Consider the following 134890-nt stretch of genomic DNA (forward strand, 5'->3'; position numbering starts at 1 on the left):
GGTCCCCACCCCGTCCCACTGCCCCCCGCACCAGGGACACCAGCATTCCACAGGGGAGGGACAGGGTGAAGGGTTCAAAGGGATGCGCCCTGAGCCAGCAGGTGGCGCTGCGAACACAGGGGCCCAGCCAGTGCAGCCGCCGGGCACGTCACAGAAACACTCGTGTCAGATTCCTTCCGAGTCGCCTGCCCAGCGGCTGCACACTCGGGAGCCTCGGAGCCTGACAGCGTGTCCAGAACTCACACAGGGTGGACTTTCAGGTTAGTGACAAACGGCTCAGGGGAGGCAGCTGTTTGTCTGCAGAGGACGGACCGAAACCTGGGACCCAGCCCCATGGTGTCTGGCCACAGTTTGAAGGAAGAAGAGAAACATTAAATTAGCCAAGGAACCTTTTAGTAAAACAAACGAGACAGAATCAAAGAACTTTGCTGCTCAGATTTTTCTTTGAAATTGCCCGCAGGCTAAGGCCCCCAGAGATGCGCGAAGACAAGACGGAAAGTGCTGCGGCGCAGGGCCCCAGGGGACTACTTTGAAGACGTCAACGCTGCCGTGGACGCACATGGCCCTGGCTCCCTGGGCGCGGCGGCGGGGCGCTTAGCTCTTCTTGCGCAGCTGGTTGTACTGCGCGCGGCTCAGGATGGGCTCCATGACGCTGGGCCGGAAGAAGCTGTCGCTGACCCTGCGCGCGGGCTTCTCCCGGGGCGCGGCCGGGAAGGCCGGGCGCGTTGTGGCGGGTGGGTCCGCTCTGTCGTCCAGGCTCTGCACCCTCGCGCTGCGCAGGCTGCCTCGGGGCTGCCCCGGGCGCGCCGTGGGCTCCGGGCTGGCTGATCGCGCCACAGACGCCCTGCGCTCGGTCTCATCCGGCGGGTTGTCGATGTCCCGGAACTCGCTCTCAGGCTCCATCAGCGACAACCTGGGGAGCTGAGGACCGGGCAGCCCCATCAGGGTCGGGTGGGTCTCACCTTGCACCTCCCACCCATCACCTCCGGTCCCCCGCCTCCCCGGAGCAGCCGTCAGAGGGGCACAGGCTGGGTGGTGCGACAGGGGCTTCTGGTGCAGCTGGATGGGATGCTGAGGGGAGACAGCTGTGCCCCGCCTGCTCTGGGGTCCCCACGGCCCAGACCCCCACAGCAAGGCAGGCTCCATGACGAAGCGGCTGAACCCCGGGGGGGGGAGGGGTCTTTCAGTGGCCAGTCTCCCTGCCCCATCCTGGGGCCCATCCAGTTTTAGCCTAGGCACAGCCCACACACCGCCCCCGCCCGGGTCAGGGCGTCCCTTCCCGGCTCTGTTTTGGGCCCGAGGTGGAACAGCTGGCTGCCCAGCCCCTGGCAGACGTCTTGGGACGACTTCGACCCCTCAGGGGCGGGGGGCGGAACTCACCGGCACGTAGTGCACCACCGTGTCCACCACGTTGTCCGTCACCCCCTTCAGGGCGTCCGACAGGGACATGGCCCGCCCCTTAGTTGGGGCGGCAGCGCGGGCTGGCAAGAGGCCCAGCACCCGCCCCGCCGTGCCCAGCACCGTGGCAGGCGCCCAGGTCACGACGGCGACGGTGCCCCGGAAGGCCTTGTGCATGGCCTGCGCCACGCTGCCCAGGAGGCCCCGCGGCCCGGGCGGGGCTGCCACCTGGGGAGAAGAGCCGGTCAGCCCCTCCCGCAGCAGCTCCCGGGCCCGTCCCCCCCGCGCCCCCTCCCCAGGGCTGGGGGCGGAGAACGTGGACCCTGGCCCTGCCACCCGCCGTGTGGCCTCGGGCAGGCCGCGTCCCCTCTCTGCACGCGTGCACAAGCCTCTGCCCCGACTCTCTGTCTCCTCCGGGGCCGCCGTGGGGCCGGCCGGCGGGAGGGCGTGGAGGGTCTGCCCGCTGCAGTGCAGGCCGCGCCCCGGGGCCTCTGCCTCTTGCCCGCCCCTCTGCGGGCCATGGGGCCTGCGGGCTCCCACGCCCCCTCGGCTCTGCTCTTACCTCACTGAGCTTCTCCTCGACCTCCTCCTCTTCCTCCTCCTCCTCCTCCTTGCTGTCCTCCCCCTCGCTGTCCGTCTGGTCCTCGTGGTCCTCGTCCTGGGCGGCGGCGAGGCTGTGCAGCCAGGGCACCCGCACCTCGCTCCGCCGCCGGGACACCACCTGCATGGCCGCCGACGCGCCCCATTGGGCCAGGCTGCTCTGAGGGAGCAGAGGGGGGGGTCCCTGGCTTCAGCCCCCGTAGCCGAAGTCCCTCGCCCGGGGGGTAGGGTGGGGAAGGGCACAGGGCCCAGCCCCAGCAGACCGCTCTTACAGCTGGTCACCGCGTGGTGAGTGCCCACGTCTTTAGCGGACAGCGCCGGGGACCGTTCTCAGCGCGCACCTGGGCGACCAGCACAGGTCGCGGTGGGGACCATGTTCGGCCGCCCAGGAGACTCCCTGTGCCCCCTGCTTGGTCAGCACCCCCTGCCGGACACCGCATGCTGACCTCTCTCACTGGTTCTGCCTATTTCTCGACTTCACACGAATGGACTGTGACACGGAGTGTGTTGTCATGAAGGGCTTCTCTCGTTCAACAGGACACCGTGAGGCACCCCTCCCTCTTTCCCGGGTGACATCCCGCCGTGGAAATACGCCACACCCGCCCCTACGGCGCTGGGCGTCCAGGTTCTCGCTGCCCTCGGCTCAGGAGAAAGCAAGCCGAGGCAGCACTTGCCGCAGCCGTCTGGGGGACCGTGCCTCCCGTTTCTGCTGGTCACTGGGCATGTGTGCGCACCTGAGCCGGGTCCTGGCACATCCCTGAGAGGGAAACCATCGGGCGGGCCAGGGCGGCCGCGGGGGAGGCCAGCAGGGCCCCTGGTTAGCAGTCCCCAGTGCAGGGGACATGGGAATGGCCACTCCTGCCTTTCTCTTGGAGCCAGGGAAACCAGCACACAGTAGGTTCACAGCAAACATATGCCTTGGTGAATAGGCCAGGCCAACGATGCTTTTGAAAAGATCCCCCAAGTGATGGCTGAAAAGTGTGCGCTGACCTCTGTGCTTTGATACTGTGTTTATGTCCGTCTCTGGCCTCGGCTGCTCACACGCACAGAGGGACGGGGTGGGGGGAGAGAAGTTGGCCCTCCCGGGGCCGGGGAAGGGCAGCTGCGCCTTTGGGGCGGCAGATGGCGAATCAGAAGCCCCCAGGAGGAAAATCAGACACCTGGGGTCACACGGGGACACTGCCCAGCTGGGGCTGTCTCCGAGCCTTGGCTGTCACCGACGACACTCCCTGGTGCGGGACAGCAGCCGGGGGTCCCTGCTCCCCCCCAGGCGGGAGGGCCCGGAGCAAGAGCACCAGCTGGGGGGATGAAGGGGGGTGGGACCGGTGGGAGCACGGGAGACAGAAACGGGGGTGGGCTGGCCTTGCTCTCCCCCTGTGGCCTCGAGTACTGGCCCTCGGCCCTTCAAGATCCCTCGTCCTGAGACCCAAAGTCCAGCCCAGGCCGGAGCCAGGCAGAGCTCAGGGTGGACACTCACCAGGGGCGACACGCCGGGGACCCACATGGCCAGGGCGTGGCCCTGCTTCAGCACCTGGGCTGTGGTCTGGAAGGTGTGCCGGGACAGGGTGTTGGCCAGGGCCCCCACCCTGCTCGCGAGGCTTGGCTTGGTCTTGGGAGGCGCGCGGGGGTGCTGGCGGCCTGGAGCGGGCTCTGGGGGGGGCCAGACGGGTGAGGGGCGGTCAGAGGAGCTGCTGTCCCAGCTCCCCCGGCTCCGCTGGGCTCCCCTGGCGATGTGGGCCGCTCCCTTCCCCCTCCCAGCGGCCGCCCCTGCTGACTCCGATTCCCAGGGAGCACGGGGCCCCTCACCCCCCACAGTGAGCCTGCCGGCCCCTCCCGGTGGGTACCTGACTCGTCCGTGGCTGGAGGGAGGAGGCACTCGACCACCTTCTCCACGCCGCTCAGGGCCAGGTCGGCCCCTCCCGAGGCCAGGCGGCCGGCGCGGGTGCCGGCGGCGTACTCGGCAGTGCCTTTGGCCACCCCCCAGGCGAGCTCACAGCCCGCCAGGGCCGCCCCCAGGACCTTGTCCGAGGTGCTGGTGATGGGCACGCTGATGCTGTTGCGGGCGCTGCGGAGGCGGGTGGAGATGGTGTCCTTCAGCTCAGACGCGATCTGGGGGCGTGGGGAGGAGGGCCGGGCTCGCTTAGAGGCCCAGGGCACTGATCTTTGTCACGGGAGACCACTCTAGAAGCCCCACACCCAGCACGGGTGGGACTGCACCCCTGTGGTGGGCAGACGAGCTCAGAGACCGGTGCCCCGAGTCCCCTGGTGCAGCTGAGCCCACGGCAGAGCCCCCGGGACCGTGCACCCAGGGGGAGGGTCCCTCCAGCCTTGTGGTCCAAAGGGTTGGACCGTGAGGACGTGGGACCGCCAGCCTGGGGTCCGTGTGACCCGTGACCTTAGGCGGCTGCAGTCACCACTCGGTCCAGCAGAGGCCCATGGGGCGTCTCGGGGAGAGGAGGGTCAGGAACAGGGGGACCCCTCCTTGTGCCTGCCGGCACCAGGAAGCCTGCCTCCGTTTGGCTCCCTGGGGGGAGGGGGATGCACGCCGAGTGGCCTCTGGGGCAGGCAGCGCCACCGGCCTCGAGGGCGCTGGCCGCAGGGACGAGCCGCCCCGTCATGGAATCCACAGCTCGCACCCCAGCCCTGGAGGCAGTGGGGGGCACCCAGGGCGAGGAGGGAAGGGCTCACCTTTTCGGGGGGGTACTGCAGGGCGGGGATCCTCTCCTCCAGGTGGTCCAGGCCCCGGCAGGCCAGCTCGTTGGCAGCTATGACTGAAGCAAAGGGCCGTGCCGCGGTGAGCCGCCCCGCGCCGGGAGGGCCCAGCCGTGGCCTCTGTGCCACGGAAGGGCCCAGGGCCTCACCCCCAGCCCCGCTCTCTCCAGAGCCTCACGCCGCCGCCTCTGGCCCCTTCTCCATGCCCCCTGGAGCCAGGCCGGAGACGGGCCGGCTTCTGCCCCCGTGTGGGAGCCCGGGAGTGAGGCAGCCCCGCCTGCAGCCAGGTGCGGCTTCCAGCCGGCCGCAAGCTGCCTGAACCCCCGGTCCCTCACTGTCAGGCGTGGACGAAGGGTGCTGCCCCCGCCTGTCACGAGCTGGTACATCAGCCGCTGGGCCCGGAGGCCTCCCCTGGCCCTCCACTGCCCACAGCCCCGCAGGCTGGCCCTGCGGCCGCTGGCCCTGCCTCCGCGGGCCCCTGTGAGTTCCTGCTGCTGGACCGGGAGCTGCGGCGGGTGTCTGGTCTGCCGCAGCCTCACTGCCACTGCCGCCCGCACAGCTCTGCCCGCCCCTCCTGCCTGCCCTCTGGCCCGTCACTGTCACCCAAGGGGAATGCCCGCTGGGCATCTGGAGAGGGGAAGGGACGCGTCTGTGCCCACATCTGCACCCGCAGAGCCTCGGCGCCTGCAGCTGTAGCTGAGAAGACTAGGTGACGAGTCGGACAGACACGGGGGCAGACAGACAAGCCTCTGTCAGGTGACCGGACAGAGGGGCGGGAGGACTCACACTGGGTGGACAGCCTGCGGACCACCGGCTCCATGCTCCAGGCGGCCAGGCTGCTGGCACCCTGCACGCCCTTCTCGTAGGCGCTGCACACGGAGGCCACCAGCGGGTGGGCTTCCTTGGTGCTGGCGTAGGTCTTCTGCACGCACTCGCACGTGCCGCTGACCACGGGCAGCTGCAGCACCCGCTGCAGCACGTTCTCCTGCTCCTGGCACGGGGGTGGGGGGGAGCGGGGGTGTTCACACGGCCCCGCACCCACCCCCCGGGAAGGCGGCCCCAGGGCCCCGGAGCCCTCTGGTGAGGTCAGCCCACTGGTGAGCCACCCCCCACTGCCCTGAACCCCTGCCAGGCACCTCGCAGCCCAGGCTCGACCCCCAACACTGGACACGCTGCCCCAGCCCCTTCCCACACACGGCAGCACAGGCTGCGCCCCAGCCCCGAGTGGACATGCACGGGGCAGGGGGGGCGGGGGGACAGGGCACGGGCTTCTGCCCCAGGCCCTGTCTCCTCTCCCCGCCCCAGCCAGCCTGTCTGCCCCTTCCCCCCGAAGTCCTTAGCTTTCCACAAGCACCTCTGTCCCCCCGGGCCTCTAACGGAGCCCTGCCACACTCGACGCGGGCAGGGACCACGCGGACGGGGCGCTCCCTGAGCCTCAGCGCTTCCTGCTCCGAGGCCCCCGAGCCTCCTCCCCTCGCTCCCACCGAAGCCCTGGTCGCTCACCGGGCGGTCTCCGTCCAGCAAGGTCGGGCCCTTGTTGACTGCCATCGCCGCTCGTCACGCTGCAAAGCAGAGCGCCCAGGTCCGTCAGTGAACCCTCCGCGCCGGACCTCCAGGGTCGCCCCCGCCCCCTGCACCTCTCACGCCCCCTCGGGGCCCAGGCTGCCCTGGAGGGGTGCTCGGAGCCCCAGCAGGAGGCATGGGGTCGGAGGGCGAGTGGCAGCCCAGCAGCCGGGCCTTGGAGCCCCACAGGGATGCGGCGCCCACAGCCGGCCTGTCCCCACGGGCGCTCCTTACAAGGATCCGGGGCGAGGAGCAGAACACGAAGGTCGCTTTAGGAGTTAAGAGGTTTTAGCTGAAGTTCAGGGGCTCTTCAGAGCTAAAACAGACTAGAGTAGGTTTCGGGTGTAGTCTTTTTTTTTTTCTTTTTAATGAAAAAGTTCTGCATTCCACCCTCCCTTTCTAAGCAGGCACGTGTGCCGGGCCCCGCTCCACGGTCCGCCGGGCGGGAAGGCGGTCACCGGGAAAGCCGGCGGTCCCGGCAGCTGTCTGGGAGAGCGAGTGGCCCCAGACCCTGGACCCCAGCCTCTCACCCACCCACCCACGCACCGGGCAGGCCTCTGCGGGGGGATCCCCAGGAGACCCTGCTCCCCTTCCCCCGGTGGCGTATTTCCCTGAACTCTCAGCAGCCAGCCAGGTAAGACGGGTCGGGCAGGTGGCCGGGGACCCGCACTCACTCTGGCTGAGGCGCCTCCGTCCCAGAGCCCAGCTGCAGAGTGTGGCTCTGACAGAGGCGGTGGCAGTCCCTGCGAGGCGTCTTGGGCAACTCGGCTGACGCCTCCCCGCAGGGGGAGGGCGGAGAGGAGGAAGCCAGCCTGGTCGCTGGGTTGCCATGGTTACCTGACCCAGGGTCCCTGGGGTGCGGCCCAGGTTCCGTGAGACTCAGCCAACTAGGAGGGAGGTGGAAGGGGCTCCAGCCTCGGGGCAGCGACTCCCCCGCAGCCACTGCCTGCCTTGCAGTTCCGTGTCGTGTCCCCGGGCCCCCCTCTCAAGCACCTGTTTCCCGGAGACAAGGTGTCGGGCTCTGCGGCGCTAAACTGGAAAGCTCTGACGCTCCGTAATCTTTGGCTCCTCTTCCCCGCGGGTCCTGTGGAGCCGGTTTCCACCCCGGCCCTCCGGACCCACGACCGGGAGAGAAGCTCTGAAGGGTGAGATCGAGCCCCGCTCAGGCCGTGCAGGGAGCCGGAGCTGGGGCCGACTCCCCAAGCCAGGCCTTCGAGGGAGCAATTTCAACCCCTGGGACTCCCAGGTCTCAGGGTTTCTGGAGCTCCGGCTGGTCTGACACGCCACCAGGACAGGACGCGCAGCTGCAGAGCCGCCTGGACTCTGTCTGGTCTGGGAACGTGCATGCTGACCGGGAGCCTGTGGCGGAGGACTGTCGCCTCGCACCCCTCCTTAGCGACGGCTCGGGTGCAGCCCCGGGCTCCGGGCCCGGGGGGTGGGGGCACGGGACAACCACAGTTCTCGGGTGTCCGAGGGGGGCCTTTCAACGAAGGTGGACGGCAGCAGAACGGAACTTCCTGCGCCGGTGCGGGGGCAGCTCTGTCTCCCGTCCACGCTAAGCTGCAGGCTGCGGGCCGCGGAGAAAGAGGCAGAGGTGGGCGGGGGAGCGGTTTGACGCCCGGCCCCCGGAGTCCGGTCTGCGTCCGGGACCCAGGAACGCAGGAGGCGCGAGGCCGGGAAGGGGAGAGAGTCCGGCAGGGAGCCTCCCAAGGAAGTACGATGGTACCTGACACATTCGGCGCTCACGGCCCCCACCTGGACTCCCAAACGTGAGGCCGTGATGGAGAGGGAGGGGGGTGTCTGAAGGGGTGGCCTCTGCCCCGGCTCTGAGGCCCAGGACACGTGGCCCACGGGGCGTGTCTGGAGAGCGAACCTGGGCCAGAGGGCAGCCCCCACCTCTGGAGCAGTGGCCGCGGGCCAGGCGGAGCGCCGGGCTCCGTGCCGGAACGCTCTGCTGCCAGGGCTGGTCCCTGGCCCCTGCGGCAGCGGCGAGGCCAGGACGTGGGTGAGAGGGGAGCGTGGGAAAGGGCGCGCAGGGCCCCCGGGACGAGCCGTCTGCTGCAGCCTCAGGGACACAGGCACCTTCCTTCTTTCCTTCCTTCCTTCCTTCCCCAGCCCCAGGGGCCGCCACCCCCTCCACCACCCCCTCCCCACTACCACCACCAGCGCCGCACCAGCACGGTGCACCCCATAAGTGAGCACGACACTGGCACATTCATGTTGAAGACCAAGTCCTCGGGGAACACGCTCAGCGGTGAGTGTGCTGGCTCGCACGTCTGCAAGGAGCGTCTCTGGCTTTCCCACAGCTCGTGAGTGTGGGAGCTCGGGGGTGGGGAGGGACCGATGAAAAGGAGGGAGACGCACAGGGAGGCAGGTGCCGGGGCACACAATCTAGGTTCTCCCCACGGCTTCTCGAAGAGGCGTGCCCCCCAGGCCCCCCACCGCTGCCCTAACTGGGAGGGGACGGAAAGCCCACCACGGATGTCACTATGGCCGGCCCCTGGGCGGAGGCCAAACCCCACCGACGGGCTGATGGCGGGGGTGGGGGGGGCCCTCTCCTGGCCAGCAGTCTCGATGGGGTCACCTCGGGGGTCTTTCAACCCAGGTGGTCTACACCCAAGTCCTTCCTCCTCCGCAACGTGGGTCTTGGGGCTCCGCTACCCAACGTGCAGACGGCCGTCCTTTGAACCCTTCTCCATTCCCACAACACATTCACGCACGCATGAGCCAGTCTCGTCTAGAAATTTAATTAGATATGATTAACCTGTTCCGGCAGAGGGTGTGGACCGAGGAAAAGCAGCCGTTTAAGCCTTCCCCCTGCCCTGCCTCAGGGGGTCTTCAGCCTCAGGTGAGGCCAGGCCACGGTGACGGCCCCCACCAGGGAGGACACGAGTCCGCACAGCCCAATGACGCCAGGGTGGGACTTGTAGATGCCCAGCTGGTCCAAGGGGATCAGGATGTCGCCGAGGTTCTTCACCGTGTCCAGCAGCAACGGGGGGTGCTTCCGCAGGGAGCGGAATAAGAGCAGGAGGAAGGACTGCAGCCATTCCGTCTCCTCGTCGGCCACGCTGTAGCCCAGAGGCTCCTGGGAGGGCGACTTCCCGCCCGCCGCCCGGTCCTGCGCCGCCTGCTGCATCCGCAGGGAGACCTCATACAGGTCCCTGAGCAGGCTCAGCACGAGCGAGCAGCAGTAGTGCCGCGCCGCCCACAGGCGCCACTTCTCCTGGTCGACGCCGGGGGCGAGCCCGACGCTCCGCCCCCAGAGCACGGTGTCGCAGACGAAGTAGACCACGCGGTTGAGGTGGGCGAGCGTCAGGCACACGCGGGGCACCAGGTCCGAGGCGCGCATGCTCTGCTGAGCGGCCTGCAAGGCGTGCACCACGTTGCCCAGTCTGAGCCCTGCAGGAGGAACCCACAGCGGGCGGCGGTTACCGGAGCAGTGCGCCACAGCAGGGCGGGCAGGGCCCCCGCATCAGGAATGGGGGCCCCCCCGAGCCGGTTTTTTCGCAACAGGCTGTCACTCGAGGCTCCGTCCTCGCTCGGGAGAGGACAGAGACTTTACAGCGCGTCATGGACACCTGCGATAGTCCCGGAAGGCACACAGACAGGGGCTCCTTGGCTGTGAGCCCTCGGCATTAACACGGCCGACCGCATACTCAGCCGCGTGCCTCTCGGGCGCGCGCCGCCCCATCTGCCCATCGCGACGCACACGCCTGTAGAAGAAAGCACTGTGGCCACACAAACTCCAGATGCCTTTTTTTCTTGGAGAGTCAGGTGCCTTACATTTTATTTATTGTACTTTCCACACGCAAGACTGCTTTAAAAACAACAACACACATTATCCATTTGCCAGTTCTCTGGTGCAAACCCCCTCTGACTCCCTCCTGTAGGAAAGACGGTAGGATTTAGGGACGGGACAACTCATGACACTGTCCCGTGTGACTCCTGGTCGAACTCAGTCAGCCATGGCAAGGCATGTCCTCATCCGAGCCGTGATTCAGCTCGTCAGGGACATGCCAACTATTTACACACCGATCACACCCTCAGAGTGAGCCACGGCGCCACCGCGACAGAGCACACGGGGTGATCACCTCACCGGACTCTCTCAGCCTCAGCAAACGCCCTGAAGCAGCTACACCCAGGAAACTTATAGTCTCACAAGAATGTTTGGAATTATTATTATAAAAAATAACAGAAAATGAAACATGTACTGATAACCCTGGGAGCCGGTTCTGGCTCTCACACTGGCCGACTGGGTGACCCTGAGGTCCTTTCTGGACTCCAGAGACCAGTGACCACGGGAGGACCTCGGGCTCCATCCTGACTCTCAAGAAACCCGAGGACGCCCGTTCCTGGTCTGCAAAGCCGTCCGGGGAAGGCGCCTGCCCTTCCCGCCCTGGTGACAACTTAAGTCTCCCCTGGTCGAACTAGTTTTCTCGCTGATCCCCCAATACAAAGGCTGGCTCACTCCGGAGCCTTCACCAGAGGAAACCTCCCTTGGAGAAGGCTCTCCTTCCTCCTCGCAAGTCCACGCCCGCAGGTCCACCTCCTCCGGAACACCTTTTTTCCTCCCCCACCAACACGTCTGCACTAAGTCTACCCTCACCATTTACACCCTGTGATCCCGGCTCTCCCGCAGACGCAAGACTGAGCCTGTACAAGGCGGTGCTCACCAGTAACCGGTCAGCACCCGCTGCTACGCTCCATCAACCTGCGGTGGCGACACTGGGCTCTCCTCAAACCTCCGGGCGGCAGGCCGGAGACCAACCGCTCCTGGAAGCACGGGGTTCCCCAGGGTCCCTTCCCGGGCCGGCGGACTGAACGGGCCCAAAACACTGGCTCCACTTGTCGCCTTCAACCCCAAACCGCGCCACCACTGGTCTAAGAACGCGCATCCACCCGTTTCCTCTAGCGACCCCTCAAGAGAAGGAGGAGAGAGGCGGGCGGTCCAGGACGCAGCTGCTCTGTCCCCGGAGAGAAAGCGCGGGCCCCAGCAGCGGGGAGCTCAGGTCAGGGATGGCCAGGGCGCCCTGTGGCTCCGCGAGCTACAAGCGGACGAACACGGTCCACGTCCCCGGACCGTGACCAACCGGAAGCTGAGCTGGGGCAGCACATGCGCACAGAGCCGGGGGTTTGGGAGGGGTCTGCAGCGAAACCCTCGGCCTTTGTGGCCGGTCGTCCCGCAGGCAGCCTGAGTGGTCGACTTCGTCGGCTAGCCTGGCTGAGTAACGGAGGTGAACGACCTCGGAAGTGTTTGGTGAACTGCAGGGTCCGAGGGTCCGAGCCAGCAGCCGCTGTCCCTCGGAGGGCAGGCAGGGTACTTACATTTCCGGCCAGTGCTCACACTAGACTCCAGGGTCTTGAGCTTCATGACCACCTCCTCTTTGCCAGCTTTAGGCTCTAACAAATATCTAAGCAACATGCATGTGTACTGAGCGGCTCTGAAATGGAAAAAAAAAAAAGGAGAATGACTTACAAACCAAATAAAACGGGCTCACGAGGGAAGGAGAAACAGCGGGTCCTGCTGAAGGTGGGGTTTCCAAGACAACGTCTCACGCCAGCAGCTCCTGCAGAGCAAACTTCTGCAGCAGGCGCTCCACGGGCCGAAGGGGACAGCCCGGGATGCAAACGCAAACGAAGGTGGCGAAGCAGAGCTGGGCGACGGGCGCAGGACAGCCCCCGGGAGGCCTGCTGCCAGCACCGAGCAGCGGGCACCGCCCCCGGGGGGACAGGGCACAGAAACCCCGCATGCTAAGTCAGCAAAGATGCATAGGCTTTATGTTCTCAAGTGCAGAATGATTTTGCCGGTTTCTAAAATGAACTCCCCCCCCCCATGGAGTTAACCAAGTGCCAATGGGAGGGAGACACAAACTACGGCCGAAGGAAAAGCCTGCGGTTCAACCACTGCTTCACGTTTCGTAAGGACCAAATACACACCCTTCCACAACTCAGTTTAGATGTCTTTCCAAACCAACCACTACTTTATATAAAAGGCAGACTCACTCCTGTTTAACAGCACGGAATGTCCAAGAGAGTGATTATTGCCACAACTACAGATAGCAAGGCCTGAGCAGCAGGAAAGGGACGAATGAGACATTTTACATCCCCAGAGCGAACATCTAAATGCATTTATAAAGCAGGTACCGATGTCCTGCTGTCCCTGTGGCTGCGTTTGAATCCTCTCACGCTGTAAGTATTACTCTCGTGCGGAGCAAGGCCCTTTCCTCTGCCCTCAGGGTTCTTCTGGCTGCTCTAATAAATCTATATGAGACAGATTAACAAGAGAACAACAACCACATTTAATTGCACATGTTCGCACGGGAGCTCCACAAACATGAAAGGCTCACACACAGAAAGGGAAACTGAAGCATGTTTGGCCTTCTGAGCTGAGGATGAGGTAAGGCGCCTTGGGGCTTCAGAGGGGAGGAAGGGTGTTCTCAGGACAGTGAGATGCACTGATGGTCAATAATAGAAGTTTGCTCTGCCCTATAGGTCATAGAAAGTTATTGCTGGTGACAACTCTTTTTTTTTAAAGATTTTATTTATTTATTTTTAGAGAGAGAGGAAGGGAAGGAAAAAGAGGGAGAGAAATATCAATACACGGATGCCTCTTGCACGCCCCTTACTGGGGATCTGGCCCATAACCCAGGCAAGTACCCTGACTGGGAATTGAACCAGCGACACTTTGGTTTGCAGACCGTTGCTCAATCCACTGAGCCACACCAACTAGGGCTCTGGTGACAACTCATTAAGCACAAGGCCCCTAATTTAAATTCTTCCAGGTAGTTAACGGGGATGGGACAGAAATTCCTCTTGAGCCTGCAGAGCACTGTTTGCCTTTAGCTCAAAATCACCCACATATCACTAAGGCACACCTTGGGGTGACTCGCTCTGAACCCCTACACTCAATTAAAATGTAGCACATTTTCCCAAATGGTGAACTTGTTATTGGGGGATGAAGTAAAAAATAATCCCCCCCCCAAAGCACGCCTGCCAGCTGCAGGGCTCAAAGTGGCCACACTCCCAGTTTGGACTAATAAAGGACCTAACACAGGGCCTCCTTTCCCGAACGCCAGTCTGTTCACAGGCGCCGCAGCTCTCCAAGGGGATTGGGCAATGCATGCGAGAGCTTTCAGATCTTGCTGAGTAAGCAGATCCTAAACAATTGTTTTACTAACCAGTCTCGCTGATAACCTTGCAGGGTAGAGCCTGGGTCTGCTGGAATCGGAGGCTCCTGTCTGAACGAAGCTTGTACATATTGCAAACATTTTTTACATCTTTCAGATTAAGGAGAAAGGTCGCTTGGCTTGGTAGTTAAAGGGGGTGGGCCCTGGAGCCTACCGTGACCATGGAACTCTCTCAGCTCTGCCGCTTAAACCTTCTGCTTCAGCTTCTCCCTCTGTGAAATGGGGGTGGTTTGAGCAGCCTCCCCACAGGGCTGGATGGCAGGTCGAGACCCACTGAAAATGTCACTGGGCCTGGGGTCGCTTCCTAAAGTCTCATTACTGGCGCTATTCTCACCGGTCCGTTTGCATTAGCACTTTACAGCCAGAAGAGGAGGAAAAGCTGCTAAATCAAACTGTAAAACTTTTTTTTTAATTATTGAGCAAGAATCAACCAAAAGGAACATCATGAACTACGTAGTATTAATGCAGCATAGGTGTGCCTGCTGTTTATGCTGGGCTCTCACACCGCACTTTGTTTTGCATTTCGTTTTCGGGGTCACAAAACCCCCACCAAGGCAGGCAGGGCACCAACGCAACGTGAAGGACGCAACTCGGTTCCGTCTCTCCGTATGCACGTCAAGCGCTATTGGAAGGCTGGCTTCCTAGCCACAAATGCCAACCCAAAGTATGTTTGCTTATTTATTTATTTATTTTCACCGAGGACAGGCTCCTTCGTTGATTTTTGGAGAGGAGAGAAACATCCATCGGTTGCCTCTTGCAGGCGCCCACACCGGGGACCGAACCCGGGTTAGGGGGCTCTCCAACTAACAGCTACACCTGGCCGGGGCCCAAAGTTACTTAAAACAAACAAACAACAACAACAACAAAAAAAACCCCACTTGCTCGGAGTACGCTGGGCTGAGAATCCACTGTCCCCAGGTTTGCTGAAGGGGACTCCGACTCGTGTGACAGGCGGCGGGCTCGCGGCGGTGGGGGCTCCCGAGCCATCCCCACCGAATTCGGGGTGAGAGGGCTGCACCCAAAGTCCTCCGGTCGGCGGACGGGAAGTGCTGGGAGCCGCGGGCACCTGACTCACCTGAAGAGCCGGTCCCGGCCCTGCGTCTGGTTGGTAAAACGGATGAAGGCCTCCATGGCGCCCGGCCCGCGGGCAAGCGACACGCTGGGCTGGGTCGCGAGTCCTCTGGGACGCCGCCGTCTCCCGGCGGGAGGGCAGGGCTCGGGCGGCCGGAGGGGCTGGGTCTCTCCGCGCGCCGGGCCGGCGCATCTCTGGGAGTGCGCCTACACGGTCTTCCGGTCCAGGCCGGAAGTTGTGGTTACTAAGGCAACGTCACGCCACGGGCCAGGTGAGCAAACCCCGCGCTTCGGCATTGCGGTGCTGTCGCTACTCACACGCCCTTGGACTTCTCCTGCATCCAGAGACTTCTAGAGGGGCTCTGGGGGTGGGGGGCGTCTCCCGGTCTCTGGTGTCCTCCGGAGGTGCCGCGCGTCCCCGTAGATCCTGTGTCCTCCGGGAACCCCAGATGGGATCCTGAATGGAGATTTCCCGAAACTTCTGCTTGGGGACTGAAGGGCCCAATAATTTCCCAGGGCTGTGCCTCCTCTTCCTGGAGCTACACCAGCTGCAGATCTGGGGAAGAGCCGGGTGAAGCGGGAGAACTTCCTGTTAGGATTACGAATACAGAATAAAGATTGATGCTTGAGGAAATCCCAAAACGGTTCATATGAACACAGCGGGGACAAAAATAGATTATCGTGACCTTGCGCGACTGAACGTCTCCCCTGTGGGGCTTGAAGACATGGAACCCCGTTCATTCCACAGCAGCAATTTTATAACATGTACCCCCTGTAATCACAAAGTTAGGTTTCCTGTTTTTACAATCGTGAGTCCCTTTCCTCAGGCCTGCCCCCGACACTCGCAGGCCCCAGGGGAAGCAGAACAAATAGAGACCCACATACCGTATCTTTAAAGATTTAAAAGTTTCAAATCAAAGTAACGCATTGTTAAATAAAATGTGTTCTGTTCTGCTACCTTGACAAATACACTTTCACAATGATCTAGAAGTTGTTTCACGCAATACTGGGCCGTGGGGAGAGCTGTCCATGGTCCTTCCCCACCCCCTTCCCTTCTTCCCCTTCCTGGCTCCCTGCTACATCACTAAGAGGGGCCTGGCCTACAGCTGTGGATCCTCCAAGCCACACCCGCGTTCCGCTGCGTTCAGAGTCCTACAAGCAGCCACGTCCCAGTCACCTTTCAGGTCTAGGGGTGCACACACTGGCAGCTAAGAGGAGGGCTGGGAAAGAGACTCGCAAGCATCGTTTGGGCAGTAAATTTCAGGGGCATAGTTCCCCTGAACGTGGTCTAGACCCCAGAAGGAGGCATCTAGACTTGGGGTGGTGGAATCTCTCAGCCCCACAAATCCACTCAACCTTTGCCCAGGGAGTGCCTGGAGTGCGCAGACGGCCAGAAGTACTCTCCAAGTTCATATCCCGGGGCAGGGCAGTAAGGCAAGAAAATAAGAATTTGTTGCAGGCTGGCCCCATACCCCACACCGCAGTGCTGAGCTCTGGGCCTCAGGTATTAGGTTGATGGGGGACACAAGTAAATAGGTAAGCACAGAGCAAGTCAGACAGCAATTATGGGACGTGCTTGAAGTGCCTCTCGTTGCAGGCGAGGGAAAGGAAAAGGAGAATCAGATTTCACTCCTCACCTGGCTGGGGCACAGCCGTCTGCAGACAAGGAAGAGCCAGGAGAAGACGTGACCAGTGGGAGAGAGAGAGCATTCCCTCTGGGACAAAGAGACCCCCTCTCCCTTCTCAGGAGGTGAGGACAGGCAACAGGCTGCCCGGTTCCTTTGTCTCCATCCTGGCACATCGCATCTTGGGCTGGCCAGGAGATGTGAATAGTCGATACTTGTCTCTGCCGATGTCCTCACTCACATGAAGGGCTTGTTGTAGGGGCTCTGGCCAGGGAGCTCAGGTGGTAAGAGCATCGTCCTGATACGCCAAGGTTTCAGGTTTGATCTGCAGTCAGGGCACCTACAGGAATCAACCAACGAATGCATAAATACATGGAACAACAAATTGATGTTTCTCTCAAATCAATTTTAAAAATTCAAAAGTGAAAAAAAGCATATCATACTAATGGGGTAACAGTTCTGTAATAAATACGGAAAGTGTGAGTCTCTGGAATAAATAATCCCCATAGACTACTGTGCTAGAGAAGATGATGCAGTTTTCACTTCCCCGTCTTCTCCAAGCACCGTTGCTTGCTTCCTTCCTTCGTTAGCTCTTCAGCGTCGCAGAGCCCGCCCCGGTGCCGCCTTCTGTGATGTCGGCCCCCCGGGCCAGTCGAGCCCAGAAGGTGAGGCGGCCCCTCCTTACACAAAAGGGACTGGAGGTGCCGCCCCCCACAGAGAAGGACTGGTCCAAGGACGAGGACAGGCACCACGTCCTCAAGGACCCGGACAAGCAGCAGCGCTCCCTGCCTCAGCCTTACCGAATGATCAACAAGCTGGTGGACCTTGTGTTCAGCCGCTCGTGGGAGATCATCGAGGAGCGGGACAGGCTGCGGGAGGCCGAGCTCAGCCGGATCCAGCCCACCACCTACCCCCCGGTTTTCCAGAGCAAGGTATGGGGCAGGCGGCCGGGGATCCCTGTGCTCGCGGTTGAGAGTGAATAAATGAAAACACCTAATCCAGGAAAGCACCTCCTGCCAGGAAGCTTCGGTCAATATGACGGCTGCACCTTGGACAGATCCCAGGCAGCCTGGGGGAAAGGGGGGTGCTGGCCGATCGAGGATTACACAGAAGGTCTTTTACATTCAGCAGCTGTTTTAAAATCTTTCTGAACGTCGTAAGCACGCTGGGGCTTGAGGGCGGAGAATCTGCCAGAGCCTCAGCCACAGCTCTGCTGGCCATGCTTAGTGTAGGGAGTCCTCACCTGCATGTTCCCTGGGCCCCTCCCCCCACTCGTGGGGCACCAGGACTTCCTGGCAGGTGGGCGAGATGTGTCGCCGAGCCCCAGGTTTGGGGATGGCACTGCGTCGAGGAAGGGCCCCTCCATCATCGGTAATCCCTCTTTGAGATGCCGGCTTCTATTACTTGCAGACGGTGACAGCTGGAAAATCATTCCTTTTTTCTTTGTGTTTTTTTTTTTGTCTGTCTGTTTGTTTGTTGTTGTTCCCCCAGCTCGGCAGCGTACCGAATTGTATGGCCGTTTCCCAAGACTATGTGTTTATGGGAGGAGCCAAAGGGTTCTCCATCTACAACCTGTTCAACGCCAAGCGCGTGTGCGTCTGGGACAAAATGAAGGTTGGAGTCACGTCCATCTGGGCCGCGGATTTGGGGAGCGACATACTCATTGCTCCTGTGGACGAAATGGGTACTTGCTCTTCGTCTTCCTTCTGGCCTAGTGTCCAGGCACCTGTGGGACTGCGGTTCAATTTCATTTCCTTCCCAGGTGTGGGTGGGGCCGGGCGTGGCCAGCTCTCCCGGGTCACGAAGTGTCGCAGTAAAACACCCACGGAACAGGGGTGTGCCAGGCCCTCTCCCCGCATGTCCCCCGTGTTTGGCCCATTTAGCCCTCGCGACAGCCCTAGGGGCTGAGTACAGTTTGTTATCCCTGCTGCTCAGAGGCGTGGGGCTTCGATAACTTACTGAGGTAACACGGGGAGGAAATGGCGCAGGCGATCCTGCCGCCCACACACACCAGGGCCTGCTCCTTTCCCTCGGCCTGAGGACGAACGGGGCCCCCGTCACGGGGATGACAGTACAGGGAGGGCCAGACAGTTTCCCGGAGGGCACTGTCTCTGCAGAAGTGACCTGGCCTGACGGAAGGCTTAGGAAGGCACACCGGCAGGAGTTGGAAAAAGCCAAACAAGGGGCAGAGCGACTAGGAAGCAGGAGGGAGAGGAGGCTGGCCTGGGACCAGGCAGGGGCGGCTGGAGGGTGGAGAGCGGGTACCCCAAGGGTCTTACTGGGCTCGGTTAGACCCTCAGCCCCGGGGGGCCAGTTGCCTTTGCAAGGTCTGTATTGTGGGTGGAGGGGCAGGTTATGAGTGTCGGGCGGGCACCTGGAGAAAGAGGTCGTGGTGCATGAGGATCCCCAAGTGGAGCCCACAGGTTCAGTGGGAATTAGAATGACCGAGATTACTCATTGAATCAACAAAATGGACTGGGCGAGAAGCTTCCTGGGGGTTGAGAGGTGCGGCACGCAGAAGAGTGAGACCTGACCCTTTCCCTCAGAGCATCTGAGGACTCGCCGGGGGCACAGGGAACACCCACGGGACACAGACAGCACCCGAGGCAGCGGGCGGATGCCTGAATCAGGGCGAGAAGTCGAGGAGGGGACCGGTGCGGCTAGGGGGCTCCCGGGGGGCCCCAGGAGGCCAGCACAGGGCCGGGTGGGCCGAGAGGGCCGGGAGGCAGAGCCGCCTGGACATTGGAGTGCGGGTGGAGGAGGACAGGGAGGCCAAGGCCGAAGAGGGTGGAGGGCCCAGGGAGGAGGCTTCCGGAGGCATGAACTCAGATGACACCACCAGAAAGTCCACGAGAAGGTTCAGTTCTTCTTTGGCTCCCTTCTGCGCCTCACACTCTTCCTCACTTTCCCGTTCCAGGTGTCGTTAGACTGTTCTACATTTACAAAGACAGCCTTTTCTTCATCAAAACCATCAATGAAGTGGTAAGTTCCTAAAGCTGGGTCACAAGCTGTGGCAAGCCGAGTTTACCTTTTTTATGTTATTTGTTTATTTTTTTACTGATTTTTTTTAAAGAGAGAGAAAAAGGGGGCACAGAGAGAAAAAAAAACCCATCAATTTCTTGTTCCACCTATTGAAGCACTCATTGGTTCATTCATTGGTTCATTCCTATGTGCGGCCTGACCAGGGATGGAACCCACAGCCGTGGGGTATTGAGATGATGCTCTAACCAACTGAGCTACCCAGCCAGGGCCCACATGCCTCAGGTTTTGAAAGGATTTATGTTCCTGGGGTGGGGGGACCACCCCCGCCCTGCTCCGTCACCAGGCAGCCTCGCTGCAGCAGCCTCTGTCTCCTTCTCAGGAGGACACCAACAAGCAAACGCCCTGTGCCAAGATGGAGATCTCTCACGGAGGGGACTTCGTGGCCTTTCTGCTACAAGGCAAGGTTATCCAGAGGCTCTAGAGCGAGTCCAGATTTACAGTCTCTTCTAGATAAGTGCTCTTCCCCCCCGCCCAGCCTCTTATGTAGAAGTAATTTGCAGAACGGTCGCAAAGACAGAGTCGCCATGCCTTTCAGCCAGTGTCCCCAGCACCAATGCTGAATGTGGCCGTGGTGCCCCTGTCAAACTCCAGCAAATAACATTGGTGCACTACTATTAACTATGGATTTTTTTTCCAGATGCCAGTTTTTCTCCTAATCTAATTTTTTGGCTCCAGGGCCCAATCCAGGATACCATGTTGCATTCAGTCACCGCGTCGGCTTAGCCTGCTCCCGTCTGTGACTGCGTCTTGGTCTTTCCATGTTTTTCATGACCTTGAACGTCGGAAGAGCGCCGGTCAGATATTTCCTGCAGTGTCCCTCAGTTTCAGCGTGTCTGAGCTTTTCTCATGCCGCTGGGGATAAGGACTTGGGGCAGGGGGGACGAGACACAGAGGGGAAGGAAGGGCTCTTTTCACTGCATCACGTCAGGGGTATGTGACAGCGACGGGGCTCACCGCCGCTGACATTAACCTTGAACTTAAAGTGGCGTCCGCCAGGTTCCCCCGCCGCTGAGCCACCGTGCTTCCCTGTCCCGGCTCTGTTAGAAGCAGGCCCCTGCGTCCAGACCCCCCCGAAGGGCAGACGGTGGAAACGCCACCTCCTGCAGGCAGGGGGGATCACGGGACTTTTGGATCTGTGTTGAGACCACCGCAGTAACTGATAAACACTGCGGGGGGGGAGACACTCTGAGGCTGCAAATGCCTTGCTTCTCCTTTGCGTTGTGCCCACCACGGCCGGCACTCTCCACCGGCCCTTGCCCGTTGCGGTTATTACGACGGTGACAGAACTTTTTTTTTACAAATGGATTGCTAGCTTGATATATAACTTTTAAATATTTAGACAAATGGTTTGTGGGCCTCTAGATATATTCCCGCCCAGGGCCCTCCAATGTCAAGTGCGTGAGGAGGAGATGTATTTCGTAACGCTCTCTGCACCGAAGGGAGCTTTCATTCCGGAGCGGTTTCCTGGGGCCGCCGAACCACAGCGCCACGGCTGAGGGGGCCTGAAACACAGACTTACTTTCTCGCGGCACTGGAGCCTAAAGTCTGAGGTCGAGGGCTCCAGGTGGTCACTTTTCTTAGGCAACTTTTAGCCAGGAACCCGCCCTGTGGGGAAGCAGCTCTCCCTGGGTTGGCGGGTATTCGGCAGAGAAGCTGGGCATGCTTCTGTGACAAGATAAAGTCCCACAACCGCCCACGGGGCGTCATCTCTTCCAACGTTGGTCAGGAGAATCCTCCGGAGGCATCCCTCCCAGGTCTAACCCTTCTCGGCCACACCCCGGCCGGCTACTGATTCTGCGCACTTGGCCTCCCGCCCGAGTCAGGAGTCGCTGGGAGACAGAGTGTCGGTGGAATCTGCCATTCGGACCCTGGACCACATGGGGGCCGGGCCCGCTGAGCCTGGCCAGAAACTGGTGGGCCAGTGCAGCCACGGCGGCTTCAGGGGAGGGGCCCCGCTCTCGGGGAGCGAGATGCTCCGAGGTGTCAGCGGGTCTCCGTGTCAGGGGTTCTGAGAAGCCAGGCCGTTCCCCAGAGGCGACTTGGCGCCCACCCGCCTGCCGTTGCTCAATGGCCCTCGGTTTCCCAATGCAGGAGCTGGGGACACTTGGCTGGATGTGTACAGATTGCCCAAGGAGTCTTGGCTCAAGGAGGTGGAACACCCCCAAGTCACTCCGAATCCAAAGAAGAAAGTCAGACAGCCGCAACTGGTAGGAAGCGTCGGGGTTGTAAGTGCTACGTTCTCCCTGCCCCTGCCCCGGCCCCATGTCCAGCCCGGACCCTCCTGCGGATCCCAAGATGGACAGACGGGGCCTCTGGAGGCCGTGAGCGAGGGCGCACTGGCCCACGCCTCCCAAATCCACTGGCCTTGGTTAAAACCCGGCGTTGGAGCGCAGAGTGTCGTCGGTGGCGGGACTCTGAGTACCTCCCGCACCTGCCTGGGAGTCGCCTCCCCACCTGGAGCCACGGGCAGGCAGTTCCCCGGGAGGCGGGCCGTCCACCCCGTCCACCCCGTCCACCCCGACTCTGGCCGGCTCGCAGGCCCCTCTCTTCCCTTCCGGGCTGAAACCCCGCTGCCGCGCCTCGCGTCCCCCTCAGCTCTACACACAGGTTGTTCTCGACACACAGAAATGCGAGCGCTTCTCTGTCACTCTTAGAAAGTAGGAGGAAGCGCCCGTCTCCCCAGCAGATGTCCCCATGGGGTGCCGTGCCGTGTCACCGGATCGCTCTCCTCGGAGCTCCCACAGAATCCATTCCTTGCGCCCCTTCTTTGGCACCCCCCACGCGCTACCTTGGTTTCGGCTGTGGCGGCACGCATGAAAGCCCTCTTTCCTTAACCGCACAATAAGTTTCTGGGTTGTGAAGACCATGCCCTCCGCTTCTGTCTGTCGGCCAGCCCCCAGGTGTCATACTCGGTGCCCAGCAGGTGTGTTTTTGGAGAGGTTCATTGACGACCCAGCTGGGAAAGCACCTTGGATTGGGGGTGCTTTCTTGTCATAAATCCGTTCACCGAGGAGCAGCCAGCCCCTGCCGGTCACAGCGGTACTGCCAGTTAGAGTTCAATGAAAGTGTCGACATTGCAATAGATTTTGCCAATCAGAAATAGTCTCTTCACCTTAGGTTTTTGCAGGGGGCTCCCACTCGATCTTACCTCTGTCCATGTACTATTTCCCGTCCCCCCAACTACATTTTAACATCCTAGAGACAAGGGATCATGTGTTAAAATCCTGCCGACCCGGGGGTCGCCCAGGTCCCGCTCCTCCGTGGCTACCGATGAGTTCACGACTCACAGGAGTGGGGTGGCAGGGAGAGCACCTCTGCAGACTGCTGGGGGAGGGGCACGCACATGAAGCCCACTGCGAATTAATATTTTGTTTTCCTCCTCAGAACACTCTTGATTCCACGTCTTCGGATAATCTAGAAATGGTAAGACACTTCAAAGAAAATTCCCGGGGAGACTGAAGTTACACGTTAGAGATTTTTCAGTCTGACTTCAAATTTACCTGAAACATCAAACATGCGAGCGGAATCTCCTAGCACGACACTGTTTTTAGATTCTCCCGGCACGAATTCCTGTGCCTCGTGTCTCTGAGGATGGCCCCCACCCTTGGGGACGAGTGACCCAAGTCACGTGTCCAGCGGCAGGTGTCCGGGAAGGGAGGCGGAAATGCAGGGTCCTCCCTGACTGGCCGTTTCCGAAGCCCCAGCAATGTGTCCATGTGGTCATGTATTTCTGTAAAACTGGCAAAAGTAACATCTTTGGCAAAAGCCCACGGTCTCTTTTCACTCAAACTTCTGATGGGTCTTGCAAGATATATCTTTTCCAAGCCTTTTATTCTTTTTTTTTTAAGATTTTATTTATTTATTTTTAGAGAGGGAAGGGAGGGAGATAGAGAGAGAGAGAAACATCAATGTGCGGTTGCTGGGAGCCATGGCCTGCAACCCAGGCACGTGCCCTGACTGGGAATCGAACCTGCGACACTTTGGTTTGCAGCCCGCGCTCAATCCACTGAGCTACACCAACCAGGGCTAAGCCTTTTATTCTTAATGTATCTGTGCGTTTGTGTCTCAGATGCGCTTGTTTCTGACAGCACCTGCCTGGGTCCTGCTGTTTGTACGCTGTGACACGCTCGGCCTTCTAATCGGGCTGTCCTGGCCATTCCGAGTTCACGCGGCCACTGGCGTGCTGGGCTTAAATCTCCCGCTTTGCTCTTTATTCTCCCTCGCCCCAGCTGTTCCTCTCCTTATCCCTCTCTTTCCGCCTCCTTTGGAAGAAGTGTTCTGAATGGTTGGACTTCACCTCCTTGGCTGCCTCACCGGGGGTGCCTTTCCCGCCTTGCAGGACATAAGCATCGGTCTGAAAGGAGACGTGAAGCTGAGTCCCCCGGTCCACGTAGTGAAGATCAAACCGCCCAAGCCCATCACAGGTCAGTGTGTCCAAGCGCCACTCCCCGTCCTCTCGCCGGCGATCCCTCCGCTCCTTCTCCCTCCGCCTTTTCCCACGTTGCCCATCCTTTCTGTTTATTAGCAGCCGTATCTAAATGACAAGTACAGTTCTGCAGAGGCAGGTTTTTGTTTTTGTTTTTAAGTCATAAACTCTGGGACCTCATGGCAAAAATTCTAGACAAGGCTGCAGGTAACGTACAGAATTGGGAGATCAGGAGAGAGAGGAAGAGGGAGAGAGAGGGAGAGGGAGAGAGAGGGAGAGGGAGAGAGAGACCTTTCCTGCGCGCTGGCTGGAGCCCATTCATTCCCACCTCCCTGGGTCGGTTCATTGGGCGCTGCGGTGAGGGCCCCCCTCGCGCCGTCACTGTGTTCTGCAGCCGGAAGCGACACAACGCACTGAATACACGGCCACCCGTTTTACCAAACACTCATTGATGTGAACAAGAGGCCAGTTCCCGCAGCATCGCGTCACTGCGGTACGGAAACCACAGTTAACAAAACAAAGGGGAGTTGGTCAAGGGGCGGCGGGGGCGGAATCCACTGTAGGCGGAGCTTGCAGGGGGCACCCTCTCAGGGCTCCCGCGCACGCAGCCGCAAAGACCGGCACTGCGGAGTCATTTATGGAGGCGAAGGGCTGGTTCTGTCCATTCTGGCGCACTCGTACAAAGGGATACTTTGCAACCATTAAAAACGAAGCGGGAGAGCCAAGAAGAGCCCATTCACTCCTGTAAAAGAGCCTGATGATAAGATTGGCCCTATCAAGATAGTATTATAAAGCCTTAGATATACAGAGATTGCGTAATTGATACCGACAGAACTACGGAAATTAAGATCAGATGTAAAAATAAACGAGTGAATAACACATAGACGGAAATGTGTACGTAAAATACGGGAAGATGGCTGGAAGTGGCGGACAGAAATGCGGACGCAGGAAACAGCGGAGAGGCCGGAACAGCACCGCGCAGTGGGCAGTGGGGAGGGGGTGGTCCTGCCGTAAGTAGTGCCGGCTGTCCCCATGGAAACAACAGCGAAACCTGATCCCTGCCTCGTTCTTTCCAACGGTTCACGTGCAGAAAATATAAAGGATTTCTACAAATAATTAAGAAAAAGACAGATAATCTAGTGTCCAACAGGCAAGAGATTATGCAAATGGCCAATAAATGGATGGAAAAGTACTCAGCGGGATCAGTCATCGGGGAAGGGCAGTCACAATATTGTGACTTTGAGGACAGCTGCAGAGGAAAGAGCCCGCCCGCACCGCGGCAGTGCGGAAGCAGGACCAGCAGACCTCCCTCCCGGACACTGCAGTCAGCGACAAGAACTGGCGCCACCACTTTGGAAAACAGTTTGGTATCGTCCAGCGATGTTGCAGGTAAAATTGATATCCTGCGACGCAGCACTGACGCTCCCAGGCAGGGGCCCAACCATTCCGGTTTGCCCGGAACCCAGGCATTTCCTGGGGTACACGGCTTTCTGTGCTGCAACTAGGAAACCCGCCCCCCCCGAACAAACCAGAGGAAGTGGTCGCCCTGCTTCTCGGCGTGTGGCTGACAGGTCTGCAGGGGGATGCCTACCCGGAGACAGGCACAAAGACGGTAACAGTGACGCGATCTCTGATAGCGCCAACACGGAACCCAGGGAAGTGTCCATCAGCAGAAGAGACCATCGGCCCTCGGCGGAATACTACACAGCACCGAAGAGGGACAGGCTAGAGCTGCACACACAACACAGAGAAGGGCCACCGGCAACGCTGGGCGGGGCAAACACTGCCCACAAAGCGGTGGTGTGCATGCGGCAAAGCGAAACAACGGCGACGAGGCTGCTCCATAAAAGCCGAGGGAAGGGCTGGGCTCTCCCCGGGCAGTTGCGACTGCGGAGGGGCAGCGCGCTGTCCTCCGCCCCGAGTGCAGCCAGATGCTTGCCGTGTCACAATGAATGAAGATCCATATCTGAAAGCTCTTTTCTGAATGGGTTATATTTCACAATAAGAAAAAAAGGTAGTAAGTGAAAATAAGCAATAAGCAGTGAAGAAGACCCACAGTACTCATCTCTAGGATGTTCTGTGGGGTACAGATGCAAGCTAGTGGGGTCCAACTCACTTGGAGGCCTCACTAAAGCCCAACCTCGGGGCCCCACCCATGTTGCAGTGGGTGTGGGGCAGGGCCCGGGAACCTGCATTTCTAACCAGTTACCCGTGGACCCTGTGAGATCTCTGCGGACCTGGGCCCACACCTGGAGACCCGCCAGGGTGTCACACACTACCCTCAGTCTGTAGAGAGGAGCCTGCTTCTACACAGTGACGTGAGAAACTGATGACAGCGGCCACCCTGAGGGAGGGGCCCAGGCCCCCGTGGGGGGGGGGTCTGGGTCTCCTGGGCCACATCAGGGGCCTGGGCACTTCCCAATGAGTGCAGACTTCTGGACGTTGGGGTGGGGGCCCGGAAAAGACGTCGCCCAGTGTTCCTGCAGATGTAGGGACGGATGAAGGCAGGAGGGGAGAGGTGATGGGGAACAGGAGTGATGAGGGGAGGGAGGGACCGAGGAAGGGGGTTCTGGAAGGGAAGGCAGTGGGGGAATGTGGGCACCGGAAGAGGCGGCGCTGCCTCGCTGTGGGGCGGGGGGTCTTCAGCAATGCTGGGTAAGCGCCGGCCCGGGGCCTTGCTGAGCTGGTGGACAAATCCTTGGCCTCCTTTGCCATGAGGACATGATGTGGCAGGGGGCAGAGGTTGTGGGGGGCAGCCTGTGCTTCCTGAGCGCATGGAGTAGGAGAGAGGCCGGCAAAGACAAGGCGGGGCTCACGGAAGGGTCACGGCCGGAGTTCCGGGCAGCGGAGATTCTGCAGGAGGCTGGGAAGCGTGGGGGGTGGGGGCGGGCCAGGCGGGAAGGGGGCCCCGGTGGTCTGACCAATTCCGGAATACTTGCGACCCAGGCACCACGTTTAAGAGCCCCCTGGAAGTCTTCGCCAAGGTCGAGGGCTGCCTGGGGCTGGGCTCCGGGCAGAACCACTTCATCAAGGACAGTCAGTGGGAGCAGCAGACCGCCACCTTCCACGCCCTGTACAAGAAGTTCCTGGACGGGGGCAGCGAGGAGGAGCTGGTCAGGTGCGCGGCCCGGGGCATCCCTCGGGGGGCAGGGGCGGCCGGGTCTGAGAGCTCCTTCTGGCTGGGGGCGCTTTTCTGAGAACTCCCCCGGGTCTGCTGGCATGAGGAGGAGACGGCGTGAATGAACAGAGCTAGCAGGAAGGCTGCGAGGGTGGATTGCGCAAGGAACAGGGAGCCATGGCGGTAACAGACGATGACAGAACGGCTTCGTGCTATTTTACGCACGACACCAGCCCTGACAACTTTTCCCTGACGCTCCAGACGACAGGGAAGATCCCAGACTCAGAGCCGAGAGTCGCTGCTGTCAACACCCACATTTCCACCCCGAGGTGTGGTTGTTGAGATGTGTCCACTGGCTCACCCCAGCGGGGGTGGGCCTACTCAGCCCGAGTTGCCACGGCAACACCTGAGCCCGGCCCTGGACCTGTCTGCTGAGCCCTCACAGCTTGGGAACGGCCCTGCCCCACGCAGGCAGGAAAGCTGTCACCGAGCTCTCAAGGGGGCCTCAAGCTGGCCTGCTCCGGGGCCCAGGGTCGGACTCGAGGCCCCAGCAGCAGCCGGGTGTGTCCTGGGCTGCAGGCGGTTGTTACACCACTGGTGACTGTCCCTCGTGAGAGTGTTCACGCCACACAAAGCTACAAACCCTGCACATCAGGACCCTGGGGCTTTAAAAAGAGAGAGAGAGAAAGCCATTTTTTCCGCACACCACTGGCTGTACTGCCCCAAAGACAGAAAGCATCCAGCACTCAGCCCGAGCTGGTCATTATGGGGTCTTCCCCAAGGCCGGGGTGGCTCTGACCCGTGCTGGGTGCTCCTCCCAGCCTGCAGAGACCCCCGAAGCTCCGCCCGCCCTGCCCTCGCCCCCCAGGGCCTGCACACGGAATGCCATTTGCTCCGTGGCTCCACACCCCCTGGGTACCCCTGGGTACCCCTGGGTATGTCCCAACTACCCATCTCTGGTCCTAGGACCGGACGTCCAGCCTCGTCCCCGGCCCGGGGGTCTGCCAGGGCTCTGACCGGGGTCTCTTTCTCCCCCAGTATGGCCACGTTCCACTTCCTCCTCCCCAGCTGCGTCATTATGATGCCAGCGGAGCTCAAGGGCCCCCCAGGTAAGTGAACACGCGCAGGTGGGTGTCCCGGGCACCTGGCCGGCCACCGTAGGGGACGGCCTCAGCAAGCCCTCCCAGAGGTGCTCCGCACGGCGAACCCTCGAGCCCTCGTGAGGGGAGGGGACCAGGCGGAAGCCCGAAGGCGCTAGCCGCAGCCCAGGTGCCCCTGAGAGTGGCCGCTGGCTCCGTCCCCAGGGAGTGACCTGCCGCAGAGGAGGGGTGCCCCCCCCCGCCAGGCGGCTCCGGGAGGTGCATGCGTTTGGTAGAAGATGGATTTAAAACACCGGCAACCCCAGGCACACGCCCGATCTAGAAGCTGTGAAAGGGGCCGAGGGCAGTGGTGACCGGGGTCCCTTCCCAGGAAGGTGACCGGGCCTCCTGGGGGTGGCCAGCACCCCCTCCCCGAGAAACTCATCCTTGCATCCAGTGCTGCCCATTCAAACAAACCACTTTTGATTTCAAACCGACTTCCCGTGGACGCACACTGTCTCCCACGTGATGGCCCTCCTCCCACCCCCCGCCGTCCCCAGGGGTGCCCTGTGTCCTCGGCGTGCACTGGACGGGCCGTCACAACTTCTTCCTCTACTCGCTGAACAGGACCGCGAGGGACAAAGTCGGTAGGTGTCCTTCCCCAAGCAGCTGAGAGCCCGTGGCCAACACATCGGTGTGGCTTTAGGGGACCTGAGCCGTGGAAGGTGGCGGTGCTGTGACCCAGGGCCCTGTCCTCCAGTTGTGTCCCTGAAAGATTCCAGGTCAACAGGGACAAAGCCCAGATGGGCCCCCAGGGCTCCTTAGGCAGCTGAGGCCCAAAGGAGGTCAGGCCCTATCCCGCCGGGTGTCGGCGGACCGGGTGGCCTCAGGCCAGTCACCTGACGTCCCAATCCCCGGTCAGTCCCTGCTTCCTGCCCCCTCATCTGAAGCGTGGAGCTAATGAACCACGCAGCCTCCACCCACTGCACGCATCCGCTTCAGTGGTGAACAGCAGACCCAGAGAGAGACCCTCCGTGCGGGACGTGGAAAGGCACTTAGGAAATGTGGGTGGCGGCCATCTGTTGGTTTTGTACAAACTTTTGGAGGCAGTTACCCGAGCCAGTTGACTGTGATAGTCCCTCAGGCTACACGTTAGAACCACCCGTCCAAAGCCGCCCTGCCGCGCTCACAAAGGAGGCGCTCCTCTCCTTGCAAGGCAGCCTGGCTTCTCCCTCCGCCTGCGTCCCCTGGTGTGTAAGCAGGGAGCTGACAGGACCCACCTCCTAGGACCCTTGTGGGAATGGAATGAAATGACTCGAGAAAGTGCTCGTGAGCATGAGCTGGGGCCCGATGTGTCATCCTGAGGTAGCAGATAGCACTGCGTGGGCAAAGCGGGCGGCGATCCCAGATGCGTGCTCCTGCGCGTGTCCCGGGAGGGCAGACCAGTCTGCGTCCCGGGCTGTGCAGGGGGAGGTGACGCAGGGTGTGGGGTCCCGTGGTGGGGGCAGCCCCGTGAGCGGCGTCCTCCCCGCCAGATCCCGAGAGCGTGTGGCCCTGCGCCGCGCCCATCGCCCTGTCTCAGCTCAGCGGCTGCAGCTCCTACCTGGTGCTGGCCTGCGAGGACGGCGTGCTCACGCTGTGGGACCTCGCCAAAGGTGAGCCCCGCCCCCGCGCGGCGCCGGGCCGCCTGGCCGCGCACTGGAGCCGGGGAGGTGCTCGGTTCCTGCGGGCGCTGGGCTGCCTGGGCGTCACTCTGCTCTCGCAGGCCCCTGGGGGCTGGCCCTGCGTTCCCCTCACTCCCTCAGCAGGCACGGAACCTGAGGTGTGCGGACACTCCCCGTCCCCAGGGGCTCTCCAGGGGGCGCTCTGTGCCCGCCCTGAGCCAGGTCGGGAAGTGCGGCGGGCACCTCCCCGTGACCTTCCAGCAGGCAGCCTAGCCCCGTCCGCGCCCCACCAGTCTCCCCCTTCCTGCTCTTCCAGCCCCACCCGACGTCAGGAACCTCGTTGCTATTGAAGCTAAGAGACCTATCAAGGGATCGCCTTGGGACCAGCCGCTATTCTGGGTGGGGGGCACCCTGGTGGGGTCCCAGCGTTTTTGGTCCAGCTTTGTAGGCGCCGAAAGTCCATGGGATCCATTCGCCCCAATCTGATCAGCCTCTGAGGGAGCGTCTCCCGCGAACCAAGCCTCTGAAACGGGGGTGAATGAGTCGGCGGATTGTCATCGGAGAGCGGGGTGGCCTTCCTGCCTGTCGCGCACGACCAGGCGGCGGAGCTGGCCCTTCTCCGGGAGCCGCTGTCTAGTGGGCGGGGTGCCTCCCCCACCCGTGCCATTTCCGTCTCAAGGAGTCGGCAGTTGTCTCAACCAGGGGGCCTTCTCCCCGCGGCGCAAAGGGCCCCCTGAATTTCACCGGTCGCACCCATAGCACTTTGATAAGGCGAGAGCTATTTCAAGGGCAGAAGAAGGACTCTAATTCCAGGACCCCTTGCCCGACAGCCCGTTCTCATTTTTCTGGAGATGGATACGCCCTCGACAAGGCCCTTCCAGGGGTTTGGTTCTCCCCGCCCAGCTGCTCTCCGCTCTCGGGAGGATCCCCTGAAGGGGGCGCTGTCCTCGCACTGAGGCTGCACCCCGCGGCCCCCTGTCCGACCTGCGTGTGTGGCGCCCCCTGCAGGGTTCCCTCTCGGCGTGGTCGCTCTTCCCGAGGGCTGTTTCTGCCAAAGCGTTCACTTCCTGAAGTACTTCCTGGTCCTCGGAGGACGGAACGTGTATCCCGAGGGTCTGGTGACGTCCCAAGTGACCTGTGTGGTGCTGTGCACGGACGCCTCCCTCCACCTCGTGACCGCCAGCGGGGCCCAGGAGCCCACCACCCGCACTCTGGTTGAGAGGTGGGTGGCTTTGCGGGAAAGACGGGGAGAGTGGCGGCCAGACGCTGGCCGGCTCTCTGACTGCGGTCGCTGTCCCCGCAGTCCCTGCTCTCCCGCCACCACCCGTCTTCGACTCGAGGGCCTGTGTGATGTCCCCCTAACAAACTGGCTGCGTGGCCCAGACGCCAGCCCATGGGGCCGAGAGGATGGTCCCCCAGTTTCCCCCAGGGCCTCTGGGCCCTGAGGCCTCAGGGCCTCACCAGTTTCCCCCAGAGCCTCTGTCTGTCTTGTTAAAACTGTGAAATAGCTTATGCGTGCAAACGGCCTCTACAACAAATGTGTATTTAGTGTGAGAGTGTGTGTGTGTGTGTGTGTGCACGTGTGAGGAGGGAGATGGGGGGAGATGGGCAGAGAGACCAGACACGCGCCCCAGCAGCCGTCGGCAAGCTTAAGAAGCAGGTGGCCCCCGACCCCGCTGAGGCCTGTGCGCTCCTCCCCGATCACAGCCTTCTCTCCTCCAAGGGAGCCACCACCACCCCAGGACAAGGCGGCTTAAGAGAACAGTCGTTGCTCAGCCCCTGATTCTGCAGGTCAGCCACGGGGGCCGGACGGTTGGCACTGGCCTCGCTCACGTGGCCAGTGGCTGGCAGTGCAGGCACTGGTTCGCATCCAGGTGGCCTCGCCTGCAGGGTCTGGCAGGCTCCGGGCCTGGCAGCCACCACGCACAGATGCCTTCCCAGCCTGAGCCGGGGCCACCTGGGATAGAGCTCGGCCACACCTGCCTGGCCACACCTGCATTCCAGCAGCCGAAGACAGACTCCACCTTCTGGTGGGCGGTACTTTTTTTTTTCCCAAATCCACCCCATTGTCTTCCTGAATTCACTCCTCTGCTTTGCTTGAAGAAGCGGCACGCCGTCCGCTGTGACGTGGACAGGGCAGGCGAACCACGTGGCCGTCTCTGCACTCTCCGACCATTTTTAATGCGGTTCATCCCACCACGGGCTTTGTCACACTGCTCCACGGAGTCCCCTGTGGGGACGTCCTGATGCTCTTGTCTCACTGCTGCATCGGGTTCTGCTCCGGGTGTGCCACCCCCCCCCCCCGGGTGCTCACACCCAGTCTCTGACGACGGAGGTCTGGGCCTCGGCGGCTGCAAACAGCCTCCAGTACACCTCCCGGTGCTCGAGCACAAGGGTCCGCCCGGGGGGTGTGCCCGGGAGAGGACAGCAAAACTGTAACTCTCCCCCAGGGCGGACGTCTGTGGGTCTTGTCCCCTGCAGGCCGGCGAAGCACCTGGACGAAGCCGTCTGTGCGGTGGCCCCGGTCCCAACCTTACCTGGCATGGTAGGTCCCCCGTGCTCTGGTGACCGGGAGGTGCGAGCAGGGGGGGAGGTGTGGCGGGGAGGAGCTCTGACAGAGAGGGAGGGAGGGGAGCGGCGTGGCAGCTGGAGGCAGGGCCGGGGAAGATTGGGGTGAGTTTGGATGTGCGTCTGCAGTGGGAGGTTAGGAGGGGCTGCGCACTGAGCAGGCCCCCCCACACCCAGGAGGTGGAGGAAGGGCATGGGCCCAGGTGTAGACCCCGACCACGGGATGGCCAGCCCTGCAGGAGAGGAGCTGGGGGTGGGGGGGACGGGGCAGAGGCCGCCCCCAGACGAGGGCCCACTGCTGCCGCAGCCGCCGTTGCAGGGGCAGATGCCGCCCCCCCGTGTCCCCCCCCCCCCGCCGCTGTCCCCGACAGGGTCCAGGGGCCCGGCGCCCAAGAGCCCCCAGGTTCTCTCTGTGTTCACTTCTGACGGCCAGCAGCTGCCCCTCCGATTCCACGCAGGGGCGCGTGACCAGGTAGCAAAGTGCCCCCTCGCCATCTCTGTCCCCAGGTGCTGGTCTTCTCCAGGAACGGCTCCGTGCAGCTGCTGGACGTGGCTGGGCCCCAGGTCGTCTGCGCCTTCGCTCCCCCCAGGCCCTTCCGCCTGGAGGACCCCTGGAAGCCGGTGTTCGTGGTGTCTGCGCTCCACCCGTACTTCCTGCTCCGGGGTAGGCCCCGCTTCCCTGCTCACTTCCTCCGTCCCCTGGCAAAGCCTCGGGCGGCCCCCCTCCCCACCCCGCTCAGGCTGCTCCCGCTCTCTCCGTCCCCGCCACCGCAGCCCCGAGCCCGCCCTCCGCAGAGGCTCAGAGGAGATGCCACGAAGGCCTTGTCCCTGCTCCTGCAGACCAAGTGGGCCCCTGCCGGCTCGGCCCCCGGGGACCCAGCCTTTATCAGCAGGGATCAGCCCCCCGCCCCCCGGGGCGGAGCGACCACAGGCCAGAACCCTCCGCCGAACTCGGCGCTCTTGTCTCATCCCAGGGGACCGTCCAAATCGGAGGGAGGCCACCGACGAGGCCAAGGACACCCCCAAATCGGTCTTCTATTTTCATTTCACCGCCTACCCGCTCCTGGAGGACATCGTGAGAAACAGCAGCGTTCCTCAGGCTGACCTGCCGGACACCGTGGCCTCGCCCCGGGCGCTGCCCTTGGAGGAGAGGTGTGAGAGCTTCCTCCAGAAGAGGTGGGTGCCGGGTCTCTCCCGCCCGTCCCCTCCCCCTGCTGCCCCTGGCCGAGGCCTGGCTGAGGGACAGTGGGGCCAGCTGGGTGGTGCACAGGCCCGAGCAGCACTGAATGCCCCCCTCACACTCCAGTCCCCCTTCCGGCTGGCAGAAAAGGAGGAATGAGTTCGGGCGGATGGCGGAGGAGGGCCGCATCTGGGTTATCAGACATGACCGTCTGCAGCAGGGGCTGGCACGCTGGGGCCTGCGGACCACGTCCAGTCCCAGCCCACGGCCTGTCTGGGAGAAGGAAGCTTCCCCGGGACTCAGTAGGGCCCGGGCCCTCCCCAGTTTGCACAGCACACCCGGCTGCTGCGGGCTCAGCCGCACCAGAGCCCGCAGGACCCGCAGGACCCGCAGAGCCCGTGTCCAAGCGCCCTTCCCGTTCCACCCTCTGCGCATGCGCATGTCAGGCCCTTGCCTCCTCCTGGCGGAGCGCGGTGCTGCTGGACGTGAGTCCTCAGGCCCCTGCACGAGGCTCCGAGGGCAGAACTGCCCCCTTGACAGAGTGATTCCCCGCTAGAAAAAGCGATATTCGTTACTGCCGACACGTTCTACCCGCGCTTGCGGGCACCTGGAGAACAGGGCGATGCGACGCAGAAAATTTGCATACCCCGTAATCCCAGCACCGCTGCCAACGCGCCAGTGCTCACCCTTCCAGGGGTTCCCCTCATGTGGCTCCATAGTCGAGATCATGCTTCGTGTTCACTGTTGAGAAGGAGACAGTCCCTTCTGCCGTGACTGTCTGCAGTCTCTCGCACCGCCCTGCTCCCGCATGTCTCTCCTCCCTCGCACCCCAGCTTAGCGGCCTCCCTGGGAGGCCCCAGTGCCAGTTGGGGTGGGAAGACTGGCCCCCGGGAACACCGTGCAGGGAAGAGGGCCAGAGCCAGCGGGGCTGACCAGGTGGGCACCGGGGGACAGGGGGCACAGCTCGGGGCTACCCGCACGGTGGGTGTTCAGGGAAGTGCTCCCGGGTCCTGGGTCCCAGGACGCAGCAGGAGCTGGGGGTGGGGGTGGGGGCGGGGGCGGCACACTGTGTGGCTGCAGCAGCCCTGCCTGAGTCAGACCCAGTCACGGCCCCTGTCGTAGCCCTCCTTCCGAATGGCTCCCCGTGATAAGCCGGGGAACACCGTGGTTTAAAGAAGGCTTTCCTGCCCCAGGGGCGCGGGGGCTGAGGTCTGGGATTTTGGAAAAGAGTTCAGCCAACACCCCACACTCACAGCCTGGGACTGTCGTTACCCCTTTCCTCTCCCCGCCGACCACCCACCTCCGTGTGCAGCCCAAAGATGTCAGCCCTGTCTTTTTTTTCTCTAGCCATAGCTCGGGCCTGAAAGTTTTCCACTGGCCCTAAAACGAGGAGATAAAATTTCGTCACCTTGAAACTAGGCAATGGGTCCGGGCGGCAGCGGGGTCCGAGCCGCAGAACCTTGGCAGCGGTCTGTCGGGGCGTGTCCACGCGGCCTGCCCCCAGCTTTCGTAAGCGGCAGCCTGACACGGAGGCTGAAGGAGGCCAGCTGGTGCCAAGGGTGCCGACACCCTCCCGCCGCCGCCCCCCGCCCCCCCACCCCCACCTGGGCCTCCGGGGCACCGCCTCCATCTGGTTCCACGCCCCGTCTGTTGTAGCGTCCGCTGTCTCTGGCCAGGCCAGACTTGGGCCACGAGGGAGAAACTTCAGGACACCAGGGAGCGGACAGAAAGAGTCCGTCTCTCTGTCTGTGTCTGTCTGTCTTCATTCTCTGTGGAGCACGGGCCGAGCACGGCTCGGGTTCTACCCACCGGCTTTTGGCCGCAAGCAGGCTTCTCGGGGCGGGGGGCGCAACAGACCCGGGGCTGCCAGGCACGTGGCTTCTCGGGGGAAGGACTGTGTGGACACCCCCTTGATTACTGTCCTTGGGGAGGAGGTGCTGGGTGCCGCCTGACTTGCCTTTGCCTTCCTTGAGAAACGAAGGGACGACCCCCTAAAAACTGCCCGCAGACGCACGGACCCCAAACGCACACACAGCGGGTTCCCGGAAGTCAAAGGCTGTGTAAGGGTCGGGGGGAGAGGGTGGGGGTGGGACTGTGTGGCCTGCAGCTGCCCCACGCATGTGAGCTGGGGGTGAACACGCATTCATTTGTTATTCAAAGGAGCAAACAAAAAACGCCCACCCTCTTATGTTTTATTTTTAAAATTTTTTTTTCACCCTCTTATTTTTTAAAAGACCGAACGCAAACTCTTCATCTCCAGGGAGCCCTCCCGCCCCAGGCAGCAGGTCTCACCCGCCTCCCTGCGCTTGGTCTCTGTGGCACCGAGATGCCGCCCGTCCCAAGTGCCCTCTTTCTCTGTGTCACCCGTGCCCACTGGGGACAGGGGCAGGCTGCCGTAGTCACGTAGGTCTTCTTGCGCCAGAGCCCGTCACTGGCAGACGCTCAAGAGATGCTTGTGAAAGGGCACAATGGCACCCTGTCGCGGGTCCGCCGCGCAGGCTTCAGCTCCTGAGTCCGCTGTGCCTGCTGGCGCTGCGCACCTCGCGGTGTGGAATGCCCCCCCACTCCTTCAGTCCAGGTGTTTCGGGGCCTGCTGTGCCTCCGGCTGAGTCCTGAGGACACAGGGACGAAGCACATCTGTGTCACTCGGAGAGTTCCCGATACATGTAGCACAGGGTGGCGGAGGTCCGCCCCGGGGACCTGGCGGCCGGGTGGTGGGCGTGGCAGAGAGCGGGCTCTGCTCACCGCTAACCGCGCGGCCCCAGGTTCCAGAAGCTGGACCACCAGGTGAAGGAGCAGGAGCACTGGACCCGGCTGCGGAGGTACTCCTTGCTCCTCCAGAGAGAGAACCTCAAGAAGTGACTCAGCCACCGCCCCAGGCTCCCCAGGAGGTCTCAGCCACAGGCAGGCCCCACCCTGGGGTGGGGGGGCCGCCTCAGGAGACCCCGCCCCAGGAGGCCCCCCGAGGTGAAGAGACTCAGCCACAAAGGCCTGCAGCTGGAGGTCCCGGGGCCTGGAGTTGCAGACAGGGACCCCCACAGAGAAGTACTGTTTTGGGGGGGTTCAACCACCATACCCCTTGTCTGAGCCCCCAGTTGGACAAATGTGTCACCCAAATAAACCGATATTGTTTCCAGACCCCAGGGTGGCTATGCTGTGTAACCCCTTGTCCCCACCCAGTGCGTGCACCAGCGTCCCAGGACCTGTGGGGAGAACTCCATCGGAGGGGCCCGGGACAGCCACTTTGCTCGAACGAGCAGGACACCCAGCTCACCCCGGCCGCTGTGTGGCCCCTTCTCTCCCCATCCACCTCGCCTCCCTCTCTGTGCTGCCCCACAGCCTTTATGGAACCGCTTTGGAGAGGCTGCGGCTCAGACTGGTCAAGTGACTCCCTGAGGTCACACAGGTGTGAGTGTGAGAGGCAGAGGTGCCGGGTGAGGTGGCAGGCAGGTACCGCACCACTACTGCCCTGGCCTCCTGGCCTGGGAACCCTAGAGAGGACCCAGGAGGGCCCAGGAGAGGGGCAGAGAGAGCCTTTCTCTTCTCCGGCAACCGCCCTTCCCAGGAAAGCTGGACGGAGGGTCCCAGCAGCTCAAAGGCTACGCCTGCCTCTCTGAGGACACCGTGTGGTGCATTTGGGAACTGCAGGGCATTGACGGGTGCCAGCCTCCAGAATAACCTGCCCACTGACAGCTGGCTGCACACAGAGTTTGTGATGGCAGCTGCTTTTGTGTCCCCTCTGCCGACCAGGGCACCCTGCCGGGGCCGCAAGTGAGGTGACATGCCAGGCCACTGAGCATTTATACAAGTGCGGCATCAGTCACCCCCCTCCTCACTTCACGTCGTCGCCATCCTGAAGATGGTGCGTCAGCCGGCGCTCCCGGCACAGGTTAGCTGAGAGGTGAGCGGGCGCACGTGTCCATGGCTCGCCTACCTGGACGCTGGTGACTCTCCTGTCCCTTTGAGTGGCCATGCAGAGTTTCCGCTGAGACCCGTGGGGCTGGCCTAGGAAGGGGGGGGGGGACGAGGAGCAGTGGGGGGTGACTCTTCTCATCTCCAGCCCTCCCGCTTATTAGCAGAGACCCGTTAATGAAAATCACACCCAAGTGCTAATAAACGGTGGGAGGCCCCAGCTCTGACCTGGAGGGGGGAGCCCTCCGCAGGGGAGGGGCTGGCCTACAAGCCCCACTTACCTGTGAAAAGACTTGCTAATCACTTTAATTCCCACCCCCTCCAAACCACGGGGCCTTTGCCATGCAAACAGATCTTCTAACCCTGCTTAGGTTTCTGAAGAAAACATCCTATCTGACCCCTTTAGGGTCCCGGGGGAGAGTGACAATGGGGTGGAGGCACAGGAAAGTGGGGCCATCAGTGAAGGTGCAAGGTCCCACCTCCCTGCAGGGCCTCTGCTTGGGGACCCCACTCTCTGAAGAGGCCGAAGCGAAGGTGCCCAGGGCGCACCTGAAGGGCAGGGCGGCGAGCCCCTCCCCTGGGAAGGATCGCGGAGGTGGCTTCCAAACAAACCCGTCAACGTGAACCGATAAATAAACTGTGGTCTAGAAATACAATGGAATACTCCTGGGCAAAAAGATAAAAGAAACCAATGCACTGATATCCTGATGATATGAATGAACCTTGAAAACCTTATGCTAAGTGGAAAGCCAAACACAAAAGGCCCCATGTACACGGTATGACCCTTTCACACGGAACGTTCAGAACAGGCACATGTGGAGACAGAACTCGGGATAGTTGAGCTGGGGCTGGGGGTGCAGGAGTGGGGTAGTGGGGAGTGACTGCTAATGGAAACGGTTTCCTTTGAATTCACTGAGGTAACGCTGCTTCGCTAAATTATATTAAGTTCCAGAGGGCTTCCTTTCGGGAGGTGATGAGAATGTTCTAAAATGAGTGGTGATGGTTTGCGTGACTGTATGAGCCTACGAAAACCATGCAAATACACTTTAAGAGGCTGTAAATTTTATCTCCATAAAGTTCTTATTACAACAAAACAACAACAAAGAAAAAACAAATACAAACAAGGCCTGTGTTTCAAAGCGGCTTGAGGGGGCTGGGGGGCAGGACCAGGCGTCCGCAGAGGCTGAGGACCCTTGGGCAGAAAGAATATGTCCCCTCACCCACCTCGCCCACCAGGCCTGGCTGCTCACCAGGGCCCCCACCCCGACCCAAGCCACACCCCTCTCCCCACACATCCCTCCCCTAACCCGAACCCGGCCAGTGTAGACAGGAGTGTGCAGCTGGGCCTGGTTCTAGGTCAGCCGTGTGGGCCTGGGTGCAGCCCGAGGGGCCTGTCACCTCCCCTGGGGTTAGGGCCTCTGGGAGGTCACGTTTCCGGAAACTCAGGATTGCCTCGCTGACGTTATTTTATGTCCCTAAACCACCTGGGAGGGAACCCTGAGGGAAGGGAGATGGGACAACCCCAGGGTCCAGGCCAGGATGCGCCGGCGCAAGGGGAACCAGGACTCAGGACATGAGAAACGGCCCCTGGGAGGTGGTGTCTCCTCCACCTCAGAATGAATGGGGCTGAGAAATCCTACCAGGGCTGGAGTGCCAGTCCTCGGTTTAGGCTTCTGCAAAATGGTCATTTGGGTATAAAATATGTAAAGGATCCGATACAATAAGTACTAATGGAGATGTGCTTTCTGAAGATACTCCGTTTTTTGTTTCCAGCCCCCCAAGAGGTTGGAAGAAAAGAGGGGCAGACTCCATTCCCTGCCACTTTCCCAGGTGAAACGCCTCCCCGGTTCCAGCTGACCCAGCTGAACAGGCGGTGCTGGGGGGACACGGTGGAGCCAGGTGCCATGCTCCGGGGGCTGAAGCCTGCAGAAACCCTCCCAACTCCCCTACATCCTCCTCTGGAGGAGAGGGAGGGAGATTTGCGTCCACGCAAACAAGGAAGAACTTGCCAATCGACACCAGCAGTTTATTCACAAATAAATAAATACATACATGCTAAGCAGAGCTTCCTGATTGCCCAAAAGTGTCTGCTCTGTGGCTCCCCTGGCGGGAGGGGCTGGGGTGGGTCGTCCTGGGGGACAGGTTCTCACCCGAGGGGATGCCCGAGCCAGCCTCGCCGGTGCCCGCGGCTAGGGCAGGGGGACTGGGAGGAACCCCTCCGAAGGTGCTGAGGCCAACAAGGCCGCAGAGCTCACAGACCAGGCACCTCTTGTTTGTCAGGCGTCACTTGAACTACTCAGGCTGGCGGCCACTCCAGGGGCGAGAGGGGCATCCAGGTCTCCAGCTGGGGCAGCACGTGGCCCGGAAAGAGCTGGAGGGGGAAGAGGGAACAGCGTGGCTCTCAGCGCTCGTGGGCTCCACTCTCGGGGGGGGGGGGCTGTCATCTGTGCATCCTCTCCCTCCCCTCACCGCTTGGGCACCCCTGGTACACCGGCTGTAACGCTCTGGAGAGAGCTTGGGAAGGCTAGGCTGCGCGCCTAGGGTGCGGACAGTGGGGACGCCCCCTCGACGGCAGGGGCAGGGGATACTAACCGGAGACAAGGGGTCCGGCCCCGTCGCCAGCCCTTCTGGGCACGCCGCCTCGTCGTAAAGCACTGGCGCGGGTACCGCTGGGGCTCCCGGGCAGGCGGGCAGGGACCCCCAGGACCCCGAGGCGGGGACGGCAGAGCCCGGGCCGGGCCCGTGCGCCTGCGCCTGCGCGGGGCCGCCGTCGGGGCACAGCGGGCAGCCCCGGGGGGGCGCCGCGTCGCTGCGTCGCTGGCGCCGGCGCTGCAGGCTCTCCTCGCTGAGGCCCAGCACGGCCGACAGGTGGCCGATGTAGCGGATGGCCAGGCGCAGCGTCTCGATCTTGGTCAGGCTCTGGCCGGCGGGCGCCACGGACGGCGGCAGGAAGCGGCGCAGCTCGTGCAGGGCGCGGGCGAGCGTGCGCATGCGCAGCTTCTCGCGCTCGCTGGCGCTCTGCCGCTGCCCGACGCCCAGGCGGCTGCTCCGGGCGCCGCGCCTCCTGGCGCGAGCGGCTGCGTGGGCGCCGGGCCGCCCGGGACTCGGCACGGGGCTGCCCACCGGGGCGCTGCCCCAGGAGTTCGGGGACGAGGCGGGCGAGCAGCCGCAGCCCGTGTCGGAAGGCGGAGGCGGCTGAGCCGCGCCCCAGCACGCGGGCAGCACCCAGGACTCGGAGAGCGGTGGGCACAGGGACTGGGCCATGGCAGCGGAGGTGCGTCTCGGGACTGGCAGCGCGACGGCTTTATCCCCGAGGCCACAGCTTTATCCCAAGCCCGAGGTGTGAAGTGGCCTCTTCCAGGCCGCATCAGCACTTCAAAGTGGCTGGGGGCCTGGAGGGGGCGGGGCCTGACCCTTTGAACCAACGCGCTGGTGTTGGGGGAAGAAGGTGCTGGCCAGTTGGCTGCTCCAGGTTGGCCCCACCTGAGCCGTCGCATAGGCCCTGGGCACTGTCAGTGCCTGTGGCCAGACCTGGGTGTCGGGCCAGCTCAGCAGGTAAAGGAAGGCTTGGGGCTGCCTTCACCTGTTGGGGGCCTGATGCAAATAATTGGATTTTGTTGCACCTCCATTTCTAATTTGTATAATGGGATCCTCGGGCCATGAGGCAGCAGATCTATAGAATCGACTAGAGCCCAGGAGGGAAGAAACCCTGGTTCCCGCCGGGGGTGAGAGGAACAGTAATCTGTGTCTCCACTGAGGCGGGCACGTCCTGGACACACCCCGCCCACGGGTGGCGAGCTGCAGGAGCCGCGGTGAGGAGGCGATTTCCGGCACCTCAAGAGCTGGCCGGATCTGGTGCGGCTGCTGGAACGCCTGAGCCGAGGGAGGGGTGGGCCTGCCGGCCTCCAGGGCACCCACAGCCTGGCAGCCTTGGGGGCTTGGCCCGTTGCCACCCCTGGCCTCCAGCTGGTGTCCTGTCACTTTGGGGCAGGCACAACAGGCGTTACCAACAGAATGGAAATGACACAGAAAGAGCGTTTGACAAAATTCGGCACCCCCTTCATGATAAAATTCTCAGCAAACTAGGAATAGAGGGGAACATTTTCAACCCGGTAAAAGCCCTCTACAAAGAACATACAGCTGACGTGTGAAATAGGGGAAGACTGAGAGCGTCCCCCTAACACTGAGGAACGGGCAGGGATGCCCGCCGCTGCCCACGCCTTCCTATTCCGCAGTGCCCTGGAGGGTCTTCTGGCTTATGCAGTAAGAAAAAACAAAAGGCACACGGATTGAAAAGGAAGAAATAAAACTGTATTTCCAGACCACAGGACTGTCACATAGGAACTCTCACAGAGAATTCCTGTTGCCTGCCTGGCCCCTCACGGTGGAGTGTGGGCCCCGTCCTAGCAGCTACTTCACGCATGACGCTCTCTGGCTGGACCGTGCAGCACCTGGTGCCCGGCTTTGGGTCTTCAGAAGTGCCAGGGTCTAATGTGCGCCCTCCATGCTTCCAGCCCCGTGAGCCTGAGGGGTGAGCTGGTGGGAAAGAAAGCAAAACGGCCTGGCCCCTTCTCCCCAGCCCCTCTGCCACCACTGCCCCGCCCCCGTCTTTTATCCTGTATGCACATGACCTCCTCTGACTGTGTCTGCGCCCCTCCTCAGAGTCTGTCCCAGCAGCCCTGGGATGCTCTTACCCACAGCCACACCGAGGACAGGCAGTGCCAACGCCCCTGGGCACACAGTGTAGGACCCACCCGCTCCCACGGGAGCCTGGGCCCCCAGCCTGCAGCTGCAGCAGGGTCTGCCTCTTGCAGACCCTGGCTGATAGATGCCCTTTTGGGGCTCCAGATTCAAGCCCAGAACCCGGTACTGGAGCCCGGTGATGGTCCCTTCAGTCCCGCTGGGCCCAGGGGAACAAGCAGTTGGGGCGTGGCAGATGGAGCTGTGCACAGCTCAAGACGGTGTGCAGGGTGAAGGCTGCACAGGCAGAAACGGGGGTCTCGGAGGGTCTGGGCACCCTGTTGCCAACCCAGGTGTCAAAAAGCCCCTCCATTCCCAGAGACCAGTGGTCATGATCGCCACTAGTTCGTTGGCAACAATGCTCCCGAGTGAACTGCATTTCGTTACTTGCACAACCAAGCGGGCACTCCTGGACAGGGCCCCCCTGCAGGGGCCCAGCTCTGGCCCCGAGGATCTCTGGTCTGGAACCCAACAGCTCACATTGGCTGAGCCCTTGCAGGGGAGCCACCGGGAGCTCTGGAGTGGGAGAGGGCCCCTGGTGTCAGGGCTCAGGGGGGTTAAGAAGACCAGGAGCAAGTGTGGAGACAAAGAGCCCACAAGAACGGCATGACAGAGGCGGGGTTTTCCGCCCTAGAGGCTGACAAACTGGAGGTGCCGCTGGGAGTCCCTCCCTCCCCCAGTGCCCCTGGTGCCCCTGGGCCCAGACTGTGCAAAGGCTGTAGTTGGTGGGCCTGAAGGGGCCAAGTGGGGGCAGAGGAGGGACCCCAACCTGGAGCCTGGGTTCTGCCACCTCCTGCCCACCAGCCTCCCTCTTCCCGTTCCCCAGCCTCCGTCACTTTGATCTCCTTATCGCCAGCCTCCTCTGGGGGCTTCATCTGGGAGCCGCGTTAATGAGTTCTCCGGGCAGCAGGGCCCACACACCCTCCTGCTGGGGCAAGGCCTTCACACCCGGGGGCCTGTGTTTTGACAAGTGCCGAGCCAGTGGCTCCCGCTCCCCTGCCCCAGCCTGCCGCCTTCGCCTGCCAGAGTGTAAGGCTGGGAAATGGGGCCGGGGGCAGCCCCGCTGAGCGGAGGTGAGAGTTCAGTGGGGTCCTTGGCCAGCGTGGTGGGCGGAGGGGGGGGCAGGGCGGCACCCCAGAAGGCTGGGGAACAGGCCTCAGCCTTCCTGAGAGGAACCAGCGGGTCTCCTCAGGCCAAGCCCGGTCTGGGGCGCGGCCCCCGCCCCCCTCCAAGCCCCAGTGCCCTCATTTCCCGCCAGCCTCTCTGACCCAGGAGTGCTAATCAAAGGTGCTATGTCAACATGCCACCCGCCCCGCAGCCCTAATCCCTGGGTCTGCTGGAGCCAGGGCCGGGGAAGGAAGCGGCTCCTGTGCTGCCAGCCTGCTTAGCAGTCGGCAGTCACATCCCCCGGGAAGCTCCTGGTCTGGGGGCCCCCTACTGCCAGGGGTCTCCTACCACCCCCGGACCGGCCCGAGAGGCAAGCCCATTCGGGGAGGGAGTGTCATTTCCGAAGCCCCCACCCTCAGACAGCCCCGGACACGCCCTGGGGCGCGGAGTCCCCGCCCTGCCATGTCCGGCCTGTGTCACTCACTCTTGTCTCTGGGCCCCGGGGTGAGGGACACCGACCTTGCTGGCATGGTGGGGACCAGATCACACCTCCAGACACGCTTTGCGCACGCCCACCCGTGCTGGCGCCGTGCTGGCGCTCGGCTGGGTCACGGCCACAGCCGTGCTGTGGTGCGGGCGTTCTCGACTCACTTGGTAGCTGAGGACACGGAGCGGCGAGAGGCTGCCCCACGTCACATGGTGGAAGGGGCCGCGCTGGGTCCGCCTGGCTCTGCCCGGGGCCACAGCCTGTTGCCGCCCTGCCACCTCTGAGACTGGAGGCCCCGAGAGCGAGGGTGCCGGGCTGGGGGTCTGCAAGCCCCCGGGGAACCTTGCTCCGTGTCATGTCAAAGGGACCTGCGGAGATGAAAAAAGAGAAAGGTTTCCAGGCCTACCCGGCACCTGAGGACGCAGCCGCAGAGTCTGGGTCTGAAAAGGACACTGTCCTGGAATCGGGGAGACCCGGCCCACTTTGGGAAACTGGCTATAGCCAACACCCCCCGGTGCAGACAGCGGAAGAGGCCCTGGGAGTGCCTGCCCCGCCCCCAGGTCCCAAGCACCCCCTGGGTCGCAGATAGAGGAGGAGAAGCTTGGGCTGGAGAGGGGACTGCAGCCGTCTGGAGCCCAGAGCGGTCGGAGGGCCCAGCACTGAGGACCCCACCGCTTCCTGCACCTGCCCCCCTCCCCTGCAGCCTCCCAGCTACAGCCCGAGGCTCCCTGCCCGTGGGATCAGCCCCTCTCCTCACACCTCTGGCTCCCGGAGCCACTGGGTTGGCAAGCCATATGGAATAGATTATTCTGGAACCACGATAATCTGATTATCTTGGCCATGGATCAGCTGGATATGCAGCCAGTGGGAGTCACGGGAGGCAGAGGGGTGCGGGGAGGAGGGGCTGGGGAGGAGCGAGGGAGGGAGGGGGATTTGGCAGATTCCGGGAAAGGATCAAGAGAAGTGCCAAGCTCTGCGAGGCCCAGAGCGGGCTGAGAAGCAGGGCCCGCAGGCCTCTCTCTGGATAGAGCCCAGTGCGGCTGCTCTGCCTCATCTGGGTACGCGGAGTGGGTCTCAGCTTTACGGTGAAAGGTGGGGAAACGGAGAGAGGCACCAAGTGGATCTGTGTTTTTCCAACTGCAAAATGGAGCAGGGACTCCCGACTGCCTGCTGAGAGGCCCTGGGGGCTCTGCACGTCTCGCTGAGAGGGCGTCTGTCTCCGCCCACGGTGCTGACGGGAGTCACGCACGCAGGATACAGTGCAGATGGGTACAGGGTACACCAAGTGCCCTTGCATTCCCAGCCACGGACAGCAGAGGGCGCTGCCCAGTCGCCGGGGATCTTGGGATCTGGAAAGGGCAGCCCTGCCTCTAACCAGAGGCCTCTGCCTGCAGCCAGGGCCAGTGCAGGGTGGGAGTGGTGGGCACCGGCGCCGAGTGCACGTGTCAGAGACGCCGGGCCGGCTTAAGAAGTGGGTGAAGCTGGCTCGGCGCTGGCGCGATGGGCTCTGTGACCCCGACAGGCCACTTGCCTTCTCTGGACCCCAGCTTGCTCCTCTGTCCGCTGGGAAAAACCCACATCCGTATGCAGAGAGGCGGAGCGAGACGGAGCCTAGCCTTGCCCAGCGTGGCTTGGTTGGTTGGGGTGTCGTCCCGTAAACCGGAAGGTCGTGGGTTCGATTCCTGGTCAGTGTGTGTACAGAAAGGCAACCAATCGATGTCTCTCTCTCACATCGATGTTTCTCACTCTTTCTCTCGCTAAACGGCGTGAAAAAATGTCCTCAGAGAGGATAAAACAACTTTTTAAAATAGACAGATGAAGTCTGGAGGAGCGGGCAGGACGGACCTGGCTCAGGAGGGCCGGGGACCGGCAGGGCTCAGGCCCCTTCTCCCCCTCCCTCTGCACAGCCCCGGGCGAAGGCTGAACCAGGCAGACCACAAGCTGCCTGCAGCTCCAGGCAGGGGGCACCTTGAGGCCTGTGCCCCTGCCAGCTCCCTGGTGCAGATCTGCAGGCCCGGCTCCGCGGCCAGCTTGGGGTGCACCCAGCACTGGCCCCCCAGGGAAGCACAGGATGCAGCTCTCTCAGGGCAGGACATGCAGGTTTCTGCCCCTCCCGACCCTGTCCCTGCACTCCCAGGCTGCTAGCAAAGGCTCAGTTAGTCCTGGCAGGAGGGGGAGGTATGTGTGCAGGGCCAGCCCAGGCTACCGGCTGAAACCCTAGCCTGGGCTCCCACACCACGTCGCTGAGTGGCTCAGGCCCTCAGCCAGCTCCAGGCCCTCCTTCCCAAGGGCAGGGGGCGGAGGGCACCCCTCCCCACCTGCCCAGACGAACCTGACTTCAGGCCCAACGATAAGCGGAGTGGGGCCCCTAGACTGAGCTGGAATGCTTGGGCGGGGCCTGGGCGAGTGAGGAGCCTCTGGACGGCCTCCTTTGCCAGAGGCTGGGTCAGGGCTGTGCCTGGACCGTGTGGGGAACATCTAGAGGAAGTGGTTGCCCAGATAATAAATCAAACAGGAGAGGGTCTCACGCGATCAGCACTGACTGTGGGCCCAAAACGGTAGACCGGATGAACTCAGGCCTTGGCTCTGGAGGGCCCCCCACCAGGGGAGGTGCCGGATGCAGCCCTCGGCCTGAGACGAGGGAGTTTCCTCCCCCCTTGGAGCTCACGCCCCAGGCCAGGCCCGGTCAGCACCCGGTGCCGGCGGTCACACTCGTGAGGCACCCTAGGGGAGCCATGGTGCTCGCTGCCCACGACCAGGCCCCCACCCCCGGGGCTCCCTGGGGCCGGCCTGAGGCCTCCGTGCACCCTCCGCCCCGCCGCTCCCCTGGCGGGAACTGGTCCCCAGCAGAAAAGACTGAAGGCACAAGTGAGGACAGACTGCTGAGCGACAGGACCCGGCTGCAGGGCAGGCCAGGCCGCACGGCACCTCTGACGTAAGCAGGGACACGAGGAAACAAGAGTCGCACGAGAGACCCGCACGGAGATCACCCAACGACACCCCGAGTTCTGTCGAAGCTCAGGCTGCGTCTCCCACACTCACCGAGTCCGTAGTCTCGCACCTGGGCCTCTCCGGGGGAGGGGGCAGCTCTGGGTTCCAGGGCTGGTCAAAGAAGACTTCAATCTTAATCTTACCTGTAATGTTTACATTTTTAAAAATTACTTTGTATTGCAGAGAAAGGGGAAGGGAACGAGAGGAACACAGGTGAGAGACAGACACTGATCAGTTGCCTTCCCCACACACCCCGACCAGGGACCTGGCCCGCAGCCCAGGCACGTGCCCTGACTGGGAATTGAACCGGCGACCTTTCGGCTTGTGGGACGACGCCCAACCCACTGAGCCACACCGGTCAGGATGAACTATTTCATGAATGACAGGCATGAGGATGCGCCCGTGTGGGGAACTTTAAGGCACGTCAGCGTACACTAGAAAGTTGTTACTAAACTGCTACCCCCACAGCATGGAGTCCGAGGCAGGCCTTCAAAGCCTCATTCGGATGCATGTCGACTGACACAGAAAGGGACAGTGACACGTCAGAGAGAAAAGCTGGTCGTGTGCTCTTGAACTGCCCACAGGAATCGTGCGTAGGGTCGAGAAGAGACGCCTGCAAGGCGGTGTTCACGTCAGCGTTAGTCCCCAGCGGTCAGCAGTCACCGAAGGTGCAAACACCCCAGGCGTCCACGGATGGATGAGCGGATGAGCCAACGTGGCCCGTCCGCACAGTGGAATATTACTCAGCCGTGAAAAGGGACGCGGTGTAGACACAGCTGCCCCCCCGGGCGAACCGCAAAAACAGCACGCTCAGTGAGACGAGCCCGACCCCGCACAAACACCACACGACCCCGCTTACGGGAAGCACCCGTGACGGTCAGGTTCAGGAGAAGGGAGCTGTAGAGGTTCCCAGGGGCTGGGGCAGGTGGGGGAGGGGCAGCTGGTTAACGGGGCACAGAGCTTCTATCTCCTTGAGGTGATCGAAAATTTTGGAAATACAAGTGGTGATGGTCGCACGCATTGAGAATGTAATTAATGCCACCAAATTGCACACTTAAAATGGTAAGATGAGAAGTTTTAATGTCTATATATATATATATGACCATGACTTTAAGAACTGCAGGTGTGACACACAAAAGCGGCGGAAGTGTACCGCGGCAGGAGTGGGCGCCACTCCTCCCCCTCGCCCTTCGGGGGTGCTGCCGGGCTGCAGACGGTCCCGCTCCCCAGCAGGGCGGCAGGCAGGACGTGTGGGGTTCCACGCGCTGAGAATGTGGCGCTAAACCGAACCACATGGGCGAGGAAACCCATTTCACAGACACCACGACCAAGGCTCAGGGGACTGAGCCCAGGCACAGCTGGCTCCAGGCCTGAGCTGCCCCTCCAGGCCCATGGGGCCCGTGCAGCCCCTCACACACCTGCTTCCTCGGCCCAGCCTCCTTGTCGGAGGGAGAGCGGGGTCCCCCTCCACGCCCCGGCTTGCTGGGCAGCTCCCTGGGTGCCTGTGGCCAACCGTGCCCCACCCCCACCCCGAGCTTCCAGTGGCCACAGCCCCCCCAACCTTCCTCCACATTCTCTCCTCTCCCAGCACGCCGCCCTGCCTCCAGCCGCCCTTGCCCTGACGTGACCACCCTCACCTGCCCCCAGCCCCTCACCTTGCGCCCCCTTGCCCTCCTTAGAATCCCTGTGGGCTCGCTGCCTCCCCAGGCCACGCCCCTCACCCAGCAGAGTGTCCTGCTCCCACCTGCTGGTCCACACGCTGTCCACCCCTCCCCACCCCTGCCCGGGGCCCCAGCCTGCTGGCAGCGCCCTGGGCCTCCCCACTTCTAGCCTCGGGCTCACACCTTTGCCCGCTGCCAGCAGTGCCGCACCTGGGCCTAGGCCTGGAGGAAAAGCCACACTTTCAGGTCCCTCCTCTGCCCCCCGCGCCCTGCCCTGAACACTAGTCGGGGGCGCCTCTGCGGCCCGGGGGGCTCCCGCCCACTGCGCCTCCAGCCCATCTGCTCCTCCTCCTCTTCCTCCAGCTGCAGCGCCCAGAGGGCAGCGAACCTGTGCCCCCCGACCTGTGGCCCCAGGCCCGGGCGGCGTCGCCCAGGGCTGTGGTGCCCGGCCTCTGTGGGCGCAAACCCTGGCTCCGAGGGCTGTAGGCAAAGGCCTGGGCCTCTCTGGGCCTGGCTTCCCACCTCGGCAAGGGGGGACCGCAGGCTGAGGCCCACATTCGAGCCCCGCACGGCCACACAGGGACGCACGGGGCACTCACGCTGCAGAAGGGCCGGAAGGCCGGGCCAGGAGAGCCCCGGTTCCAGCAGCTGCTGCTCTGTGACCCGGTGCTGCTGGCTGTCAGTCTGTGGGCCTCCCGGCCTGGGCCCAGAGCCCTGCGCCAGAGCCTGGGCCTGGGCAGGACCGTATCTGGGCAGGCCGACTGGGGCTCCGGGAGTGAGGAGCCGTGAGGGGCCCCCGTCCCTTCCTCCTCGCCCTCCCAGGGTCACAGAATCTGCTTTTGCCCTGGGCCCCCCACCCCTGGCCCAGAAGCGCATTCCAGGGAGTCGGAGCGGGCCTGCTGCCGGCTGTTTTGGAGGCCCCTGCACACCCTGGTTCCCAAGTTGACACCTTCCGCCCCGGGGGAGGCGGCCTTGTGTCAGCAGGCAGGGCGGAGGTGTGAGGGCAGCCACAGGGGCCAAGGGGGCGGCCGGCCCGCACTGCTGGCTGGTAATGAGAATACCACATGGCCCCTGCCGCCCCCACACGGCCGGCCTCCTCCCGCCTTCCCTCCCACGTTCCGCGGCCTGCCCCACCGCCCCCCAGGGCCTGGAAGGGAAAGCAGACCTGCGGGGCAGAGGCCAGGCTGCAACCCGGGACCGCAGTGGAGCCTTGGCCCTGCTCCGGGGGCAGGAGCAGGTGCAGAACTGCGGGGGGGGGGAGGGGGGCGGGGGCCCGAGGAACAAATGGGGAGCTCCCGCCAGGCCACCAAGAGCAGGCCTGGCCAGGGCCCCTGTCCTCCCATGGCCCCTGACAGCACAGGGCGGGATGCCCCTCACCCGACTGCAGTCAGGGGCAGGTCCCGGGAGGCCGGTGGGGGGTGACAGGCCCGAGGCCCCGGCGTCCTCACCTGTGTAACAGGCACAGTGACGTGGGCACTGCAGGCCTCACGCCCCAGGCGGAGCCCAAGGCCGGGGTGGCCCTGTGGTTCCTGCCCCGGCGGAGGCCCGGCTGGGCCACCGCCCCAGGCCCGGAGAGCGGGGCTGCGAGTGAGTGTTCTGAGCGCAGAAGCACCTGCGAGGCCTCGCCGTTGTCCCTGAGCCCGGGCGCCCTGAAGGGACCCCGTGGCCCCCTGGGCGAGACCGCCTGGAGCCCAGAGGCAGCGTCTCCCAGCCTCGCCCTGGTCCTCGGCTACAGCTCTGCAAGTCCCTTGGGATGGGCAGGCCCAGCTCCCTGCTCGGTGGAGCTGGTCAGGGCTGCCAGAGGCCGGGACAGCCTCCCGCTGCACTGGACACGCCCCTCATGCAGCCGTCTGGCCTCCCCTTGATCACCTCCAGGAACAGGCCTCTCACTCCCTGGACAGCCCCTCCGACCTCGGCAAGCTCTTCAGGCTCCCCCTGCAGTATTCTGGACACGACATCACATCTCCTAATTTTTCTCTTTTTGGACAAAGCAGCCCTGAGTCCTTTAGCTGTTTCCCTGGGGACCTGGCTTTAAACCCCTGACTGGCCTCCCTCCCCTGAGTGTGTCCCCATCCCCTGTGAGTGGGCGGCCCCCAGGTGGGACCACATTCTCTGGGTGTGGCCCGCCCCGCCTGGGGACTAAGAGACCCGCCTCCGTGGCGGAAGACCTTGTTGGCCGTGAACAGGGAGGGGGTCCCATTTGTTCCTCACGCCCCGGATTCCTGCAGGCGGGGGACACTGTGCCCTTGCCGAACGCGCTGCTGGTTACACAGTGCCCCCGACCCTGAACTTGGAGGGAGGACACACAGGGCCCTATCGACTCCACCCTGTTCGATCTGATGGGTTCTCCCGGCCTGCTGAGATCACTTCAGATCCTGGCTGTCACCCAGTCCCCCTCCGGGGTCCAGATCTTACCCCACATCAGATCAGTTCCTGTCTTCATGCCCCTGCCCATTACCAGTCTGGGAGCACGGCCGGGGTCACAGCACGAGGGACCTTCCTCCGGTGGCCATTCACCCGCTCATCTGTGAAAACAACGCATCTGTTATGAAGTCAAACACCTGAACCGACACCCGGATCTCCTGGCACCGCTTGTTCACAAGGACGCCCTTGTGACTTCTTTACTTAGCGGGCAGAAATTGTGTGTGGCTGCTTGCTCATAGCTAACACCCAAAATGACCATAACTTAAGATGGTAATTTATTTTCTCTCTCATTAAAGAAACTTCAGGGGTAGACAGTCCTGGGCGAGTGTGGCACTTCCACATTGTCACTGGTGCCTGGGCTTCTTTCTGCTCCACCATCCTCAGTGACTTCTGCTCTTGAGACTGCCTCAGGACCACAAAATGGTTGCTGAGGTGATAACCATCACATCTGTCTTCCAGGTAGAAAGCCCTGCTCTAAAGAGCTTTTCTAGAAGCTCCGTCTAATACTTCCACTAACGTTTCATTGGCCATTCCATCTGCAAGACAGTCTGGGAACTGTGGGTTCTTTTTTTTTGTTAGCTGGGCACATAAACATCCACAGTAATACAGGCTCCTGGTATTAAGGAAAAAAGAAGTACAGAGGCTATACAGAACACACGTCATGTGGACAAGTGGAAGTCCCTGCCACACTCGTGAACATTCTACTGACCACGTTCCTTAGACCTACACACCATCTGTCTCCTCGGCTGGTAAAGGGTGGGGCTGAGACTCTAAAACGCAGGTCTATGAGACCCCACAGCCCGGCCCGGTGGGGAGGACGCACTTTGGCCTCCTCCCGGTGAGTGCGGCCGGCAGGCCGTGTGCCCCTGGGCACAGAGTCTGGCTTCGAGGCCCAGTGAGGAGCCAGGGGCCAGAGCAAACCAGGCCAGGGCCCCACCCTCCAGAAGTTACGCTGCGACATCCCAGTCGGTCTGAGACCCGGGCTCTGGGGCCGGCCCAAACCCAGACAGACGGCCGGGCCATCCTAGAGAGGAACCTGCACCCCCGGCTCTGTGATGGGGGCCTCCCATTACTCACCGAATCCTTTCACAGCCATCCCCTCCGGGCTGGCTCTGGTGGGTAAGGGTGGGGCAGGAGAGAGGAGGGAGGCTTCTGGGTGCCGGGAACCTTCCGGGAGATCGTGAGGCCACGTTACCGCCCTGCTCCAAATCTAGCTGCCCGTGCATCACCGGGCAGTGCCGTCTGGCCGAAACTAAAATCATGCGAAAGGTGCTTCAGTAAGAGACGGGCTAGGATGTGAGCGTGCTGGGAATATTACACAGCAGTTAAAAAGGGCCGGTTGGAAAGCTTAAGGTCAACAGCCCATGAATCTGAAACTTCAGAATCCAGATGCAGAAATATATCCATGAAACTGGGTGAATTTTGTTCACGACAGTCAACTCCATGTATATAATAAGTTCCTGGCTAGTACGATTTGTCAGGGCTTTGTAGTACTGAGCTCTGGATGAATAAATGAGGGTTTACTTGTGTTTGCCAAGACTTCAACCCCAGACCCGCAGGACTGGATGTCTTCAAAGTCTACACTGCCCTCGGGTAAAAGGAGTTATTTTTTTAACCTTAGTTTAAACCCTTTTAAGTCATGAACTATTGCGTAACTCACTGCTTCTTTCCAGAGGAAACCGGTGTGGAGTCAGGCGTGGCCAACTGACTCCATTTTCTGTTTGTGTTATGGGTAAATCAGTTTCCTGTCCTGGCCTACGGCAGCCACAAGACACCCAACGACAGTTACTCCAGGCCGGTAATGGCTCCGTCACGACCTCATGGTGGTCGCCCGAGCCCTCTCCGCTCCAGTGTATTCTAAAACAAGCTCTGAAGAGCAAGCGAGGGGATTGCATCACTGAGGGTGTGTGCGTACCACCTGCCACTTGGCCCCCCCCAGTTCCAGTCATCCTCTGCGGCTGAAATGGGTCAACGTTGAAATCGACAGTGACCCACGATGAAGGAAACCAGTCAGTCCCGAGATGGAATGCTCTGGAACAGGCTGCCCGCTGAAACAGGAGCAAGTCACAGGCTGGTGTGTGCGACGTGCCACCGTGTCACTGCCTGTCTTCTGAGGGTCTGCACCAATGGACGTGAGCGCCGGGACCGGGTCTGGAGGGGGACCCTGACAATCCTGTAACAACAGCTGTCACCTTGAGGGGGCGCCAGCGTTCTCCTCGTGTTTCCTCGTCTAACAAAATGTATTCGTTATGTAATCTGCGTAACTAAAAATTAATTTTTAAAAACAGCCATAAAATACTACGAGGCCATGGACGACGTCAGGCTGATACTGGCTCACCTGTTCCTGACCCCTAGGGAACACCTTGCGAAGTCCTACCTCCAGAATGCCACCTGCCTCGCTCCCTACCCTACTCCTGCACCTGGTTCCGGGCCCCGCAGTGACCTCCGCACCTCTGCGGCCAGAGCTCCACCGTCGCCGGCCCTCCTGAGGCCCTTCCCCTCCGAGTCAGGCCTGTTTTCGAGAAGATCACAAAGAACGTAGATGCCTTTTTTAAGCCGTAATTATCTCTGAAGGGCCAGAGGTTTTGCTTCATAATCTTTTTACTCCATCCAAGTTCATGCTCTGAGAGTGGAACAGTTCCGGGACGCACACATACAATTATTATCTGTGTTTTATAGCGTGGGAGGCTCGGACAGGGGAAGGACACACAGCTGGTAAGCGGCGGGCTCCCAGAATCATACAATGGCCGGCTCACCCCGCCTCTTGCACAACACCGAAACCTCATGAAAGCGGAGGACAGAGCTAGCTTATTCACGCCGGTGTGACTGACGCCTACCAGGTGCTAAATAAAAATGAAGTAAATGAATAATGCCTACGAACATCTTGAAACGTAAGCACCTTCTTTATGGAATGATAGCACCACAAACATGTGGCTCACTCGCCAAGTCCACACTAAGCGGTTCTGTGGACGGTTCCACATGGAACTGGGAACCCTCCAAAGTGGTGGTATTTGTTATTGTTGCTGAGAATGCGGAAACTTGGGCCTCAGAGGAGTTAAGTCACTTGCCCAAAGTCTCACAGCAAGTAAAGAGGATCTGACTCTGGCCGGCTTGAGGGGGTCCACCTTCCCGATTCCTTCACCACTGCACACCAGTTATTCATTCTTCTTCAGGATGCTCTGTTCTGCTTTTCAGGACCAGAAATTAGCCGTGGGCAGCAAGATGCCTTTCTCCATGTCACTCAGCAAATCAGCAGGCACAGGTTCCAAAGAACCCAGGAAGGGCCCACCTGTGTGCTCCCCACCCCCATGCCTGATGGCAGGTCCCTCCCACGTGTCTTAGAGGCACACTTGTAGGCCCTGGGTTACTACTGGGTACAACCCCCTCCCCGGGGGGACTGGTGATGAGAGAGGCGGCCCCTCTATGCAGGGGCCCATGAGTCACTATAGGGCAGTTTGGGAGCCTGGGACGATGGCAATGCCCAGCATTATAGGGCTCCCGGCACTCACCCCGAGGCGGGGTGGGTGGGTACCCGGTGAGAAGCTTAGCAGCTCCATCCAGATGCGAATTGTCCCTCCCACACTTCCCGGGCTGCGGGGGCCTCCATTAGAGCTCTGGAGGAGTCAGAATCCACACCTCCGCAAATGGGCCCGCTTTCCCAGGGCCCCCCTGCCCAGGCCTTCCCTGGGCTCTGTGGGTTTTGACACCTCTCTGTAACCTGGCGGGGGGCCACCTCGCACCTTTGGTCCAGATAAAAGCTCAGGCCCGGAGGTGGCCGGTCCAGCATCCCGGAGCCTGCGGCCCGGCCATGGCCCAGTCCCCTGGTCTGAGCACCCTCGACCACTGGATCTTACCCCAGGGCTGGGGCTGGGCCGGACACTCGGACTCCACGTCCCCGGGCTCGTCCTCGGACTCGTCGGGCTCGTGCCCCTGCGACGGCACCCGCGGCCCCTCGCAGGCCGCACCTCCGGTGCGCGGCGCTCCCGCGCCGCAGGCCGCCCAGACGGCGCCGGGACGCTCGCGGTCCGGACCGGCCGTCGGGCAGCGGCAGAGCGCCAGCGAGCGCGAGAAGCTGCGCATGCGCACGCTCGCCCGCGCCCTGCACGAGCTGCGCCGCTTCCTGCCGCCGTCCGTGGCGCCCGCCGGCCAGAGCCTGACCAAGATCGAGACGCTGCGCCTGGCCATCCGCTACATCGGCCACCTGTCGGCCGTGCTGGGCCTCAGCGAGGAGAGCCTGCAGCGCCGGCGCCAGCGACGCAGCGACGCGGCGCTCCCCCGGGGCTGCCCGCTGTGCCCCGACGGCGGCCCCGCGCAGGCGCCCGGGCCGGATCTGGGCTCATCCGCCCCCGTAGCCGGATCCTGGGGGTCTCCGCCCCCCTACCCCGGAGCCCCAGCGGTGCCCGAACGCTTGAGAAGCAGGGTCCCCGACCTGGGTCCCTGGGTCTCACCCCCTTACTGCCCCGGGATGCAGTCGCTTCCTCAAGTGTCCCAAGGAAGTGCTCCCGACGCTGCCCTTTGGACGCCGACCCCAGCGCGTTCCGGAACGCAGATACCCCCAGAGCCTGCAGCCCAGGCCACGTCCTGGGCGCCGCCCCCTGCTGACCTGGAGCCTTCTGCAATGTACCAGGTACCGTCCCCCAGGCTTCCCTCGGAAAAGGGACGCGGTGGGTAGGCTCTAGTCTGCAGACGATTCCGTATTTTTGTAGATCACCATGATCTAATCCAGCCCTGGTTGTGGGTGGAGAGGGCGCCGACCTCCGTGGGGAAGGAGGTGGGGCCCTGGACAGGTAAGGCCCCACCACCACCTAGAAGTCATCACCCCCTGTGGATGAGGGAGGCGCCCTCAGACTTGCCCCTTCCACCCTGGCCTCTGGAGGTGGCAGAGGACACGGTCCAAGTGCTCCAAAAAGGGCCGGGAGGAGGGCGGGAAGCCTTGTGGCCCCCCCGGGTTAGGGACTTCCTGAGCAATGACCTTTGAGCTGGCGACCTTTGTTCCTTCAAGCTTCAGTTATGCTTGAAGCCCAAGAATGAATGACTCGTGGTCCATAAAGTAGCATGTTAATAACTGAAATGTATTGAATGCTTGTTTTCCCAGCGCCGTCCTTGCCACTGTCCATGAACTCACTGCTCTTGTCTGTCTTGCACAGGGTATCCCTGTGTCTCCGGAGCCCTGTCTGTTGCCGGAAACCCCACCCCTCATGCCGGGCCCAGCTTGCCAGAGACTCCAGCCTCAGGCCCAGTGGGGATGCTGGAGCCACAGCACAGAGGTGCCGCCCAGCTCCGAGGACCAGGGACCAGGCCCCACCTTCCAGTTCAGCGATGGAAGCCCTCTCCAGAGCTCAGGCCTGCAGCTCAGCGGCTGCCCTGAACTTTGGCAAGAAGATTTGGAGGGGGGCCACCTGAGCATCTTCTACTAAGAGCCTTGCCTGTCCCCTTCTCAGTGAGGAATCGGGCCTGTGTGCGGGTGCCCTCCTCATTTGCAGTGTCAGTGGTTTTGGGCTTCCCCGTAGCCAAGGGTCCCTTTCCCAAGCGGTGTCTTTCATGCAAGCAGTCGTTCGAAATAGGTGGCTGGAGGCCGCCCCGGCTGGAGTTGGGGCTGGGGGGCCCTGCGCTCCTGGACCCCCTCCAGAACAGCCAGTGCCCTGAAGAGCCAAGTTGGCAGCTGGGACTGACGGGGGGATGAATTGAGGGAGTGGAGGGGGGAAGGACAGAAGTCTATATGCTTTGATTTTTCTTCTTGAAAAAAAAAACAACACAACAAAAATTTGCTTTGGTCTGTTTTTCTTCTTTCAACTTGAGTTCTTATGGCCCCTGGGAAAGGAAAAATGTCCCCCTTCTGTGGGGAGCAGATCATGCCCTACCAAGGTGGATGAGGGCCCTCACTCACCAGTTTGACCCTATGTGTTGTGCTGGGTCCCCTCCACCTGGCCTGCTGTGCAAGGTGGCCTGAGCGGTTGACACTTGGACCCCCCGCACTGGCCTCACGCACCCAATCCTGTCGCCCCTTCTCATCCTTTTGGGTGCATTCCTGCTGACTCACAGGGCTGTCTCACAATGGTCTGAAACTGTTTTCCAAGGATGCCTGTGAGTGGCCCCAGGTCCTGGGCCAGTGTGTCCAGTTGCCTGGGCTGCCCTAACAGACGGCCACAGATTGGGCGGCTTCCCCCCAGAAATGCGTTTTCTCACAGCTCTGGAGGCTAGACGTCCCACATCAAGGTATCAGCAGGCTTGGTTTCTTCGAGGCCCATCTCCTTGGCTTGCAGATGCCACCTGTCACTGCGTTATCACGTGGTCACTCCGTGTGTGTGTGTGTGTGTGTGTGTGTGTGTTAGTCTCTACTTCCCATAAGAACTCCAGTCATAGTGGACTAGGGCAGCATTGTTCTCCCAGGTCCCTCCAAGAGACGTTCCTCTAGGCGGTGGCAGGGCCAGGTGGCCTGAGATTCACCCCAGAGTCTGCCGCAGTCAGGGAAGCAGGGCCCAGGGGAAGGGGACTAGCCAGCAGCCCTGTCCTCATCCTCTGGGAGGGAAGGCTCAGCTCTCCCTCTCGGGAGCAGCCCCCCTCGCCCCGTCCGTCCGGTCCATGTCTGCGCCCCAGGCATGCCGCTGTTGGCTGCAACTCTCTGCTAAGTGACCGACTGGCAGGGGACGAGAGGAACCGACACTTGTGCCTGGGGTGACCGGTCTGCCCACACCTTCCCGGGGCCCCCAGTCACCCTCTGTGAGTCTGGATGTTCGCTGAGCGCCTCGTCCAGGCTTTTCAGTGTAGTGCAGAGGGCGTGCCTCCTGAGGAGCCTCCTGGAGGCTGGGGAGGTGGGAGGGGGCACTGCACCCGGGCTGCTGCTTGCTGGCCCTCAGATCCTGCCCTCCCCTGTGGCCTGGGGCGCTGGACCAGTAGCGAGCAGGTGGGCCCCTGCTCCAAGTGTAGCCTTGAGCCCGGTTCGGCAGGCAGGTATCGGGCCCTGGGTGTCCTTGCCGCAGCCTGGGCGCTGGTTTCCCCCAGGCTCCCGGGGCCTCCTGAGAGCCGGGGCTGCAGGCTGTCAGGCGGCCTGAGCACGGACCAGTGGCTGTCACAGACCCTGTCCCTGGTCCACATGGAGATCCTCCTCCCTGCTCTGCCGAGAGGTGACTTAACCTTCCCCAGCCCGAGTTTCCTTATCAGCAGAGCCTAGATAAAGGCTGCCCTTATCTTCCGGGATGCCGAGAACCCCAGGAGACATGCGCATAGACACTGAGCTCAGTGCCAGGCACAGGGACTGCGGTCCTGGCCAACTCTTCTCCCTGGGGACCCTGGATGGCAGGGCCGACCCCTCCCCTGGCGGGGACCCCCTAAGGGGCCCTGTGCTCTGGTCAAGTGCCAGCCGCTGCTGCTGGGCACTGGCGACAGGAAGGACTGGCCCAGGGGGGGACCTGATTGGTGGAGGGACCCTGCCCCACCCTGGCTGGCCCCACCCCACCCTTTGAAGTGCAGACACCCGTGGAGAAGGGGGGGACTTCCTCCCAGAGGGAGAAGGCAGTGAGGGGAAGGGGCCGGTGGGGCCTTGAAGCCGGACACGGGACCACAGTGATAGCCAGCTCTTCTTACTCGTCGGCCAAGTGGTGGGGGGTGACCCCTTCCTTCCCCACACCAGCCCTGGGATCAGGCATCCCCATCGTGCAGGGGACAAAACCAAAGCCCAGGGGTTTTGGCCACTTGTCCACAAAACAGTGGCTGAGCCACGACCGGAAGCCAGGCCTCAGGAGTCCAGGCCCCAGCGGCCAGAGCCCCGCTGACCTTCACTAGACCTTCGGTCAGTGGCCCGGCCCCCTCCCTCCCACCAGCCCAGGGCTCAGCTGGGCCTCGAGGGGCTGAGGCCCAGGGGTGCCTCCTACTGCCTAGGCGTTTGCCCAGAAATTCCCAGCAAGATCAACATGGGCCATGGAGCCCGTAGGTCCCAGGCTGTCCCCTCCCCAAGGCGATCAGGAAGGCCCCTGCCTTTTTCAGGTCGCTGCTCTTGAAAACAGTCGGGTTACAAACGGATGTCACCTTCACCCACCACGGGTCCCGCAGCGGGGGCAGGATAGCACCCAGCGTCTCAGGGCCGCCGCGGGAAGGCAGGCGAAGCAGCATGAGCGTCCAGGCAGAGCGCGCACACCGGCACTCTGCAGGAAGGACGGGCCGTGGGGGGGGCCTTCCCGCCCGTGCACCCTGGGGGGTCCCAGAGCCCACAGTGCTGCCCAGATTCCCAGCTTCCCTCCAGCCCAACTCCCCAGCTGCGGTCAGACTCACTCCTGCTCCGGTTTGGTAATGAGCCCGGAAGCTCATCTAGAAATCCTTTATCTACATTTCCTCTTAGAAAAAAATATACAGATTTGGTGCCCTGTGGAGTCCCCAGGGTCAGGGTCTTCATGGGAAGGCAAGAGAGGGCACAGGGCAGCTCCCCAAGGCCGTCCACGGTCCACCGAGGGCTTCTGCTCCTCCGGCCCTAGAGCCGGGCTTCCCTGAGGTCAGCCCCGGGGCCCTGCGTGCTGTGGGCACGAGGGGCAGGGGCTGGGAGGTGCTTGGACCGTCTGGCCATCAGGAGCTGGGTTGGCACCACGCACAGAGTGGAGAGAACGTGCCCGAGGGCTTCGTTCAGGAGTGGGGGGCCCCCGCAGTGGGGCCAATGGGACAGACGCACAGGGGGGCCTCTCCCATGCGGGCCGGGTGACCACGGACCGAGGGCTACAAGCTGTTGCTTGCGAACCACTGCTCCACCACGGCCTTGTTGTCCTTCACCCACTTGATGTTGGCTTTGGTCTTCTCCAGGGCCTGCTCCAGGGCCCGCGTGGCCGAGCCGAAGCCGGTGCCCGCATTGTTCTCCTTGAACTGCTCCAGCTGCCAGGAAGGGGAGAGAGACTCTCAGCCCAGGCTGGGGAGGGGAGTCCCGTCCTCTGTCCCCCGCCCCCAACTCCAGGGCGGGGCCCGGAATCTGGGGACCGCAGCCTGTTCTTCCCCAAAAGTGCTTCCCCTCCCCCTGGGGCCAAGCCCTGGTCTGGCGCAGAGCTCAGAGATGACAGCACCTCCGGGCTTAGACCCGGCTCCCCGGCGGAGTCAGCCCTCAGAGCGAGGTTCTCCGTGGAGCTGACTTAGACTTGGGGTTTTTAACCCAGTCACAGTCTCAACCCCATGGAGGGAGGACAGAGGGACAAATCGGACACACACCGCAGGGACCGGCCAGCCACACTCCGCATGTGGCCGTTTCCAGTCCGCAATGCACATGACCCGGCTGCTTCAACAAATAAATGGTATTTTTTTTAAAGGAGATTTTACAGATTAAAATGTGTAGTAGTCCTAGAGGTTGGAACTAAGGCAATTAGACAAGAAAGGAAGAAGTGAAACTGTCTCTACTTGCAGATGACGACGTGATTTGCATAGAGAAAATCCTAAGAAATCTACAAAAGAAAAATCGTATTTAAACTCGTGAGTTCAGCAAGGTTGCAGGACATGAGCAATGTGTAAAAACCAATTGTATTTCTACACACTAGCCGTGAAGAACCCTAACACGCAGTTAAGAGAACAGCTTCATCTACAGCAGCATCGAGAAGAATAAAACACCCAGGAGTAACTTCCACGAGACAAGTACGAGACTGCTACGTGAAAACTATAAATCACTGCTAAGAGAAATGAAGAAGAGCCCTGGCTGGTGTGGCTCAGTGGATCGGGCGCCAGCTTGCGAACCAAAGGGTTGCTGGTTCGATTCCCAGTCAGGGCACATGCCTGGGGTGCAGACCAGGTCCCCAGTAGGGGGCACATGAGAGGCAACCACATTGATGTTTCTCTCCACCTCTTTCTCCTTCCCATCCCCTCTCAATAAATAAAAAAAATAAAATAAATAAAAAGAAATGAAGGAGACCTAAGCACAAGGAAAAGAGACCCAAATAAATCTGTGTCAAGAGACTGGAAGACCTGATGTTGTCAGCCTGGCAATAGTCCCCAAATTGTTCTACAGACTACACGCAATCCCCATCAAAGCGCCAACGGCCCCTTTTTGCAGAGCGCGACACGCAACCCTAAGATTCACAAAGAACGTCCAGGGACCCAGAAGAGCCAAACAATCTTGAACAGGGACCAAGTTGGAGGACTCACGTTCCTGATTTCAACCCTGACTACAAAGCCACAGTGACCACGACAGAGTGGCGCCGGCACGAGGATGGACGGACAGACCGACGACGCAGAAGGGAGAGTCCGGTTGACCGGCGAAAGAGAACTGAGAGTCGGGGGGTTTGCAACGGGGGCGCCAAGGCCATTGGATAGGGGACAGAATGGTCTTCTCGGCAAACGGTGCTGGGACAACTGGGACCACCCACAAAACCAAGCGAGCAGCGACCGAAGTCCTCCATGTAAGACCGAAAATGAAAAGGCCCTTGGTAAACACCCAGCGGTCAGTCGACCTCCGTGACCCTGGATGAGGCCACAGCTTCTTAGACGTGGCTCCTGAAGCACAAGCCACAACAACAACAAGGAAGCAGAGAGGTGGGCTTCGTCAGAGCAAGAGACTTGTGTATCAGAAGACACTGCTACGGCGACGTGCGCATAAGGGGACTACACGGTAGTGGGAAAAAAATACAACAAAGGTTTAGTTAAAATGAAGAAAAAAAATAAAAAGGACACTACTGGCCCCGGCTGGGCAGCTCAGCTGGTGGGAGCGGTGTCCCGATACCCAAGGTTGCAGGTTCGATCCCCGGTCAGAGCACATAACAAGCAGCAACCAATGAGTGCATCAATGAGGGGAATGACAAACCCGTGTTTCAGAGGGAGGAATGATACATGCTGCAACATGGATGGGCCTTGAGGACATTAAGCTAAGTGAAGGAAGCCAGACACGGATTATGAGCCAATCGTACAAGGTACACAAGCTGATGGAGGCGGCAAGTAAGTTCGTGGTTGCCTGGGGCTGGAAAATGGGGGACAGGCAGGGATTGCCAGTGGGTGCAGGGTTCCTTTCGGGTGTGACGAAAATGTTCTAGGATTAGAGGGTGATGGTTGCCCAACCTTGCAAATATACCAAAAGCCACTTCAAATGGTGAATTTTATGAGACATAAACTCTATCTCAAATTTTAAAAAAATGCCACATCAACCTAAATCAATGAGTTCACTGTGGCTTCTAATTCAAACATAACATATCCACAGCAAAAACAATTTTTTTTCAAAAAAACTTAAGAGAATCTGAGAACGGGCTGGCTCTAAGATGACCACTAATTTTCCTAGGTTTGCTAACGGCAGTGAAATCACATTTTAAAAAATGCCTCTGTTTCAAATAGGGCTAAAGTAGTTACAGGCGGCGTTATATAACAGCGTGGTTTGCCTGGAAATCACCCACCCCCAGAAAGTGTCGGGAAGGCGTGGATAACCATTCCGTCTGGGTGATGGGTGCGTGGAGGGTCATAATGTCACCCTTTGCGCCTGTGCAAGAGCGCCAAGGCGAACTTTTCTGAGCGAATGGACACGCAGCTTCCCCTGAGCGTGCAGAGGCCTGGCAACAGCGGGCCCACGTGCCCTGGGGCCATGCTCGGCAGGAACTGAAAGGCGGCCACCCCGTCAGACTGGGGGGGACCCCAGGGTCCAGGGCTCCTTACCGCCTGCAGCTCTTCCTCAGTGGAGAACCGCCGCGTGACCGCCTGGATGAGGTTGGAGAAGGAGAAGGAGCCTCCACCGTAGCTGTGGGGCGGGGTGGGGGGAGAAAGCGAGCTGTGAGAACGGTGGGAACTAACTCACACTCCTCACAGCCGCCCTGTGATTGGTCCATCTCGTAGGCGCGATGACAAGACACGCCCACGGAGACTTGAACACAGGTGCCACCGCATGGGGTGTCCTGGCTCCCATCTCCCCAGAGATCACTCCCACAGCCAGACTTTTCCTTTCCTCCCAGTGGGAAAAGGGACGGCCCATCCCCCACCTGGCCTTCCCATTCCTGCCCCCCTCCCCCAGCCACGCAGGTCCCACCCCACCTCTCCCAACGCTGTGCTGTTCTGGGCACAGAGACCACCCTCAGGGCACCCCAGGCATGTCCTCAGAGGACTCACTCCTCAAAGAGCTTCTTCCAGTTCGCCTGGACAAAATTCCAGGCCAGAGTTTGCCCCATGACGTTGTTGGCGATGCTGATGATGCTGGAGCTGGCGTCCTGCTTCCGGATGAGGGTGGAGTTCAGGGTGTAACGCAGGTACCTGTGGGGGCAGGATGCTCGCTGGTGACCACCGGCCAGGGCTGCAGTCCGATGATCGGACAGAGAAGCCCAGTTGGTAGAAGGCCCGTCCCCTCCCGCCCTACATGCGTTCACAGCCCTTTGGCATGCTGAGGGCTGACGACCCCGTGGTCCCGCCTCCTTCCTGTGGATGGGGCCCTGAATGCCCAAAGCAGGGTCACCGGCTATGCCATGTGTCATGCCTGACACGGCCCTGGCATGTGACAACCATCTGGTGGTGAAGGAAGAAAGGGAGGAGGACCAGAGCCCCGAGCTCTGCACCAGGTAGGGCGGCCACTACTGTCTTGGACACGGAGGGTGGCCCTTCTCTACTGGGGTCCAGGAGATGGCGTATGAGAGACCCAGTCAGGGCCAGGAGCCCTCATCAAGGGCTTGGGGGGTGCCCAGCTGGACCCCCAGAAGGACTGAGGTCCTGTGGGATCACCGCCCTTCAGAGAGAAAGAGGGAAAGTGAGCCATGCTCAAGTAAAGGCTAAGACGCCCCAGCAGTTCAAGGCACAGGACATGAGCCCAGATCTGGGTTCGAATCTGGGCTCCACCACTCATTGAAGCTTCCGGGTCTTGGGCAAGCGGCTGTGCCTCTCTGAGCCTCGGTGTCCCTGGCCGTGAAACGGGAGCACCCTGCCCCGCTGCTCGGCTTTGCGAGAACCCCGCGAACGAGAGCGTGGAGGCCCCGGCGAGGCCGGCTCTCCCTCGCCCACCTCGGCATCCCGGTGGCGCGCCGGGGGCACTGGTCCCGCCCTGCCGGCCTGTCCTCACCTGTCCAGGAGCCAGACCTGCTTGGTGCAGGCCAGGGCCGCTCGCAGCTTGTCGGCCTCGTTGACGAGCGTGGCTGCTTGGAACTGCTCCCAGGCGAAGTTCCACTCCTCCTCGCCACCCTCGGCGATGGCGTTGCAGTAGACGGCGGACCGCAGGTTGGGGTGGATTCTGGTGCGGGGTGGGTGGGAGTCAGCGGTGGAGCGGCAGCAGCAGGCAGGGTGGGATCAGGGCCCGGTGAGGACAGGGCCGTGGGCTTGAGGGATGAAGGAAGGCTGGGGAGGAGCCGGGGACACTCACGTGTTATTGCTGGGGTCGCTCATCCACTGGCGGAAAAGTCCGGACACCAGGGTCTGGCACCCAGGGAGCCCACTGGAGCAGGCGGTGCTGATGGCGTTCACCTCGTTGTACCTGCCCGGGGAGGGCTCTTGCTCAGCTGCCGGGCCCAGACTCTGGCCCGGACTCTCCAGCTGACCCACGACTGCAGGCCAGAGCAGCTAAGGCTGCAGCCCACCCAGTCCTCTGGGTCCCCCTTGGCGCTGCGCCCTGGACAGCCGGGGAGGGGGGCACAGGGGCCGGCCCGGGGGCCCAGCCCCAGCTCCCACGCCCAGAATCTCAACGACCGGGTCGGGGAGACGGCCTCAGAGTTTTAGTTTGGGCCTTCGTGCCAAGAGGCCAGATGGGCCCACAGTCCACACACAGAGACTCCGGCGGGGCCTCCTGCTCCCGGGCAGGGCCACTCCCTGCCTGGTGATTTCTAGTCCTGCCAGGAGCTGGGAGGGCCAGAGGGGGACACTGCCCGGGTGCCGCTCTGGGCTCCCCAGGTCAGGGTGGCTGGGCCCCCGTGACCTCCAGACCCAGAGGGAGTCATACTCACTGGTCCATCAGTTTTTCTGGGCGCTGAGTCCAGTCGCTGGTGACCCATCGAAAATGCTCGAAGAGGGGCGTGACCTGCTTCCTCAGGTAGTTCTGAGGAACAGAAAACATCAATAGCTTAGAAGGGGAGAGGCAAGCCTGACCCGCCTGGAGCCTCAAGGAGCCTGTGAGGTGGGTGCGCAGGGCGCACGGGGGCGATGGCCACGGACGCTCTGACAGCGCTCGGGGGCGGGGCTCAGGCAGCTCGGGGGCGGGGCCGAGCCAACCCACTGTGTGTTACCGTCTCTTAAAGTACGATTCCTGGATTGATGTGTTTCCTCTTCCTGTTTTCCTTTCCTACCTAAGGTACCACGATCGTGCACACTGTACTTTTTTACCCGTCACTGTAACGTAAGCCCCACCCCATGTTGTTAAAATCCTTTGCAGGCCCTGGCGGGGTAGCTCCGCTGGTTCGAGTATCATCCTCATACGCCAAGGCTGCGCGTTTGGTCTCTAGTCAGGCAATGAATGCGTAAATAAGAGGGGCAACAAATCGATCTTCCTTCCTTCCCCTCTCTCTCTCTCTCTCTCTCTCAAATCAATACATTTTTTAAAAGCATTTAAAAAACTTAAATATTTTTAAAAATTAAAAAAAAAAAAAACTTCGGAAAAGCCTGTGATGAGTTCGGAGATGCTGGGGCCAGGAGCAGCCCCCGGAAGTTCACAGATACGACAGAATAAATGAACACAACCTACAGAGGAGAGCGGCGGGCAGGTCCCGGAGGGCAGAGCAGAAGGCCAACAGGCTGGAAAACAGGACAGGAAGAAAACGGGAGGACCAATCCAAAAGAGAAACAGGAAAAAAGGAGAGGAAGAACGTTTGCAGGAGCGATGCCAGTGCGTGTCCAGACTGGGAGAGCTGAAGGGTGAGGAAGGCGGGCGCGCCAGGACTGACAGAAGGGCCCGCCGCTCGCTTCTTGGAGGGACTCAGACAACCGGAAGAAAGAAAGGCTCTGAGTTTCTCCTTAGAGATGAAACGTCGTCCGTGCAGCGAGATCGGACACGTTCGAGGAATAGTTTCCAGCGCAGACACTCCAGACCCAGGCGAGCTTTCATTCCAGGGTGACGGTGGAACGGGCATTTCAGACAAACTACCCCAGAGTGTCCACCTCTTCTGGAATATCCACCTCCACCCAGCCTCCCACCCCTCGCCCGAGAGACAGAACACTCAAGGAGGAACCCCGGGGGGCTCAGAGACTGGGAGAGCCTCCCAGCAGCACAGCTGAGTGGGGTTCTAGAAGAAAGCAGGGTGTCTCAGGGGACTGGAGCAGAACTGCTGTATTAGCTGACGCATTTACATAAAAAGAAAAAGCCCTGGCTGGCGTAGCTCAGTGGATTGAGCATGGGCTGCAAACCAAAGTGTCGCAGGTTCGATTCCCAGTCAGGGTACATGCCTGGGTTGCAGGCCACGGCCCCCAGCAACCGCACATTGATGTTGCTCTCTCTCTCTCTGTCTTTATCCCTCCCTTCCCCTCTAAAAATAAATAAATAAAATCTTAAAAAAAAAGAAAGACAAAACAACTTCTCCTTTAAAGAAAAAAAAGAAGGAGAAAGAAGGCAATACCCACGGGCGCCCTCAGTGTGGCTCGGCAGACAGTGGGCGGTAAGTAATCGCAGCGGAGTAAAGGCTGCCTGCCCTTGACCCAAAATTGTGATCCAACCACACCAACGAGATGAGCTGAATCCAGGGCAGGCAGGTTAACGAGCTACCATGAGGTAAAAACCTCATTTACCATAAATACCTCGTTTATCATAATAGGAACTTAATCATGTGAAAAGTGTGTAATGAAAAACAGTGATCTCTTCAAGCACGATGTGGTGGTGGTGTAACGTTCCATCAAACGGGCATCCTGTCACCGAACCCTGACTGTGGACATACAGGTGTTTCCGGCTCTCTGGTCCTTTATTATCAACCGCACGGCCGGGCAGAGCCAGCGCCCCCTTCTGGTCTCCCTGGTGGGAGTCTGAGCGGCCCCCGCTTTAAGGCGGTGCATGCCTGCATCGCCCCCTTCTGCCCCTCGGGCGGAATGGACAGGTACGGGCATGCTCAACTCAGAGAGAGGTCACGGGGGCGCGGAGGGTCCCCGCGGGCGTGTAGCTGGGCAAGGACAGGCACCCACCTCCCAGACCACAGCGGCTTTTTCTGAACGTGTTGACTTCCAGAACCGCACACTCTGCGGGGAGTCCGGGTCCTTCCCTTGCCCTTCTCAGCTGGCGCGCCTCCCCAATCTCTCCTGCTCTCACGGCTCTGCCCAGCCCGTGCTCACAAAGGGCCCCGCGCAGCGGCGGCCTGGAGGCTCTCGCCGCCGGAGGCAGTACTAGCGCCACCAACGTCCTAACGGCGCCGCCGCCGTGGGAGGCAGCGGCTGCGCCGCCGGCCCTGGCACCCTCCCGGCCACGCCCCTCCGCACCTGCATGGGGGTGTAGGCGGTGGAGCGGTCCAGCATGAGCTTGAAGTAGTTCAGGCTGCTCAGGGCGGCCTGCCAGGGCAGGTATTCCGTCTCATTGATGAGGAAGAGGGTGTTGTTCAGCGCCAGGGTGACATCGACCATGCCGGCACTGGGGACAAACAGAGGGGCTCAAGTAAGCACCCTCGCCCAGTCCTCTCTGGGCACCCCAGCCTCTTCCTGGAGCTGAGGTCCCACAGCCCCAGCTGAGCCAGCTCCACTGGGCTGGGGGACACGGGTGCAGGGTGGCTCCCCACACAAGGCCAGCCCCGGCCTGGCCCTCACCTGCTGCCCACCACAATCCTTTGCTTATTACCCCCATTTCACAGATGAGGAAACTGAGGCTCGGAGAGGTAAGGTGACTTGCTCAAGGCCATAGAGCCCATAGAGACAGAGCTTAGATTCAAAAGGACAAAAAAAAAAAAAAGTGTGTGTTCTTTCCTCAGCCGATCGCTTCTCTGATTGGCGAGGCCCTCTGAGTCTTTCACCCTCCCCCTCCTCGGGCTGTCTGCCCCCGTGGGGCTCATACACGCCCGTGTCTGTGGGCGACATCAGTTCATCTGCGCCGCAGGTTGCCGGTCCTGTGGTCCCCAGATGTCCTGGCACCTAGCACAGCGACCGGGCACACAGCCCTCAGGCAAAGCTTGGTGTGGCGGAGTGCGGTGTGCCTGAGGCACTGGGCGGGCCTGAGGGTGGCCGTCCTTGGGCCAGGCACGTGGCCTCAGGGAGGGCACTCAAACCCTTGGGTCTCAGGTTCCTTATCCGGGAAATGGGGGCCGAGGGAGGGGCTCCCGGGGCCCAGGGAGCCTGCTGCACTGGGCCTGGCCTCCAGTGGGCTCGGCTGCGTCTCCCTCTGGAAACCCACCTGCTTGACTGAGTCAGCAGGCCCTCTGGGCAGGGCCAGTCTGGGGCTGAAGGGGGCGCGCTCACCTGGCCAGATCGAAGCTGTCGTGGATGACCTGTGCCCGATTGAGGACAGGGATGACCTGGAAGGGGCCGCAGAGGGTGTGACCTCAGGGTGGGACCTCGGACTGGGCCTGGGGCAGGGGACGGGTCGGGTGGCAGATAGACACCCACCGACAGGTCATTCTGCAGCTGGCCCTGAATCTTCCTCCAGTTGTCTTCGTCGTAGTTCACCAGGTAATAGTCCATCACGTTGATGTTCAGCAGCACCCAGTCATCGGGTGCGGTTTTGAACTGTTCCTCGGCTGTGGGGAAGAGACCAGAGCTGGGGGGTTGCTGCTCAAAGACCCCAGGCTGTCCCTGGACCGCCCCCCCACTCCAGGCCTCAGCAAGAGCAGCCTCCTGCAACCTGGTGGCGGCAGCTGCTGCCCCACGAGCCTCTGGGGCGATGCCAGGGAGGGGAGGAGATGGGGTGGTGAGCGGGCGGCCCAGCCCACCTCTGCCTCTGGCGGGCTGGCGACCTCAGGCAGGCCACGTGCCCTGTCCGAACCCCAATGCCCGGCCTGCTTCCCACGGCCCGTGTGTGCCTGGGTCATGCTCTGTTCTCTCATGTCCGGCCTACCCAGGCCCTGCCTTCAGTCAGCGCCCCCCTCGGCGCTGCCCGTCGGGTCCCCCGGGCTTGGCGCCCCCGCCCCAGCTTGCTCTTTCAGCCTTCCATCCTCTCTCCTGGCAGCCAGAGGGGACCCTCCCGCGCCTGCAGGTCAGACCCACGCATCCGCCCACTTCCCACCTGCCCTGAGGAGGAGACCTGCAGCCTGCAGGGACCTCTACGCAGCCCCCACGCTCGCTGCCGCCTCTGGGCCTTGCACTTGCTGTTCCCTCTGCCTGGAATGCTTTTCTCCACCGCCATAAGCCTAGCTCACTGCTGCTCTTCCTCTAAGACTCAGGTCGCCTCCTCCAGGAAGTCTTCCCTGACCTCCCCATGAAGTTGAATCTCCCTTACCCCCAGCTCCTGGCCCCTGTGCCCAAGCAGCCCAGAGGCCACACATGCCTCTGCGAAAGCGCTCACAACAGCTCGGGAGAGTTTTTTAACTGCCTGTCTTCCTTCCCTTCATCGGCAGCCTTGGCCTAGGCAGGGGACAATGTGCCTTGACCGTGGTTTCCTCCGTGCCTGGCAGGGTGGGGCTGCTCATCCCATGGGCCAGGCACCATTGAAAACACTTCATGTGGATTGTCTCCTTGACTCCTCACAGAATTCAGTGGGGAAGCTACTGTTCTTGGCCCCGTTTTACAGATGAAAAAGTCGAGACCAAACGGGGATGGTAACTTGCCCAGGGCCACACAGCTGGGTGGCAGCAGCAAAGATGACAACCAAAGCAGCTGGCTCGATTTGGGGAGTGAAATGAGGCTGCCGTCACCCCCAGCACAGGGGCCAGGAGCTGGGGGAGTGGGAGCGGGGGTGGGGGGGGGGAGGCTGCTGGCCATGAGGGCGGGGCTAGCTTACTTTTGCTGGCTTCCTGCAGCCAGTAGTCCTCCTGCTCAGCGCCACCTTTCAGAGACGAGATGTGGACGATCCACTGGTACCTGCAACCAGAGACCCGAGGTCGTGGCTGCTACGGGCGAACGGCAGCCCCACCCGGGGCTCCCACTTCCCGCCCGACTCCGGCACCAGGCGCCTCCAGCCTCCTGGCCCAGGAGGGACAGCCTGTCCAGAGCCCCCGGGGCTCGGAACCCTCAGCGGGACGCCTGCCCCGAGACCCCGTCTGCTCACTGGAAGGATGAGGGGCGGGTGGGCTTGGACTGGGGGTCCAGAAGGAAGTGCTGCTGGGAGATGTTCCCCGTCTTGGTGTCCACGGTGATGACGGGGAAGCCCATCTGCAGGATCCAGCGGTCCATGATGTCGCTCACGTTTGTAGGCAGCGTGATGTTGGTCTGATTGTCCACAGCCTAGAAGAGGACGGCCGGGTGAGGAGGAGCCAGGGTCGCAGCCAGGGCCGGGGGGAGAGGCGCGAGCACCCAGATGGGGGCCTGGGGACAGGCTTTGGGCGCTTGTCACTGTGCCCATAGGTCTTTTTGATCTCTTTCCATGCATATGCATTGCTTTTTATTTTAAAGATTCTATTTATTTTACAGATGGGGAAGGAAGGGAGAAAGAGAGAGAAAGAAACTTCGGTGTACGAGGCAAATATGGATTGGTTGCCTCGCGCCCGCCCCCAACTGGGGACCCAGCCTGCCCCCCAGGCATGTGCCCTGACGGGGAATCGAACCAGTGACCTTTCGGTTCACAGGCCGGCGCTCAGTCCACTGAGCCACACCGGCCAGGGCTGCATCGGTTTTGTAATAACAGCAAAACTCCAACAATGTCTGTTAACAACTGAGAAAATGAAAACAAGACCAGGGCGAGAAAGTGGGCGGAAGAGCAAGTTACGGGGTGCATGCAGGCTGAGATGCGGGGAGCTCTGGGGGCTGCAGAAAGAGGGGGCTCAGGGGCAGAGGGAACAGGAGGGAGGGATGACGTTGGAAGGGGGACCTGGGCTCCGCTTTGCAGGACAGGAGAGACACCGAGGCGGGGCAAGGAACACAGTGGGGGGGGAGGGGAGGGACTGACGCAATGGGGAGGAGGGGGAGGGGGGCCAGGCTCGTGGCAGCTGGAACTTGGGCAGGAGTCTGACCGAGAGGACTCGGGAGCCCAGCTGTGATCTGTGACAAAGTCCTGGGTCTCCCCTCTCTGGTCAGCCCGGCCTTGGAGCCCGGGCGCCTGGGGACCAGAGGGACAGGAAGGCAATGGTGGGGGAGCAGCTGGAGGGGAGCCTGGGGCGCGGGGCTCCAGAGGGGGCCACACCCCAGTTGGGCTGAGGAGGGGGAGGGGGAAGCTGGGAGGAAGAGACAGGGACGACAGGGAGCAGACGGACCCAGCCTAGGAGAGGTCGTCCCGGAGGGGGAGGGGGGGGAGGGGCAGAGGGTCTCCCAGACAGACAGGGGCGCTTGGGGATGCAAGGCGACAGAAATGCAGGGAGGGGCCGGTTGGGAGGGCCCCGGCTTGTGCCGAGGGTGCTGGGGTGCAAGGTCGTGCCTGGGAGGGGCCGGAGGGCGCAGGGCGGCCAGGGCTGCTGACGGGCCGGCGACTGGCTCCAAAGTCCTTGGCCGAGGCGGGCCTGGGCGTGGGAGCCAGGAGGGCCGGTTTCCTCGGTGCTGAGAAGGGGGGACTCCTGGGCCCCCGTCACGGAGCTCCCCCCGGGGCGGGCAGACCGCCTGCCGGGGTTTCTCAAACAACCGCCTTCCAGGGGCCATCCCTGTGCCCCTTTCACACGTGACCGACCACAGCGCCAAAGGACCTGCCCGGGCTGGCAGGCGGCGGCACTGGGCACGTCCCCTTCCACGGGCGCTAGCGCCACCGCGGGGCCCCCCCAGAGAATGCTGCGGGGGCCAGCTGTTACCCACCTTCTGCAGGTGCACCCACAGGTCCTGGTAGGTGGCACTCTTGTAGGCAAAGGCACTGAGGTAGGACTGTGGGAAGACAGGCCGTGGTGAGGGCGAAGCCGGCGGCCCAGGCCTTGCGGCTCAGCCTCTGCGGCAGGCTGGGCTGGGGGACCCGGGCAGGGGCTGGAGGAAAGCACCCCCACCACCACCACCCCACCCCCACCCCGGCTGGCCAAGCGCACTCACCGCCAGGCCCTTCTTGAACAGATCCTCCGTCAGGAAGCTGGAGAGCATCCTGAGGACCGAGGCTCCCTGGGGGGAGGGACAGGGGCTCAGAAAGCTGTGCTCAGCTGGCGGGACCCCATGGCCGCAGCAGGCTGAGTCCCCACCGCCCTCCCGGCGCCTCCCCCACCGTCCCCATAGGCGGGGGCAGCACCTTGCTGTAGGAGATGGAGTCGAACATCTCGCTGATCTGGGCGGGAGTGTTGACCTCCTCGGCGGGGGTGGTCAGCGGGTGGGAGGAGGCCAGGGCGTCCACGGCCATCACGCGGTACAGCTCGTTTTGCACGATCATGTCTTTCTGCGAATCCCCAACAACGGCCGTTCGTAGACTGTCCCGGGATCGGGGACCCAGCTCTCCCCTGCCGCCCCCCGACCCGCCCCCCTGCTCCCACACCCCGGGGCCCCGGCACGGCTGGCTCACCAGGTTCCACGTGGGCTCGGCGTTGTCGGCGCCCAGGTACTCCACGTAGGAGGCGAAGCCCTCGTTCAGCCACAGGTCACTCCACCAGGCCACGGTCACCAGGTTCCCAAACCACTGTGGGGGAGGGGGGTCAGCCCGGCCAGCGGCTCTGGCCCTGCAGCCACCCAGGGCGCCTGGAGCCATCCTTCGGGAGTGCCCGCATGTGCCAGGGCCCCGCCCACTGCCCTCGTCCCTCTCAGCTGCCGGGGCCTGTGCCGCGGGGTACCTGGTGGGCCAGCTCGTGGGCGATCACAGTGACCACCCGCTCCTTGTTGCTGCTGGAGGACACCTGGGGGTCAAACAGCAGGGAGTTCTCCCGGTAGGTGACCAGCCCCCAGTTCTCCATGGCGCCGGCGTTGAAGTCAGGCAGGCCGATCTGGTCTGGGGAGGCCAGGCGGTTGGCGGGGCGGCCTCTGGGCGTGGAGCCCTCCCCCCACAGCCCCTGACCCCCTCACTCACCGGACTTTTCCAGGGGGTAGGGCGTGGCATAGTGATCAGAGAAGAATTTTAGGATGGGGCCGGTCACCTTCAAGGCGTAATCACCGTGACCTGCCTTGGTCGCGCTGGGCCGAGCCCAGATCCGGATCTGCAAAGAGGATGGAGGTGGGTAGGGGGCCCTGTGGGGTCCCAGGGCCTGGACGGGGTCACACCGGCAGGCCAGGCCCACAGCGGAGAGAGCTGGGGGTGTCTGGGGGGCTGGGCGTCCTAGTGCGGACGGAGCCTTTGCAGAGTAACAGACGATGGTCATGACCGCCGTCTGTCTGACTGGCACCCATGGGTCGGGAGCCCCATTCGTTACGAGGAACCCATTTTTCAGATGCAGAGACTGAGGGTCAGGGAACTGGCCTCGGAGGACTCCGAGCCGGGGCTCAAACGCAGTGGCCCAGCCACACAGGGGCCGGGGGTGGGGGGGGACAAAGGGAGACAGGATTAGCCCTCGGGCGAGCACCCCGCCGGGGGGGGCCCAGCCTCGTACCAGGACGTTGTTGCCGGGCCCCATGGTCTCCGTCTGCTCCACGGACGTGAACTCGCTCACGATGTAGGCCAGCAGGTAGGTGGACATCACGGGGGTGGTGTGGAACTCCGTCTCGTTCCAGCTGGGGTCGTCCTCCAGCGGGGTGCTGGGGCCTGGGCACGGAGCACACTGCGGGCGTGAGGGCGGGCGCCCTCTCCCCTGCCCCGCACCCCGGCCCCGGGCACCCTGGGGTGCCAGCCCCACTCCCCCACCCCCGCCAGGCCGTGCGGCCCCGGGGCGGGGCGGACCGGCTCACCTTTAGGCAGCATGTTGGACAGGGCCGTGAGGTTGTTGGGGTGGACGAGGGTGATGTTGAACCGGGCTTTCATGGCCGGCTCGTCGAAGCAGGGGAAGGACTTCCGGGCGTCTGCCGACTGCATCTGCGTCGTGGCCAGCACCCTGCCCGAGCCAGCCAGAGTGTTACGGGGTTTGCTGGCAGCATGCCTGGGCCCGTGGCGGGACAGTTGGGGGGGGGGCTTCCGGGTGTTGCTAGGTTTGCAGGGGGCACGGACGGCTGGGCTGGCCGAGTCCCTGCCTCACCCGGGCAGCACCTGGGCCCCGACGGGCCAGCTGACTCCGGGAGACCAGAGCTCCTTCTGGACTCGGGGTCAAAGTCCCGGCAGGCTCCAGCGCCGTACGGGCAGGGAAACCAAGTGTCTCCCCTCTGAGCCTCAGTTTTCCTGTCTAAACAAGGGGTGTTTCCCTCACTCGCGCCCGGCTTTCTGAAGTGGGGGGAGGAGGCCCTCCGGGAAAGGGTTTGTGGTCTCGGGGGCTGCTCCCCTCGAGCTGCAGAGGAAGCCACGGGCCAGCCGAGGGGTCCAGAAGGCTCGAAGGCCTTCCACCCAAACCCTCCCTCGGCGCCCAGGACCTGCGCCCGCCGGGCACAGCCCGCCCCGACTCACTTTTTGACACCGCCGTCCATGTACTCGCTGCGGTAGAAGCCGGCCAGGTCGTCGGCCAGCTCGCCCTCGAACTTGCTGTCCATCTCGTACAGGCTGCCCTTCTGCAGCTGGCCCTTCAGGTGCACCACCAGGTACTCCGTGACCTCGACCAGCTCCGTCCTGTCGATGGCAGGGACCGGGGCGCCGTCCACACCCCGCAGGGTCACCATGTGCTGCTCTGAGGTCTTAACATACTTGAGCTTCTTGCTGTGGATGATGATGACGTCGGTGGCCTCCTTGCACCTGAAGCGGACAGTGCTGGAGCCCTCGAAGATGTACAGGCCGTCCTTGGTGGGGGTGAGGTAGGGCCTCAGCTTCACCCTGTAGGACTCGGGCTCCAGCGTCCCGGGGAGGCGGTATCGATTCCACGGCTTGCTCTGGTCCAAGGTGGTGGCCACGGTGCTGCTGGGGGTGGTGGGGCTGGCCGGGCCAGAGTTCTCGGCGTTCTTGTTCTTCTCCTGGGAGTACACCACGGACAGGGCGATGATGGTGGCCACGGCCCCTATGCCCAGGATGATGCCCAGGATGCCCAGGGGCTTGGAAATGTAGAAGCCCTTGGCCATGGTGAGGGCACGGCACTCGGGTGGCTCTGGGCAGGCAGGAGACAGGGCAGCCTGGGGCCGGGCTTATATCTCCGAGGGGAGGAGCCCCAGAGCCCTCAGACTGGGCAAAAATTAACCAGGGCTCAGAGAGGCGAAGGTCACTTCGCTGGGTAGGGCCGCGCTCTGTCCAGGCTCCCGGGAGGACACCCAGAAGCAGTGCACCTGCTAGAAGAAAACGGTGTCTGGTTACAGGCTGCTGGCTGCCCCGCAGCCCGCCCGCCGGAGGGCTGAAGGGTCCCCGGGTCGTCTCGGGGTGGGACAGCCAGGCTCTGCGTGCAAGCCGGGATGGTGGGGACAGAAGCAGGAGGATGGAGGATTGAAGTCTGACTGAGGGAAGGACCTCCCGGGGGCAAGAGGCGGGAGACGCGGAGAAGGAAGAGCTGGTTTCCGGGTCAGGAACACGCCAGGTCTCCGCTGCGGTCGGGACCTGGAGGCAGGCGCAGGCTCCTGGGGGGCCTTGCCGCCGGCCTCGCCTGCATTCCCGCAGGGCAAGCCAGGCTCCCAGGTGCCCCCCCCCGCACCCTCACCCCGCCACTCTTTCCCGGATACCAGCTCCCTGAGTGGAACGAAATAAGCTCCTCTGCCTTTTTAAGAGAGGAGGCCGGCAGAGGCTTCTTCACCTCTTGACCAGCCGTGACCTTGGGCCAGCGGCTTTACCTTCCCGCAACCTCTTTCCTCCCGGCGATAGCTTCCTCCTCTCTTGTTGAGCAGAACCTCAGAACCACCCCTCCTCCCTCACTCAGAGCTCGCCCACGGCCTGTTTCCCTGTCCTCGCTAGAAAGGAGGATACGACGTAGCGTACTCAATAAACTACGTTCTGGGAGGAAAACGGTGTGTGTTATTATTGCCCTTCCCATGTACCAGCCTGGTTTCTCGGACCTTCACACCCTCCGACCTTCCCCCTCCCCTGCCCCAATGCACACCCCCCCACCACCCCCGACCTCGCCATGGCCTTGGTCAAAGACACTCTCATTGTCTACGTGGGCACTGAGGGAGCCTCACCAACTCCCCACTTCCTCTGGGGCCCCCACAAACCTCTTGGCTCCACAGAGTGGACCCTTATTTTTCTGCCACTGCTTATAAACCTTCCGTTTGGTCTTGGAGTCCAGGCCAGATCTCCTAAAGGGGCCCGCCCCACAGGTTCGGGTGCTATCCGCCTGCCCACTGCCCGGCCTCCTCTGTCTCCGTTCCCCGGCCCGCCCGGCCTGCACCCAGCCCCCTCGCCGCAGGGCCTTTGCACGTGCTGTTTGGACCGTCTGGGCGGTCACGCCCGCCTCACCCTGGCTACTTCCTGTTCGTCCTGCAAGTCTCTCTCTGAGAAGAGGCCTGACCTCCCGACCAGGCCAAGCCCCTATGAGCTCCGTGGGCGCCGCCAACCTCTTCTGCAAAGCCCTGTACCCCAGTGGGTTTTCCATGTGTGATTGGTGATATGAATCCTGCCTATTTCCCCCCTCGGACTGGAGGCCGCGGGAGAGCAGGGCGCACGCCTGGCCACCGTAGGTGCTGGACGCGTCTTCGCTGAGTGAAGAAGACCCACGAGGGCAAGCGAACAAATGAATGGGAGTCTTTCCAGCCCGTCTCCACTCCCGCCCCGCCCCCACTCTTGCCCCGGGGGAACTGTCTGTCCCCTTCCTTTCAGGGCACACAGGCAGGCTAGAGCCAAAAGCCCCTGAGGACTCGAGTGTGTCTGCTCCGTCAGCTCCTGGGCTCCTGGAGGCCCCCATTCACCTGTCTCCCACCCCCCCACCCCGCCCCCAGGCCTGTACGGAGGCTCAGCCAGTGGGTACAGGCATGAACTGATGCAGACATGAGTTCATTCAGGCGTAACTGCAAGAGTGAATGCCTCCCACCCGCCACCTGGCCCGCAGGGGCCAGGCTCCGAGTGCCGGGTCCTCAGGGGACCCGGGGTGCCCATCGTTCAGAGGGAGGGGGCCCCGGATGCCCTCAGCTTCCCCCGGCTCCAGAGGCCTGCCCTCAGGGCCCCGGCCTGGGCAGTGTGGACTTCCCACTGCAGTGACCGGCGGGCAGCCACCCCCGTCGGGCCTGGGCTGAGGGTCAAGGGACACTAGTGGGAAGCCAAGTGCCCCGGGTAGGGCTGCAACTTGCTGACAGAGGCATGGCGACACCCGGCGGGGAGGCAGCATGCGTCCCCAGGCCCCTCCATCAGGGCCAGCCTTTGCCCAGGAAGGCCACCTGGACAGAACCCCAGAAGGCTGGTCCCCGGGCCCCACGCGGCCCCCCTGGGTGGTGGGCGTCTCACCGAGCCCCTGACCGGGCCCGAGGCCCCCTCCCACTTTTGCAGTGGAAAGACCAGCAAACCCACTTGGCCTGATCCCGTCTCCAAACAAAGAAAGAGGCCCCGCCTGGCCCACTGTAGGCTTTTCCTGTTTGCGTTGGACCCGGACCACGGGCCCAGCTGGCTGGAACCCTAAGGCTGGCGGGAAGGGCCTCTGGTCTTCAAAGCCAGCGCGGCAGGCCGCCCACTGCCCCGTAGTGACAGAGACCCCTGCTCCGGGCAGCGGGCCAGGCCCAGCTGGGGGGCCGCAGAGAGGGGCGCAGCCCCCCACTGTGGCCCAGCCGGACCGTCTCCGCACCCCACAGACCGGTGGCAGCACTGTCCCTCCCTGCCACCCAAGCCCCCCGTCCCAAACCACGGCCCAGAAAGCTCCCCCTCCCGCTCAAGCCTGCTCTCCGGCTCCTCACTGCCCGTGGGATGCAGAGTGAAACCTCAGCTCTGGCTGCAGCCTGGAGCCTCCGGCCTGTTTGCAGCGCCCACTGCGGCTCCCGTGGCCCGCAGGTCCCCAACGCCCCTCCCCACCCCTCCCCACCCCTCCGCCACCCCAGGCTTCTCACATCCCTGGGCCTCTCCGCTCACCCTGCTTCCACGGCCAGGGGTGTCTCTTCTCTCCCTCCTGCCAAACAAACTCCTGCTCATCCCTCGAAACCCAGCTCGGACGTCACCGCCTTGTCGCGCACGGCAGCCCCTCTCTGCTTCGCTGGCCTCGGGGTCAGGCCGTGGCCACGGTGCTTACGGAGAGGCCGTTCAGAGCCTGCCGGCAGACCCAGGCACCTCAAGGGGAGGCTGGGTGACTGTGCGCCCCTCCACGCCGCGCGCGGGTCAGGAGCCCAGGAGACGCCGGCTGCGGCTGTGTGAGTGACAGCAGCTTCCCTCCGTGCCACGGCTCATGGGCCCAGCCTGATCCAGCCCCCCTCCCCCCCCCCCCCGTCCTCCTCCATCCTCTGGCCTCACCGCCCTCTCTCCCCTGCTCCACTGGCCTCTGTTGGCTTATCAAGCCCACTGGGCTCCCCCCCCACCGCCCGCTACGCCTCCAGTGGCCCCACAGAAGTCGCTCTTCGGGCCTGGAAACCTGTCTGTCGTTCATCGGGGACCCTCCTGTCTGGAGGCTCACTTCAGTGATGCCGGCCCAGGACGGCCCCCCGAGCGCCCCCCCGAGACTCTGAGCACCAGCACCCTCCCCCCCACCCCGAGGCAGGCGCCTAGCACACAACTGACCGGCGGCACGCGCTCATGGAACGGAAGCAGCGATGAGACAGTGAGAGGCAGCGGCTCAAGACGGAGTTCCCTGCGATTCAGCCCCTTGATCCTGCGGGACGCGGTCCCCCCTCCGCCCCCGGCCCCGCCCCCTCGCTCTCCTTCCTGGGGTCCCAGACTGGGCACACGAACTCCCTTTCTGCCGTCTCCGGGGGCCTCCTGTGCACCCCTCGGCGTTGCTCTTCACACCAGTCCACCACCTACTCTCCTCCCGAGCAGGAACGACCACGAAATACGACGGCCGACCGTGTTACAGTTTCTCCTCGAATCACCTCGTGCGGCCACCCCCAGGCGGGGGCTCCCTGCCGCCGCCGCCGCCCCAGTGACTCTGGGGGTGGCGCCGCCTGCGGCCGACTCCGGAGCGGACGCCTTCCTGAACGGGAGCCCATGCCTGCTCCCGGTCCTCTCGAGCCGGGGGAAGGCCAGCCCGCCGCGCCCAGCTCAACCCCGGCGTATTTCTTCCCCGCTTGTGTTTGGGTCCAGAAGACAAAACTTCCTCTAAATTAAACCAAGAAAAAATCAAGGTGGAGAAGGGTCACCCGAGAGGATAGTTGAGGCACAGCCACACACGCAGAAGGCATCAGCTGAACGGGAGCGGGCAGCTGCGTCCCGGAGGTGGGCGCAGGCTCCTCGGGCGGAACTGGACCACGGAAAGGCCAGGGGCCTGGGAAGGGCTATGGCAGGTGGGGGGGGCACCGGCAGCCAGGCCGCCGCCTGTGCCTTACAGGCTCTCAGGGACCGTGGGGTCCTCCGGTTCTCCGCTGCTCCTGCTCACTCGGGCCCCACCCCCACCGCACCCCCCCCTGCCCCCGTATCCCGGAGATAGGTGAGCTGGGAGCGAGGGGACAACTGGAAGCCTATCTCTGCTCTGAAGGAGCAGTGACCAGGGGGCCAAGCAGTGACCAGAGGGCTGGGGCCTCGGCGCAGGGGACACTAGGCCGCTGGCCTTTTCCAGGCTTCCGAGGCCTCCACCCACAGCTGCATGGGCCTGGGACTGCGCCAGCCCCCAGGGTGCTTCCTCTGGGAGCCTCGGACACTGTCCGCCCCGTGAGAACCTCAGAAGGGCCCCTGATGGGAAGTCGGCTCCCGTCCCAGCCTCTGGAGCCCAGGGCAGGGCAGTTAGGACAGAAGGAGCAGGGGCAAATGCGGCCTGGGGGGTGGGGTGGGGGGGAGCACACCAGCCATGGAGGAGTCACATGGGGCTGTGGGTCCTGCCTGGCAGCTCCCATCTGTTTAACTGAGGGCCTACTATGTGCTTTACCCGGATGATCACCACCATTTGGCAGCTGAAGAAACCAAGGCACAGAGAGGTTGAGTGGCTTGCCCAAGGTCACACAGCTAGTTAGCGGCAGGTGCTATAGGCTTAACCACGCACGCTCCCTAAAGCATCTCCCTGTAGGGCCCCCCCACCCCATTCCCTCCTGTGCATTCCCTTGAGCGTGGGAGACCCCAGGAGGGGGATGCACACCTGTGAGTGCCACAGGACGGGGGCCGCGCCCTCCCTCCATCCAACCATCGCCCCACCTCACAAAGCCCGAGGGCCCGTCTGTCCCCAGAGCCCTCTTCTACAAGTGGGCACACTGAGGCCCCGGTCATTCAGACACTCAGGCCTGACCCCCAGAGGACGCTGGCCACTGCGGGCCCCCCACAGGCTGGGGTGCTGGGAGGAAGGGGCTCAAGTCCGAAACCCAGGGCAGGGCGCACCTGGGCCCCTGCCTGCCACACTGCTGGAGGTTCGGAGGCCCAGGGTAAGGACCCCAGTGGCCGCATTTGGGGGGACCCCTCCCCAAAACAAGGGCAGGTGCAGGGGGAACCGTGATCTGTCTCCCCAGGGAGTGCCCCACAATCCCGAGCCCCGGCTGGGTCCTGGGAAACCCGCACCCTGAGCGGCGGGGGGGCGGGGGGGCGGTTGTAAGGAGACAGGGAGACCTCGGGAGTTAAACCAGTGCTTAAAAATAGGAGTGCCCTTTTCCTTTCCTCCAGGGGCCAGGGAAGGAAGGGCTTGGGACAGAGGGGAAATTTCCAAGGTCCCATCGCCTCCCCGGTGGCTCTCTAGGTCCCCAGGGACTCCTCTCCTCTCCAGCCCCACCCCACCCACCACCAGCGGTCCCCCCGCCCTGCAGCCGTCCCCCGCGGGGTGCCGCCCGCCTGCCAGTCCCGTCTCCCCACTTTCCCTCCCCCAGAGGCGCCTGCAGCCCCCTCCCCGCCACGGAGCCACCTCTGGGGCGGGAGGTCCTCTTCCCCAACTGGGCCCAGAAGAGATCACAGGAGGGAGAGGCCAAAGGAAGTCTTGGCGCTCTCTGGGCCTCAGCGTGCCCACCCGAGACGGCGTTGCGGGCCGCCGACGTGGGGCTCCCTGCGCTGCGTCCCACCGACATCCCCCGTGCCCCCTCCGGCGAGCTCCACTTGCCTAGGTCGCCAGAGCCTCCTCCCAGAAGGTGAGCCGGACCCGCCGCCCGCGTGCCCGGCCAGACCTGACTCCTCCTCTCCCCGGCGTTTTAAAGGGAAGTAACCTGACCCGACCACTACTCCTCCGGCTTAACCCTTTCGGGCCGCCCGCCTCCTGACGGTTCATCCGTTTCTGGCGTCCGGCCCCCCCCCCCACCCCCCCACACCGAGCGGCACCCCTGCCCGCCCCCGTGGCCCCACCCCTCCACATCTGGTCAGCATCTGGCAGAGCCCCGCCCTTCCAGCTGGGGTGGGGGGAGCCCCGATCCTCCGGGAAAAGAAACCACGGCACGTCACCCACCCCGAAGATGGGTGTTCCAGACGCGGAAACTCGCGAGGATGTTCGTTTAACTTTCGTGACTCCGGGGACTCACCAGAAACCGAGGCAGAGTGCTGAGACACCGCACCCGGCACACAGGGTGACTGGAACCCGGGGACCCGCTTTTCCCCCCAGCGTCTCCTTCGGGGGGCCCTGCCGCAGGGGCAGGGTCCTCCTCCTCCCCTCTGAGCATCCTTTTACTGTGCAGGACCAGGTGGCATCGGTGTCCCTGTCCCATGGCTGCTGCAACCGACGGACACGGCCTCGAAGCCACCGCACACGGCTTGTCCCGCAGTTCGGGAAGTGGAGTACGAACTCGTTCCCACCGGCCTGCGCTCCCACGGGCGTCCGTCTCAGAAGGGCTTTCTTCCGCCCACCGACTGTTTGCAGAATTAAAAGTGGAGGACAGCCCTGGCTGGCGTCGCTCAGTGGATTGAGCGTGGGCCACGAACCAAAGCATCACAGGTTCGATTCCCAGCCAGGGCACATGCCTGGGTTGCAGGCCACAGCCCCCAGCAACCACACATTGATGTTTCTCTGTTTCTGTCTCTCTCTCTCTCTCTCTCTCTCTCTCCCTCCCTTCCCTCTCTAAAAATAAATAAATAAAATCTTTAAAAAAAACTGAAAAAAAAAAGTGGAGGACAAAAAGGCTGGAAGATTAACGGACTTTACAATATAAAAATGTAAAGCCTTTCACGCTTATGGGTGACATTATTTGATGCCTGGGTTTTTTTTGCTTTGAAACAACCCAGGGGAGGCGGGGAAGCGGGGCCCGGCTGCTGCGTCCGGCTGGATTTCGAGGAGGGTACACCCTCAGTAGCCTAGTGCTCAGTAGTCGGGGCTTGGTCAAATCAGTGACAGTTCCTCATGTGGAAAAAACACCACACCACCGGTCAGAAGGTAATAAATCATGTTTTACAAGTCACCAGAAGAATCTGTTTTGTTTGATTAATGATCATGGAGTGGGAAGACCTTTGTAAGTGTTACACAAAGCCCAGAAGCTACACAAAGACTGAGAAACGTGACCACACAGAAACGAAAACCTCTGCGTCGCAAAAACCACACCATAAGCAACGCCAAAAGGAAAACTTCATTCATGGGGGTGGGGGGTTCTGCCCTAGCGGGATCAGAGTTGGAGCTCAGAGCTGGTACGGTGCTGATTCATCTGACTTTTTTTTTTCTTTTTAGAGAAAGGGGAAGGGAAGGAGAAAGAGAGGAAGAGAACATTGATGTCCTAGAGAAATATCAATCGGTTGCCCCTCTCACCCCCACCCCCTGCCAGGAACCCGGCCTGCAGCCCAGGCATGGGCCCTGACCCGGAATTGAACTGGCGACCTTTCGATTTGCAGGACGATGCCCAACCCACTGAGCCACACCAGCCAAGGCCTGTTCCTATTACTCTTGAGTATGCTTTCAAGTTTCTGAAACGAAGAGTTAAAGCTAACTTAAGTGCGCACGAGCTTCCCCATGGCCAAAGACAGCCATCACACCGCACTGTCATGCTTGCCGCCCATGACACAGAGGATTAGTATCAATAACGTTCCAAAAGGCCCTATGAGGCGATTTTTTTTTAAAAAAGAAAGACACCAACCACAGTTGGAAACTGGGCAAAGGCGCAGATTCAAAAACTCACGGAAGAGGAAATAAAAAAAGGCCAATCAACCGATGAACAAGATGTTCAGTCTCGTATTTGGGAAACAGAATTTCAGAACAATGAAATGCCAGTTCTTGCCCGCGATGCTGGCCAAGGGCCAGACGACTGATCCCATCTGCAGCTGGCCAGGGTGTGGGCGAGCAGCCTTCCCAGGGGGCTCCCGGAGCCCCGGAGAGCCCCTCTGACCTCTTGAGAAAGGACCACAAGTACGCCCTTTGACCCTGGAGTCCCTCCAGAACTTAGAAGCCCCAGTGTCCACCCACGGGAACAACTACAGACCAGGTAGAACGAGTTACTTCTGTATGTAGTTCCTTGGAACAGTGTCCACAGCCTCTTTCTTAAGTTTAAAGGCGAGTGCCAGCCCCGGCTGGTGTGGCTCAGTGGATTGAGCGCAGGCTGTGAACCAAAGGGTCGCTGGTTTGATTCCCAGTCAGGGCGCATGCCTGGGTTGTGAGTCAGGTCCCCAGTGGGAGCCATGTGAGAGGCAACCACACATGGATGTTTCTCTTCCTCTCTTCCTCTCTCCCTTCTCCTTTCTAAAAATAAGTAAATGAAACCTTTAAAAAAGTAACAATAAAATAAACGCAAGTGGCAAAGTGACGCATTTGCTACGATGACACCTGCACAAGAACGCTTGGTGCGTCTGCACCTGTGTCATGGCCTGTACACTGGGAGAAGAGAGGGAACACAGGTGCCAGAGGGTGACCCTACGGGGCCACAGTGGAGTCGACTCGCTGCAGGGGGCCGGGCCGAGGGGGCGGGGCCAGACTGCGGTTTTTATCCTCTTGCACTGGCGCATTCTTTGAACCGTGAGCACGCGCGCGTGCGCGAACACACACACACACACTGTTTCTGCAGTAGCCACTCCCAGACCATCACAGCCCTGTTCGAAACCGAAAAGGAGACGAGGAAGCCCTGGGGACGGGGGAGAGCGGAGGGGCTGGGCCCTGCCCGTCCCAGGCTCCAGGTTGCTGGGCAGAGCCCTGGGGTGGCAACCCTGGATTCCAGGGTGGCGCAGGGACCAGCTTCATGGTGACCTTTCACGGAAGTCCCCTTTCCACGCTGGAGTCCCTTGGTTGGGACAGGGGCGTTTGCTTGCAGCTCTCCCTCCCTCTCCCCGTGAGATCACGGTGTGCGGGCACAGGGCGGGAGCAGGATGTGGACACCCCCAGCCTCGAGGAGCTCCTAGCCCTGCTTCCTCGCCCCTGGCGGCCTCTTCCCTTCGCTCTTCTCTCTCCCTGGGGAGCACGTGCCTGAGAACTGAGCACCGACTGCGAGTGGGTGATGCGGCTCGAGGTCCGGCACAGCCTCACCCCGGAGCGGGAAGGGTTCTTGGGTATTCATCCGCTCGCTTGGTTGCTCAGCCGGTCAGCCACTGAGGGAGCTCATGCTCCCTGCAGGCCCGGGGGCTGCTCTGCGCGTGCAGGCGGTACCCGTCCTCGCCGGCTCCCAGGGCGGTGCGCCCCCGTGCCTGGCACAGGGCTTGTCACGCCCCAGCGGTGGGGAGGAGCGCTCCTCTGCGCCCGGGAAGGCCAGGGAAGGGTCGGTGGACAGGGGACTCTTCAGATTCAGTCTGAGAGGAGTCAGCCCGGTGCACAGGTGGGGGACGCCTGTCCCACACAGAGGGGTCAGCCTGTATGCAAAGGCAGGACAGTCAGGTGCGCGGCGGGGGCGGGGGGACCCCCGGAGCCTCGGTCGTCCTGCCGAGGAACTGACGCTCTGTGAATGTTGGAAAGAGGACGCTGATGGTGTCCTGGCAGAGGGAGGGTCGGAGGACCAGCCTGGGGAAGGCCAGACGGGAGGCAGGGAGGGCAGTTAGTTGGGAGGGGGCAGGGGCTCAGCAGAGGCGAGGGGACTGGGTGGAGGCCTGGGAGCTTCCGGGACGGGCAGCCACGGGCGGTTCGGGAGGCTGGCGACGGGGCGCTGCGGGCAGGGGGACACCTGAGCTGCTGCTCCGGCCGGAGAGGGTGGTGCTGGAGCCAGGGCCTCCTGGAGCCAGGATTTTGTTATTTCTTATTGCTGTTGTTTTCAAGACTTCGGTTTGGGTTTTACTATGACAATGATTAAAAACACGTTTTTTGAAAAAAGAAAAAACAAAGGATAAAGTTCTTTTTTTTTTAAAGGATCAGATGTTTTTTATTTTTAAAAAGATTTTACTTACTTTTTAAAAAGATTTTATTTATTTATTTTTAGAGAGGGAAGGGAGGGAGAAAGAGAGAGAGAAACATCAGTGTGTGGTTGCTGGGGGCCGTGGCCTGCAACCCAGGCATGTGCCCTGACTGGGAATCGAACCTGCGACACTTTGGTTCTCGGCCCACGCTCAATCCACTGAGCCACACCAGCCAGGGCTAAAAGATTTTATTTGCTTTTTATTTTTAGACAGATGGGAAGGGAGGGTAAAAGAGAGGGAGAGAAACATCAATATATGGTTGCCTCTTACATGCGCCCCACACTGGGGACGTGGTCACTAACCCAGGCATGTGCCCTGACTGGGAATCGAACTGGTGACTCTGGTTCACAGGTTGATGCCCAATCCATTGAGCCACACCAGCCAGGGCCAGAGAGCAGCTTTCTGAACGAGCCGTCTCGGCGAGGCAGGCGGTGGAGCAGGGCCTGCGGACATGAGCGGCCAGCAGGGCAGGGGCTGGAGGAGGACAGAGCAGGCCTGGAGCTCGGCGGGAGGGACCCAGCCAGACCCGGCACTGGGCTGAGGGAGGGGCAGGCTGGCAGCGCAGGGGAGAAGGGTGGGCTCCCACCCAGTGCCCCCTCTGTACCCCCTCCCCCCCACCCAGCACACTGGCCTCTCACTCTGGGAGCCCCCTGCAGGCAGGGCAGGGTGCTCGGGAGCTGGCTTTGCACTCAGACAGGTGGCTTCGTCAGGGCCTGACACTTCCAAGCTGGGCCACCCGCAGCCTCCACCTTCCTGTGAAGTGGGGGCAGGTCCCCACGGAGCTGTCCTGAGAGCTAGGAGGTGTCCGGCCCACAGGGCGGCCGCTGCAGGGACACCTCCTCGGACTGCTGGTGTCTCTGACCGGCAGGCATGCCCCGTCCCCTCCGGCTGCTCCCTGGGGCGTGAGCCTCTTGCCCAGGAGTCCTCAGCTCTGGGGGTGTCCCCATTGCCCCTCCCTCAGCCACCCCCCCTGCACCCCTTCCCAGGGCCCTGCCCTTCGAAGTGCCCTCCTCCTGGGTCCCCCTCTCCCAGCCCCGAGCTGCAGGCCGGTGCCTGCCTCCCTCACCCTCTGCCCAGCATGCCTGGCCCGGCCGGGGCCGCCTGGCAGCCCTGCTCCATGAGACGGCACCACCACCTGGGTGGCTTCAAACAACAGGAACGCATCCTCCTGCTTTTGGAGGCCCCAAGTCAGGGCGAGGAGCCAGCAGGGCCGTGGTCCCCCCGAAGACCCCAGGGGAGGGTCCTTCGGGGGCTCTCCCAGCCTCTGGGGGCTCCCGGCGGTCCTTGGCTCGTGGCTGCATCACTCCAAGCTCTGCCTGTGGTCCCAGGGCCACCTGCTCTTGTGTCTCTTGTAAGGACCCTTGTCACTGGATTTCGGACTCGCCTGAACAATCCCAGACGATCTCATCTCTAGAGCCTTGAGTGCACTGACACCCCTTTTTACAATAAGGTCTCATTCACAGGTTCCCAGGATGAAGACATGGACACCTCTTTTGGGGGGTCCCCTTTACCCAGCAGGGTGTGGCCCCCCGCCAGGGCAGACTCCGCCCACACGCCTGCCTCCAGCTCCAGAATAAATCGGGAGGGGTCCTCCCCACCTGCCCGGCACTGCAGGACGCCAGCTCCAGCCTGCCTGGGCTCCCTCCCCTCGCTCTGGCCCCCCGAGGCCTCCTGCGGAATTTCCTTCTTTGAAACCCTAGCCGGGGGTGTCCGGCCTCTCGGCATCTCTGGCGGGGCCACACTGGAAGAGTTGTCTTGGGCCACACGTTAAATACATGGAGACACATCATCACAAAAAGTCTCATCATACTGTAAGTAAAGGTATGATGTGGCGCTGGGCCGCATTCCCAGCTGTCCTGGGCCGCATGCGGGTTGGATACCCCTCCCTAGACAACAGACAGAGGTCCCTTCACCCCCACGCCCCGATGCCCCGCGGGGCCCCAGGAGGCAGCTTTCCTGCCCCGTCTCGTCTCGTCTCTGGAGCCCTCGGGTGGCTTGCGGCCCCAGTGCGCCGGCCCCCCGCCCAGCAGCTCCAAGCCGCTTTGGGGAGGCCCGCCGGCCCTGGGAGTGGGCAGCCCTCCCCCGGGTACTCCGGGGTGCCGGAACTCGGCCCCCAGGTTCGGCTGCCCACAGTTGCAGGGCCACGTGCCTGCCAGTCACTGAAGCCGCTCCAGACCTCTGGGGGCCCCACCTGGATGGAGGTTTCGGGGAAAGGGTGAGGCCACACCGTGTCCAACACTGGAACTCTGGGGAGGCAGGGTGCGGACAGTGGCCACCGAGGGTGGGGATCTGCACCCGGGCGGGGACAGTTATTAGCAAAGGGCCGCGGGTACACAGCTTTTGCAGCAGCAGCCGCGCTCTGCCTCCCAGCAGCGTGGGGAAGGCCAGGTGGCGGCCAGCTGGCCCCTGACGAATGAGCAGGGCCATGCTGACCGCAGGCCTTCCCTTCTCCCCCGCACCAGCTCTGAGGACCTGGGTCCCGTCCGGCCTGGGAGGGCCCGGGGTGGGAGAGGCCAGCCAGGGGCAGGACGATGGTGACACCACTATGGCCAGGCACTCTCCCTGGTGTGGCCACGTGGGACGCTTTTGACCCCTCACAGGCCAAAGCTGGGGGCTGCGGGCTCAGTAGAGGGACCACCGGTGAGGGCATGTGAGGACCAGATATCACCTGGAGGCCAGGGGCCCAGAGCCGCGCAGCAGGGCTGGGCTGGGCTGGGGCTGGGAGGGGGCGACCTGAGGGGGCTGGGTGTGACCCCGAGTCCTACAGCGCAGGGAGGGCCTGCCAGCAAGGGCCCCACCCAGCGGTCGGCCGGTGCCGGGTGCGGCTCCATGCCAGGCAGCATCACGGGGGCGCTCGCGTGTTTGGCAGTTTAGACCTGGGGATTCCCCTCCAACCCTGTTTCAGCACCGTGAACTGGAAACGGCCGCTGTGTTCTTGGCCCAGCTGGTGGGGAAGGGGCAGGTAGTGGCTGAGAACCTCACGGAGGGGAATTTCACCAGGAAATGCCCTCGGAGCACCCAGTCCAGCATCTCAGAGGGAGCCACCTCCTTGGTGGACCTCCCAGCCACACACGAAGTTCTGGAAAAACTGGCTTAGCAGCTGGCAGTTCAAATTCCTGCCTGCCTCATGACACATGCGCTTTCCTAGCAAAAAAGGACCCCATCCCAGGCCGTCCATAGGCCAGAAAGGCAGGGCAGGACTTGCGTGCACGCCTCCGGCCAGCTGCGGGGCCCGTGGGAGGCCTGGAGGGGCGTCGAGGGAACGGCACCCAGTGCCAGTGCCAAGAGGCCAGGGGGGAGCTTCGGTCCCAGGCCGCCCAGGCCGCGGCAGTGGCCCTCTGCAGTGGCAGTGACCTGGGCTTGTGGCTGTGTCTCGGCCCAGTTTCGCTGCCAGCGTGTGAGGGCCCAGAGGTGGGGCCCTAGGAGGCCCCCCGTCCCTCCCACCACAGACCCGGCTTTGGTGGAGGCACGCTACCTCAGCGAGCCACACATCCAACCCCAGGGGCCTCACCTGGGCCCGCAGCAGGCGGCAAAGGACGCAGCTGCAGCCGCCCCTCTGCCGCCTGAGGAGAGGCGGGGTCCTGGTGGCAGAACCCACAAGGCCCACCAGCCACGCCGCACCCCCGCCCGGTACCTCCACTCTGACCGGCCAGGGCCTGAGCCGTGCTGCTCAGCACTCGGACGGTCACCTCGGGGAGGGCCCGCTGCACGGGACCCTGGGAGCCTGGGAGCGCAGAGTGGGAGCCGGCCATGTTCTGAAGGGGCGTGCGCAGGGCACCACCGAGGGGAGCTACAGCCCCACACCCGGGACGTGCAAGTCCCCGGCAGGGGGTGCAGGGGGTGGGGGGCAGCCCGGGGTGGTCTGGGCGGCCCCGCTCCGTCCAGCGGGAGGCACACTGAGCTTCGGGAACGACGGAAACCCTGGGACTTCTCACTCCTGGGCATCGGAACCACCGGATCCGGCCGGGAACGGGGAGCCGGGCCCAGCCCAACAGTCTTTGGTTGTCTGCACCTTCGCACTACGGGAGCATTTTCCTTTCCAGAGCGCTCGGTCGCTGAAGCAGGAGAAGCTGTACACAGCCTTGAGGAACGCATCAATCATTTTTAATGGGACGGCTTCCTTAAAGGGCCCCTGTGTGCGCATATCTGCCCATCGCTGTGGGTGGGGGACCCGGGGCTCCAAGGCCCCAGCCCTGACCACGCGGGTGGCCATCCAGGTAACAGTGGCTGCTCGAGAGACTGGCACCTTCCCCGAAGGAGAAGTCGGTTAGAGGGCTCGGGAGGCTGGGGGTAGAGAAACTTGCTGGGAGGCGATGAGCCTGCGGTTGCATCCCACTCGGAGAGCCGGGGGCAGGCGGCCACACCAAGGGAAGGCCCTACCGAAGGCTGGGCCCCAGGACAGGACTTAGCCAGAAGCCTGGCTTTAGCCGTGGTCCCCTGGTTTGTTATCTGGGGAGCCGGGGCCCCCGAAGGCTTCACCAGCGCGGCTCTGTGGAGGGGGAGGTGGCAGGGAGGCCAGGCCAGCTCCTACGTGGCAGAGGCGTGAATAATAGGAACCCGAGACATGGTGTCCTGACTTCAGCCTCTGCGTTACCAGGCCCAGAGCAACTGTGGGTCATGGTTGGGGGGGCGGGGGGAGACTGTATGGCCTGGATGTCACCCCCACCCCCGGCCTGAACGCTGGAGTCTAATCTGCAGTGCGAAGGTGAGAGAAAGTGGGGCCTGAGGGAAGTGCCTAGTGCGGATGGGGCAGGTGCCTTTACGGCCCACGGAGCTTCCTCTCTCCTTCAGCGGCTCTGGGGCACTGCAGCTGCTGGCACCTGGGTCCCGACCAGCCCGCAGAGCTTCGAGCAATGTCTGTGGCGTCGTCACTGTGACAGCGGTGTGGACTAAGGCCGGCTGTTCACAGCACGGCAGGATGGGGTCGGCTGGGGGCGGGAAGCGGGTGGTCCTTGAAACGCTCTACATAGTGCAGTCCCGGCCTCCCGGCTGCTGGCCACGGAGTCTGAGCATTCGGAGACGAGACGAGGGAGGGAGCGGGACTGCTCCCCCATCAGCCTGCCCAGAGTCTGGGTCTGAGGATTCAGTGAGTGCCAGTGAGCACCGTGAGCCCGGTCTTCTGTGCCGCTTCACGACGCGCTCTGCGAGGCCCCCTGGGGCCAAGGTCTCCCGCACTCAGGCCGGCGCCCGTTTTCACAGCCGGCCTCTGTCGGCAGCCGTGTCTCCCCCTCCACACACAGGCCGATGAGGGGTTCCTCTTCCCACATAAAAAAGCAGCTTACGGCTCTGCTGAGAGCGGGCGAGCGCGCCGGCCGCACCCGCAAACAACCCCCAGCAGCGAGGGAAGGAGGGCTGGGGCCCGTCCGAGGGGATCGGTCTTTCCCCACACAGCGCCAGGCTGAGGCCGTGCACCGTCGTCCTGCAGGCGGCGCCAGGGGTGCTGCTGGCGTGCACACTGCAGGGCCAGACAGCGGCTAGTGGGAACCCCCGTTTCCGGGCAGGTGGAACGTGGGGGACCGCCCCAGGGGGTCCCAGGATGCGCGGCTTCTGCTGCAGCGCAGCAACCCACGAACGAATCCAGCACGGCGGCCCCCGACGCCGGGCCCTGCTTCCCGGCACCGCGCTCCGGCTGCCTTGGAGAGCCAAGCCTGTTGTTAATCAGACTGTGAGAAGCTACTAAACTCTGTGGTCTCAGTTTCCTCGTCTACAAGATTAAAGATGGCATTAGGAGAGGAAAAAACAAAACAAAGGGCTCTGGAGTCTGGGGGGCTCCCTCCTCAGCCGAGTGACCTGGTGAGGGCTACCTGGCCTCCCCAGCCTCAGCTGCTTCACCCGGAAAACGGGGACGGCGGCATCTGTGGGAAGGGCCGTGGGAGGGCCCCGCTCGAGCCCCCTCCCCGCGGGTGCGAAAGGAGCGTCGGCGCCCCTCCCCTGCTCCCACCTCATACTTGGCTAACGGGAGGGGAAGGGGCATGAGTGCGCCCACGTGCCCGTGCCCGTGCGAGAAAACCAACCCCTCCGAAGGCTCTGACATCAGACGCACTCACCTACGCTTCCCTGTTCTGACCAAGAGGGCTTCTGCCTAACACGGCACCCCCCTCCGGGGGGCTGCCGGAGAGGGTTCCAAAGCCCGGGGCAGGAGGCGGCCTGAGCGGTGGGCGCCGGCTGAAGTGGAAAGGGCCGTGGTCCAGACTCGTGGCCCGGCGGGGCGCTGTGCCACACAGGCTGCGTGAACGCACCAGCAGGCCCCGCTGCCGGCCTGGCTGCAGCGGGGTGGGAGCAGCAGGCGCTGCCCCAGGAGCGGCTGCAGCTCTGAGTTAACCGCGGGAAGGACTCTGACCACACAGAAGCATTTACACGTTTCCAAAGCCAGCCCTGCGAGAACGCCGGCTGCAGGGAACAAGGCGAGCCCGAGAGCAGAGCGTAGGGAGGGACTGCTCCCACAGCGGTCCGCCTGCCAGCGGTCTCGGCAGCACGCTTCCTGTGCGCCCAACCTTCCCCGGCTCAGGCTCTTGCGCGCCAGGGCTGGTGCGACGGCAGTGGGTTCCGTGCAGAGAAGACTCGCCACTCAGAACACAGCACCTGACCCGTCTGCCCCTCGCGAGGAGAATGTATTTTGAACCCAGAAGGAGCAGTCATTCTGAGACATTCCATACGGTGCCAGCTTTATCTTCTACAGACACAGGGCCTCTCCCCTTTGAGGGGGCATCCGGCTGCGCCGGAGAGAGCGCCGCGTGGGGTCGCTCTCCGACCAGCAGGGACGCGGGAGGCGGGCACCGGCCTCTGACCAGGCCGCGGGCACGCAGACACGGGGGGCAGGGCTCGGACGGGGGCAGTGGGCGGAGTGCCCCGCGGGAGGCCGCGATCCGACAGTCTGGCTGCACCGGCAGACTCCGGGGAGCACGGCCTAGCGGAGCCAGCGGGTGGCGCTCCTCCTCCTCGGAGGGCCCTGCCCTCGCCCGCCATTCACCGCGGCTCAGGTCTGCGGGCCAGACCCCCTGCAGCGATGGCGCCTCGCCGGCAACCGTGGCCGCGACGGGACTCGGGGCGCCTCCTGGGGCTGCGGAAGAAGACTCTAGTCGGACAAGGTCCTGGTGGGGGTCCTGGGAAGCGGGCGGGCCTCTCCACACGGCCCCGAGCCCCGGGAGCGGCTGCACGCGGAGGGAGAGCGGGCGAGCTAACCCCGTGCGCTGACCTCCACTGAGGGGCCCGGACCCTCCCACCCGCAGTCAGAGCCGGCAGACCCGCCGCGCCGCTCCGGCACTGCGTGGGTCAGGGCCGCGGCTCCTCGCCTGCGGCTCGGAGTGGGTGCTGCCGCGGGACTGGCTCGGCTTCGCTCCGGGACTCCGGTGCAGCACGGTCTTCAGCCCTCAGACAAACTGGGACAGGTTGGGGACTTTGATGTTGAGGTCGCCGATGTTGATGTTCCGAGGCATCTCCGGCAGGTTGATGTTTTTCACCGCGGACACGGCGCGGGCGGGGGCTGCCGAGAGGCCGCCCTGAGGGGAGACAAGAGGGGGGCGTGAGACAGACCCTCAGCGGCATCTCCTCAGCGTGCAGGACAACCAGGGGCAGGGGCCTAGTGCAGGCTCCGCCCTCCCCCCCGCCCCCCTCCCTCCAGAGCAGCCAGCCAACCAATTTTCAGGATGGGGGCTGGGGGCGGGGCTGGGGGGGCCAGACCTGAGCTGCCCAAGGTGTGTGGCTGCTGCAGTTTGTAGCCCCAGCACCTCACAGGGCCCGGCCCACAGTCGGTGCTCAGTAAATGCTTGCAGAAGATGCCCTGGCTGGTGTAGCTCAGTGGATTGAGCGTGGGCTAGGAACCAAAGCATTGCAGGTTCGATTCCCAGTCAGGGCACATGCCTGGGTTGCAAGCCAGGTCCCTCATGAGGGCCATGTGAGAGGCAACCACACACTGATGTTTCTCTCCCTCTCTTTCTCCTTCTCTTCCCTTCTAAAAGTATATTTAAAAAATTTTTTAAAAATGCTTGAGGAAACAAGGGTGTTTTTCAGATTACAAAACAAAATGAAACCCTTTCCTCAAGGGACTGAAGACTCGGATAAACAAGTACAGTCACGGGGCAATTTTTAAAAAGAGAGTGAATGTTGTGGCTTAGGGGACCCGCCTGCCAACTAATGATGTGAGGTGGAAAAAACAGGCTTTCGCAATGACACGGCGAGAGGAAGGACTGGCAGGAGGTAGGGCGCCCACAGACGGCCCACGTGCCTGCAGTCAGCACGCACCCTCCGGGCTCTCGCCCCCTGCGGACGAGGGGAGAAGCTGACGACGACCCTCAAGGTCACCTCCTCCTCGCCAGCCCCCCTCCGGACCGGCTCCCACCCTGTCCTTGCGCAGCCAGGCTCCAGCCCTTCTGGTTTCCAGCCCCTGGCCTCAGACCCGCTCGCCGCTCCTGGAAGCTTCCCAGCCTGCGTTTCTAGGAGAACTGTAGTTGCCACAATAGCTGTGGGCTGGAAAAGCTTCTTCAGCAGGCCCGCCGGTCCCCACAGAAAGAGTTCCTGGTTTTGCAAGATCAAGTCCCATTGCACAAAGCAAGGAAGCCGTGGCAGACCCCTGGGAAGCTGAGGCGGCCGCTCGGTCTGCGAGTTCCGCTGCGTGTGCAGGTGCCCCTGTGACCTCTCCGCCCGAGTGGGGCTGGAGGCGGCCACGGAGAGACCCCAGGGGCCAGGGCAGACTTCCTGCGCACATCTGCGCGATGTGCGGGTGGGCTGGGCTGGTTTCAGACCCCGGCCAAACTCCACTGCAGCTTTTTGTAAGGCTCTCGGGAAACAAGGAAACCGGCTACGCTGAGGTCCGGCAGACGCCACGAGCAGTGGCCACTGGGAGAGCAGCCTCCCCCGGCGCAGGCCAGGAAGCCACAGTGGGATCAGAGGGGGGGACGCTAGACCCCCCGGGAACGGGTGGCTTTGAGAGGAGGAATTACAAGCCACAAACGTGGGCGGTAACCCCCCCCCCCCACGAAGCTGCTTGCCTTCCTTCCCCGGCCACCTGGCTTTCCCAGCACACTTTCAGCCTCCTTCCTACCTGCCCTCGCACCCATGAGCTTTGACGGGCTCCAGGAAGAAAGAAGGTGAGTGTAAGCCGCCCCTAAGGTGCCATGGCCCACAAACCAACCCAGGTGCCCACTGCTGCCTGCCCGGGTGTTCCGGAACCAGCCGGGGCCCGGGACAGCCGTGCACTCACCTCTGACTTCTCCAGCCTGTTCTGAGCTTCCACCTGGGCCACGATCTCATTCATATTCGTCTCCAGCACCATCCCGCCCATCACCACTTCCTGCAGGATGTAGTGCACCTGAAGGGGCAGTGAAGGGACGCAGGGTCAGAGCCCTCTGCGGTGGTCGGCGCGGCCCCAAAGGGGACCTTGTGGGCTCTCGGGCAGCAGCGACCCAGGCCCCCCACTCATCCCCCGTCAATGAGGCCACGGGGGTCCCCCACGCTCGCTCATCACGCCCCGGGTGTCTCCCATGAGCCGTGGTGGAGCTGCCCGGCTACACCCGAGGCAGCGAGGTGGTGGCTGAGAGCACAGGCTCTGAGGTCAGACAGACCTGGTTAAATGTCAGCTCTGCTGCTGGCTCGTGAACTTGGGCACGTTATCCCCCCATGCCTCCGCTTCCTGTTGGGAGGGACACTGGAGGAGACTGGACGAGATGGCCCCGTGCCTGGCACATGCCAGCGTCTCAGCAGTCACCACAGCGTCGCCCCCCGTGGACAGAGGAGCGGGTGCACAGGACGTCCGCACCCACACGACGGACCGCCGTCCGGCCTGGAAAAGGAAGGGCGCTCCGCCACCTGCGAGGACACAGCGGGCCCCGGGGAAAGCTGGCCCTCAACAGTCGGCGCCAACACAGACCCCGAGGGTAAGACTTCAGGATTTCCACAAACTGGCAAAAAGGCCCAATCACTTAGAAGAGGGGCAGAATCTTGAAAATTTCCACAATGAAATTCCAGCAGAAAAAGGAGCAACATGTACGAAATTCCCAAGGAGAGAAGCCGTGGCGGGAGCACTCGGGAGCCTCCGACTGTCAGCCGAGAGCGAGAGCGGGGCCTGCTGCTCGGCCCGGGACGCCGAGGGCGCCGGGACGCCGAGGGCGCCGGGACCGGTGGTGAGCGCGCAGCCCACGCAGCGGCAGGGCTACGGCCACGGGACAGCACCCAGCACGGCAGGAGTGGGGCTTGTCGCTCCCACGGGCCTCTCGGGAGGAGCCTCGGCGGGACGCTGAGGGCGCAGGGACCGGCGGTGGGTGCGCAGCCCACGCAGCGGCAGGACTACGGCCACGGGGACAGCGTGGCAGGAGGTGCCAGTGCCACGTCTGGACGCTGTAGAAAGTCAACAGCCACGAAGACGAGGGAGACGCGGGGGAGAGGAAGAGGCCGGAGGAACACCGGCTCCCCGCCCGCAGTGACGGACAGTCGGTGGGCATCGCTGAAAACCCACACCACAAGTCACGGAGGAACAGGCCTTCTGACTGTTACCGCGACTCCATGCCCCGCCCCGCCCCGCACCCTCACCATTCGCTGTAAACGACACTTGCACAGCCACCGAACTTCGTTTTGAGGGCCAACGGGACCTTTTCCGCGGACCAGAGTTCCCTGCCATGTTTCTCACATAAAATTCACCCATGACGCACCCCTACAGCTCCCAGTCTCTCCGAGGTGGGGGGGGGGGGGTGAGAACCCGGGCCCAGGGAGGCGGCCGGCACGTGGGAGCCCTCCCCGCCTGGTCCCCTGTCACCTTGCCCAAACCTGACTCAACTCTGTTTCCTCTTCAGGCAGCGGGCCTTTCCAAAGCCCTCCCTTTGTTCTCTCAGACCCATTCTCTTTTGTCACGCGTGGCTTCCTGTGCGCTACGGAGCACACCACATGGTCACCACGACCAGTGTCACTGGCACCAGCAGGTTCCGCTGGGCACAGCCGCCTCTCCCACTGCAGGCGAAGTGACTGACGGGCGCCATTTCCCTGAGTGGGGACGGAAGGGACTTGAGCAAGGTGGAGGCTGCCAAGCACCGGCGTGGGGAGCGGGCAGGCACGCATCAGTGCCACACTGCGCGCCTCGCAAGCTGAAGACGTCATCAGAGACTCATTCTGTTTAACGACGGGAGGTGGCAGGTGGAGTGTGGTGTGGAGGACGTTGAGAGAAAGGGGGGTCAAACCCTCCGATAGCCCCAAAAGCTCAAGGACCAATGGGACACAGGGAGGCAGGGGAAGATGAGGCCCGAAGCCTGAGTCATCGAGGCGGCAATAAAAGCCACACCAGCAGGAGAAAGCAGAGAGGTACAAAGTTCGTCCAGAGCCCGACACCCAGCCCGACGCAGGGCACACGGAACAAACTCAAATGGCCATGACTCCCAGCGTTCTGCTACTCAGCAACCCGAGATGATGACACCAGCCAAGCCCAGTCACGGGTGTCTGCCCAGGGAACCGAAGTGCTGACACTTCTGGCAGGTCCCCTGGCACTCCGACCCGGCAGTCCCCACAGGCAGGCCGAGTTTCTCACCCGGACACAGAGAGCACGGCCACCCCAATAAACCCGCAGCTTATCTCGGGGTGAGAAGGTGACAGAGGAAATGCCGTGAGGGGTGAGTCGTCGGGAACGCCGCAGGGAAAGTGCTGACGTCTCCGGGCCAAGGTGCACACTCAGGGCCACGCTTCAGTGACTGAAAGTTGGGAGTTTATAATCCCGTCCTATTAGACATTTTCTCTTAAAACCCTTCAAAACAGTCAAAAGGTAGAGATGGTCACCAAAACCCAAGCGCCCACTCCTTCGAGGGCGATCTCACCCAGGACGGAGCCTCTGTGCCCCCTGCCCACACGTCCGGACCCCCGTCTCCCTCGCGGCTCTTCTGCAGGCACCTGTCCCATCATCCTCCCTCCCCTGAGGGCACCTGCTTCTATAAGGGGCCCCTGGAGGCACGTGAATGTGCTGGCCCAGGTGGGGGCCTGGGAGTCTGCCCCCTGGGCTCCCCCAGGGGTCTTCCGGGGCCCGGCTCACTGACAGGCGAGGCTCCAGCCCTGGGGCTCCGGGCGGGTGCGCCTCCTGTTCTGAGCAGCTCGACCCCAGCTCTACGCTGGCCACGCCTGGCCAGCAGCCCCACTGTGCGCACAGACAGGGAGCGGGCACCCTGGAGCGGTCCCCCGGGACTGTCCAAGCTGCTGTGACTTCCTGACAGAAAGAACGCACTTCCCCAAACTGCAACAAGGGCCCTCGGTGAGGCCGACCACGCTGCCGCTGCTCCTCCTGACCCTCCACCTCCCACCACTCCGCACGGGGATCCTGCCACGCAGTCCTGGAAAAGCCGGGGACATTCTTCCAGGACCCCAGGTGCTGACTGCCCGAGGCTCGGGCCGAGCAAACTCAAGAACCACTCAGGACAGCTCGTCGCCCTCCCAGGGACATTTCTGTGCCCGCGTGCGTCCCCACTAGGGTACCTCCCTCCAAGCACCACCCTGCTCTGTGCCCGTCCGTCCCCTCCCCAACCTCGCCCTTCCCTGAGGGTGGGCTCCATGCACACGCACACTCATCCCCCCCCCCCACCCCGGGGTGCGGCGCGCCGGGCTCGGCGAGCACAGCCCTTCCCCAGCGGCTGCGGGGGTGGGAGGGGCTCCTCTGGGTCAGACGCCCTGACTCTGAGGAGACACTGTCCTTGGGACGGCCTGGCTTTTCACCCCGTCACCGAGACACAGGCGCTCCAGCACGCCTGCTCGAGTCACGCCGCATGGCAGCGTCCAGGAAGGAAAAGACCAGCGGCCCCTCAAGGGCAGAGGTGCCCCTGATGGACATGGCCCCGGGGCTGCCGGGACGGCGACGCGGCGTTTCGAGCAGAGTCCCGGGGCCTCACGAGCCCCCGCTGCACGTCTCCCACGGAGTCGGAGGGTGCGGGTCCACGCCCAGGCCCACGGGGACGTCACCGGAAGCAGAGCGGCATGGAGCCAGAAGGCAGCAAACATTCCTTTTCCTCCAGTGAAAACAGAGTTCCCAAACCCTCAGCTGGCCACGGGCTGAGAGTCCGTCTTCAAGTATCACACTCACAGTGTGTTTTTCTGTAGGTGTGATCCGCTCCTCACGCTAGCGGCTCACGACACCTGGCCGGGGCCACCGTGAGGACGGGGAGCACCCAGCACCCGCACCGCTATGGGAGAGCACCGTTCCCCCAGGAAGAGGCGCTCCCGCGCCAGGGCCGCAGGAACCCGCCCGGCAGACCTCCGTGGGCAGAGGGGGCGGCCCGCACGTCAGCGTGCCGGCGCCCAGGCTCAGCGCCCGCACAGAACCCCTGGACGCGGTCGCTCCCCGCACTGGTGTTTCCCACCGGAGGGAGCAGGCCCGCGGGGCTGCAAACCCTGCCCACGCACGCTGCCCGTCTTGCCCAGAGCTGTCGCCACACGGAGGACAGCAGAACGGGCCGAGACCAAAAGGGCACGGCGCAGGGCTTGTGCGGAAACCGAGGGCGCCAACACGGCAACCCTCTCGTTTTACAGCAGAGAGCGCAAGTCTGCCGGGTGGAAAGCTAAGTGTGCACAGACCACCTTTCCTACTCCTCACTGGCCTGGCCGGCCTCAGGAATTCCTAGGAAAGGGCCAAGGGGAACCGAGAGGAGGAATTCTGGGGACGGCAGCACCCCCGCGCCCTGCTGCCAGAGAGTGTGGTGGCTGCCGCGCCAGAGGCCACGGGGCCGCTTGCAGAGGACTGAGCGGTGCTGGGGGAAGGGAAACTGAGTCATCTCAGCCCAGAGTCAGTCTCCAGTTCCCGTCCACCCCTGCGAGGAAAAACGTGAAAGGGGAAGAGGGCACAGAAACGCCCTCCAGAAACCTGGTGCAGAAACACAGGGAGCCTCCCCCCGCCCACCCGTCGTTCCAAAGTCCTGAGTTTTATCAGTGTTTTAGGACCGGCTCGGGACTGGCTGTCCCCACGCCTCGCCCTGCATCTGCCTCGTCCGCACACCCACACATGGTGATGAGACACCACATCCGTCAGCTGAGCGCCTCCGTGCGCCCCGCGGCCACGAAGGACGGGGCGAGAAGCGGCCCCAGCCCCGAGAGGGCAGCTCTCCGGCCGGGCGGGGTGGGGCGCGGGGGGGAGCACTCTGCCCCCACCACACCAAGTTCACGAAAACCTTCCGGAGTGCGCCGCACACCCAGGGCTGCTGACACAGAACATTCTGGGCGTCACCGAGCCTCCTCTCTGCCAGCCGTTGTTAGCGCTGACGGAGAAACTCACTCCGCACCCAGACCCCTGCGGGCATGCGGGCCTCTGGCCCCAGGCGGCTCTGCTGAGACCAGGCGGCGCCCTCGGCAGGGTCTGTGTTTCCTCTGGTCCTCGCTGTCGCTGCCTCCTGCACCGCTTTTACGACTTTCCTCGGTCTTCAGACCGGAAATTTACGGCTTCCTCCAGATGTCTCCTTAAGGCCTAGTCCCCAGCCCTTGATTTTCTCTCTTCGCTTTCACGCACGTGATCACACATTCTTTCAACGGAGGACAAGTTAATCTGGCAGAGCCTCACCTCACACGAGACCAGGCTCCAAGTCACCGAGTGGGACGGGAACGAGACACAGCCCCGACCCTGCAGCGCCTGTGCCGTGCGCCCGGCTCACCGTCCTCCCCCGAAACGCACAGGCGGGTCTCTGTCCCAGCGCGCCCCGGACGAAGCCAGGGGCTGTGGGGACCACCCAGACGGGGAGGCGGCACCGTGACGTGCAGCGCGGAAACCACTCCGGGCCGCACGCGAGACGCTCACGACGGAGCAGGGGCAGAGAACAGCCGGCCCCGACCCCCCACCCGGAGGACACACCGGGGGCCTGAGAACTGTGGGCAGAATTGTTCTGCACTTAGAATTTTTATTCTCTTTCTTCGTGCCGAATGGCTAGAGCTGAGTCTGCGTAAGCTAAATCTGTGCCCGTGAGCCCACGGGGCCCACTGCGCCCGAGCTCACATGCCAGGGTCAAGGCTTCCCCTCGCTGTCAGTGAGAGTGTGAGCTGCAGCAAGGCCTGCCTTCACCCCACAGAAGGCTGAGGGCCGGAAGGAGGAAATGAAGATAAGACGTGGACCTTGTCCTCAAAGGGCTTACACTCAAGGGCAGAACCTGAACTTGGAGAACCATAATAAAAGGAAGACTGTGGTCAGTCCCACGACTCAAGGACAACATGATATGCAAGCTCAGAGGAGGGTGGGCTGTAAAGTAACTGCTAAATGAAGGAGGGAGTGACCCGTCTCCCGGCAACTCATTAACTCCTCTCTGGGTTCTGCCAGTGATCCTCCCTCACAGGGCCTTGCACCCGTACAGCTGACTGCAGCAAAACACACTCGAGAACCCCGAGTCCGAGTCCTCTGCGAAGCAGTTTTTAAGACACGTTGTAGCGGGACTTGTCCTTCCTTGCCTGCAGCTCCAGCCCCGCCTCCCACGGCGCCCCATCTGTAGTGCTGGCCCCGGAGGCTAACCCGGTGCTGGGCGAGAAAGGGTCCGGGCGGTCCCCCAGAGCTTCCCCCTCTCCTGGCTGCTCACATGCACACACAGCACGCCCCAAACACGCACCTCTTTCCACACCGAGGATGCTCAAGCAGGAGAGGACGCTGAGGGCCGCGTAGCTGTGTGGAGCCCAGGGTCTGAATTCCGTCCCTGCCACTTCCTACTTGTGTGGCCTTGAAGAAGCAGACGTTCTGGCTCTAAACCTCAGTTTCTTCATCTGTAAAACGGGGAGAACCAGAGTCCTTCCCTGACGTGCCTCTTCCGAAGCTAGAACAAGACGACGCAGGGCAAGCGAGACCCTGCATTTGAAGTGCTCAGCTATCATGTGCCTGACACCTAAGCACGAGACGACTACTAGCTGGCGTGGCGATCACAATCTTGACCAACCCCCTTCCCAAAGCAGGGGTTTGCTCCCGGGCTCCTGAGGCAGGACAGACCCTTCCCCTTGGTGCAGAGCGCGCTGCCCCCGAGCTGCCCAGCCTCCTGAGCAGCAGGAGGAACCATCACAAGTTCTCGGCGGCGTGGAGCTGCAACGTGCTCGGAGCCAGCCCCGCCCCGGACCGACGGGCACCCGGGTAAGTGAAGAGCAGGCTCCTGCCCGCCACCCTGGGCCTCCGCCACTCTTCCCGGCGGACCAAACGGCGGGCGTCGGGGGAGTGAGCACACTTTATCTGGCCACTGAGAAAAACCTGCAAACACCATGCCTGGACCCAGGAGCCCGTTTCCAAAGAGATGGGCTCCTGCCTCTCTGAAGCCCTCACTGCTCCTGGGGAGGCCCAGGGCCGGGGCCCCGCCCCCAGAGCCCTTGCAGGCTGAATCAAAACCTCGCAGAGACGGGACCTCCTACGGACCAGGTGCATGAGTCAGCGCTGCGGCAGCACACAGTGCGAGGGAGGGGCCGGCAGGCGGTGAGCGGGAGAGGCAGGCGGAGGCTTCAGGTCTTGGTACACGGGGCGGAGGAGCCCGCAGCGCTCCCTCCTGCTGGCAGCGGTCCCACTGGACGCTCCATCCTGCTGGCAGTGGTCCCACTGGCCGGTGGAGCGAGGCGTGTCCCCCTCTCCCGCACGAACCGCAGCTGGGGGAGAGCGAGCTGCAGGACAGTTCGGACAAGGGGTCAGAGAATCGAAACCACTTCTGATGTGTCATCAGAAGGGTGTGTAAAGGGTGGATCTGAGGGGGGATTTGGAAGGAGAGAGAACAGTAAGAGAAAAGTAAATACAAAGACTAAAATCACCATTTACTGAGCTGGCCAGTTACTAACTGCCGTCCTCAGAACAGCCCCGAGCGGTGGAGGGGGACATGTTCCACCCAGCTACGCCCCCACTGCCTGGGCGTCACCCACTGCCCCGCGGGCGCCAACAGGAGACACCGCCAGTCAAACCGCGAGCGCCAGCGACCACGCAAGAGACCTCGGCTCGATGCGCTAAAATCACGGACATCACAAAACGGGGTCTAAGAACTGATGGCCTATGAGACCCAAGGGGGTGTTCAGGGGGGCCGTCTATGTCGCTCCCTCGGCACCCCGAAATTAGCAAGTATGTGCGGGCCATCACTTTGAAAGTCAGGAGCTAATGAGAGTCTGGCTTTTAAAAATGCGCATCAGATGTTATCTGAAAAGTACTACAACAATTTAAAAATGAAAAGGCACGCTTAGGTTGGACAACCAATCAGCTACACTCGAGTGCCCTGCACTGTTCAGGTCGCCCATCGTGCATCACAGGCCGACGCCGTTCCGAGAGCTCACCCGTCCAGTGGGAACGGGCTCAGCGACCTGAGCGCGAGAGCAGGGGGGCGGGCAGGCCGGAGGAGGGCAGCCCTGCAGAGCGGGACAGCCTCACAAACGTGGAGCTCGGGCTGAGCCCTGAGCCGGGGGAGCCTGCCGGGGGTCGGGGAGGGGTTTCTGGGCGGGGAAGGGCAGAGACAAAGCAGGGAGGTGGGGATTGGCAAGGTGCGTGTGGAAAGCAGAGGAAGATTCAGAGGGGCCTGAGGGGGCTGCGTCCCAGGGCAGGGGGCTCTGAGGCCCCAGAGGGCCTGCCACCTGGGGTCTTCGGAGGCTGGCAGGAGGAACGCAGAGGGGAGGGAAAGGGGGAGGGACGTCCCCTACTACGGAGGGTCAGCCCAGGGGAGGGACGCAGGAGAGAGACTGGGCAGAGCTGCTGCAGGTATCTGGAGCTGCTCTGTTAGTTACCTGCACTCAGGTAAAGGGCGTTTAGAAACAGAACAGCACGGGCAGAGGGGCACTGGAAGCACACACTGAGGGGGAACCAACACCATGTGGTGACCACCTGGAAGCAGAGGGGGAGTTGGCATCAGTGAGACTCTCCGCCTCAGAGGACGGTGTCCACTGGTGGAACCGGGGCGGGTGGACGAGAAGATGTGGGGAAGACGTGGGGTGGCGGAGGCAGCAGCTGGTGCGCGCTGAGGAGGGGGCGGGCCCTCGGGGTGAGAGGTGCCGCCCACCCCCGGAGGCACGACCCTGCACCTGGGTCGGAGGGAGGCGCAGCCGTGTCCCCGTCTGCACCCCAGCAGATGTGCCCAGGGCGAGCGCACCACGTGCCAGCGAGTGCCGGGGTCGGGGCTCCCGGGGACGCGCCCCCGCCGTCACCCAGGGCGGGAGACGGAGCTGCAGCCTGAAAGCCCAGGGCTCGCGGCCAGCCGGCAGGGCATCTCCCTCTCCCTCCCCGAGGGCTCCGCGGCCAGCACTGAACGTGGAGCTTGTGGGCAAACGCAGGCACGCGGACTCTGAGAGTCCAGAGGGACACACTGCATCCTGCCGGGGGCAGCGCAGGAGGTGCTCGGCTCCAGGCTGCGACGGGGCGACTCCCCTCGGAGCGAGGGCGCAGGGCCCGGGCACCCTCTGCCCGAGGCCACCGGCACATCCCCGCCCGTGGGGCAGGCCCGGCTGACTCCAGGAGCAGCCTCCGCCACCTGGGCTCCCCAGGATGGAGACCTCACTCCCCAGGCCACAGGCAGACGTGGCCGCCAGGGCTGGTCGACGACAGAGACGTGACTGTGGTGTGTTTTCACCAGGCCAACGACCCATCTGCTTTCAGGCTCATAAACTCTCCCCGAGGCAGACGCCGGGCCCACACCCTGGCGGCCCTCCCCACCGGGACGCGGGGAGTGACCGCAGTTCCCAGGCTACCGTGGGGATAAGGCGCAGACCATCTATCAGCTCATCCGGCTCCGGCTGGACCCGCCTCAGGGCAGCCGCGAGCGATTCACACTGTTTACCGTGCCAGGCAATAAAGCTTAGAGACAGAGGACTTCCTGTCCTCCTCCGCACAGTGGGCCGCAGGGACCAGGATGACCAGCAGACAATCTGTGCACGTGGTACATGTCAGAAAGTCAGTCCCCAGGCTTACCACGCTCCCCTCCTGGGACGCGGGGACTCTTAACAAAATTTCTTACCCAGCGATGGCCTATCCGATCCCTCCCCTGCCAGGACCCCACCCCCTGTTCCTTCCCACCCTCCTCACCCCCCTTCAGCCACACCGCCCGCCCTCGGGGCTCTGCCCGCCTTCCTCCCCGAGTTCCCCCAGCCAGCCGGGCTTACTTCCCTCGGGTTCGTGCTGAAGTGCCATCTCCGAGAGACGCCCTCCCCATCGCCCCATGGAAAATGCCCATCTCACCTACCCACTCTGGGGCCCGCTTTACTTCCTCCCCAGCCTTCATCACCACCTACCATTGATTTCATTCTGTCTCCCCCCAAAGATGAGATTCACGGAGACGGCACTGGGAATAGTGGGTGGTTAACGGAATTCAACAACGAGGCAGCAGGGCGTGCCAGGGACCGTGCTGACACCCGGACAAGCAGTGGGGACCAGGACAGTTCGATCCCTCCCCCAGCAGTGTCTGGGGGGAGGGCAGGCCGGGGTGGGGACAGGTAAAAGGAGGACACACCCCGCAGAGGCCCCGTCCCAAACACTTCCCGCACAGTCAAAGCTCACGTCCGCCACAGGGGCCCAGGGCCTTCCCGAGGCCCGTGCACCTGCAGCTCCCGAGCGGAGGAGCTGGGACTCGGGCAGCCGTGTGGGCTCCAGCGCCGGCTCCTCACCAGGCAGACGTGCCCCACAGCCCGCCTCGAGAGGCCATGGCTACAGCAGCTGAGGGCATCACGAGACAAAAACCGCTATTTCAGTTCGCTGGCACTGGGGGGAACGTCACGCAAGGTGACAACGTCATGATGGCTCGTTTCCCTGAAGGGTGAGCCAGAACCGTCGGTCCGGAGAGGCAGGGGCTGGGGACTGTTTTACACGTAACCGAGTTTGAAGTGAGGTGAGCTGTGATGGCAGTTTAGGAGTCGCCAGCAGACGGAGAACTGAAGCCACGGCACTGCGTGAGATTTCCTAAGAGGAGGTCTAAAACAGGAAAGAGGGAGAGGGACCAGGTAGGAGGTCAGGAAAGGCAGGCGGAAGGGCCAGAAAGAGAGAGAAGACGCCAGGTGAAGGTGCCTTAGGCACGAGGAGGTGTCAGCCCCACTCACTTGGCTGAAGGGAGGACACTCCAGTGCCCACCGGAGTCGGGCGCGGAGGACAAGGCTCTCCAGTCTGACCGCCGCCTGCCTCTGCGGACTCGGCCCCGACCGACCCCACACGCGCGCCCCGCGCCCGACCCGGCGCTCTCCGTGCGGGAGGCACTGCTCCCCGCTGAGAGCACCTGCAGACGCGGCGGGCCGGGGCCCTGCTGGCACGCAGCGCGGGGGTCAGGGACGCTGCGCAGCAGCAGTGGTGACTGGGTGCACTGTCCAAAGCGCCCCCAGCGCCTCCCTGGCGACCCCTTGTCCGGCCGGAGCTGTGCGCAGCCCCAAATCTCTGGCGGCTGGCCTTCACCTGTACGCGCACACAACCTGTGTTCCCGCTGCTTCAGGGGCGTGAACTCTGAAAACCTGAACTCTCCTGGGATTCTGGTTGTAGCAACAGAAACTCACAAATTCTGTAAATTTTTATATGCCGTATCTGTTATAACAGTCATGCTTCAAAATTCCCCAATTCTAAGGTTTAGTGAAAAAACACGAGTGTTTTAAGTTCCAGGCACTGGAGCCTACGCCTCAGCTTGCTGACCGGCCCACGGGGATACCGGTCCCCGACTGTGCACGAGGCCCTCAGGCGCAGAGCCCCCGGGCACCCCCGGGGGCCGGCCCTGCCCCGGCAAAGACGGTGCCCAGGGATGCGCTCGGCCCTGCCCGCTCTCCGCCCTCGGCTCCCACCGGCCGCACCCTGCCGCCACCCCCGGGGAGCCCGCCCTGCCCGGCTGTGCAACACTCGGCACTCAAGGGCCGCGCACCCAGGACCGGACCCTCAGCCAGAGCTGCCGATGGGCCCCCCACAGACCACCGTGCCCACTGGGCACCTGCACGCCCCTGTGGCGCCTTCTGAAGTGTGGCGCATGGCCTATCTGGCCAGCGGGGCGGCGCGCTTTCCAAGCGCGGGGCACGGGTCTCTTCCATCTTTGCGTCTCTGCATCGAACGCCAAGGGGTCCAGAGACGCCTGCCTCGCCAGGGCGAACGCAGACTGAAGAAGGGTCCCGGCCTGGCCACGGGCGGTCTCCCAAACGCCAGCACCCGCCCCCCACGGGCCACGGACCACCGCGACAGCAACCAGGTAAGGAGCGCCACGCCATGCCCACGCAGACCTCAGACGCAGCAGCCCCTCCCGCAGGAGTGGCGGGCACGGCGTGTGCCGGGCTGGACGAAACGAACGTGGCCGCCCCCGCCGGCACACGAGGACACAGGTCACGTTTAGGAACACGCACTTTGAACCGCTTCCATTCTGCCTGGCGGGCCACTTCCCTGCAGAGCACCGCCCGGCCCTAAACTGCATGACTGATATCTTAGCCACTGCACTGCTCATAAGGAAGTAAATACATTTCACTAGCCAAGTCAAAGCCTCTGTGTCATGATTATTTCAAAGCGTTACTCTCACTGGACTGTCGCCCGGGAAACATAGAGCTATTTATAGTTAGCACGAAACCACGCGTCTCACCGAGGGCCCGAGAGCCGGTCGCCCCGGGGCCGCCTCTGCCGCACGCCAGGGGCCCGGGCAGGAGTCTCTGTGTGTGAGTGCTGGTGCAGGTCCCAGCAGAAACACCCCCAGACGGCCGCTGTTAAGTTATCAAGTGAGAACAGGTTCTGGGAATGCCCCCGGAGTGTGAAAACAGAAGGAAGAACATGAAGGCGGAGGTGGCTAGAGACGCCCAAGGCTCTGTTTTCTAGGGACCCCGGGGTGGGGACCGCAGGTACCTTGTCCATGTGGAAGATCAAATCCAACTCACAGACGTTCTCGAAACACTTATCCAGGGTCTCCACGAACACCTAGGGGACAAAAATAAATGGGTGAAGAAGAAAAATAGGGAATGCCCACGTCTTCAGAACTATCACATCTGGAGGTCAAGAGGTAGTCCTCATACCGTTTACCTTACGGTCAATCTCAAAATAGAACCTACCCCCATGAGCCGATGACCCTAGAGTCCCAGTTTTGGGGGGACAATCTAGAACAGGGCAACCTTTTGTTTTTCTTAAAGATGTCGCAGGCATGAAGTGAGACTGAGCCCCAGGAGAGCAGCCCGGCCCCCTGGCCTCCCTGCAGCCTCCACGGCGCTCACTCGTACCGCGGAAGCACCAAGAGGGCGTGAGAGCGCAGGCCGCCCCGACCCGTGCGGCTCAGCGGGCCGGGCGTCGTCCAGCAGAGCGGAAGGTGGACGCTTTGACTCCCGGTCAGGGCGCATGCCTGGGCTGCGGGCCTGGTCCCTGGTGTATATGCAAAATGTAACTTCTCTCCCTCCCTTCCCCTCTCTCTGAAAATAAGTAAATCTTAAAAAAAAGATAGCGATACAACGAGCAGACACACGTGGCCGCCTTCCCCCTGTGTAAGACGCTGATTTGCACGACATAACAACGGAAACACTACAGACACAGGGCCGTCACGTATGTAACACCCGCAACTGTTAGCGTGTGAACACAGTTCTGTCCTGCCGACCGCCACTGATTTCACAACACCGTACCCTGACCCACCCTGATTAACAAGATTACAGTCTCAGCTCTCCAACGTCATGCTGAAACAGCGGAGTGTACAGAGGATAAAGGCGCAGAATTCACTAAGTAGTGAATTCACTAAGTAGTGAATTCTGAGAACGAACACGCCCCGTAGCCAGCGTCCAGATTCTGAAATGGGACGTCACCAGTTCCCGGGACACCCCCCACTCCGCACGCCCCCTCCCACAGACCCCACCTCCAAAGGTGAGCACCCCAACTCCTACGGCCACAGCCGAGTTCTGCCCCACTCTCAGTGCACACGGACGGAGCCGCACGCTCACGGCTGTCTTCCAGTTGCTCTGGGTTTCCTAGTAGGTAATCTCATCTGCAAACATGACATGTTCTTAAGGCTCATGCGGCCAACACCCCATGACTGCCCCTTTCTCCTCAAAGCATACCTGTGCATTTGCTGGCATTCATTCTTTCCGACAAACTTCCCTTTGCCCAGTTCCGTAAGGTCTCCTGATGGTGTCACGCCTGGGCTTCCCACCCAGTCTGTCGGTTACTGCTGTCCCCTCTGCGGGACTCTCCCCGGCCAGGGGAGGCGTAGAGCCCACTTCCTTCGAGGACTCCGTCACGGTCTCCTAGTGTTATCGGGGTCAGTGCCAAGCACCCCGCACCACAGTAATTCCCGAACACTGAGTGTCCCCTGTCACTACGCTAAGTGAAGTTTCTCTAGCTGTTCTCACAGAACATTTAATTTTGATGACTTCATCTCATATTCTGCTATTTTGCTCTATCATTCATTACTTGTAATATTTAGTGCATTTTTCTTTTTAGGTTTTCTGGGTACATACTTAGGCCATCTTACAGTGATAACTTATCTCTCTTTCCTCTCTGTGTTATTTCTTCACTTGTCTTTTCATCACTCATTACAAGTATTTGTTCAACTCGAAGTGCACAGGCTGACACACCTTGTTTACACAAACTTCTGCAGGTCCCTCCCTGAGACGGCACCGCCTCTGGCTAGCGGCTCCAAAGCCAGAGCGGGCGGCCCCCAGGAACCCACAGGGGGCGACTGGCGGAGGCGCGCTGGGGAAGGAAGCGTGGTTTTCACTGCACACTTTTGGTGTGCTTTTTGAATTTGGGACACAAATGTATTATTTCTTCAACAATAATGCTAAATAAAGAAACCTGCACTCGATCGTCAAATACAAGTGCTTCCCGTTTCAGTTTCGGGAATATAGTTTGGGCAACCGTCTCCCTCGGCTCCAGTGGGAGGAAAGGAAACTATCAGCTTCCACTGAGGCGACTCTGGGAAAACACCTAAGGACAGGGCCCGGCTGCCAGGGGAACCAAACAGGTGACTAGAGGGTTGAAACGTTCAGTACCGCACCCCCCCCCCCCCCCCCCGCCGGAAGGGATCACTCGCCGATGGCTGATGATTTCATTAACTCTACCTCGTGATGGAGCCTCCACTAAACCCCAGAAGGGCAGGATTCAGAGCTTCCAGGTGGGTGAACCCCAGGAGGTGTGGGGAGAGGGGTGTCCGCTCCCCACACCTTGATCTACACCGCTGCCCCGTCTGACTGCCCTGTGTCACACCCTTGCATAACCCCCCGGCAATCCAGGAAGGACAGTGTTTCCCTGGAGAGTCCCGGGAGCGGCCTCGCAAACGCATCGAACCCGAGGGGGTGGCCACGGGAACCTCTGAGCTGCAGCCAGGCAGCCAGACGCGCAGGCGGCACACAGCCCGGTCCTGGGTTCGGTGTCTGCCTGCACACGGACAGTGTCCGAGCTGAGTTAGGCTTACGGGACACCTGGTCAGTGTCCACGGCAAGTGGAGGTAACTGCTTGGCGGTCGGCAGGGGAAACACATACCCTAGAACTGGTGTCAGAGCAGCGCCTGAAAACTGAGGACAGAGAGAGGGCTGGGTAGAAACCAGTGACTCCAAGCCCTTGTCACAATGTTTCAGGGTGGCTGAGGAGCGTTCCTGTGGCGCCACCTGGTGGACGCCTGGCAACTTTCACCAGCGTCAGTAAAAAGACTTACAAAAGGATCTAGCAGGGGTGTCCAACCTTTTGGCATCTCTGGGCCACCCTGGAGGAAGAAGAGTTGCCTTGGGCCCCACGTAAATACACTGTGACATGCAATCACACATAAAAACCTTAGCGTGTTTTAAGTAAGTTTACGAGTTTGTGCTGGGCCGCATTCACAGCCGCCCCGAGCTGCATGCAGCCTGCGGGCCGAGGGTTGGACGGCCCTGGTGCAGGACGGTCACCCGACTGTCCAGTGCTCACTCCCCGAAGCGGCTGCCGTTGGCTGACACACGTACCTGGATGAGGTCCAGGATCCCGAGTTCACTCTCTGACGAATCCACGCAAAACACAAAGTAGAGGGTAGCATAGTGCCGATAAATCAGCTTGTAGTCGGAGCCACCAATCAAACTGCGGAAGACGGGAACCATTTAAAGGCTTGCGTGTTAAACACAGCAAAGAGAAACCGTGTCCCGGGAGAACAGAAAGGGCCCAACGGAGAGGGGGAGGGTGGGCCGGAGAACAGGCCGGAGAACAGGCCGGGCAGACGCAACGGCGTTTGGCAGCAGTGCCCAATGCTGCCTCGCCTCCCCTCCCCTCCCGCCCGCCCGCCCGCCCGGGAAGCGCACGGCCAGCTGGGGAACACGTGACGCACGCCCAGTCCTCCCTCGGCTCCGGGGGTGCCGGCGCCCACCCGACGCGGCACTGCTGCCCCGAGAAGCGACGGTGATGAGGGCCACCCCCAAAGGGCACACACGGGGAGCACACTGGCGCCGATCGCTTACCTTCCGCCCTCCAGGAAGTTACAGATGTTGTCGTCCCGCTTGAGAACCAGGTGGAAGGTCTCCCGGACGATCTGCTGCTGGATTTCTTCTGGCTGCAGAGCGAAAGGAAGGAAGAGACTCAGCGAGAACGCCCGAAAACACACCCCGCTGCCGGAGACGGACGGGCAGCGGAGTGCCTCCCGGCTGGGAGGGCGCTGACCATGTGGTACCAGTTTCCAGAAAAGACGAAACTGGTGAGAAAAAATAAAAGGGAAGGCCGTGGGAAAATGGACAAGGCTCTGGTACAGAGATGAAGGAAGGGCACATTTACCTAGATACCTAGTCACTGGCCACTATCGCCCGGATGGGTGAGCCGACATTTCCTTAGTCAGTACCCAACGCGAGGAGAGCTGCCACCTCTCCAGCCAGGTGAGAGAGGAGCTAGAGGCCCGGCCCTGAGGTGTTCCGTCTCCCCCAGGAAAACGTCTGTCCCAGGGCAGGCGCGTCCACCAGTCCGACGCCTTAAGGAGATCGAGATGTGATTACGCACACGTTTTCAAACAAACTGAGCTTGCTTTTTGCTGCTGGTGATATAGGTATTACACTGAAGACGGCGCGTGCCCAAAAAAGTGCTACTGAGAAAGATAGGAAAAATTCCATTTACAGTAAGAATTTTGATTAATTGCAGAGCTATATTTTTTTTCACTTACTACATATGAGAAAGCTCAACTGTGAGGGACTCTCTTGGTAACTCACATTCGATTTATATACATATCGTTATATATAAATCAAATGTGAATGTGTGTGTGTACACAGACACACAAATCTCAGAGTAAGTCATTATGGAAATAATTAAAAGCTCCAGATCAGCGCTCTCAAATCTCAATAAATGTGCAATAAGTCACCTGGGCATGTTATTAAAATGCAGGTTCTGCTTCAGTCGGCCTGGGTGAGCCCTGAGACCGTTTCTAAGAAACCTCCAGGTGACACCGATGCTGCTGGTCTGGGGACCACACTTCGGAGTGGCAGGCAAAGCTTAAGAAAACCTTCAGACCAGACTTGCCCGAGAGTTAGAAAATAGATTCAGGAAGTGTTAATCCCTTTCTTCCTGCAGCATTTAAGCTTGAAATGGTTAGTTATCTAAAAGACATAGAGGTAAAAACGGGGAAAACGTCGTTGTGGAGAAACTATCTTTCATAACGTGGATTCAGCGTGGGAAGGCAGTATTTGCTGAACGGATGAATGGAAACTTGCTCATCACTGGCCCCTGTGAGTTCAAGTAAATCAGTCACTATCCTCCTGGTTTCCATTTAAAGATGCCAGGAGTTAAAGGGTTAACTGTGTACTCGGAAGCACAAAACCTGCTAAGCATCAGCACTTTTTTTAAACTGACCAAAACGTCTCCCAAACTAAGGCCTTTTTACCTGACTCTGGAGGGAAGTGGAAGCGGTCGGTGGGGACGGTGGGGATGTGGTGTGAAAGGGTGAGGCCACCTGATTTCTCACTCGCCAAAAAGGGAACCTCCCAACTATTTACAGACCTCAATTCTTTCAATAACCCCTCCTCATCTTTCAGTACTCTGCCCTTGGCAAGGTAATTTTCACTCATGAGCTAACTCGGTTCTTACAAAACTCCTACGTTCTCCAGAAAAGATCTACAGCTGGCAAATAAGGACGTGAACGCTGCTCGACATCATCAGTTACCGGGGAAACGGAAACCCAAACCACAGTGAAAACGCACCTCACACCCGCTGAAACGTCTTTAATCAACAAGACAGCGAAAGTGACTACGGAGGTGGAGACACTGGGGCGTGTGCGCTGCCGAAGAAAACGTGAAAGGGTCCAGCCACTCTGAAAAAAAAACCCGGGAGTTCCTCAAAACGTTCACCATGAAGTTACCACTTAGCCCTGGCTGGCGTAGCTCAGTGGGTTGAGCACAGGCTGGGAACCAAAGCATCGCAGGTTCGATTACCCGTCAGGGTACATGCCTGGGTTGCAGGCCATGACCCCCAGCAACCGCACATTGATGTTTCTCTCTTTCTCCCTCCCTTCCCTCTCTAAAAATAAATAAGTAAAATCTTAAAAAAAGTTACCACTTGACCCAGCGATTCTACCCCTGGGTATAACACCAAGAGAAATGAAAACACACGTCCACAAAATAGCTGGTAGTACATGAATGTTCTTGGCAACGTTATTCACAAGAGCCACAGGTGGGAACATCAACTGGTACAAGGACAAAACTCGTATGTCTGTGCCACCAAATGTATTTTGGCAACAAGAAGGGATGAGAAACTGATACAGCTATAGTTCGGAAAAACCCTGGAAACACACTGTGCTAAGTGTAAGAGGCCAGTCATAAAAGACCACATATCATATCACTCCATTTATATGAAATGCCCAGCATCAGCAAATTTAGAGACAGAAAGTAGATTAGAGGTTGCCTAGGGCTGGGGGACTTGAGGGAGAAATACCGAATAACTGCTAATGGGTAGGGATTTCTTTTCCGGGTAATGACAATATTCTAAAATTGTGCTGACAGTCCCATAACTTTGTGACCCTACTAATAACCACTGAATTATACATGTTGATAGGTGAACTGGATGGTCTCAATCAACACTTTTATAAAACAGGGAAAAATTCACACATATATACAAAAATGAGTAATTATATAGAATGCTGATGTTTTTATTTTGATATAGTTATTTAATAAAATGTAATCTAGCTTTTAAAAGTCTATGGAAAAGCATTCCGGACTCCCTGGCTAAAGCAAAAACACTTCGAGAATCTGCATATTTCCTCCTCCTCCTCCTGCGACTGAGTTTAAGCAAGACTAAAGTGGCTTAAAACATTCATGTTTGCAATGAGGCGTCCCCCTCCTCGCCCCGCCCCGTCCCATCCCTCACAGAGCCCTGAGACCCTGCGGGAAGTGTCACAAATTGACACAGAAATGCCGGGGTCCAGGAAGGGCCTAGGGGGAGCGGAAGCAGCGGGGCGTGGGGACAGCAGGCCCGACGCCAGGCCCGGCCCAGGGGAAGGAGATGAAGGAGCGTGACGGTCACGCAAAGTGCAAGAGCCTGAGATGGTCAGCGCGCAGTGGCCGCGCGAGCCGTCGGGGCCTAAGGGACGGGAGAGGACTCGGGTCCCCGGAAGGGACGTGACGAAGCTGGGCCGCACTCACGAAACGCTGGTAGAAGCGGACCAGCCGCGGCTTCCCGTGGTTGTTGAAAACCAGAATCGCCTGAATCATCTTCGCCGGCCAAGCTTCTCTCAACACTGTTATTTCTTGAAAACATCAGCTTCCGCCACAACCCGGACACTTCCGGTGGGTGCGCCTCTGAAAGTGGCCGGCGGAAACTTTCCCGGGCGCCCAGGGGCCGGACCGCGAAGAGTCCGCTTTCACGGCTCGCCGAGGAGAAGGCTGGTGAGGACATCGAGACCCCGAGGCTGGGGAGGGTAGTCACCGCGGCCAGCGTCGGCCGGCGAGTCGAGCCTGGCCTGGACGCGAGCCCGGATCTGTGTCCTTCAGCCACACCGACCAGTTTGCCAACCCCGGACGGGGCGCAGAGCCGGGCACGTGGGGAGGGCAGTTCCCGACGCAGGAACTCCTGCCCGCAGCCGCGCTCCAGCGCAGGGGCGGCGGGGGCCTTCTTCTATCAGCGTCTGCGCCAAAATATCGTGACCTGCTTTCCCGGTGTGAGATGCCAGCTGATTTAGCCATTCCCCAGTTGGGGTACATTAGGTTCATTTTCATTTTTCAGCATTCCATCCATGGTAAATAGTGAATGGTGGAATCAAGGCATCTCTAATGCTGTCCCATTTAAAAGGTACCAACCACCCCAAATTGGTAACATTTTTTTTTCTTTGCTTAATGACTCAGTCGAGGTGAAGTGGAGCAAGTCCCTGTATTGTAGATAGAGCTGCAAACTGGAATCCCCTATCCAAATGACTGCCAATATGTATCAAAAGCCTTTTTAAATATACAGAATACTAGACCCTGCATTTCCAGTTTTAGAATGTATAATAAAACAGGTGTGAAAAGATTCGCCTGTAAGAATGCACATTCCAGGAGTGTTATTACAGGGAAAAATAGGAAGCAAATTATTCCAAAATGAGACATTGGTTCTCAGATGCATCAACCCACATGCATCTGACAAATATTAAGTAGGTGTTAAAATTCAGGTAGGGAAAGGTTTACGGTATAGGACAATGTGTCACGACATGTCTGTAAGTGCAAAGGTTACACAGTATGTACAGGGACACCGCACATTGTAAAAACTGTTAGCAGGTACACCAAAACACGAATACACCCCTGTGGGGGGGAGGGTGGCGGCATCAGGGTGTCAGCACAGGCAGCTAGAACCACAGTGCTCTGATTCAATCCCCAACTCTGCTGACCGCCTGGGTGTCTCAGGGAAGTGTTGACATTTGTAAAACTGTCATAATGTCAGTCCCTTTTGCTGTAAAACTGAGGGTTTTCTACTTGAAAAAAAAATGTATTCAGGCAGCTGTTATGAATACAAAAAGGGCCTGCAAGCACTTGGAGTAATACATGGTGTACCTGAGAGCTACCTAGGTGATTTTTTAAAAGATAGTAGAATTATTTTTCTTTTAAAAAAATTTCTAAAATAAACATGTATTACTCTTATAGCCTGTTTTTTTTTAATTTTTTATTTGTTGATTTGAGCGAGAGAGAAACGTCAATTTATCGTTCCACTTCCTTATCATTCATTGGTTGCTTCTTGTATGTGCCCTGACCAGACATCAAACCTGTACCTTGGCGTATCGGGAAGATGCTCTAACCAACCGAGCTACCCGGCCAGGGCTAGCCAGGGTTTTTTAATTTTAAAAAATCCAGAGGCAGCAAATATGCATGGGAACTTGACAAAATGTTTTAAATGTCGAGAAGAAATATCAAAGAAAATTCTAAAACATAAGAATAGGGGTACCTAGACCTACCAACTATCAAAGCCTACTGTGATGGTACAAATTGACTTCATAGGGAGACCTATTGAAATATAATGGAGCCCTGGCTGGCGTAGCTCAGTGGATTGAGCATGGGCTGCGAACCAAAGTGTCGCAGGTTAGATTCCCACTCAGGGCACTTGCCTGGGTTGCAGGCCAGGTCCCCAGCTGGGGGCTAACGAGAGGCAACTGACAGATCCATGTATCTCTCGCACACTGATGTTTCTCTCCCTCTCTTTCTCCTTCCCTTCTCCTCTCTCTAAAAAAAAATAAAATAAATTAAAAGGACCAATTAATTACCCCCAAATGGGACAATACAGCTACTAAATGGTAGTCGATCTTAAAAACAATGGTTATGAAGACCAGGCAGCCACATGGAAAGGGATTACGTAACAACCGAAAAAGGGTTTTCAGCCCTGCTGGGAGGTGAGAGCATCCTCCAGGTGAACCAAGGTTGCGCAGTCGATCCCTGGTCAGGGAACAACCAATAAATGCATCAATATGTGGAACAACAAGGAAACGTTTCTCTCTCCCTCTTTCTCCCTTCCTCTCTCTCTAAAATCAATAATACGTTAAAAAAAAAAGAATGTGGACTTTGAATTCTGACTGCTGGGGCTCTCTCCTCTATCCACCTATTTTGGACGGAGCCTCTGAGCTTCAGTGTCTGGACCAAAACGGGGACAATAATCCCACAAGCCTCACGGGATTGCTGTGGTGACTCAGTTGGGTGTTGCCAGTTCTCAGCGCAAGTGCTAGCACCCAGAAGCACCCAACAGTCGGTGGTTGTCGTGAGAAGCACGCAGGACAATGCTCGACACATCAGGGGACTTGACGGTTGTTAGTCCACCACCCACCCCTTGTTCCCCGAGGCAAGCAAGATCCACAGGCCACCAAGCCCCCACCTGTTCTTGGGACACCTCCATTTCCATTCCAGATCTCTCCACACGTCCAGGGGAGGGCACACGCCCCGACAAAAAAACAAATGGTCTCCTGCTTACAGGGATCTTGCTTGGCCAGAAGACTGTTTATGTTGACAATAACCCGGTGCGTATAGAGGGGTCCTTTTCTGAAGATTTACTCGTTTACGAAAAAGGTCTCCAGGTACAAAACAACAATGAAAAAGGCGTTATCAAACATGAGGCCCGGCTGAGCGCAAGTGCGTCGGAGAGGTGGGGACCAGCCAGCCGCGCCTGAGCACAGCATCGCGGGGACAGCAGCCAGAGAGGTCCGGCGGCGGGAGGCCCCCAGGCGGCGGTGAACCAGAGGCAGCTTCAGGGAGAGAAAAGGGCACAGGGGACCAGGAGGACTGCGCAGGGCAGCAGAGACCGCAGCACGGAGCACCAGGGCAGGGCTGGGTGGGCAAGGGAAGCGGAGACCCGAGGACAGGAAGGAGGCCGCTAGCTTCTCCTCGGAGCCACTTTGCACATGGGTGAGGGACATCTCCCAGTTTGGTACAGAGACCAAGCCCAGTTCCTCCGAGTGCCCTGGGGCCCTCACCCACCACCTGCCTCCAGGAATGAGGTGGCTGCGGTCAGGAAAATATCTAGGCAGGCCAAACTCACATTCGGGGAGGAACCCTCTGTGAGCCGCAGCACCGCGCCCCACGGCTAACACTGCGGATCTGATCTTAGCAGGGCTGTCGCAAAGCGTGCTCCAGGGCGCTGGAGGGAAGAACCAGGCAAGGCCGAGAGGGCTGCCCCCTCGAGCTCTAGACTGGAGGTTGGTGGAGGACATTCTCAGCAGCACCGTTGAGCCTCAGGGATGCGGCATCTCCCAGAAGCTTCAGTCGTCCTGGGGAGAAAGTATAGAGAGGGAACAGAGCACGTTTCAGAGAAGTCGGAGAGTCATCGGACAACTAGGGCTCGACTGCCCGGCACCAGTGGGGCCCCCGGCCGCCTGCCTCGGCCTCCCCTCCTGAGAGGTGGTCCAGAAGGCCAGGCTGGAGGTGTTTTTCAGTTCAAGTCTCACTTTGGTTCACAGACTGGTGCTCAATCCACTTTTTATTTTATTTTTAGAGAGAGGGGAAGGGGGAGAAAAAGAGGGAAACTTCAATGTGAGGTTGCTTCTCATGCACCCCCTGGCCTGCAAACCAGGCATGTGCCTTGACTGGGAATCGAACCGGCAACCCTTTGGTTCACAGGCCAGCGCTCAGTCCACTGAGCCACACCAGCCGGGGTGAAGCCTCACTTTATTGAGACACAAGGGAATCCAGACCCTCTGCTCTCCAGGCCCCCCTGCTTTCTCCAGCCAAGGTCCTCATCTGCATTACTTAGACAAACAGCCCATTATTCTGCGATTTTGTTTTCAAATAGTCAATGTGGGGCCTTTTGACATCAGTTCAAATCTTGAGATGAAATATACTTTAGAAAAACATATCAGCTGGGAGTAGGCTGAGGTCCATGAGGGGTGCTGACCCATAGCAAAACAAAAACAAAAAACAAAACCAGAAACAGAAACAGACAACAAAAAAAATTTTTGCTAAGAATGAAGCCGTGAAGCCGTCCATCTCCCAGCCACTGTGGGCAGGGAGCTCGGAACAAGGGAGAAAACCATGCTATTCCTTTGCTCGACTGCCTGGGCATGGCTAATGCAGTCTCGACAGAACAATATTTGGAGACTTCATATGAAGCCACGTTGGTCCCCTCTGCTGTCCCTTCTTCCTGTCCCTTGCTTTTATCAATGTCTGGGGCTTTCTTACAGATTGGCACAGCTCAGACCCACCGAAAAGAAGGGTCCTGGATCATCAGTTCCTTGAAGGAACTTTCCCGGCGCTGACACACCCTCAGGAATGCCTTGGAATTTCTCCGGGGCTGGGGGGGGCGGGGGGCAGCAGTCAAGTTTACGCCGCTCTCTCCTTGTCCTACGTGCAACCACCACCACTTCGAACAAAACTCCTGCCAAGAGACAACCCACGCCAGTGCCAGTGCCAGTGCCAGGCCCACGGCCATCGCCCTTGACCTACCCACTCCGCGTCCTCGGCCCCGTCCCCCTGCTCGCGGGTCTCCGCCGCGGACGCCTGAGAAGACTTCCGGGCCATGATGTTGTCCGTCCAGGACGCCCCTGTCTGTCTGTCACCGGCGAAATTACACTTGGTCACTGTTCCAGCCTCGAGTTTGGCTAACGAATCTGAAAGGAGGGAAGCAGCTGGGTGGCCTCTCTCCCTGTGGTGGAAACCCAGCGGGGGCTGGCCCGTGCTCCCGGGGTCCCTGAGGCCTGGGTTAAGCCATTGTTCTCTTCAGGCCTGGGTATGGACCTCCGGGAGACCCAGGGTGGGACCCCCAAGCACCCACAGGAACCATGGTTTGGGGCAGCACCCAGGATCCAGGGTGCCTCGGGCACCCATCCAGGGCCTTAGGAATACATCGCAAGGGGCTCTGCCCCCGTGGAGGCCAGACCCGGCCTGGGCCCAGGAGGTCTAAGCGGCAGGGGTCGGAAAGCCTCCCCGGGGGTGCCAGGAGCCCGCCGGGAGGGCCGCACCACTCACCCAGGAACGGGCCATCGCCCCGCGTTTTCAGCCGCACGCCGGCCCCCAGCTCCAGCTCCAGCGCCTCCATCTCCGACTCGGGCATCCAGAAGGCCACGGTGTGCGCGGGTGCGAGGCTCTCCGTCAGGGCCAGCAGCTCAGGCTTGTCCACCAGCTCCTTCAGGGCCTCGGGCGTGAGTCTGTCCGTCTCCCCCTTGGCGTCCACCTCTGCGGGCGCACAGCACGAGAGGGTCGGTCCCGCGGCAAGAGCGGCGCCCGGTGGGGGGGGGGCCTCGGCCGCCGGGGCGGGCTGTGTGTCTTCTGCGCTCCCAACCCTGCCCGCCCCCCACCCCCACCCCCCGGAAGGCAGGGCGAGAGCCCACCCTTCCAGGGCTCGTCCAGGGGCAGAGGTGGTCCGGCGTGGGCTCTGGGCCTGGCTCACGGCGGAGGCTCGTTACGTGTTCTGAGAATGAGTGAGCCACGGAGAACACGAAGGGACACCCCGGCAGAGGCAGGGGTGGGTCCCCGCGCCCCCTCCCAACCTCCTCGCACGGGGGCAGGCAGCAGAGGTCCTTCTGCCACCAAAACCGGGAAGAGAAAGGCAGTCCCGAGGGGCCCAAGCGGCAAATGAGAACTCTGGCGGGAGCGTGGAGGCCAGCAGGGCCCTGGCCTGGGCTCTGCACGAAGGCAACCAGAGCCCTGAGCCTCGATGGTGGGCAACTCTGCCGGGCTGAGCTGGGGCGCTGGGATCCCGCCCTCTGAGTGAACGGGACCCAGGAAGGAGTCCCGCCCGCCAGGGCTGAAAAGACACTTTCTAGGGTCCTAGAGACCCACCGGGGCGACCAAGGCAGGCCGAGGTGTGGGCGGGACGGAGGGGGAGGGGCAGAGGCACCTACTGTAGGAGGACAGGAGGAAGCCCGTGTTCACCTTCCTGGTGGCGCTGAAGTTGGGCTCGATTTCGTTCCCCTTGGGGTCGAACTTGCGGCGATGGATGAGACTCGGCCGGACGTACAGCACGTAGTAGCGCTCCTGGGGGGGGCGGGCAGAGAGAGTGAGGGGGCCCCACCCTCCAACCAACACACACACATACACACACTCACACACACACACACACACACACACTCCCACAGGGCTGCATGCAGCCCTCCCCAACCTCACTCTCTACCCCGGAGCCCCCCCCTCGGCTCCGAAGACATTCAAGCCGCACAGATCCCCCCCGCACACAACACACCTCCTGCCACCCCCTCCTCCCCACCCAGGCACCCGTGCGGGTCCAGGTCCACAGCGGTGACCCGCTTCATAAAAACACAACATTCCAGGATGTGCGGCCACACAGAGTCTTGTCAAAAGATGAGCCAGCCCTGGCCGGGTGGCTCGGTAGGTTAGAGCATCATCCCTGATACGCCCCAGGCAGGGCACGCACGAGAAGCAACCAGTGAGTGCAGCAGCAGGCGGAACAACAAGTCGATGTTTCCCTCTCTTCTCTCTTTCTCCCTTCCTCTCTCTTCGATCAATCAGAAAAAAAAAAAAAAGATGAGCGAACCCACACCAAGAGATCTGCCACTCTGCAAACGCAGTTGCTCCAAAGCTCCTTCTAACAGCCAACTTCACTGGTGCTTTTAAAGTAGTTCAACTGCAAAACACTGAAAGTGTCCAGGACTTCCTGGGAACCCAGCTGAGACCCGGAGAGGGGAAGGTCACTGCTGACCCTGCACCCACACTGGTCGACGACACCCCTTGTCCTTCAGGACCAGCAGGGGGGACCACCAGACCCGCGGACAGGAGACTGAGCCCACCGCCCTTTCAGAAGACTCGCTCATCCTGCCCACCCCAGTGAGGCACCCGGCACCCTAGGCCTGTTCCGTCCGAAAGCCACGGGACCTCTGCCAGCCCACCCGGCGGCCCCTTCAGGCTGCTAGTCTCCCGACCCCCCTGCCCAGGGGGCCCCTCAAGGAAGAGCTGGACCCCAAGCCTTGGCACTGGCTCAGCCAAGCGAAGAGGACATGCCATGGTGGGTGGGGACCGTGAGGCCGGTGAGTGCCTGCTCCTGTGGGTGCCCCCCGCCCCTGCACCCTCACCTTCCTGCCATTGGCGTCCAAGATGCTGTGCCGAGACACGTCCAGCAGTTCCCCCTCCAGCAGGACACCGTTCCCCCTGGGGACGAGAGCACAGGGAGGGGTCAGCCGGTTCTGCCCGGCCTCAGGGAAGAGCCACCACCACTTCGATGGCCCACATCAGAGTGTGCGCTGGGACAGAAGTGACTCGTGTGTGCATCAGCAGGCCTGGGAGGGAGCAGCCCCCTTCTCTGCACTCCCCACAGGGGGCCTCCGTTCCTGTGAGGGTCCCAAGGGCTGGGGCGCTGCCCGGGGGTGGGTAGGAGGGCAGCTGGTCAGGCTGCAAGACCAAGCCGAGGCCTCTCCTGCAGAGAGTCCTCTACCCAGAGCTTCCGTGTTCTCATCTGCAACGTGGGAGAGTGACAGCTGCATCACTCTGCTTCTGCGAGGGTGACAGAAGACCACATAAGTGAAGGCGTTTGGTAAACTAGTCAGTGTTGAATACACAGAACAGATTTTAGTTGTTTATTTAACCGAAATGAGGAGGGGGGGGTGTCTACATGGCTACAAAGTATCTTTCCTGTTTTAAAGTACTTTTCTATTCCTGTTTGTCCCAGCCCTAAGCTCACAGCCCCCCCTCCCCCCCCCGCCCCCCACTGAGAGGAGCTGGGCCACACTTCCTGGTTCCAGTTTTCATGAGAGCAGAACCCGTGGCCTTCCTTTCCTGGAACCACAGAAATGGGAGAGGAGCGGGGACATCCCCTGTCCACGGGACGTACCTACGTGCTCCTAGCCACCCCCTCGACCCTCAAGCCCTCGGTGTTTGTAATTGCAAATGAAGCGAACCGTTGGCTCTCCCAACATCCAGGCCCCGAGGGCCGCTGGTCTGGCCCTCCCACCCCACGGCTACCCGCCCCTCAGCCCTGTCACCTGCTTCCGGCCGTAGCCTGACACTGTCCCTTCTTGGGGAGGGGAGTTGTGCAGCTAGTGCAAGTGGCGGGAGTTCACAGCCCCAGGGGCGGGGTGGAGACAAAGGCCCTGAGAACCCAGCTCTGTCCTGGGAAGCCTGTTTGGGGGTGGAAACCTAGCCCACTCCGAAGGGCTGGAGAGGGAAGAGAGCAAGGGCGTTTGCAGCTATGCATCGGTGTCGTAGTAGGTGCGACACCCGGGGCTGCAGGGTTAGGGTTAGCGCTGGGGTCGCTTTGGCATCGCCTGCCTGTCCTCCCACCCGCACCCGGGCGGGCGCGCCGGCGCCCTGTCCCCAACCAGGCGCCCGGGTTCCCAGCCGGGCGGGAGGCTGGGCCGAGGCACCGCGAGGGACTGGCCGGGTTACCCCTGGTGGGCGGCGGGCTCCCAGGCCGTGCTCAGCCGTGCGCTCCGCACCGCCTTGTTCCGGAGCGCGCTGTCCTGGTAGATGCGGCTCATTCTCCGCAGGCCGCTGTGCTGGGACCCGGGACACCGCGAGGGGACGCGCTGGGGAGACGCGCCACCGCTGAGCCCGGGAATCCGGCTGCAGATCCGGGAAAGGCGCGGTGGCCCCGGAGTTCCTGGGCGGGACTTAAAGGGGCCGGGCCTCATTCCTGCCCGCGGGAGCCGAGGAGGGAGGGGGCTTCCGGGAAGACCCTGGGCTGGGGCTTTAGCGCTTCCAACCCTTCCTCTCCCTCTCCCTATTACAGGACAGAGACCCCTGCCCCGACACACGCACAGAGGAGAAACAGGCCCAGGGATCCTATAGGATCAGCTCTGAGAGAATGGGCTTCCAGAGAACAGGAATGGAGAAAAGGGAAAAGCCTTTGCGTGTGCGTGGGGGGGGGGGGCGTGATGACCACCGAAGCTGCCCTTTTGCTGCGTCCGAAGTCCCACAGTGACAGTGTCCGAAGTCCCGGTGACAGAAGGGCCTACGCTTGGGTGTCAGATCAGGGACTTACCGTGGTTTGGAATTCCCCAGGCAGTGAAACTTTTATAATGCAATAGCAAAAAAAAAAAAAAGAGAGAGAGAGAGAGAAAGAAAATAGCTCGATTGAAAAATGGACAAAGACCCTGAAAAGCTCGTTCTCCCAAGAGGACATCAAGTGGCCAGCCGTGCATGCCAGGCTGCTCCCCGTCACCCAGCATCAGGGAAAGGCAGCCCCGAACCGCAATGAGGTACCACCGCACGCCCGTCGCCGGAGTGGCCGCGATCCACACGGCCAGTGTTAGCGGGGACACGGAGAACGGGGAGCCTCGTGCCCTGTGGGTGGGGGTGTAACGTGGCGCAGCCGCTGTGGAGAACGGTACAGAAGTACCTCAGAGAATGAAAAATGGAACTGCCTCCCGACCCAGCGATCTCCCTGTTGGGCGTTTATCCGAAGGAACTGACATCAGGGCCTCGAAGGGAGAGCTGCACGCCCGAGTTTCTCGCAGCGCCGTTCACAATAGCCACGACGCGGCATGGATAAAGAAAAAAAGTGGCGTATGCACACAGTGGAACACTATTATTTGGGCCTTAAATGAGAAGGAAGCCCGGGCACATGCAAGAACACAGATGAACCTGGTAGTGGAAGAAACCAGACACAGAACGAATACTGCACACTCCTTTGCAGGAGGAATCTGGGATTGTCAGACCCACATGATTTTAAATGTGCTTTAAGAAACAAACTCAAGCCCTGACTGGCGTAGCTCAGTGGATTGAGCTCGGGCTGTGAACCAAAGCATCGCAGGTTCGGTTCCCAGTCAGGCCACATACCTGGGTTGCAGCCACGGCCCCCAGCAACCACACATTGATGTCTCTCTCTCTCTCTCGCTCTCTCGCTCTCTCTCTCTCTCCCTCCCTTCCCTCTCTAAAAATAAATAAATAAAATCTTAAAAAAAAACCCTCAAAAACTTCCCAGGCTGGCCGTCTCGCCCGGGCTGGGGTTCCCCCTCCTGTTCCCCACCGTGGTGCCATCTTTCCCCGGAAATGGGGCCAAATCACTGCTGTCTTACACGGTAACCACAAGCCACAGGTGGCTACTCAGATTTAAATTTTGATTACTTGAACTTGCACCCCATCTTCACAGCACAGTCAGCAGACCAGGCACCAGCCTGGAGCAGCCCTGGCTGGTGTGACTCAGGGGGGGTGTCATCCAGAAAGTCAGAAAGTTGGGGTACAGGAAAGGGCACATGCGTAGTAGGGGGTGGGTTCGGTCCCCCTGAGAGGCAACTGACCGATGCTTCTCTCTCTCTCTGTAAAATCAATAAGCATGTGCTCAGGTGTGGATAAAAACATTAACTAATTAAATAAAAAGCAAACCCTATTTGAGAGGGTTTTGATCATTATTCCCTAAAATGCATGAATCATCGTGAGTATAAAACAGGACGTTCTTGGAGTTTCTTACACCTCTCTGTAGATTTCTGCTGTCTTTCTTTTCCGTTGTAAACCAGAGGGCCCCGGGCCCCGCTGTCCCGTGCGCGGGACTGGAGACGCCCGATACTGTGTTCGCCTGGGCGCACGGCTCTCCCGCGTTCTCACAGCCAAGGCACTCTGGGTGTCGTCCATTAAAGCCACTGTCTCTTTTTGCCTGGAATTCTTCTTCCTGTCACATCCGATGACGGAGGGGCGGGTCTGAGCGAGGGAACATGGACACGGGACCCAGGTAGTTTGGGTTTCATGGAACAGGTTTCCCTGGTCTGGAATCTCTCCCACCTACAATTCCGTCTTTGCCTGCTGTGTGGGCGTCGGAGTGACCTAGCGCCCTCCGGGCCGACTCGCCGGCTGCTCGGCACAAAGCCTGGGGCACGAAGGGGCAGGGCCAGGGAGACCCTGTCACCGTGGAGACGTGTCCTGCGGTGCCCGGCGGCACGGAGACGGTGTGGGGACTTGTGGAAGGAACAGGGCGGGAAACATAAACAGCCAGCCACTGGTGCCAAAAACCCTTCCCCTTCATCAGACAGGTCAAATTCTAACTGGACAATTTGGTTCTCATTGACCTGTGTCAAAATCGAAGCTTTTTCAGGAACATCCTTGCTAAAGCTGTTTGTATAATTGTAAACACATCAACATTTATTTTTCTCTCTCTTTTTAAAGATTTTATTGATTTATTTTTAGAGAGAGGGGAAGGGAAGGGGAAAGAGAGGGAGAGAAACATCCATGTGTGGTTGCCTCTTATGCGCCCCCTACTGGGGACCTGGCCTGCAACCCAGGCATGTGCCCTGACTGGGAACTGAACCAGCGCCCCTTTGGTTCGCAGGCCTGTGCTCAATCCACTGAGCTACAGCAGCCAGGGCTTATTCTTCTCTTTTGCTGGGCGTTGGGCAACACAGAATTTCTCAGCACCCAGGCAGGGCACAGACACGGAAGCAGAAAACAAAGCAGGAGCCCACGTTGCGTGCAGAGTCTGAGGTTTCACGCACGAGATCACATCGTCGCTTATCTGACACATCTTATCTTGACCGAGCCTGACGGTTCCAGAACCGGAGCGCCCGATTGCCACAAACGCCGAGCACTGACCCGAGGAAAACACACACCCACGCCCGCACACACGGCACAGAGCCAGAGACCCGGAACAAAGGAAGCACTCAGGAGGGAGAGCGTGCCGTAGAACAAGATGCCAGAATACGGACGAAACCTATCCATCATGTGACATCGATAAATGCAAATGGGGCCGGCTCTGTCTGCAGAGGAAATCTGTCATGCGTCTCTGCATCAGACATCACTTCACGCCGCATCAGGGCGTCTCGTCCTCGCAGGGCCCGTGACAGGTCCTGTCCCAGCCTCTGCGTCGCGGGGACCCGCTCTGCTGGGGTTCCGAGTGTCTGTCCGCAGAGGCGGAGGCCACACCACGCCCCTGGCCCCCTGAGACAGCTGGCCCCCAGGGTGCTCCTTACAGCGAGGACAGGGCTGCAACATCAGGCTGCCTATTGTTCCGATGGCAAAAGGGACATTATTGCTAGTGGCAACGGGGTGGCGATAAGCGTGGGTTCGCGGCATCGCAGTTGTTGGGGCTTCGTCGCTGGTGGCTGGGGGTGAGGTGCCGGTGAAGTGGAGCTGGAAAGAGAGTGCCTGCAGCACTGGGTCTGCGTGGGCGCCACGGACGGGAATGGTAACAAGTGTGCAGGGAGCTGCCTTTGATTCACGGCACAGGAAACCTTGCTAAAAAGTAAATGACAGGAAAGCCCTGGCCGGGTGGCTCAGCTGGTTACAGCGCCGCCCCGCTATGCCAAGCCTGCAGGGTCAGGGCACATACAAGAACCAGCCAGTGGCCCTGGCTGGTGTGGCTCAGTGGATTGAGTGCTGGCCTGCAAACCAAAGGGTTGCTGGTTCGATTCCCAGTCAGGGCACGTGCCTGGGTTGCAGGCCAGGACCCCTGTTGGGGGCGTGTGAGAGGCAACCACACATTGATGCTTCTCTCCCTCTCTTTCTCCCTCCCTTCCCTCTTTAAAAAAAGAAAAAAAGAATCAACCAGTGAATGCATTAGAAAGTGGGGCAGCAAAGTGATGTCTGTCTGTCTGTCTTCTGTCTGTCTCTCTCCCCACTCCTCAAAGACAGGATCAAGGCAGCGAACAACCAACTTAGGGACAGACAGAAGCCACGGAGCATGCGGCAGTCCTTGAGCAGGCCCAAGTCCCCTGCAGCTGCGGGGCAAACCGCGCACAGTCAGGCTCAGCCGCTGACGGGGAGGGAGACAGAGCGGCCACAGGAGGCTGAATGCGCGGCTTGGACGAACGTCCTGCCACATTCAGGCCCCCCCCCGCCCCCGGGGAACTCCAGGACCCCAGGATGGGGACATTGGGTGGGTGGATGAGCCCAAAACCCTTGAACTCCAGACTCCTCTGCACTCTCCCGGCCAGCACGAGCAGCCCCTCCTCTACTCAGTGGACAGTGTGGGGACCTCACTGGGGGTAGACGACTTTGCAGGATGCCTTTCGCCTAAGACCCGCCGCCATCACCAGGCCAGCAGTTAGAATGGTTTCTCACTACAACCTGTGGGATCAGGTTGCCCACCAGGGGATCGGGGGAAGCCCCGGGGTGGTGGGTCTGGGGTGAAGGACGGGGGGGGGTACAAATGAGGGTGACCGCAGAGAGTGTGTGGACAGGGCCCCCCCACCTCAAGGTGGCCTTCAGTCCTCCGCAGGTTGGAAATATTCAGAGAAAAAGCGTGACAGAGGGTGCTCTGTGGCCAGGCCTGTGATGGCTGTGTCTGTGCTGAACATGTACGTACAGACGTCGTTTTTGGTCATTATCCCCGAAACCGGGGGTGTCCAACCCGTGGCCCGTGGGCCGTGTACAGCCCAGGATGGCTGTGACCCCAAACACAAAATCATGAATTTACTCAAAACATCATGAGATTTGTGCTGTCTGTTTTCGTTAGTGTTTGTGTAGTTAATGTGTGGCCCGAGATAACTCTCTTTCTTCCAGTGTGGCCCAGAGATGCCTGAAGGTGGCACACCCCTGCACAGGATAGCGTCACAACTACTTACACTGCATTTGCATCGTCTTAGGTATTCTAGGTAACCCAGAGACGACTTCAAGGAGGCAGGAGGAGGAGCACGGGCTATAGGCAGACACCGCACAGTTTTATAGAAGGGGCTTGAGCATCCTCAGGTTTTGGGATCTGTGGGGGAGTCTTGGGCCCAATCGCCCTTGACCACCCAGGGATGACTGAATTAATCCTGGGGAACTGTCCTAGGTGCTGGAGACCTCGTGGTGAACGGAACGGCTCAGGTTCGAGCTGTCGGGAAGCTTACCTCCTGGTGGCGGGCAGGGGCTGTGAAGAAAGGAGGCAACCCAGAAGTGAGATCATCTCCGATGGTGGTGGATGCAAGGGAGGAAACGCAACAGAGACACGGGACAGGGGCCCACAAGGCGCACGGACTCTGCTTTAGAACCCGGGGTCGGGGGAGACTTCTCTGAAGGTGCCGTTTGAGTTGCGGCAGCAGGGCGGAAGGGAAAGCACTAGAGGCCGGAAGGAGCTCCGGGTGTCAGGGGGCTGCACTGAGGGTGAGTCCCGCCTGCGGAGGGAGCTGGACAGACGACGTCTGAGCAGCGGGCAGGGCTCAGAACTTGTATTTCACTCTAAAAGCATGTTCTCAGGCCCTGGCCGGTGCAGCTCACTGGGTCGGAGCATCGTCCCATAGAGCAGAAGGTGGCAGGTTCAACTCCTGATCAGGGCACGTGCCTAGGTTGTGGGTTTGGTCCCCAGTCGGGCGGCATGCAAGAGGCAGCTGATCGATGTCTCTCTCTCTCTCTCTCCACCCTCCATCTCTCCCTGTGTCTCTCTCTCCCCCTCCCTCCATCCCTTCCTCTCTCTCTGAAGTCAATAAGCATGTCCTCCGGTGAGGATAAAAAAAATAAAATAAAATAAAGACATTCTCAGATGTACACACATGCATTTCTCCCTGCACGACGCGCCCGCTAAGGCACGTAACATTTCTGGAAGGAGAAACAAGAAGTGGGTCCCGGCGGCCTCAGGGATGGCAGCCCCGGCGGGCGGGAAGCAGACGTACCATTGCGTGGCGTATCTGTTTATGCTGTTTGATATTTTCACCATGTACATGAATTACTTTTTCAATTAAAAACTAGTTAATTTTTTAAATGGTGGAAACATCTAAATATTCAATCTCAGTTGTAATCAGAGAAACGCAAATTAAACCATCGTGGAAATAACATTTTTTTTTTTAGGAAGGACTTAAAAACGAATAAAGCTCGGAGTTGACAAGGATGTGAGAAGAGGAGTCGCTGTGTTGTGTGTATGTTTTATTCATGAGAATGGGCATATACGTAAGCCGTGTAGTGGGCGGTTATTGAATACGAGCTCACTCTCATTCATCTGTGAGTGCTCCTCCTGACCCCTCCCAACCCCCTCCCAATTTGTCAGATTCAAAACTAAGTGCATTCCTAAAAGGTTATTTGAGATGCCATCTTTGTCAAATCCTCAAGAAAAAAAAAAAAAAAAACTGTGGCTACGCTACTTGCAAATATTTATTCTGGCCCGCTCCTCTGTCTGTGTAGGGCCATGGTGTTTTCATTTCTTTGTAGTTCTATGCGATTTTCCAAGAACTGACGGGGCGAGTTCCCCCTTGTTACTCTTCTTAATTTGACCTTGATCTTCCCTCCTGCACTCATTTGTAAAATATACTTACGCATTTTTTAGAGAGAAGGGAAGGGAGAGGGAGAGAAACATCAATAGGTTGTCTCTCGCCTGTGCCCCAAGCGGAAGACCAGACCTGCAACCCAGGAATGTGCCCTGACTGGGAATCAAACTGGTGACCTTTCAGTTCATGGGCCAATGCTCATCCAACTGAGCCATGCCAACCAGGGCTCCTGCATTTATTTTTATAGGTGTGTCTATGTATTCCAGACCAGCTAGAGCCCCTGGAGTGACAATGAACCTTTAGGACTTAGGGCATAAGGATGCTGGCCTTTGTACAGGTCTCTCCCTGCCCAGCAGGAACCTCCACGCTAAAGCCCCAGCTGAGTGACAGTTACTTCTGCCAATCCACCGACTGACTGTTGAAAGCAAGGTGTGCCTAAGGGGATTCCCAGGCTCACCTTCCAGAATATTAAACAGTGTCCTCTTTCTTTTTTCCAAAGAGTTTGCCTATTTACTTTTAGACAGGAGGAAAGGGAGGGAGAAAGGGAGAGAAACATCAATGTGTGGTTGCCTCTCATGTACCCCCTACTGGGGACCCAGCCCACAACCCAGGCATGTGACCTGACTGGGAATCGAACTGGCAACCTTGTGGTTCACAGGCAGGCACTCAATCCACTGAGCCACACCGGCCAGGGCAAGAGTATCCTCTTCCAACAGATCGATCTCTGCTTGCTCACGCTGCGTGACTACTTTGCCCAGGGCACCTGAAGCCTTCCCCGTCTCTAGGAAAGGATCAAACCTGTTCTTCTCTGCACGAGACGTCCCCACACTGGGCACAGACCTGCCAAGACGCAGCCGGCGTGTCAGAGGCACTGAGACGCCCAAGAAGTGAAGAATGAGTGAAATAGCTCAGTACTGCGTGCACAGCCCGAGGTCACACAGAGACGGGCAGTGTTAAATGGAACCATGCGGGAACCACCTCGGAGAGACTCTGCTGCTCTGTTTGGTCTTTGACAGCTGGCGTCACAGAGACATCCCCTTGACCTCTCACCACACACGGTCACACCTGGACTGGATATCGGGGAACAGGGAAAAATGACCGTTTCCCACCCTCTGCCCCCACCCCCGCCCCGGGCACCCACACCCTGTTTCAGCTGGTTTGAGAAGAACCAGGAGCCTCGGGAATCCCGTGCGCGGTACCTGCTCTCTCCGGCTTGGTTTCGGATGTCCACGCTCCCTGTGGAAAACCTGGAAGATACAGAGGAGCCCAGAGAAGTGAAACCACCCAGAATCCTCCATTCAGAGCAACGGTCGTCAACGCGTCAGCGCCTCGCCGTCTATTTTTGTATCTGTCACTGGGAGCTTCCACACTCACTTCCTGATTCCCACGTATCGCATGATTTCCAGTCCACAAAGGGGATCTGAACAACTGCGTAAAACTGCGCTCTGCCCACGTGGGACGCCTTGCTAAACCCTTCTCCCTCGGCAGTGTGCCTACGCCGTGCCCACGCTTCCCTTTCTGCAGCCGTGGCAGGTCTCAAAATGCAACGCAGACTGTGTGTGGGGTGTGGCGGAAAGATGCAGCTCTTCCGTCGGTCCTGGCCTTCTCGCGTCCTCGACTCTGGCTGGGGCGGGAACAACACAGTTACCTTTCAAGTCTTCGTGTTTCCCAGGAATCCGCACAGGCCAGGCTCCGTCTCTCTGAGAAATGAAGGTGAGTCTTCCGCTCCTGTGAAACGGGGAGAAGTGTGGCTTCTGGGTTCCCCGGGGCGGGAGTGGGGAGGGGACCTGGGGTCTTTGGCTGTGGGTGTGCTCAGGTCCCTTCTGAATCCGGGGTGGTGTCGCGACACATTGGTCCCCTCTGGGAACTGCACAGCTCACTCCCAGCTACGCCAGGATGCATCCACCCACGGGGACGCGGCAGGGGCTTGGGGGCAGGCACTCTGGCCCTTCCCCCTGTGACGGGGCGGCGTCCTCCAGGGGTCCCAGATGGGAAGAGACGCCAGGCCCTCTCTGTCACAGGCGTCACCAGGTCACTGGCTTATCTGACGGGGTCTCATTTCTCCCTGACTTGCTTCCTCCTCCTCTTCCTTCACTTGCCCCAGGGCTCCGCTGCACGGCCACCCCATGCCGGCCAGCACGCCTGTGGCCTGCCTTCCAGGGCGGGGAGGACGACCTTCTCCGCTTCGGGGAGCGGGCCCCCCACAGACTGAGTCTTCCGGGCTTGGCTGTTGACCAGCTACAGCAGACGTTTGCAAGCGTGCCTGGGACCCAAAGAAAAGAACTTAGAAGATCTTCTTTTAAGACAGACACCCGCCTTGCAAGGCTGATGATGTCTCGCTGCATGATTCCGTTGTGAATGTCAGAAGCCGGGTATTCATTCTCTCTTCATTCTCCCTCTCTTCATTCTTCTCTCTTCCTTCTTTCGGTAATTTTGCACTTTGCCGAAACGAGCACCGTCAGTCGTCGGATGCGCTGTTATTTCAGGTGCTCCCCCGCGCGGGGGTTGGAGGAAAAAGCAAGCCGCCAGTTAAGTCAGGAACAATGCTTTCTTATCGCTTAAAATCTTGGTTTGTGCTTCCTGAAAGAGCTCTCTTCAGGCTTACTCAGACGTATATTTCTATCGTCTCTCGCTCTCGAGCACAGGTAAAAAGGGGAAGACAGAAGCGAAGTGACTTGGGCGCTGTTCCTAGGACTTCTTTACAGAAGAGGCTGATGCGGGAACATGACTCTTGGGCATCTCTTTTCAACCCGGAGCTGAGGAAGGTCAAGTCGTTCTCCACGGTGTTGTGGGTGGGTCCAGAGCGTTGTTCACATGCCCTGACCCTGGTGGCTCAGCGGGTTGGGCATCGTCCAGCAAAGCGAAAAGTGGCTGGCTGGATTCCCGGTCCAGACGCCTGCTGGGGTTGCAGGCTTGAGCAAGAGGCAACCAATCGATGTTTCTCTCTCCCATGGATGTTTCTCTCCCTCTCTTTCTCCCTCTCTCTAAAAATAAATGAAAGCCCTGGCTGGCGTAGCTCAGTGGATTGAGCACGGGCTGCGAACCAAAGTATCGCAGGTTCGATTCCCAGCCAGGGTACATGCCTGGGTTGCAGGCCACGGCCCCCAGCAACCGCACATTGATGTTTCTCTCTCTCTCTCTCTCTCTCTCTCTCTATCTCCCTCCCTTCCCTCTCTAAAAAATAAATAAATAAAATCTTAAAAAATAAATAAATAAAATCTTAAAAAATAAATAAATAAGTAAGTAAAATCCTAAAAAAAAAAAGAAAAAAAAGAAGAAGAGTTGTTGATACAGGATGTCTTAGCCCAGAGATTAAGAAAGAGATCTGTCACGGCCTCTGGGACTTTCTTCCAAATTGCTTGCACCTCCCCAACCTTTTAAAAGTCTCGCAGGAGGAGTTAATGGGTTTTCCGACCAAGTGTGCCCACGTGCAGCCCATGACAACCATAGCAGGACGGTTGCCCCGCCAACAGCTACTGATTGTCGGACACACCCCCGCTTCAAAGACATGATGCATCACAGCAAACCTTCCTGTTTCTCCGTCCCACCCACCCACACCCCTTCCACCTCCAGGCAGGGGGATGCTTCAGGTCCAGCGGAAGGGAAGCCCTGTTCTTGGAAAGACTCGGGTCCTTTCTGAGACGTTAATCCTACTCCACAAATAACGCTGAGGAGGTGATCTTGGAACATAAGTCTTTGACTCTGACTCTGCTGTTTCTTCAGAGGGATTCCTAAAAGCGGGTGTAGATACTTAAAAATAAGGCGGACTATGTTTTTCATGAATATACATCATAGTTACATGGTGAAGTGGGCAGGCACACAGACACACAGACAAGCCTGGAAAACAGGGCCACCCATCTGTTTTTCCACCAGAGGGATGGGATTCAGGCTGTAACACACAGTTATAATTTTCACACAATGGCCACATTTATCAGGAATGTTTAATGAGCGATGGCAAATCTGACTAATAGTGACTCAAGGGGAAAGTCTTTGAAGTAAAACACATCACAAGATGTGCCACCTCTGACTCAATGAAAACCATCCAGAAAACAGACTTCTTACCTCTCCACTTCACTATCTTTAGGGTATAGCTGCTTCATGGTCACATAATGGCTGCTGCACTCCAGACATCACCTCTATGTCAAAAGGAAAAAGAAAGGGAAACAGGCAGCATCACTGAGTTTTCCTCACTCGAGTGTCCCTATTATAATAAAGTAAAAGATTTCCCAGAAGTTTCTCAGTAGGCTTCCACTTATAGCTCATTGGTTAGAACTTTATCATATGCTAGCCCTAGCTTCAAGGGAGGCTGGGAAAGAGAGGCCTTGGAATTACAGTTGACTTGGTACAACCATAATTTGTCACCTGAGCTGGCTGGGTACATGACGGCCCAGACACGATCAGCATTCTGATAGGAAGCAAGAGGGGAGGAATACCTCCTGGTGGCCCATTGCCAGAGTCTTCTGTGAAAGATGACAGAAACACTCAAACACAAAGACATCACACACCCAAGAATGAAAAAATATTAAAGGTTTAATACCTTAAAACAGAGATACCAAACCCAACAAGCAGAAAACAACAAGACTTTAGATGAATTACATGCAATATCTTCAGATGGATAAGAGAGATGTTTGCATTCAAAACCAACAATAACTAATGAGAGAATTTGGCTGCTAGACCATCAGATGTCGATAATATTTTTTTAAAAGGCAGGAATGCTAACCACAGAACAGAAAGATAAGCCAACCAGGAAGAAAGAAAAAAAATTATCTGCACCCAGGCCCAGTGTGGGGACGTTTCACACCACCAAGGATCAAAGAGAAATCTCTCCGAGAGCAGAAACAGATCAGTGATAAAGGGACAAAAAATTAGGTGGGCATCAGCCTTTCTTTCAGCAACACATGGTACAAAAAGAAAATTGGTAAGTTCAGAGGGCAAAAAAAATTTGAGCTGAGATGTCCAGCCTCATCTGTACTATAGTCAAGTGGGAGGAAAAAAAATAAATGCATTTCAGACTTTTGAGGTCTAAGACGGTTTACCACCGGAGAACCTCCTGGGAAAGAATCATCAGAGAGTGCATGCCAACAAGAAGAAACAGGAATGTAGCCCTGGCTGGCGTAGCTCAGTGGATTGAGCTCAGGCTGCGAACCAAAGTGTTGCAGGTTCGATTCCCAGTCAGGGTACATGCCTGGGTTGCAGGCCATGACCCCCAACAACCGCACACTGATGTTTCTCTCTCTCTCTCTCTCTCTCTCTCTCTTTCTCCCTCCATTCCCTCTCTAAAAATAAATAAAATCTTTTAAAAAATAATTAAAAAAAGAAACAGGAATCTGAGGCGGACGGACGAGGTAAGACGGTCATAGGGATCCCCACCTCCTGGTGCTCACTCCCTGCGCAACCCTCCCCCCAAGAGTGGGGGCGGGACCGGCGACTGGCCTGTTCCCACGGGAACACAGCAGAAGCTGCTGACACCTTTTTCACCAGCAGGTTCCTCTTCTGCTCGCTCAAGGAGGCCCACCGGCGTGCCGTGCGCTGTCCTATAGTGACACCCACTCGGCAAGGCCCCAGAGACGGCCTCTACCCACCCTGCAGCTGGGGTCAGAGGCCCTCAGCCCAGATAAAACTAAGCCCTGGGTCCCTCCCCGGCCAAACCTTCAGATGAGACCCCCGCCCCTCAACAACACCCGACTGCAGCCTGGTGACCCATCCCGGAGCAGGGGCCCCGGCTACGCCCTGTCTGGATTCCTAACCCACGGGAATGGGGGTCAGCCGTGCGTGCGGTTTGAAAACAGGAGGTGTGTGGCGGTTAGTTCCAGAGCAACAGAACATTCACACCGAATCCAGGAGGAAACCGTGGGATACAAGTCGGACCGGCAGGCAACGAGGATGGTGACACTTCGTGATACATCCAAGAAGGTGTCGACGACGACGAGGAAACTCCAGAAGGAGAATCTCTGATTATTTCAACATGGGAGGTAGGAAGGGGGGAGCAACAAGGGAGGGGAGAAAAGGGGTACCTTGCCCTGTATGAAGGTCTGAGATAAACTCTGATTACACTCTAGAGGGTGATGTATAACGATCCTTCTAAATATGTGTATTAAAAGTTTTAAGGGTAGAGAGGCCCTGGCCAGGTGGCTCAGTTGGTTAGAGCATCTTCTGGATAGGATACACCAAGGTTGAGGGTTCGGTCCCCAGTCAGGGCACCTACAAGAAGCAACCACTGAATGCATACATGAGTGGAACAACACATTGATCTTTCTTTCTCTCTTCCCCCCTTCCTCTCTTTCACTTAAAAACAAACAAACAAACAAACTGTGATCATTGTATAGCCCATGTACGTTCTCTTATTGTATTCACTTTGATTTGCACTTATGTATATATTTATTTATATAATAAACTCCCATAAATTTACCATCCAGTTAGCCAATAACCACCTCTGGGCTCCTTGCCCT

The 134890-nt window shown here is 60.8% G+C and overlaps 9 protein-coding genes and 1 non-coding gene across 13 annotated transcripts; 2 read left to right on the forward strand and 8 right to left on the reverse strand.

Moving 5' to 3' along the window:
• Positions 1 to 384: 384 nt before the first annotated feature.
• On the reverse strand, positions 385 to 7061 carry PLIN1 (perilipin 1). Of its 3 annotated transcripts, XM_045824836.1 has the most exons (10): positions 6948 to 6996; positions 6508 to 6599; positions 6214 to 6272; positions 5497 to 5701; positions 4687 to 4769; positions 3843 to 4107; positions 3476 to 3648; positions 1961 to 2158; positions 1381 to 1626; positions 385 to 921 (listed from the first exon to the last, which is right to left on the reverse strand). In XM_045824836.1, the coding sequence occupies exons 3-10, from the start codon at positions 6256 to 6258 to the stop codon at positions 595 to 597; spliced, it is 1542 nt and encodes a 513-aa protein (XP_045680792.1). In that variant the 5' UTR covers positions 6259 to 6272; positions 6508 to 6599; positions 6948 to 6996; the 3' UTR covers positions 385 to 594. The 3 variants fall into 3 exon arrangements, with proteins under 3 accessions (XP_045680792.1, XP_045680790.1, XP_045680791.1); XM_045824834.1 differs by lacking the exon at positions 6508 to 6599 and having other exon boundaries at positions 6948 to 7061; XM_045824835.1 differs by lacking the exons at positions 6508 to 6599; positions 6948 to 6996 and adding an exon at positions 6820 to 6938.
• A 1944-nt stretch (positions 7062 to 9005) lies between these two features.
• PEX11A (peroxisomal biogenesis factor 11 alpha) lies at positions 9006 to 14831 on the reverse strand. Of its 2 annotated transcripts, XM_045824852.1 has the most exons (3): positions 14536 to 14826; positions 11599 to 11714; positions 9006 to 9672 (listed from the first exon to the last, which is right to left on the reverse strand). In XM_045824852.1, the coding sequence occupies exons 1-3, from the start codon at positions 14589 to 14591 to the stop codon at positions 9101 to 9103; spliced, it is 744 nt and encodes a 247-aa protein (XP_045680808.1). In that variant the 5' UTR covers positions 14592 to 14826; the 3' UTR covers positions 9006 to 9100. The 2 variants fall into 2 exon arrangements, with proteins under 2 accessions (XP_045680808.1, XP_045680809.1); XM_045824853.1 differs by lacking the exon at positions 11599 to 11714 and having other exon boundaries at positions 14536 to 14831.
• Positions 14832 to 16224: 1393 nt separating this feature from the next.
• On the forward strand, positions 16225 to 36341 carry WDR93 (WD repeat domain 93). Its single transcript, XM_045824819.1, has 17 exons — positions 16225 to 16281; positions 16747 to 17088; positions 17648 to 17840; positions 19074 to 19138; positions 19518 to 19596; positions 21290 to 21405; positions 22583 to 22621; positions 23538 to 23622; positions 26571 to 26742; positions 27781 to 27851; positions 28382 to 28468; positions 29357 to 29476; positions 30494 to 30707; positions 31967 to 32030; positions 32561 to 32717; positions 33028 to 33229; positions 35999 to 36341. Exons 2-17 carry the CDS (start codon positions 16789 to 16791, stop codon positions 36093 to 36095), a joined length of 2061 nt encoding a protein of 686 aa, XP_045680775.1. The 5' UTR covers positions 16225 to 16281; positions 16747 to 16788; the 3' UTR covers positions 36096 to 36341.
• A 2816-nt stretch (positions 36342 to 39157) lies between these two features.
• On the reverse strand, positions 39158 to 40409 carry MESP1 (mesoderm posterior bHLH transcription factor 1). The gene is made up of 2 exons (XM_045824851.1): positions 39738 to 40409; positions 39158 to 39516 (listed from the first exon to the last, which is right to left on the reverse strand). Exons 1-2 carry the CDS (start codon positions 40407 to 40409, stop codon positions 39442 to 39444), a joined length of 747 nt encoding a protein of 248 aa, XP_045680807.1. The 3' UTR covers positions 39158 to 39441.
• Positions 40410 to 41448: 1039 nt separating this feature from the next.
• Positions 41449 to 54515, reverse strand: LOC123809638. The gene is made up of 7 exons (XM_045824854.1): positions 54410 to 54515; positions 51633 to 51807; positions 50547 to 50656; positions 46522 to 46613; positions 45011 to 45161; positions 43644 to 43847; positions 41449 to 41681 (listed from the first exon to the last, which is right to left on the reverse strand). Exons 3-7 carry the CDS (start codon positions 50584 to 50586, stop codon positions 41479 to 41481), a joined length of 690 nt encoding a protein of 229 aa, XP_045680810.1. The 5' UTR covers positions 50587 to 50656; positions 51633 to 51807; positions 54410 to 54515; the 3' UTR covers positions 41449 to 41478.
• MESP2 (mesoderm posterior bHLH transcription factor 2) lies at positions 54364 to 56299 on the forward strand. The gene is made up of 2 exons (XM_045824847.1): positions 54364 to 55182; positions 55703 to 56299. The coding sequence occupies exons 1-2, from the start codon at positions 54364 to 54366 to the stop codon at positions 55970 to 55972; spliced, it is 1089 nt and encodes a 362-aa protein (XP_045680803.1). The 3' UTR covers positions 55973 to 56299.
• A 2535-nt stretch (positions 56300 to 58834) lies between these two features.
• On the reverse strand, positions 58835 to 74674 carry LOC123809610 (alanyl aminopeptidase, membrane). Its single transcript, XM_045824794.1, has 20 exons — positions 73879 to 74674; positions 73233 to 73375; positions 72938 to 73089; positions 72421 to 72547; positions 72188 to 72342; positions 71923 to 72036; positions 71656 to 71799; positions 71466 to 71531; positions 71241 to 71306; positions 69571 to 69746; positions 69304 to 69383; positions 67974 to 68104; positions 67827 to 67882; positions 66861 to 67008; positions 64412 to 64503; positions 63835 to 63945; positions 63538 to 63705; positions 62601 to 62741; positions 62154 to 62235; positions 58835 to 59411 (listed from the first exon to the last, which is right to left on the reverse strand). The coding sequence occupies exons 1-20, from the start codon at positions 74478 to 74480 to the stop codon at positions 59259 to 59261; spliced, it is 2907 nt and encodes a 968-aa protein (XP_045680750.1). The 5' UTR covers positions 74481 to 74674; the 3' UTR covers positions 58835 to 59258.
• Positions 74675 to 91307: 16633 nt separating this feature from the next.
• Positions 91308 to 113733, reverse strand: AP3S2 (adaptor related protein complex 3 subunit sigma 2). Its single transcript, XM_045824855.1, has 6 exons — positions 113089 to 113733; positions 109933 to 110024; positions 109447 to 109558; positions 106379 to 106450; positions 93863 to 93970; positions 91308 to 92162 (listed from the first exon to the last, which is right to left on the reverse strand). Exons 1-6 carry the CDS (start codon positions 113155 to 113157, stop codon positions 92034 to 92036), a joined length of 582 nt encoding a protein of 193 aa, XP_045680811.1. The 5' UTR covers positions 113158 to 113733; the 3' UTR covers positions 91308 to 92033.
• Positions 106658 to 106778, reverse strand: LOC123809824. Its single transcript, XR_006784113.1, has one exon. It is a non-coding gene; the product is annotated as a small nucleolar RNA SNORA14 (small nucleolar RNA).
• Positions 113734 to 113958: 225 nt separating the features above from the next.
• On the reverse strand, positions 113959 to 121928 carry LOC123809634 (arpin). Its single transcript, XM_045824850.1, has 6 exons — positions 121723 to 121928; positions 120414 to 120489; positions 119232 to 119364; positions 118357 to 118563; positions 117835 to 117998; positions 113959 to 116663 (listed from the first exon to the last, which is right to left on the reverse strand). The coding sequence occupies exons 1-6, from the start codon at positions 121812 to 121814 to the stop codon at positions 116655 to 116657; spliced, it is 681 nt and encodes a 226-aa protein (XP_045680806.1). The 5' UTR covers positions 121815 to 121928; the 3' UTR covers positions 113959 to 116654.
• Positions 121929 to 134890: the final 12962 nt, after the last annotated feature.

This window comes from Phyllostomus hastatus, unplaced genomic scaffold (genome assembly GCF_019186645.2).
Source record: "Phyllostomus hastatus isolate PE091 unplaced genomic scaffold, TTU_PhHast_1.1 phas_scaffold_555, whole genome shotgun sequence".
NCBI lineage: Eukaryota > Metazoa > Chordata > Mammalia > Chiroptera > Phyllostomidae > Phyllostomus > Phyllostomus hastatus.

Excerpts from the sequence above, each read along its gene's own strand:
- LOC123809610 (XM_045824794.1), bottom strand. The coding sequence starts at position 74,480 with ATGGCCAAGGGCTTCTACATTTCCAAGCCCCTGGGCATCCTGGGCATC. Across the intron at positions 73,376-73,878 it reads ATGGACGGCGGTGTCAAAAA|GGTGCTGGCCACGACGCAGA; the intron begins GTGAGTCGGGGC and ends TGGCTCGGGCAG. Across the intron at positions 64,504-66,860 it reads CCGCCTACACCCCCATGCAG|AACTACCTGAGGAAGCAGGT; the intron begins GTGCGGAGGGGC and ends TCTGTTCCTCAG.
- MESP2 (XM_045824847.1), top strand. The coding sequence starts at position 54,364 with ATGGCCCAGTCCCCTGGTCTGAGCACCCTCGACCACTGGATCTTACCC. Across the intron at positions 55,183-55,702 it reads AGCCTTCTGCAATGTACCAG|GGTATCCCTGTGTCTCCGGA; the intron begins GTACCGTCCCCC and ends TGTCTTGCACAG.
- WDR93 (XM_045824819.1), top strand. The coding sequence starts at position 16,789 with ATGTCGGCCCCCCGGGCCAGTCGAGCCCAGAAGGTGAGGCGGCCCCTC. Across the intron at positions 26,743-27,780 it reads AGCGAGGAGGAGCTGGTCAG|TATGGCCACGTTCCACTTCC; the intron begins GTGCGCGGCCCG and ends TTTCTCCCCCAG. Across the intron at positions 27,852-28,381 it reads GGAGCTCAAGGGCCCCCCAG|GGGTGCCCTGTGTCCTCGGC; the intron begins GTAAGTGAACAC and ends CGCCGTCCCCAG.
- AP3S2 (XM_045824855.1), bottom strand. The coding sequence starts at position 113,157 with ATGATTCAGGCGATTCTGGTTTTCAACAACCACGGGAAGCCGCGGCTG. Across the intron at positions 106,451-109,446 it reads GGATCCTGGACCTCATCCAG|GTGTTCGTGGAGACCCTGGA; the intron begins GTACGTGTGTCA and ends TTTGTCCCCTAG. Across the intron at positions 93,971-106,378 it reads TGATCTTCCACATGGACAAG|GTGCACTACATCCTGCAGGA; the intron begins GTACCTGCGGTC and ends CTGCCCCTTCAG.
- PEX11A (XM_045824852.1), bottom strand. The coding sequence starts at position 14,591 with ATGGAGGCCTTCATCCGTTTTACCAACCAGACGCAGGGCCGGGACCGG. Across the intron at positions 11,715-14,535 it reads GGCCGGGACCGGCTCTTCAG|AGCCGCTCAGTACACATGCA; the intron begins GTGAGTCAGGTG and ends TTTCCATTTCAG. Across the intron at positions 9,673-11,598 it reads TGTGAGCACTGGCCGGAAAT|GGCTCAGACTGGGCAACGTG; the intron begins GTAAGTACCCTG and ends TTCCTCCTGCAG.
- LOC123809638 (XM_045824854.1), bottom strand. The coding sequence starts at position 50,586 with ATGGGCAGGGGCATGAAGACAGGAACTGATCTGATGTGGG. Across the intron at positions 45,162-46,521 it reads GGTGCGAGACTACGGACTCG|GAATCGAACCCACGACCTTC; the intron begins GTGAGTGTGGGA and ends CACACTGACCAG. Across the intron at positions 43,848-45,010 it reads CAAGCTGGGGTCCAGAGAAG|GTCCCTTTGACATGACACGG; the intron begins GCAAGTGGCCTG and ends TCATCTCCGCAG.
- MESP1 (XM_045824851.1), bottom strand. The coding sequence starts at position 40,409 with ATGGCCCAGTCCCTGTGCCCACCGCTCTCCGAGTCCTGGGTGCTGCCC. Across the intron at positions 39,517-39,737 it reads GGCCGGACCCCTTGTCTCCG|CTCTTTCCGGGCCACGTGCT; the intron begins GTTAGTATCCCC and ends TTCCCCCTCCAG.
- LOC123809634 (XM_045824850.1), bottom strand. The coding sequence starts at position 121,814 with ATGAGCCGCATCTACCAGGACAGCGCGCTCCGGAACAAGGCGGTGCGG. Across the intron at positions 118,564-119,231 it reads CTTCCTCCTGTCCTCCTACA|AGGTGGACGCCAAGGGGGAG; the intron begins GTAGGTGCCTCT and ends GTGCGCCCGCAG. Across the intron at positions 117,999-118,356 it reads GGGCGATGGCCCGTTCCTGG|ATTCGTTAGCCAAACTCGAG; the intron begins GTGAGTGGTGCG and ends CCCTCCTTTCAG.
- PLIN1 (XM_045824834.1), bottom strand. The coding sequence starts at position 6,258 with ATGGCAGTCAACAAGGGCCCGACCTTGCTGGACGGAGACCGCCCG. Across the intron at positions 2,159-3,475 it reads TCCCCGGCGTGTCGCCCCTG|AGCAGCCTGGCCCAATGGGG; the intron begins GTGAGTGTCCAC and ends CTGCTCCCTCAG. Across the intron at positions 1,627-1,960 it reads TCGAGGAGAAGCTCAGTGAG|GTGGCAGCCCCGCCCGGGCC; the intron begins GTAAGAGCAGAG and ends TCTTCTCCCCAG.